At 49.5% G+C, this 106,742-nt stretch overlaps 2 protein-coding genes across 5 annotated transcripts; one reads left to right on the top strand and one right to left on the bottom strand.

Moving 5' to 3' along the window:
* The first annotated feature begins 9,452 nt into the window (after positions 1 to 9,452).
* LOC144173999 (uncharacterized) lies at positions 9,453 to 84,798 on the top strand. 4 transcript variants are annotated; one of them, XM_077702399.1, is made up of 10 exons: positions 9,453 to 10,037; positions 10,121 to 10,184; positions 20,159 to 20,203; positions 23,209 to 23,294; positions 25,681 to 25,740; positions 30,016 to 30,144; positions 39,083 to 39,142; positions 42,659 to 42,712; positions 52,023 to 52,075; positions 52,164 to 52,227. In XM_077702399.1, the coding sequence occupies exons 1-9, from the start codon at positions 9,987 to 9,989 to the stop codon at positions 52,026 to 52,028; spliced, it is 555 nt and encodes a 184-aa protein (XP_077558525.1). In that variant the 5' UTR covers positions 9,453 to 9,986; the 3' UTR covers positions 52,029 to 52,075; positions 52,164 to 52,227. The 4 variants fall into 4 exon arrangements, with proteins under 4 accessions (XP_077558525.1, XP_077558522.1, XP_077558523.1 ...); XM_077702396.1 differs by lacking the exons at positions 52,023 to 52,075; positions 52,164 to 52,227 and adding an exon at positions 43,943 to 44,246; XM_077702398.1 differs by lacking the exons at positions 39,083 to 39,142; positions 42,659 to 42,712; positions 52,023 to 52,075; positions 52,164 to 52,227 and adding exons at positions 69,569 to 69,628; positions 81,954 to 82,007; positions 84,366 to 84,798 and having other exon boundaries at positions 9,467 to 10,037.
* Positions 84,799 to 87,470: 2,672 nt separating this feature from the next.
* LOC144173998 (junctional adhesion molecule 3B-like) lies at positions 87,471 to 98,448 on the bottom strand. The gene is made up of 6 exons (XM_077702395.1): positions 98,161 to 98,448; positions 97,037 to 97,254; positions 94,534 to 94,669; positions 93,475 to 93,668; positions 88,387 to 88,522; positions 87,471 to 88,045 (listed from the first exon to the last, which is right to left on the bottom strand). Exons 1-6 carry the CDS (start codon positions 98,216 to 98,218, stop codon positions 87,582 to 87,584), a joined length of 1,206 nt encoding a protein of 401 aa, XP_077558521.1. The 5' UTR covers positions 98,219 to 98,448; the 3' UTR covers positions 87,471 to 87,581.
* Between the last annotated feature and the right edge of the window lie 8,294 nt (positions 98,449 to 106,742).

Here is a 106,742-nt window from a genome sequence, read left to right as displayed (position 1 = left end):
GGGGGGGGGGGGGGGGGAGGAGGGGGGCAGTATGCTGTGCCCGCACAAGGAGCTCGACGGCGCGATGCTTGGCGAAAATGTGAGGGGGGCACGCGCGTGACTATGATGTGCGTTCGCGGTCTCTTCCTGAGGTGCACTTCACGCCGCCGACGCAGAGAACCCACGAGTGAGTGCTGCCTCAGCGCACTGCTACTGCGCCCAAATATCACGTTAGGGAGCTCAATCACGAGCCAATTTTTTTACAGCCAAATTTTTAGTGCGAAGCAGTGCTATACCTTTACCAGCCAACGAAATTTTCGTGTCCGTGTCATCAGAAAATGCCAGACTAAATGAAAGAAATTACTGGCTTCTCCAGGGAGCCTGGACGCGAATAGAGAAACGGAGTGACAGTGCGTCTTCATTGTCTCCAGAATCATTTACATGGCTCCTTATGCGGTTCTGGGGGCATCAGAGCGCGAACAGCGAGACGTCCTTCTTAGAAAGGCATACAAACAAGCCCTGGCACTCCCTGCGAGAACCTCTACGGTTCACCTCACGGCTTTGGGACTGCACAACACCATCGAAGAGCTCATGGAGGCCCACCTAACGGCGCAGAAAGTAAGACTCGGAGCAAGCCCAACGGGTAGGGAAGCGCTAGCTAAGCTTGGGTACACGGCGCCGCACATCACAGAAAACGCAGTGGACATCCCGCCCTCACGATGTCGCCTCAACATCATGAAAGAAGATGCATAGCAAGAGCTACTGCGTTAGAAAAACAGTATGGAGGACAAGACCCCGTCATTTATACAGACACAGCGGTAACTGACCTCATTTCCAGTCTGACGCTTTGGTCGTCTAACACCCAGCAGGCTGAAGAAATGGCTATCGCCCTTGCTCTCTCCCCTACAAAGGCCAAAATAATTATTATGGACAGGCAAGCCGCCTGCCGGGCATACGAAGCAGGTAGGATTTCAAGACAAGCATTTCGGTTTCTCCTTTAACAACCCCTACTGAAGTAGGTCAGAATCATTTGGACTTCGGGCCACTGTTCTTCGTGGCAACCAGACGGCACACATCTTGGCCTGAGTCGCCCACCGGGCACCGCAAGAAGAGTCAGAATGAACCTGGCAACCGCTCCTCACATACGCCGACATCACCCAACATTACCTACTAGCGAGACAACTCTATCCACCATTCATCGATCAGGCCATGAAAGAACAGGAAGTCATCCTGAGACAACTGCAGACTAATACGTAGCCACACCCAACAAGACTATACACCATCCATCCTACTCTCTATGATCAATGTACTCATTGCCCAGCCCCAGGCACACTCTACCATATTGTCTGGGAATGCCAACTAACCCAGATCTTCCTCCCATCCCCAACCCCTCATGCCAGCAGTGGGAGAGAACGCTGGCCAGCCCCTGCCCTGAAACGCAGCTTTTCCTAGCGGAAAGGGCGAAGACAGCTGGCTGTACCAACGGAGTCTCGGACTGAAGACCCCGACCACAAATATGCCCACTTCAACTGTGATTAAAGTTTCTCTTGTGGGAATCGCGGAGAACCACGGCCCGCGATCCCGAGCCAGCGCGCCCTTCGGGAGAGACGCTTGTGCGCTGAAACCGGTCCAGTGCTCCGCTGTTCGTCGGCGCCCCCGAGAGATGACACCACTGGTCCGTGCGGAGATAGGCGCGCGGGCGGCGCGGTCGTGTGCGCGATCGCGAGGTCCTCCCTGTTCTGTGGGGGAGTCTCGCCGGAGGCCCGGTCGGGGCAGGATCGGCGGATCAGCGCGGTGGTGACGGATACATGTATCTCAGGTGGGAACTTTCTTTGTCCCGCACCGTGAGGGCCTGCCTCCCGTTCGCGGTCACGATCCGGACGGCGTGATTCGTGAACGCCGTCGATCCTTGTGCTCGCATGCTTTGGGATTGCCCAAATAAACGGCTGTGTTTCGGCACTAGCGTCTACTGTGTTCTCGTATCGGCGAACCTCGCTGGGCTGCCGTAGGCTCGGGAGCCTGCGTGGTTGACACGCCGGGAGCTAGCGTGGTGGCCTACCGCAGAGTGCTGGCAAGGTCCCCGAGGAACCCCTCATATCCCACACACACTCTCTTTCTCTCTTATGCCCACGCAAGGAGACGGGGAGACAGACGGTGTACTCAGTGAGCACAGTGACGGGTCTACCACCTGCTCTCATTCAAAGCCCTCGTGTGAAGTGCAAACCGCATAATGTATGATCACGGCGTACACATGGTTTGGATTAGCGGCGAACTGAACAGCACCCAAGGAGGGGGAGGGTGCTCCTTGGCGGCGATGCATGAAACAAGAGTGAGGAAGGCAGTGAGAGAGCCATAGCCACGCGTGCCGCCGCCCTCCTCTTGCTCACCCTTCACTAGACGCTCCTCTCCGTTTTCTTTCTTCCTTCGCTGCTGCATTCGGTCACTCGTTTAGGTGGACGCCGCCCCCGCGAAACCCAGGTAATGGCTGCCAGAGTCCATGGTTTCACTCTAGAACCACGCCTGTGAATTCAAGTGACATGGCGTAAGTAACCGTTGGTGGTGTTCACTGCTTCACAGTTCAACCACCTTCCAGGGCCCAAGACTCTTCTGCTCCTCTGCGGGCTTAAAGAATTAAGTCCTGAATCCCAAAGTCGGAGCTGGCCAGAGATGCCTCCCATAGCGTGGAAATACAAGGCTTTACGCTGTCCTGGCTGTGGGGGTACGCGGCAAGAATGCTACGCATTAAAAGTTAGAGTGCTTTGCTTACCGCGAACAGCGATGGTCCCTGCCGCGGTCTAAAAAGTTACAGTTGCTGAAAAATCAGTGTTGAGGGGTGTGGAAGGAATTCAGGGGGGTGGATTAGTGGCTTTGAAGGGAAGGGGAGGGGGGGGGGGGGCGGCTTCCTGGCTCCGCCACTGTATCTAGTAATAACGGCACACATCGAACTAAATCTGTAACATATATTAAAAGTAACGCGTAATGTAAGCTCAAATGAAGCACGTACGACATGCTAGCAACTGTTTGGCCCTTGGCTATATCGAAATTTTAAAACACTACTTCCAAAGGGCTGTCCCTTGGCTCTCTTCTTTTCTTTAGGTGCGTCCAGTGGCCAGGCGCTGGAGCATGGATTTTGGTCACTAAAACATTTGTTGCGCAACGGCCGCAGTCATTCCGAATGATTGAAGATTTCGCGGTTGATACGGCGCGCTGGCCCCTGCGATCTCCGCAACGTGATTTCTTTCAAATCGCCTTGCATTGCCTGCAGTATACAAAAGCATGCAAAATGGCGTAGGTTTGCCGACATTTTCGCATTGAGACGTTTTTTTTTTTTTGCAATGGCTGTTGAAGTCGAAAACAACGCAATTAATTCACCATTTCCTATCGCGCCCTGGGCCACAAAAGTGGCACTACAAGCACCGTGCAAACTTTATCCGTGCCGGTGGGGACGACGGCACAGATGGCAACACCTAATTACTGGGACTCGCGCGAAACAAAGTTCTGTGGTAAGGTTGGCAGTACAGCTCTGCGGTAGAACTGCTCTCAAATTTTTTTTTGCGCAAATATGATCCAAATAAGTAGTTTGTGCTTTTGCAATCAGTATGACGAAATCCTAAGCCCCGTAAGCACAGGTCGCACTATCCGCTCTTCCCAACCCCTACAGGTGGCGTTGCGGAAAACGGCAATGGCGGACGAGATGGTGATCGGGCCGCCGTAGCAACATGCGTGCCAGTATCAGTAGCGGCCTGAAAGCCCATTGCTCCGCTTGAAACAACTACTTTCTTGAAAAATAAATGCATGCATACGTTGCTGATCGCGAGACAACATTCGATTCGTTTCAGGGTGTCTGTTGCGGTGTAGAAAGCGCTGTGTGCGAAGCAATCCGCTGTGCATGGCCCAGGCCGCACGGAAGTGGTTTGAGAACAACCCCGTCTTATTGGGCAAGCAACGTGCTACAGAATATGCAACGCTAAGTTTTGGGATTGCAGTGCACGTCCATCAGTGTACGTTTTACTCTAGGCGTGTTCGTTTCCGTGCGTACACACTAAGCAGAAGCCCGTGCGCACCATGCGCGAGCGATATGTGCGTATTGCGGTGTTTTGCTTGGGTGTAGTAAAACCTAGTTACGACATTGAGTAGTCAAACGGCGAAAAAGAGGCTCCCATTACGTCGTATCAAGTGGTGTACAAACGAACGTGTTAGCATTATATGAAAAAATATATATATTGTAAGCCCACGTATTTACGCGTGCATGTAGCATACACTGGCGTGTGATATTGAAGCGTACATTGTTAAACTACAGGCAGTACTTTACAGGTGTGCTACTGTCTTGTGATAACTAATTTACGTTAAAAACTAATTTACGGCCGAAATTACGTTATGTTGATTTGACTGCCGGTAAGATTTTTAAGTGCGTCGATCCTTATTACCAAAACGAAAACGGGGGCTACCAAATGCATTCAGTAGCTCGCATTTGAACTACCAGACCCAGTTACAGTGTTGTCGTTTCTAAAACATCTTGCTTAGACACACTTATTTCGATATTCAATGATTAATCAATAAACACATCTCCACATTTGCTTCTCGCCTTCGCGTGCAAAAAGCAGTGTAATTGAGCCAATTTAATAACAGATAAGCGAAGATCGGTTGACATATCTTGCGGCAGTGAATGTAAATAGTACCCGAAAAAGACGATCACAAGGTTATACAAAAAAGCCTACAAAATCAGCGTCCTCACCGCAAATAACTATTAAATGTGGCAGGCGTAATTCAGTAACGTACGCACGCGTGGGTCCGAAGGACTTCCATTTTTCTCCGCAGCAGACACCGATGAGACTCAAAACTCTTTCGTTTACATGCAGCTTATATAGCTTTAACAAAGTTGGGAGAATATGAACGCTCGTTCAGTCTACATTTACCGATTATTTATACGGCATTGTCGAGTACTATATATGCAATTACAATTTTTCTGTCGCTTCTGCGAGCCCGCACGGATGCCGCCGGCCGCCTCCGCCGGAACGACTGGTCCGCCGATCACCATCTCCCGGCTTCGAACAAATTCCGCGCGGCGTCACTAGCGTCGCTGGAAAGAGCTCATACCACAAGCTACGTGCAGCACTGTGGAGGCTACATTGTTGCCAACAGTACGCCCACTGAGGGTGCCTAACGCACCATGAAGGGGGCCCTGAAAGGACATTTCCCTCTCCCCTCTCGGCAGCGGGAACGCCCCGGCGCCTTTTGTCGCTTCCTTCGCGGTGATGTTAGGCGCCGTGACAGGGTAGACTGAATTGACAACAATGTAGCCTCCACAATGATGCACGTAGCCTGTGGTATGAACTATGGACCTATGGGTACTGTTGTTAAAAGTAGCTCCTAGCAGACGACGTTTGCACCTGGCGGAGAGTCGCCGAAATAAGTTCCAAGTGGCCTGTGACGAAGAAGGGGAACCTGTGGATTGGAGCTCGCGCGTCTCCGGCAGAGCGTTGGGGGTTTCTATAGGCTTCACCGCCGTCGGTATTAAATATTTAAAACTAGCCGCATATTTAGCAATAGCCGCCATCTTTTTCAATGCAGGAGAGAGATTGGAAGCCTACAAACTATAAGCGCGCTAGCGATGGTTTTGTAGTTGGCAAAACTTCTTTAGCTTGAAATAACATTTTTCTCCAAAAACTAGCGCAAAACGCGCACTTGCGTGCACATTTATCATTCTGTCGTATCTTCAGGAGAAACAAAAGGGTACTTTATAAGTTTCTGACCACTTGCACTTCCGCGTCCAATATTTGGTGTTTTTGGGCTGGCCCAACATTACACCCACCCCTTAGACCTCTCCAAAAGTGTGACGACCTAACCAGAGTTGTTCTACGCGTGGGAATAAACATTTCTGCGACTTCCGTATCACATCGCTCAGTAAACCAAAATCAGCCTTGCTTGTGGTAATAACAAATACATGTCCGCACAAAGGTCGGCCGTCATCTTCGCGAAGTGCGAAAGCTAAGAAAACTGCTCCTCTCCTAAACGATAAAAATTCTTTTGTTTTTCAATCCCGAAATGAAGTATTCATTTATGCAGAGGGTCAAATTCAGTTTACTTGAAAGTAAAATGTTATCGACTGCACATGTCGCTGGTGAAAATAGACAACAGCGCTAGATACGTAGGTTCTTTTCGTGTTTTATTGCGTCATCTAGCTGTGGAAGATGCCATATGGTTTCAGACCAATTTTACAATTCGATCCTCGATGAGCAACAACGTGGAAAATACTGGGCCAATATTCACAAAGCTGCCGCATGTTGGTTCGTAATGACATATATTAAAAATAGTTCGACCTCCGTGCGCAATTTGTTCCCTTCAAAAATAGCGATATGATAGCCGAAGCGCCGCCTAACCAAATCTGCTTTTCGATATCATACGAGCAAGTAGCTTTGTAAATGTGGAGCTGACTTTTTAATCGCAGTGCCAGGAATTGCTGCTCCGGCAGTTATTCTGATGCAAAAATAACTGTCGGAGGGTCCACTTCATCTCGATTAATAGCACCGCGATGTCGGCATATTGCGGCCAACTCCCTTACCCTAAGTACAAACGTTAGTACAATTTCTGTGGAAATAACAACGCGAAACGCGACGCTAGCATGCGCATTTGGAGGCCGCAGTGAGCGGTCGCCGGTACTGGCGCGCCCGCTTCCGTTCCATTACCTACGTCACGACCGGCTACTGGTAATGGCCGCCTTTCGGTTGCGAAAACGCCAATCTCCACGAGCCGTTCGCGTCGCGCGCGTTCATGTTTGAAGCGCAGTATTTTTCATTTCGCACTCTTTTTGTATTAGATGAAATTATTTTTGCGTTGTGGAAAATGTAGGTATATGTGGGTGCAGTAGACCTTTAAGGTAGCCCAACGTTGAACCTAACCACGTACCAAGCGACGTTAAACTCGTATATCAATCCGCGGGTACAGGTTGACAACGTTAGACCTCGCAGCGTTACGTTAGGCCTAACATCAACGGGTATGTTATGCTATGTGGGTATGTGACACTGTAAGAATTTTGCTCGCACGTGAATGACACGAAAAAACCTGGCCAGCTAAAGGCGTTGCCGTAAAATACTCTATCATAAATGTTTTGCTGCCAGTGGCGAAAGGCTGGACGACAGATGACCAAAATGCATCGCATTGTTTAAAATAAAGCAAAGGAAACCTGCACAGCGCGAGACTGGCGTGAGAAGAAGAAGAGATCATTTCCCTGCACCTGGAGGTCGTGGGATCGCATCGAAAGAGCGTTTTTGCATCAGGCCGATTCCGCTATTCTTACAGGACGAAAGTTGCTTCGCATCTCGGCGAGCTCCCTGCACTAAGTTTTCACCAAACCGGCTTCAGCAAAGCCAAGAAAGTCAGACAAACAGGTGAGATTTGAGGGAATTCGATTCTTTTTAGGTTCGAAGTCTGTCTTTCAGTTGGAAGTCGAAGTGTGGGCCGTATCGACGGTAATGTTTACGGGAAAAGCAATTGACTGCTAATGTGTGGGGCATCACGATCTGCCAGTACCATCAATTCAGGCGAGCGCGAAATGAAGCGTTTGCCGTAAATGGAAGTTAAGCTGTCGAGGCCTGGCGGCAGCTGATTTTTTAAGGTGAACGCTCTGGATAACTACTCTCATGTACCGGGAGGACTCGCCATCGGGAGGAGGGGGCCACGAGTGACGCTGCGACATCGACCCGACGAGAGCAATACGAAAGTTCAACAGGAAGTTTAACGGGGGATCGCCAGAACGTCTAATGAAGCTTCCGTCTTCACGCTCTTGGAATGTTGCAGGCCTCACCTGCAATTTTAAACGTTAGCCGTTTAGGCCCAGTTTTGGAACGTACGCTTTTGCGCGCGCACGCCTGCATGTTCGTGCGAACTACCCGCCGTGGTGGCTCAGTGGCTAAGGCGTTGCGCTGCTGAGCACGAGGTCGCGGGTTAGATTCCCGGCCGCGGCGGCCGCTTTTCTGATGGAGGCGAAAAGCAAAAACGCCCGTGTGTGCGAGATTTCGGCGCACGTTAAAGATCCCCAGGTGGTCAAAATTAATCCGGAGCCCTCCACTACTGCGCGCCTCATCGCCTGCGTTGCGTCGGCGCGTTAAACCCCCACAATCAATCAATGTTCGTGCGAACTTGTAGTTTTGCTCACTTGTCTGCTCACTTCCCTTACGAATCACTGTATGGCGCCTTTTTTTTAAAGGAGTACTGACACGAAATTTTTATGTTACGTTTTTTTCGCTGCTATGCGTGCCTACCAGCCCACTAATCATAGAATGACAGATTAGACGGTCGAGCGCAGCGTAAACATTCATTTACGGCGTCGTTTATTCGTGCCAGTTTCGGTTTCGACTGAAAAACGCCGAGCGGCCGCCATGACAGCATGTATAACATGACGTCACCATTCTTGCCGTATCGCTGCCTCTCTGGAAGCGCGCGCGAGCGAGCGCACGCGCGCGCCCAGACCGGCCGAGGTTTTCGCCGTCCCCACAGGCCCGGGCAGCATGACGTCAGTCCCAAAACCATGACGTGTACACACGCCCGAGCAGCGCGCGCCAACCACAGCCAGCGCGTCAGCTTCGTCACGGGAGCCCCGACGTCGGCAGTTTGGGGCACGTAGCAGATGATGTCACGTCGGCCCGCTCTGGGCTTTCTCGTGCGGGCGAAGATTAAAATGGATTTTAAATATGTTTCGCTGAACGGTTGCTGTTGAAACTTGCTGGGAGATATCTCCTGATAAAAAGGAAACGTTTTACATAGTTATCTCAGCTTTGAAATTTCGTGTCAGTACTCCTTTAAAGAGAAGCTTTCTTGGTCGCACTGATGGCGGTGTCGTAACCAAAAACGTATTCAGGAAAGCCAACTTTACACAATGGGAACGCACATGGTGATGACGATGGCACGAGAAAAAAAAATACTCCCCGTGGGCGGAATCGAACCTGGGTCGCTCGCTTTATGAAGCGGACGTCTACCCGATCGCGCCATTCCGACGCGGTCGACGATGGAGGAGGGTGGGGGAGGCGCTCAGCTTACTCGCTCGCGATTCGCTTTCTGTAGTCTATAGTGCTGACTTTGACTCGCAGCCAGTTTGCACTCTGATCGTTGAGGGTTTGACTTTGTTTGCAGCAGCTTTGAGTTTAGTACTTGGCCGTTTTACTTTCGCGCGCAAGAAAGCTTTGCGTTTCAACCACCGTCGCTCTTAGACGAAAGGGGTTTGATTTTTTTAGATGCGACGCTGAGAGCATCTCTTGTCGGCGGCCCTGTCCTTCCTGCGTGCGTCCGTCGTCGGCGTCCGCACTCTCCTCCGCTCACCCCCTCTCCTCTCCGTTAGCGAACACTCTCTCGCGAGGGGCATTGGATTGGATTCGATTGGATTGGCTTGGCCGGCTTGAATTGGATTTGGATTGGATTAACGTGGATTGTGTTGGATTGTCTTGCGTCATAGCCGAGGCAGACGCACTGGCGCCGGCGCGTGCCAAGGTGAGAGCGAACACACTCTCTCAACATCTGCGGGTGTGCGGCCCAGCGCGCTCTCACTCCGCTGGTGGGCGGCGCTGCGCGTGGTGCTGCGCATGTGCAGTACTCTCTCTCTCCGCGGTCTCCTCTCCTTCGGGCGCGCTGCGCATATAACCGGTGTGCCGCTCTCCGGCGGCCTTTTGGTCGACGGTTGCTCTTCGCTTGCGCTTGAACCCCCCTCAGCGTCGCATCACACCAGGGTTCCCGCGAGGGGAGGTGCGCGTAATTTTTTATTCATGTTATCTCTCTTCTCAAAAATTATATCACCGACAGATTCACGACCATTGCACTTTTTTCAAACTCGGTCTTATTTGACGGTGGACCTTCCGCCAACAGGGACACCACTTCGCTGTTTCTTCTGTTCGTCTGCTTCTTAACGTCGTAAATTGTGCCGTTTGTCTTGCTAATGACAGCATCCACCCAAATTTCGCTGAATTCTTTTTCGCCTTGTTCGTAAACTGACACCACTTTACAACTTTATTTCAGCCATGACGCGAAGCAACGTGTGTTCGGCGGCTGTTATAATCTTCGTTCTCCTGGTAATTCTGTTTCTTCAATGCACAATTTTAAACAGCGATTTACCCAACGGGCCTATTTGTCACTTTACCACTTCTCGTTCCAGGTCATCCACTGCTTTTTCGTGTATTACACCAGCCGGAACGCCATGGTCTGCCGCGACAAGTACCGTAAGTGGAAGAGCCGCGAGAAAACAAATTCTGGATGGAAATTTATATCCTGATGCACTATTTGGCTTTTTGAACTGCTAGTAGTAATGAAGAAACTTGGCGTATTTTGATCAGGTGTTTAACAAAATACATTTAAGGCGCGGAAGGACACCTAAGCACAATTATTATAAGTTGCAACGGGAAAGCAATTATGCTACTTTCAGTGGGTATGTTGATGTCGCAGTCATTTGGAATTGTGGAATCGGCTGTGAGCATCAGACGATAGCCATCGGCCATGTCCAATACCACTGAGCGGGCATGTGAAAATTTCGGTTGAGCGGTGAAACGGCCGTGAGCTTGACTGCAGCTGTCACGGTTACTAGCCAACCACTCGAGTGAGAGCGTTACGCCTGCATCGGTCCTAAACGTGTGGTGACATTAACGTTGGCCCAACGACGTGCCAAGCAACATTAAACTGAGAGTAGTTCGAGCTGCGTGTACCGGGTACGTGACAGAAGCTTTCACCGTCAATGGCCAATCCACCTCAACGGGTATGCTGCCAGGCCTTTATTTAGCCTTAACGTGTGGTTACTTCAACATTGAGACCAACGACGTTCTATTGAACATCAAAAAAATTATCGTATGTCTAACTGCGCGTACCGACTGTTGACGATTTTTAAATAGAAAGCCTCAACGCAATCACTCTGTGCACCTTTAGAGGGGTCATGCAGATAAATTACAAGTTTGTTTTAATTGAAATATTCGGTGTTTTATAGAGCCCCTAGCGCTTGTCCGGCAGCAAGCTCGATTGATTGATTGTAGGGTTTAACACGCCGACGCAACGCAGGCGATGAGGCGCGCCGTAGTGGATGGCTCCGGATTAATTTTGACCACCTGGGGATCTTTAACGTGCGCCGAAATATCGTACACACGGGCGTTTTTTTGCTTTTCGCTTCCATCAGAAAAGCGGCCGCCGCGGCCGGGAATCGAACCCGCGACCTTGTGCTCAGCAGCGCAACGCCTTAGCCACTGAGTCACCGCGGCGGGTTCCGGCAGCAAGCAAACGACCCTTTATTTGCTAGTATGGTTGCGGATCGTTCACCCACTTTCTAGATGCCCCCCCCCCAAAACACCCTTTGTCGCTCCTGAACGGCTCCTATTGGATACCCCGATCATGGTCGTATTAGAGTGTCCTCGCCACAACTTCAACCGTGCATACCGCGCTAAGTGAACCCTCACAGTGCAGTGAAGACTTTATATGAACCATCTTCCCCTACCCTTTTAGGGGCGAAGCTCCTTAAGGCGTGGGTCTGTCCATCCTCGACGTATGTATGTAGCCACCTCTAGTTTAGTTCTTGGATTGTTTACTAGATGGCGGTACTTGTGATGAAAAGATGCGCTTGGATTGTTTACTAGATGCGCTTAGGACAGGTCTTCAGACGAACGTTAGTGCGCTGGTTAGCCTGCAGCGCATTGCGGAGCGCCTTCTTTACCGTCAGCTTTCGTGAATGGCGCCACCATACTGATCAGGACTGATGCGGCTTTGCTTTGTTTCTCACCGTATTCGAACCTGGCTTGTTTTTGTTACGGTAGGTAGTAATCGTTTCGTGAAACATGGGGTGCCCGAAAAACAGCGTCACGAAAGACAATGTCGCTTACGGCAATCGGCCAGTGTCAAGTTAGACAACCCCGAAGTGCCGACTATAACATGCATAGTGCGGACAGTACCAACAGCAGTACGCACAGGTAGTTCTCTGTTTACATGCACTTTTGTAACTTCTATTGTTTACCCCAACCATTCTTACTGCTATTGGCGGTGAGCCCGACCACGGGCGGCGCTGCGAAGCGTGCCTGCGTGACGTCGGCTTAGGGATTCTCCCATTTGTCGTCTGCTTCACTCGGGCTCGCTCTCCCTGCTGTTTCTTTGCGCTCGCTTACCGTCTGGTGCTAGTCCGCACCATATTTTGCTCGCGTGTAACTTTTTATCTTAATAATAAACTTAAAATAGCATACACTACTGCTCAAGGTGTGAGTTAAAGTATAGTTTTGCATCCGGCCCGCTACGGAATAAACGTTGCTGGCGTAGCCCCATTCCTCGCGAAGCCGGTCCTAGCTGTGTGGAGCGTGAAGAGTCGGAGCTAGGCGCCAGCTTCTGTGTTAAGCGATCTTTCGAACAAAGGAAACAGGCAGCTGCTAGTAACCGACAACAGCAAAAATACTAGACCAAAACAAACTCCAGGCCTTCGGGGCTGTCGGCTTTGGCAGAAGGCATTACGATTCTCGGTAATCATATGTAAGATAAGACATAAAGATACAAAACAGTTTTATATAAGGATATAAAATAGTTTTAGCAACCTTGATGAACGCTTGAAAGTATTGCATCACATCACTTTACTTTGTCATAGCATGAAAGTATGCCGACATGCACTATGCATGGGCGGCAAAAACTGTAGATTTAGTTTCAAATAACCCATTGTGTGTATTGGCGCGTGCTGATTTTATACCAGGCTTCTAACCAGTATGGAGGTTTATTGAGCAAAACGAGTCTCCTCTACGGTAAAGCTACAGTAACAATATGTTTGTTCAGACCTGGAGGGATATTTCGGTACTTTTCCCACAGCCATATCTTCACAATATTCCGATATGCGTTATAGGAAAACTGCACTCAAGAGGAGGAGTCGGAGGAGGTGAAAGCTAGTGAGTCGGGTCGGGTCCAAAGTAAATTAGTGGGTCGGGTCCAAAGTAAAGGAAAGTAATCTTCATTTTGCAGAACGCCATCCCGAGTAGACCAGGATTTTTTACGCACGGAAGGGTTGGAAAACAACAAAGAGCCGCTTGGAAATATTCATCGGTTTCGATTCGTGTAATATATATGCACGTATGCTATTTATTGCGTTCTTTATCGAGAATGTCTAGCCTTGAACACCGTAATCATGTCATAATTGTTCGGTTTGAGAGTGAGTTCGTTATGACAACAATGGTTACGATAGAAATTCGGGGCACAACAGCCGCCTTCGAGTATTCTGGACAGCGTTGTCTGCATTGGGCGCGATCGCGGTGGCATAGCACATAACTGCGCATTGTGTTTGCATGTGAGTAAACAACGGACGCTGCGGAAATGCACCTTGTCGCATGCAGCGATAACAAAAGCCAATTTGTGAAGGGAATGTATGCCATACCGCCTGAAGGAAATATCCACACGATATTTGTGAGACTCCCAATCATACCCAAACCGACTGATAAGATGTTTGTGACGGTGCAGAAAAATTAATGCGTCGGGCACAGAAAAAAAACAAAAAAATAATCATCTGATACAAATCAACAACAACGAAATAAATAAAAGACAGCTGCTTTATTTCCTTGTGTGCGATGCGCGTGTAGGGGCCCGCTGCTTGGTACGTAGCATTAGACTGTTGACTCTTCATAAGGGCATCTCAAGATTACTGTAGGGAAGCCTACGTACTTCGAATACTTATTGAGGATCTCCGACAGCTGAACCTCGCGAATGAGCTAGAAAGAACGAGTTACACTCTCTTCCGAGCGATGCTCTGAAGAAAGTTGCTCTCTCTCTCCTCGTGTGTTGCAAACTTGTGGGGGATACATACAGCTGGAAATTATTCAGATGTGTCAGAAGCTGGCAGATATAGCTGAATTACTAGGAATACGCTTTTTAATGCACCAAAGAATCAAAGCAGGCGATGTCTAGCACAGACAATGCTGCCCCTCACAAGCGGAGCCCCTAAGCCGACGTCAGAACAAGAGGGCGCCACTCAAACATCTCACCGTCAATAAAATTAATATGCGTTACATTTAAGCGAAAATAGCTTGGTCTGCAAACTCATAACCCTGCCTAACTTGCGCTGGCTTTTGCCGGCCTCAGCCTATCGCACAGCTCAGCATATGACGTCATAGATTCTATGAGCTAATGAGTCGCATACCCATTACCTTTCTCCCCCAATTATATAGCTTATATGAGCGAAGTTTGCGTTAAAAGTTTGGTCAGTGTGATTCTGACGAGGCAGATCTTTCCAAGGACCTAAACTTGTGCTTACTCTGCACGGCCCCTTTAAGGGCGAAACCCGTGAACGGGTAAGAACGCTTATCCGCTGCAATGGCTCAGTGGCTAAGACGTTGGGCTGCTGAGCTCGAGGACGCGGGTTCGATTCGCAGCCGTGGCGGCCGCTTTTCCAATGGAGGCGAAAAGCAAAAACGCTCGTGTGTTCGAGATGTCGGCGCACGTTAAAGATCACCAGGTGGTCAAAATTAATCCGGAGCCCTCCACTACGGCGCGCCTCATCGCCTGCGTCGCGTCGGCGCGTTAAACCCTACAATCAATCAATCAATCAATCAATCAATCAATCAATCAATCAATCAATCAATCAATCAATCAATCAATCAATCAATCAATCAATCAATCAAAAGAACGCGTCTGCGCACGCGTATCCCTGTCCGTGAACCGATGTAGCTAAAGGGAGATCTCCGGATCGGCCGCTCCTGCGCTCGCCCCATCTGCGAGATATTTTGTCGCGCCGCTTCGGCAACGGTATCACTCGGACGCACACTTGTCTCCCTTCTTGACACTTCCAAAGGAGATGTTCAATGGTCGGTGCGGCTCCTAAAGAGCACGTCACGCACCTGTGTGGTGACATGGCCGGCGGAGGTGAATTGCTTGCGGTAGTGCCTGGGAGAACGGGAGGCCGCCCTTTCTTTGGTATGTAAGAACGCCACTCGAAAAGGATGTCCTCTGTAAGCGCCGCCCTAGCACGAGCCTTGTGGATCAGAACCTGAAGGCCACGTGGGAGTCCTGTAAGTAACGGGTAGTCATTGGCAGGGATGTGGCAGCGGAGTCGAGCTCTAGCACATGGCTGGTAGGTGGCACGGGCTTCAAAGGGGTCCAAGTTGGGGTCGTGATGAGGCAAAACTGGGTTGGAGTGGGTGGAAAGAACATCGCTCGCCAGGGCGCACGCGGCCTCCTTGGAGGAGTTAACGCAGTGCCCTGGCACCCAGACTACCTGAATTAGTAGTCCTGTTGTACAATGTATCCTCCGGGCAAGCATCTTGATGGACGCACAGATAGAATTGTGATAAGGCACCCGGCACAAAGGCACCCGGCACAATGCGCGGAATGCCTCCTGGCTGGCTGTGAAGATAGTTGCATGAGGCTGCTTGGTAGGCCAGTGAGAAATTTGAAGTTGTCGGACAGCCAGTAATGTCGCTTCGAGTTGGAGGTGCGTAGACGATGGCGCTGTTGGGTATTCTTGTTGACAGGTGGCTTGAAATGTTGAGTGAATGGCCGCTAATCCGGCAGTATTCGTGGTTGGGGTCCAAGTGGCGTCGGTATAAACAGCGCTATGTGGAAACCGTTCGGTCATTTCAGCTGTGCGTCTGTGTTTGTTAGAATGGCGAAGCGTAGGACCGGTGACTGGGAGTGGCTTTGGGTTAACGACGATGAAGTCGTCCCATGGTGGAAGCGGCAAAGGGATGGGATGTTATGGTGCCGCGCATTGTGGCAGTAGCGCAAGTAGCGCAGGGCCGGCGAGAGTGGATGCTCGTCGGAAGTCGTGGCCTTCCTGACGGGTTAGAATGAATTCTGTGAGAGGTGGAAGTTGAGCATGCTTGTATAGCTCCTCGAGTTTGGCTTGTTTGGGAAGGCCAGTGTGAGCAGGTCCATGGCTGAGGGTTAGATAAAGCGTTTAATACTTGTTGAAGCAAGTTACACGTCTTCTCTCATCGGAGCCATTGTGAACCCCCGGCCACAGGAGCTGCTCAATTTAAAGGGTAGGGGGGGAGAAGGGGGAGGCCTTGGCATACGTGACTCGAGGCTCGTTCGCATGGCGCGAAGCAGTTCGAGTATCCGTGAACATGAGACCGCAATTGCATTACGCGCACCTAGAGTGGCAGGCACAAGTTCTCACATCACTACACAGACACATACACTTCACACCTGTCTGGCCTACGTGACTCGATGCACGTAGTGATGACCGCGAGTGTTCTGAGGCACAGAAATATGTGACTCCGTTGTATCACACACATGGAGTGGCAGTCACGAGTTCGCACATCACTGTACACGGAGATGCAGGCACGACTTCTCACACCAGTGATGACTCGAAGGCTCTCACGATGTGGCACCTCCAGCTGCTGCAACTGAGCCCTAGTGAAGTCGAAACATACTGCCGCATATGTCACTTTTTTCGTGAGGACAGCCTGGGTAAAAAGTTTCAGCGTCTTCGTTGTAGCCCCTCCTAACCGGTTGCTTATGTGTTTGATTATGTGAAGCTGTTGATGCCATGTTTTCTTGACTTGGCCAAGCCACACACTGCAGCCGCCATCCTCAGGGACAGGGATGCCAATAACTTTAACCCACTTATCGGGCGACGGCTTAAGGAGCGATCGTACAAACTGAAAAGTGTAGGCGTTCTTCTGTTGCTGTGTGGCGCCAAACACCACATATGTACAGCTTTTGTCAGGCGAAGGCTGCATCCCAGTGTGTTGGAGGGCGTCGGCGAGAGTATCGAGTGCAGATTGAACCTGCACTTGCTGTTGGGTTAGGTGTTTCTTACGGGGGTAAATCCAAATCGTAATATCGTCGGCATATGTAGTGCTTTGAATGTGCGGTATTTGTCGGAGTTACCTGGCAATTTTTGACATGACAAGATTGAATAGAGGCGGAGTTAAAACAGCGCCCTGCGGTACACCTCGGTGGATGTGGAAGATGTGAGGGTGCTCTTTACGCTTATGGATTTCAAACGTTCGGTTACATGGAAAGTTCATGACAAAATTGGTGAGTCTGTGACCGATGTTAAGTTCTCCCATAATCGAAATGATGAAGGCGTGGGAAACTGTGTCGAACGCTTTCTTGAAGACAATAGTAACAAGGACTCCTGGAGCTGTCTTAACATTCTTTCTCCACTTTTTCTCTATCATTGGTCGTAATAAGAGGAGGCTGTCATGAGTGGCGAGACCAGGCCGGAACCCGGTTTGTGCAGGGTCGTAAACGGCGTCGTTCGCTGTCTCGAAGGATCATGCGCTCCATCAACTTGCAAAGAGTGGATGTGAGGGAAATGGGACGAAGACTGGAAATGGAAGTAGGGATTTTTTTTAGGTTTTCGTATTTGGTGCACAACGGAGTGCTTCCATACAACAGGGAATATCTCAGATTCCCATATTGTGTTAATTTCCGCTAACAACTGTTCTTTAGATTTCTCATCAAGGTTACGGAGAATTCGCGAAGTAATTTTGTCCTTCCCGGGAGCGCGTTTGACATTAACAGCCTCAAGCGCTATGGGCAGTTCTTGAATGGTGAAGAATGTGTCCTCAGGCTTCAGGTGATCACCGTAGATTGGGGCGTAGATAGTCAAGTCGTATACGTTATCTTGGGGGAAGAATGTATAGGCTGCAACTCATTCCAGTTCGTCTTCGTCTATAGACTGAGCAAGCAGGATATTTTGCGTGGTGTTAAGGGATTCTGTCGTGCTAAAGAGAGCTTTGTAAGTGCGCCACAGCTTAAAGAAACCAGTTCGTTCATTTAAGGTTGCGCAGTGGTCAAGCCAGCGAGTTCTTCTGAGATGCTTGGCGTACCGTCTAGTTTGTGCTGTTTTGTTCCGAACATTGAGTAAGTCTTTGAATTGTTTTCCGTTGCTGAGATATTGAAGGTGGAGGGTCTCACGGGTCGACCAAAGGTTGATCAAGTGTTTGTCAGGTGTCGGAGTGTCGTCCCGGACGTCGAAATTTCTGGTGGCATGCTTGACAGCACGAGCTATTTATTGGCTAACGGTAAAGCGTGCTCGTATTCCGCAATGAGGGAGCGAAAGCGTTCCCAGTCTACCACTGTGCGACGCAATTTGCAACGAGAAGTTGAGTCTGCCAAATGAATGAATGAATGAATGTATGTATGTATGTATGTATGTATGTATGTATGTATGTATGTATGTATGTATGTATGTATGTATGTATGTATGTATGTATGTATGTATGTATGTATGTATGTATGTATGTATGTATGTATGTATGTATGTATGTATGTATGTATGTATGTATGTATGTATGTATGTATGTATGTATGTATGTATGTATGTATGTATGTATGTATGTATGTATGTATGTATGTATGTATGTATGTATGTATGTATGTATGTATGTATGTATGTATGTATGTATGTATGTATGTATGTATGTATGTATGTATGTATGTATGTATGTATGTATGTATGTATGTATGTATGTATGTATGTATGTATGTATGTATGTATGTATGTATGTATGTATGTATGTATGTATGTATGTATGTATGTATGTATGTATGTATGTATGTATGTATGTATGTATGTATGTATGTATGTATGTATGTATGTATGTATGTATGTATGTATGTATGTATGTATGTATGTATGTATGTATGTATGTATGTATGTATGTATGTATGTATGTATGTATGTATGTATGTATGTATGTATGTATGTATGTATGTATGTATGTATGTATGTATGTATGTATGTATGTATGTATGTATGTATGTATGTATGTATGTATGTATGTATGTATGTATGTATGTATGTATGTATGTATGTATGTATGTATGTATGTATGTATGTATGTATGTATGTATGTATGTATGTATGTATGTATGTATGTATGTATGTATGTATGTATGTATGTATGTATGTATGTATGTATGTATGTATGTATGTATGTATGTATGTATGTATGTATGTATGTATGTATGTATGTATGTATGTATGTATGTATGTATGTATGTATGTATGTATGTATGTATGTATGTATGTATGTATGTATGTATGTATGTATGTATGTATGTATGTATGTATGTATGTATGTATGTATGTATGTATGTATGTATGTATGTATGTATGTATGTATGTATGTATGTATGTATGTATGTATGTATGTATGTATGTATGTATGTATGTATGTATGTATGTATGTATGTATGTATGTATGTATGTATGTATGTATGTATGTATGTATGTATGTATGTATGTATGTATGTATGTATGTATGTATGTATGTATGTATGTATGTATGTATGTATGTATGTATGTATGTATGTATGTATGTATGTATGTATGTATGTATGTATGTATGTATGTATGTATGTATGTATGTATGTATGTATGTATGTATGTATGTATGTATGTATGTATGTATGTATGTATGTATGTATGTATGTATGTATGTATGTATGTATGTATGTATGTATGTATGTATGTATGTATGTATGTATGTATGTATGTATGTATGTATGTATGTATGTATGTATGTATGTATGTATGTATGTATGTATGTATGTATGTATGTATGTATGTATGTATGTATGTATGTATGTATGTATGTATGTATGTATGTATGTATGTATGTATGTATGTATGTATGTATGTATGTATGTATGTATGTATGTATGTATGTATGTATGTATGTATGTATGTATGTATGTATGTATGTATGTATGTATGTATGTATGTATGTATGTATGTATGTATGTATGTATGTATGTATGTATGTATGTATGTATGTATGTATGTATGTATGTATGTATGTATGTATGTATGTATGTATGTATGTATGTATGTATGTATGTATGTATGTATGTATGTATGTATGTATGTATGTGGGGTGAAGGGTGGGGGACCGGGGCTTCGTGTCAGGTGAAGGTGGCGAGGAAACGCAAACGCGGCGCGAACGATAGCGGGCATTCAAAATAAGCGTGCGCTAATTTTGAATCCCCGCTATCCTTCCTGCCGCAGTGACAGGGTCGAAAAATTTTCAGCCGAAGCTTTTTAGTTATCGTGAAAAAGCGATAACTGGTTAAAATGTCCTTTATCATGCAACCTCACGATTGCAAGTTGCTTGGGAGTGCTCAAAACAAGCTTCAGCAACACTTTAAATGTGTGTGGGGCTACTGCTTCTACCATGTACGGAAGCTGGACGTCCCACAAGACAACCCTCTGAAAAAAAAATATGTTAACGCTCTCTTGCAGTAATGAACGCCAACTTCAACTTTCAGGCAGCAAATATCTACCATAGTAAGTATTCAGTTTCCGATTAAATTAAGCTTTAAGAAGGCGCTATATACGATCGCCCATTGGAAGCTCAGAAATCATGGGTGATATCCCGCGGCGGTGACGACCTTATTCGCGATTCCAAGTTTACGTTCGCCGTCTGGCGGCGAGAACGAGAAAGCGAGCTTCGGGGGATGCATAGTCCGGTCCGTTTGCTTTTCTTTTCGTGATAAGTCATTCCCGTCTTTGATGTCAACCTGTCAACGACTGTGCTGTAATGCGGTCGTAAAATAACTCGGGGGCGGAAAACTAACGTCTATAGGAATTTATTGCGTGTGCTTTGCGCAGTAAATTTTATATAGCGGAAATACAGAAGTACGAGTGAATTCTTTCACCAGCACCCATACGTTTAAAAGACGACCAGTGTCGGAGGGCATTATGCGTGAGGGAAATAAGTGGCGGTGAGTCGGCAGTTAGCTGATGGCCTGGAGAGTCACTCAGTCAGCGGGCGTCTCTTTGAGGGACGCTCGTCCGCAGGGGTTCCGACTAAATGGGTTTCGGTGATATGCGGCCCGGCAGGTATACGAGGTGCAGCTTGTCAGTTCGTGGTGATAGTGACGTATTCGTTGTTTGTGATGCGTGGCCATTTTTCTGTAAGACACTGCAGCCTTAATAATTCACTGCACCTCTGTACGGCCGCTAACAACGGTGTGTCATGTATCCTGCGGCATCAAATGAAGGCGGCGCAGTCGAGTAAAATCGCACCCGTTTCTCGCCTTGTGGGTGTCGCCACTAGAGCACTGCACGGGCCTGATTTTAAGGCCCGAGTCCGGCCCGGGCCCTCGTTGTGAAGCCCGAGCCCGATCCGGGCCCGTAACACCGAGCCCGGGCCCGGCCCGGGCCCGGGAATTCATAAGTGAACCTTGCCCGGGCCCGGCCTGGGCCCGTCGTCTCAAGCCCAGGCCCGGCCCGGGCCCCGTGATTTATTTTTGAGCCTAGGGAGGGCCCGCGTGTGTGTGACCAGGCTCGGTCTTAGACGATGAAGAAAATTTGTTTATTATATTTGGTCCAGTGTCTTCGTAGCATGAAATCAGACGGAGCATCTAGTCTGTACAGGCACGTCCTGAATTGAAACGCAAAAAATAAGGGTTTAAAAATGCACGTAGTTTAGCTTACACCGTCTGCAGTTCACTCCACATCGGCGTAATGATAGCTCGTATTCTACCACCACCTTAGATTACCAGACTCTTAAAAACTTCACGTTGTCTCAGTCACAAGTTGGTATTGCTGAAATTTCTTGCTTCCCATTTGAATCCACGAGTATGTGCGTGCGTTGAAATATTTTTCCTGCAGTCGTTGTTAAGCAGCTCGCTTCTCTAGCACACGAGTTTCATTTCCAGCCACGGCAGCCGCATTTAAATTGGTTAGACATCTAACACACACGTACATAGACATAGGTGCACAGCTACAGGGTGTCTTAATTATTTCCTTCCCAGCTAAGGCATTCTTCGTAAGCGTATCTTTGATATGTTATACACCAAAAGATAAAATCTTGATGCAGTACATGAAATGTCGTTAAAATTACAGTATAGTGACTATCAGACCTAGCAAAACACGTTTTTGAAACAATGTGTACAACTAACATTAAGAAGCGCGTAAAGTAACCTCAGAATATTCATTTTTGTGCTCTTTTTACACTTCACGTCGGAACTATTCACGGTCGGGCCTATGAATTCAAGCCCGAGCCCGGCCCGGGCCCATGGCGTCGAGCCCGAGCCCGGCCCGGGCCCATGGAGTCGAGCCCGAGCCCGGCCCGGGCCCACGGTACTGAACCCGGGCCTGGCCTGGGCCCACCGATAATCGACTTCGGGCCCGGGCCGCCCGAAGTCGATTATCGGTGGGCCCTGGCCGGGCTTGGGCTCGACGCCGTGGGCCCGGGCCGGGCTCAGACTTGAATTCATAGGCATGGCCGTTAATAGGTCCGACGTGAAGTGCAGAAAAGAGCATTGAAATGAATATTCTTGGTTTTTCTTTTGCGAGCTTCTTGCTGTTAGTCGTACGCATTGTTTTAAAAACGTGTTTCGCTTGGTTTGATGGTCACTATACTGCAATTTTAGTGACATTTCTTGTACTGCATCAAGATTTTATATTTTGGTGCATAACATACCAGAGATACGATTACAAGGAATGCCCAAGAGGGGAAGGAATTAATTCAGACATCCTGGAGCTGTGCACCTATGTCTATGTATGTACACGTGTGTTTTAGATGTCGCACCAATCAAAATGTGGCTGCCGTGGCCGGGAATCAAACTCGAGTGCCAGAGAAACACCACCGCTTAACAACCACTGCAGGTGGAGTATTTCAACGCGCGTACATATACCCGTTGATTCAAATGCGGATCAAAAAATTTCAGCAATACCAACTTGTGGCCGAGACAACCACGTGAAGTTGCCAAGAGTCTGGTCATCAAAGGTGATGGTGTCTCTAGTGTAAGAATACGAGCTATTATTACGCCGATGTGGCGTGAACTGCAGACGGTGAAAGCTAAACTACGTGCCCTTTTAAACCCTTATTTTTTGCGTTTCAGTTCATGACGTCCTTGTACAGACTTGATGCTCCGTCCGATCGCCCCAAATATAATAAACAAACTTTTTCAGCGTCAAAGACCCGGCCTGGTCACACACGCGCGTGCCCTCCCTAGGCCAAAAAATAAATTACCGGGCCGGACCGGGCCTAGCCTGGGCTTGAGATGGCGGGCCCGGGCCGGGCTCGGGCCAGGCTCACTTATGAATGCCCGGGCCCGGACTGGGCTCTGGCTAGGTGTTACGGGCCCGGGTTGGGCTCGGGCTTCGCGAAGGGGGCTCGGGCCGGGCTCGGGCCTTAAAATCAGGCCCGTGCAGTGCTCTAGTCGCCACAACTGGCCCTATTGAAAGGGCCAAGCGGGCGGGGCAGATTCTTTGCTTGCGGGATTGTGCGTGCGTGCATTTCGTAACAGGCAGCATCATCTTTTGTTCGCTCTTTCCCGCAGCCGCAATGACCGCATACCTCCTTCGAACCGTCATCAACGCCCTCTACGTGTTTGCCGACGTCTCCACCCTTACTGCACTGCTCATGGTGAGCGCCGCTTTCACTGCCGGGGCCTCCCATCCTGTTAGACGCGACACTCGCAGAATCTGCGTGCAGTGTTGATGCAGCGACGTAGTACGCGTTCTTTGGTTGCCATGTGTGCTGTTGTACGAAGGAGCGGTTGTTGTCAGTGGCAGCCAAAGGGCGCGAAAAAATGACCTGCCGGGAAGGCCGCCCACCGCGAATCCGGCTAACCATGGAGCATGCTTGCTCGTGGAGCACACGGGATACACGCAAAGACCTCGCTGGTATTCCAACGCGCCTCCCGGAGTATGAATCTGCAGGGCTATCGTCTGCAGAAAAAGAGAAAATTTACAACAAATACTTTGGCCAGTTGTTTACCAGGCAATAAAGACGTGAAGCAGGTTGGGACGGCTACAAGATAGGCAAACACCGCATCCGTAAGTAGATCGGTCAGCCAACTCGGCAGCAGGAAATGATATCTATGGAAAGCAGAAAGAGGGGTAAATATAGTCCCATTTGTCCTGAAAGCATGTGAAGCAACAGCAGTCAACAGCGAAATTCGCAGGTGGTCACCACAAGGTGATAGCACAGAGGTCCATTCTAAGAAAGGGAAGGATGTCACTGCAACTAAAGACCATCATGCGACCTCTCGGTAGATAGATCTCCATTCTCACTTGGTCCGGATTGTGACATAATGTAGCTTTATTTTAGCTCTTGATTTAGATTTATTTCCCTTTCCTTTTCTCTCGTTTTTTTTACCTTCGCGTGTGGGAAGCGCACGCCGTTCCTAGTGCGCTGTTTCGGCTCGCAAGGATATTTTACTTCCCAGTGGGCGATATGCTGCTAGTACCCGCCTCGGTGTTTCACCGATTAAGGCTTTGCGCTTCTGAGCACAAGGTCGCGGGTTCGATTCCTTGCCGCGGCGGCCGCTTTTCTGATAGAGGCGAAAAGCATTGAGTGATTGTAGGGTTTAACGCGCCGACGCAACGCAGGCGATGAGGCGAAAAGCAAAGACGCCTGTGTATACGAGATTTTCGGTGCCCGTTAAAGATCCCCAGCTGGTCAAAATTCCTCAGGAGCCCTCCATTACGGCGCGCCTCATCGCCCTTGTTGCGTCGGTGCGTTAAACCCTACGATCAATCGATACGCTGCTATTCCAGTGTTCCTACTGAACCGCAGAAAACGTGTTAACACATGTGTAAAACGTGTTCAAAAGAAAAGGTCTGCACAACAGCGGGCATCACAATAGAGAGATTTAGCATAGGGGATAGCGAAGGCTCACGCTACGGCGTCTGGTTACCGAGACCCGACTCCGGATGCGCGCATGGGGAGGAGGGCGAGAAGTTCGCCTCTCAGCTGAACGGATGCGCGGGCATGGCGAGGGCCGGCCCGCGGAACTAATCCACCGTACCGGAACGAATCCGCAAGAGTCCAGTCGGGTAGCGTCCGCTAACGCTACGGCGGCGGATACAGGTATCGACTGGGCTCTTGCGGATTCGTTCCGGTACGCTGGGTTAGTTCCGCGGGCCGGCCCTCGCCATGCCCGCGCATTCGTTCAGCTGGGAGGACTTCTCGCCCTCCTCCCATGCGCGCATCCGGAGTCGGGTCTCAGTAAACAGACGCCGTAGCGTGATCCTCCGCTAGCCGCTATGCTAAATCTCTCTAATAACACTACAGTTGCGGCGGAAGCAGCCGCTTTGACGAGGCAAAAAGTTCCACGGAAGAAAAAGTAATGCGACAAAAACAAAGGGGCAATAATTTTTGTTCCTGTTTGTGTTGTACGCAACTCTACTAGATTCATGAAGGGCCAGTCTTTTATTAACTTTTATTAAATAAAACAACCTTTAACAACAATATACCGGCTCCTTTGCAGCCACAGTAACTTGGCATTTTATAGTTCGCGAACCATGTCGGTATCATGGCCGGGCAGATAGTAGGATATCGCAGGGCAAGCGATGGGCGCCGCGTCGTTGAGCCGTGTCTGAATGGGACAGTCTGTTGCGCCCCTCTACACATTGTGGTGCCTTTAAAATGATCACATCCTGAACGTGCATCTGAATGCTGTGCACCCAGTCCTTGACGGGCGACTGAAATGATGCATGGGTGAGCTTTGCGTTAAAGGGTAGCTCCCTAGAAGTCTGGTTAAAGTAAGCCATGTAAGTTAGAGGCAGGTTCACTTGAGCGAGTTTACACTTCGAGTGTGAGGTCAAGTTAGGTCGAAGTGTGAAGACGTAAGCTCACCTCTCCCCGTACAACAGTGCTTAAAACGCAGCCTTTGTACATTCATAAACAAGGAAAAATAGGTTTCGGTTGACTTAGTTTACTTGTTTTCAGCGATTGCCTTCTGAAATATTCTGGACGTCAAGTGTCGCCTTTCTACTGATCATGAACTATTTTTTTTTCTCCACAGACTTGCGTCTACGGTATCATAAAGTCTCGAAGTTCGTGCACATTAATCCGATGCATTTCAGTGAGTATTTACGCTTTGCACCCTTTGGAGGTGTTTTGGTTCTTAGCTGGCGGGCGATTGATTGGGCCTCGTTAAAGAACACAAAAAATGATTTGTAAGTCGTTTGTGTTACCCCGTCACCGAACTCGCTGCACAAGGGTGAAGAATGCTAGTGCATCGTTCCCTTAGAATCGATCCTATTTCTAGAGAGAAGATGCCTCGATAACATTTCTTGAGTGCATGAAGGTAGCTCAAAATATCTCCTGCTACGCAGCCTCCAATTTTACAGCGAGTGCTTTCTTAGTGTACAGATCCCTATAGAACTCCTCGGCCACTGTGACTATTTTATCCCTATTTGTGATGACATTGCCTTGCTTATCCTTAAGTGCATACATCTGATTTTTCCCCACGCCAAGACGTCTCTTCACTGCTTTCAGGCTACCTCTGTTCTTTACAGCGTATTCGATCCTCTCCATATTATACTTCCGTATGTCAGCTGTCTTACGCTTATTGATTAGCTTGGAGAGCTCCGCTAGTTCTATTCTGTCAGCTGCGGGGGAGATTCTCATGGTTTGCCGTTTCCTGATTAGATCTTTCGTCTCCTGTGAAAGTTTACCAGTATCCTGTCTAGCCATAGTTCCCCCGACTTCTACTGCACACTCCGTAATAATGCGTCTACGGTTGTCGCTGGCTTCCTGCGTCGTAAACTCGGCTTCCTCGTTAAGAGCGGAATATCGGTTCTGCAGCGCGATCCTGAATTCTTCTACTTTACGTCTTACTGTTAGCTCATTTATCGGCTTCTTTCGTACTAGCTTGTTGCGGTCCCTCCTCAAATCTAGCCTAATTCGGGATCTTACCATACGGTGGTCACTACACCTTACCCTACCGAGCACTTCCACATCCTGCACGACGCCAGGGTTATCGCATAATATGAAGTCTATTTCATTTTTGTGCTCCCCATTCGGGCTCCTCCAGGTCCACTTCCGACTCTCCCGTTTACAGAAGTTAGTTGGCGTATTCATGGGAGGTTGTGGCCATTACTACACCAGGGTGGCCAATCCTGCTCTGGTGAGGGAGTGCATTACCGGCAATGGTCGCCGGGGTCAGGCCGCACTCCAAGCCCCTTTGTGCAATTCCATCAATACGCGGATTTTTTTTTTAATCCGGTGGGAATTATCCGGCACCGGGATCCGAACCACGGTCCTTCTGCACGCGAGACGGGTGTTCTACCTCTACGCCATCGCTGCAAGGTAATCGCTAACCGAATTTCTGCAACCTTAGATTTCAGTCAACCTAAAGAACAAGCAGGGTTCCGTAAAGGTTATTCAACAATGGACCATATTCACACGATCAATCAGGTGATAGAGAAGTGCGCTGAGTATACTGAACCCCTATATATAGCCTTCATAGATTATGAGAAAGCATTTGACTCGGTCGAAACCCTAGCAGTCATTCAGGCATTACAGAACCAGGGGGTAGATGAGCATTATGTAAGAATACTAGAGGATATCTACAATGGGTCTACAGCTACGATCATCCTCCATAGGGAGAGCAGTAAAATACCTATAAGAAAGGGTGTCAGACAAGGAGACACAATCTCTCCAATGCTATTCACACCATGTTTACAAGAAGTATTCAGAACGTTGGATTGGGAACAGGTGGGAGTAAGGGTTAATGGAGAATACCTCAGTAACCTCAGATTTGCTGATGACGTTGCCTTGCTAAGTAACTCGGGGGACGAATTGCAAAGCATGCTTTCCGCACTGGGCGAACAGAGTAGAACCGTGGGACTGAAAATTAATATGCAGAAAACTAAAGTAATGATCAATAACCTCGGGACAGCACAGCGGTTTGACATAGGTGGCGAGGCAGTGGAAGTGGTAAGCGAATATATCTACTTAGGCCAAGTTGTGACCCCAGATCCAAACCATGAGGCAGAGATAATTAGAAGGATCAGAATGGGGTGGGGTGCATATGGCAGACATTCTCAGATAATGAATAGCAGCCTACCATTGTCGCTGAAGAAGAAAGTGTATGACAGCTGCATCTTACCGGTACTCACCTACGGGGCAGAAACTTGGAGGCTCACTAAGAGGGTTCAACTTAAATTGAGAACGACTCAGCGGGCAATGGAGCGGAAAATGATAGGTGTAACATTAAGGGACAGGAAGAGAGCGGAGTGGGTCAGGGAGCAAACTGGTGTTAAAGACATATTAGTAGAAATTAAGAAGAAGAAATGGACGTGGGCAGGACATGTAATGCGAAGGCAAGATAACCGCTGGTCATTAAGGGTAACAGAGTGGATCCCTAGAGAAGGCAAGCGTTGCAGGGGGCGGCAGAAAGTTAGATGGGCAGATGAGATAAAGAAGTTTGCGGGGATAAATTGGTCACAGTTGGCACAGGACCGAGGCAGTTGGAGAATAATGGGAGAGGCCTTTGCCCTGCAGTGGGCGTAGATAGGCTGGTGATGCTGATGCTGATGCTGATGCTGATGCTTTCTTAGTGAGATCGATTGCGCCCTGTCAGAAAACATGCTTTTTTCCACAGTCGGTTTTGCGAACTGGTGGGTACGGGAAGGCCGACCCGAGCCGAGCTCCGTCGCCTCCGACATACGTGTGGTAGCGTGGTTTGAAGCGAGCGGCCAGCTAATGTTGCAGCCGTGAAGAAGTCCAGAAGCCGTAGGCAAAACGTAACTTGTTTACTTCATAGCTAGAGATGAGCCGAAGCCAAAGAACAATGCCCTGACGGGCGAGGTTACAGTACAGAATTCGAGCAGAGTGACAGCATTGATTCACTGCTCAAACAGGAATGAACTACAGCGCTTGGAGGGTTCTTATTTATACCCAAAGTGCTAACGGTCGAAACAAGCGTTCCCTCTAGATTGTGCACCCGACACTAATGGCACAGACATACGCAACGCTCTTTCCAGAGTTCGTGAGCAGTCGGTAGTAGCGGCGCACGCTGAGTCCGAGAGAGGGGAGAGAGGAGGTCTCCGCAGCGGACGCGGGGCTTCTGCGTCCTTGCGGCAAGTTGAAGCGTGCCTCGTCTGCCAACGTCGGTTTGAATCGCGCCGATAGATAGGCGCCAGAGATCCAGGCACGTCGGAGCTTGCTGCAAGCGTGAGTCACCGACAAAGGGGGCCTGCTTGAAAGGCACACGCAGTGGAGGCTTCGCCAGGCAGCCGAGGAGTGTTGAAACAAAGCCCAGCGGCGGGCCGATTCGTAACAGGACCGAAAAGCTTTGATAGGATCTCTGGGTACACAACACGCATGTGTGAAACTGGGCTTCATTTGTGTCGAAGAGGTAGCTTGAAAATCGTGAAAAAAGAACGGTTTTAGATAAGACATATACGCATCGATCAGGATAAAGGAGTTCAATATTGTCATGGTGCGACAACTGATCAGGGCCAGTAGACCAGTGGAAAAGAGGATGTATTTCAAGGAACTTGGGCCTGATGCCTGGTAGCAGTCATACACCAAGAACACGCGCTCACGAAGGGGCACGTCCTCGTCTTTTTCGCGGCTTAGGCAGTGATCATTATGCTTGTGATCTCTACGACGATCCTGAGGGTGATGGAGTCTCACGCCAGAATGGTGCACACCCGCTCCAAACGATTGGCGTGACCGACAGAGAACGCTGCGTTGGCGCCGTCTGCTCTCTGTCGCGGATTACACACGTACCAGTATTATACTCATATGTCTCATAAACCGCGTATGGATATACGTTTAGATTGTTCGTAGATGCGTTTACTTAGTGCTCGAAAAATCGTCGCATGGATTCATTCAAGTCGTTTGCGATTTGGGTTTTTGTAGGTCTGACGATTGATTGGATGCACTTTCAGCGAAGGTTCTGACCCACTTTTGGTTCAGTTCTGATGTGAGAAAGCTTTCGCCCTTGCCTCAACTTCTTTTATGAAGAGATGTTAGTTTTTGTTTTGTTTTGCTTGTAAGCATTACGGGGGTGGGGGTGTCACCCACAGGTAAAGCCTTAATTGGTGTTTTTGTTTGATGCTATAGAGTTGCTCTTTTGTTTTAGGCTTCCTCTTCTTTTCCTTCGCACAGATTGCGCGCACTCTCACCGAGTGACGGGAGTAATCATCAGAATTGCGGAAGTAATTGGTAATAGAACCAGTGGGATGCCGACAGCCCGGAGAGGTATACTCGTTGGGGCACTGAATTGTCATCCTAGCGCTGTCTACGCAATGTCTCGCCGTTGTGTGTCTGGAGCCCTGTTGTGTGCGCCGTTTGCCCAGTGCAGCTCCTCGCTCTTACGGCGCCGGTTGGCTGCTTGCTGCAGGACGTCCGGGACGCCCTGGCCATGTACATGGGCTGCGCCTGCGTGCTGACCTTCTTGTCGTGCCTCTGCCGCACGGCTGAGGTGTACATGATGACCGTCACTCCATACGACATCAACCCAGGCTTCGGGGTAACCACTCTGCTGTTCTTCCTTATTTGCACACTGCAGCTGTTTGCGTGCTCTCACTGGCGAAACGCAAGCCTAGCTGCTTAGCTCACTCGCTACTGCTTTGGGTGGAAGCAGCGGAACGCACACACAAAAAAAGGAAGGGGGGAATGAGGGGAAACGTACGAAATACATCAATCTAATTTATTTCGTGTACTTCATGCAAAGACGGTAAAAGAGAAGAAACTGAAACTGCCGATACCCAGAAGTATACGTAAACTTGATGGTGCCTAATACGACGGGCGGTCAAACCGTACTACGGTTTGTGTGCCCATTGGCGGCCTGCGAAGTTTATAATCTCGCACAAAATTTGTTATTGAATGTTTTTACAAAGAAAAGAAAACGAAGCAAAAGACGTACAACCTGCTATACCGAGAAAGATCCAGATCGCACCGATTGCCAGAAACGTCCAGGTTGTGCGCTGCGACCAGGTCAGCGAAGTTCATCCGGGCAAGAATTTTTATTGCCAGGCATTAGGGAAAACTGCTTGCACAGTTTCCGAGCAAACAACAGACGACGACCGACCCAGAAAGGATTGTATCGGGGCTACTCGAAATTTTGCAACTCAATGGTAAACTGCAAGCTCACTAGTTGGGATAACAAAACTAGGCTTAATGATGCTCATATGAGTGTCTGAATTCAGTATTATCTTTTTTGTATTCACAAGAAAATTGGCTTTGTCGCAAGAAGTGTTATTTTGACGGGCATGATCTGGGGGTAGCAGTGTGCAACGTGGCTGTAAAACCCCTTCAGCATGTGAACAGGCAGGAGAAATCACTTGGCGAATGGCATTTCAGTAGCTGCAGTAAATCAGAGAGAGAGAGAGAGAGAGAGAGAGAGAGAGAGAGAGAGAGAGAGAGAGAGAGAGAGAGAGAGAGAGAGAGAGAGAGAGAGAGAGAGAGAGAGAGAGAGAGAGAGAGAGAGAGAGAGAGATATTTTTCCCTTCGGGATAAGGTATTGTGAGTGGAAGCGGCCCAGCCCAGGAGGTGGTCAGTACTTGGCCTGACTCCCCAGGCTCGGGGAGGACGACGACGAAGAAGAGCCTGCCTGTATGGTTACGGATCGGCTCCTTCTTCAACGGCTTTTAAACCGTGTTCGCTACCACCCACCTTCTTTTAGTGATACCCCGCTGCTTATTAAGCGCCCCGCTTCATTTTAATACCCGATTTCCCCAGTTTCATTGATCCGCGGGGCTGTTTAGCCCCATCACCGCCACTGCTGCCTTAGGCCTCGCAGCTATCATGTCGGCGCCGCCGGCGCTACTGCGGCCCCCTGTGCTGGACTTGCAGCCGGCGTCGCTACAGCCTTCTGCGTCTACAACACCAGTCATCACCACGCTGCCCCCATTGACCACGGCTTCGCCGCCACCGACCCAGAATGTGACCGTCCCTCGATCACCGGCGCCAGCCCCCTACGGCCACAGTGCTCGTGCCTCCTCGCGAACTGATTTTTCGCAAGGAGACCACGACGACGAGGAAATCTACGACGCCGAAATGTCGGCCCCCAACGAAAGTTTGCCACCGCGCCACACCGAGGAGGGCGTTGACGACGACGGAGACGAGGGCTGGATCGTCGCGGGAAGGAGACTACGCCGACGCACCGCACCGAAAGTGGGTGAGCCGGCTTCTGCCTCTCCCGCAGCCTCAAAGCAGCATCAGAGTAGTTCTAGCTTCGCTAGGAAAGTTACCACGCGACTGAGCAAGGCAGCGCGCCTACCCGTGCAGCTACCGCGCGGCGAAACCAAAATTATCCTCCGCCCGAGAGGCGGACTCAACGTAGCTCGCACGGAGGCCAAGCGCCTAATGTTGGCCATCTTTAAGGCCGCGGGGACCACCATGCAAGAGTCGAGTCAGGACACCATTTGCACAAACGCCACACAGAACGTCATTATAGTCAGTACACCCAGCGACGACAGAGCTAAGAGGTACGTACAGATAAAGCAACTCCAGATAGGCAACGCCGAGTACGAAACGTTCGCGTACGTATCGGCCCCCGACGGCACTGTAAAGGGCATTATCAGAGGGATAGATACGTCCGAATCGTATCAGGACTTACAAGCCAACATTGTCAATGCGGCCAACCCACTAGCGCTCGAGGCGCACAGGATAGGTAACACCTCCACAGTGATAGTGGCCTTCGATGGCAGCAAGGTGCCCAACTCCGTCAAGTACGGCGCTATGATAGTCAAATGTAGCCTATATCGCCAACACCACGAGTTCTGCCGTTGCTGCGGCAAGCTAGGACACCGCGCGGACGTATGCCCCAACCCGAAGACCAGGGTATGCCTGGCGTGTGGGAAGCGCGAGCCAGAGCCGAACCACGAGGCCACGTGCAGACCCCATTGCAAACTCTGCGACGGGGCTCACGCAACGGGCGCCACGGGCTGCACGAACCGTTTCAAGCTTCCCCACGTGGTGGCGCAGCGTCGCGGGGAGCGCGCGCAACGACAGAAAGAAGCAGTAAAGCAACAAAAGCAAGCCCCCCCGCGCAAAACGGCGGAGAACTTTCCAGAGCTGCAAAGCGGGAACGCCCCCTTCGTGACAACGCGGGGCCAGAGGGGCGGCAACTTTAAGGCAACGACGTCAGCAGCTACGCCAATGTCCGCGTCAACGCGAGCGAGCGGAACAATGGAAAATAGGAGAGTGCAACTGCACCCGCCAACCGAAGTGACGTGGGCGGCGATGACATCGGGAGCGGGAACAATGGGCAAGCCGACCCGCGATGGCAACAACGGCCTCGGACGCGATTCCGCGCTCGAAAGAGAGATACAAAGTGTAAGGCGTGAAAACGCATTACTAAGGGCCCAAATGGAACGCCAAGAGGATACCATCGCGGAGCTGTGCCGCAAGCTCGAGAAAGTGTTCGAGAAATGGCAACCGTCATCGTCGCCGGAGACGAGCACCCCGACATCCTCTCCGGGGAGGACGACGCCACCGACGGCCGCCCGCTCGCGCGTGAGGATACCACTCGAACCGGTCGAGGACGCACAAGACGACGACCCTTCCGCAAACGAAGGCGCAAACGTCGAGGAAATGCACGACGACATGGAAGCCGAGAACGAGCCCGTCAAGAGGAGGCGCGCGCTCAAGTCGAAGGCGCGAGACGACGCGCGGCAACAGTATGTAACGAGGGAAGAGCTCCAAAGCTACCAAGACGCCACCAATAGACAGTTTGATACGCTCAACACCCGGCTATCGGCAGTGGAAGCGGCCCAGGCGGAGATGCTGTCGAGCTTCAAAGCCCGGTCCGACAAGATAGAGAACATGTTAGCGGCCCTGTGCAAGAAGCTCACGTCGCGATCGCGCTCAACAACACCGTCACCCAGACCGTCCCCGTAATGACGACGACCACGACGCAACCGAAACAACACGACCTCCTCGTATGGCAGTGGAACATCAACGGCCTGCGAGGGAGGAAGGCGACGCTCGCGCAATACGTAACGCAAGCGGAACGCCGACCGGACGTGATCTTGCTGCAAGAGACTCACAGCGAACACGCCCCGACACTGCCGGGGTACCGCACCTACGCCCTAGCACACCCCAAGGGCCCGGAACGCGGAGCCCGAGTGAGCGGCGGGGTCTGCACGTTCGTCAAGAAAGGCATAACAAGCCTGGAGCATACGCTCGCGCACACCGCGAACGTCGAGCACCTAACCGTGGAGCTGGTGGTAGGCCGCGGCAGCAAGAAGGAGCACGTCTACGTCACCAACGCATACGCGAAACCCCGGTACGCGCAACAACGATATGGAACAATCGTGGGGAAGCTCAAGCGGCTTGCCGAAGACCACACGACGCTGCTCTGCGGCGACTTTAACGCGCCGCACACGGAATGGGGCTACGGCCACGACACGGCAAAAGGAAAGAGTCTGCTGACGGAAACGCAAGCGGCCGGCTACCACCTCGTCAACGACGTTTCCATCCCGACCAGACACGCCCCGACGTCGGTGCACCGGGACACCAACCCGGACCTCGCCTTCAGTAACAACGCGAAGGTGAAGTGGAGAACCACCGAGACGCTCGGCAGCGACCACTGTCTCCTCGAGCTAACCGTTCCGTTAAAAGGCAGGGCGAGCCCCAAACGCACACACAAGCACACAGACTGGAACGCATTCCGGACCAACCTCGCGAACGTACCCAGCGTCATAGACGACATAGAGAGGTGGACGGAGGCGATCCGCCGGGAAGCAAAGAGGGCCACCACCGAGCTCGAAGCCGAGGACGAAGTCAACGAGGTAGACAGCCGGCTCGCGCACCTCATCGAGGCGCGCGACTCGTTGAAACACCGATGGCGAACTCAGAAGCGCAACCGAACGCTTCGCAAGCGCGTGGCGCTCCTTAACAAGGAAATCGAAAAGCACTGCGCAGCGCTCAACCGCCAACGTTGGCACGCCGTATGCCAAGAGGCCGACGGACAGTTACACAAGAGTAGGACTTGGAAGCTGCTGCGCCACCTCCTCGACGAGAGTAAGACCAAAGGGGAGCAGCAGCACGTCCTGGCCCGCACCCTCCTCAAGGCTCGCAGGGAGCTAGGGGACGACGAGGTGCGGCGCAGACTGGACGCTAAGTACCTGCCGGCCACGCCGCCGACTCCGCTACCGGACTACGAGGGCGAGCCCAACGAGGCGCTCGACGCCGACATCGAAGAGTGGGAGGTGCGTGCGGTCCTGCAAAAGCTCAACGGCAAGTCGGCGGCCGGCCCGGACGGCGTGTCCAACAAGGAACTACGAAACCTGAGCGACGAGGCCATCACCGCGCTCACGACGTTCTACAACGCGTGCTGGCGGAGCGGCAGCCTACCCCCCAAGTGGAAGGAGGCTCGCACGGTCCTAATACCCAAGCCGGGCAAGCCGCCAGACATCGAGAACCTGCGTCCCATCTCGCTCACGTCGTGTGTGGGCAAGGTGCTGGAGCATGTACTACTTAACCGATGGCAAAGGTATCTCGAGGACGGCGAGCACTATCCCAACACGATGCTCGGCTTCCGTGCGGGCCTCAGCACGCAAGACGCCATGCTGCTTCTCAAGCACGATATTATTGATAATAAGAGATCCGTCGACAACGCCGCCGTCCTGGGCCTGGACCTAAAAGGCGCCTTCGACAACGTTCGCCACGACGCCATACTACGGCAGGTGTCCCGCCTCAACATGGGAAGGAGGACGTTTGCCTACATTAGAGACTTTCTCACGGCACGCACAACGACCATCGTGGCCGGAGACTTAGAACTACCAACGAAAACGTTGGGCAGCGTGGGCACGCCGCAAGGAGCGGTGATCTCTCCGACGCTGTTCAACCTGGTGATGATCGGGGTTGCGGAACGCCTCGGCAGCGCCCCCAACGTCAACCACACAATCTACGCCGACGACATCACCATCTGGGTGCCGGGCGGCAGCGACGGAGAGATCGAAGACTCGCTCCAGTGCGCGGTGAAAGCGGTCGAAGACCAGCTCGAGGGAACGGGGCTGCAATGCTCCCCCGCCAAGTCGGAACTACTAATCCTGAAGGCCCCGCGAAGCCCCAAGAACGGGAAGGCGGCAAACATCCAAGTGCGCACGGGCGACGGGTCGGCCATACCCGAGGTAGAGACCATCAGAGTCCTCGGACTACACATCCACGAACACCGACGCAACGCTCACACCGTCAAGCTACTGCAAATCAAAGCAAGCCGAGCACTCGGCCTCGTCAAGAAGATTGCCAACAGGCACGCCGGCATGAAGGAACGCAGCACGCTGAGGCTGGTCCAGTCGTTCGTCATAAGCCACCTGGCGTACGTGGCCGCCTTTCACAACTGGACCACGGCCGAACGCAATAAGCTCGACGCTCTCATACGCAGGGCATACAAAGCTGCGCTGGGCTTATACACCCACACAAATACACAGAACATGCTCGACTTAGGCTTGCACAACACGCTGAGCGAGATCATAGAGGCGCAAGCAACGGCGCAGATAGCCAGACTGGAAACGACGCGCACGGGCAGGGCCATCCTTGTCGCGGTAGGACACGAAACGAGGCTGCGGGAGAGCAAGAGGCGGCTGCCGCTGGCGCGCGAGGCCCGCGACAGCATCCGCGTCGCACCGATCCCACGGCACATGGATCCAACAGAGAACCATGAGCGTCGCCTGGCCAGGGCTCGCACCCTGGCAGAGACGTACGATGACGACGCCGGCGCCATGTACGTCGACGTGGCCCGATACCCCGACAACCGCCGACATGCCTACACGGCGGCGGTCGTGCAAGCAACCACCGGCAGAGTCGTCGCGGCGTGCAGCGTGCGTGTCGAGACGGCCACGGAGGCGGAGGAAACGGCCATAGCGCTGGCGGCAACCGCCAGAGGATGCACGACGGTGCTAAGTGACTCGAGGGAGGCAATCGCCAATTTCGCAAGGAACCAAGTGTGTGTGAACGCAGTGAGGGTGTGCGGAGCCCTGGACTCGCGGATGCCGATAACCTTGCGATGGTTCCCGGCCCACATGGGCAGCGTGGGACCCGTTCGCAACCGCAACGAGGACGCGGACAGGGCGGCGAGGGCGCTAACCGGACGCCCCGTCGGCCGGCGCGCCGCGTCACCTCGTGCGGCCAAAGAAAACAACGACGCCAGAGACGACAACGACAACGCAGAAGACGAGGGGGTGGAAGAACAGGAGCCCGCCCCGATTACAACGTATGGAGGGGTCCTGGAATGGCACAGGGAGCAACGTAAACGCTACCCTGCGCCGCACCCGGACCTCACCCGGCAGGAGGCGGCGCTCCTCCGACAACTCCAAGTGGGAGCGACGTGGACCCCGGTGTGGGCCGTGCATGTCACGCCCGAACGATACATCACGGACCAGTGTGCGGTGTGCGGGGCCGCGAGGGCGACCATGACCCACATGATGTGGGATTGCAACGACGCGGAAGCGGGAACGAATATACTACCGCCCCATCTCGCGCGTGCGGTGCGAGAGACGGACAAGGACACACAGAAAGCCGCCGCGCAGTTTGCGCTGGCGGCGATCACACGCCAGCAGTCGCGGCCGGCACCCCCCTCCTAGCGAGGGAGTGAGAGCCACCGTGACCTTTTAGCCGGCGAGTAAAGATGTTGTTTCCCCCCCCCCCCCAGGCTCGGGAGTCGAGAGACATCCGCTCCCAGGTGTGAGGGGAGTGAAGTGTGGGTATCGGTCTGCGGGGCATTCTTAGAGGGAATTGTACTGAATGTCGAATGACCCGCAGGCGGGAAAGGTACGTGGTATTAAAAGGGTGTGGAGGAGTCTATTAATCGTGTTCGTTCTGAGAAAGTGTGTGTTCATAGGATGCGCAGCATGTGGCCTGTTTCTGTGGAGAAGTGTGGGTGTGGGGGTAGGTTTAGAAGCGGAGGACGCGGTATACACACATCCTTAATGGCTATCACCAAATGCTTCCCACTGATCAGAGCAATAATGATTAAGTGGTAACTGAAAGGTCACTTTTAAAAATTATTTTCCAACACCGTCGTGTAGGTGAACATTAGCAAATTATCCTACGTGGCGAAACCGTCGAATTCATAGGTAGCATTTACGTGGCTGCTGTAGGATTATTTTTCTTAGGCTACAACTGATGAAAAAAGTACACCGCTGGATTTAAACACGTACTCGGCTAATATACGCAGAGGACCAGATGGTACCCAGGCCTAACTGGTCTAATTTCTCACTGTTGCTCTTAAATTAAAACTGTGCAACCTTTATTATGAAAAAGGAGTATTTTGAATACACCAGAATTATATTTGGGTTTCGTGGTCACTGCAAAACATTTCTTTCGCACTTCGCTATTTATTTAACTCACTGAACCGGTATTTTGTTCGGTAAGACAAGCGCCATAGGAATGCTACGCATTAGTAGATAATTCTCTGAATTTCTGCAGAATTTTTACAGCCTTTTGCTTGAGTTGATTATGACGTGCGTGGTGAGCATATCCTTCATAGTTCTTAGACATAGACAAATAAAAAAAGACGACCTCATCAGCATACCGAACAGACAGTGGGGGTTGGTGTCAGTCCCAAAAAGAAACCACGTTTGCCGCCGGAGGCACGTCTTTCAAGCAATTGAAGGACATTTTAGTACCAAAACCTGTAAATTTCGACCTACTCATCGAAATTTGACACAAGGAGCGGGTACACTTTGTCGATAAACGGTTCAACCACGACCGGCTTTATAGCAATATAGCCGGTTGTGGGTTGAACCCACGAGATAATTCTGTCATATATTATTTGTCTCTTCGAACTGTTAGAGTAGAATATATTTCACATTATGTGCATGCTGTAGGGGACCTGCGGAGAAAACTGCAAAAAGTCAGCTTGACATGGCCGCACGTCCCCTGCATTGGCATGATATATAACAGTGTAAGAGTGTAAGAAAAAGCATTTTTTTGCAATGAAGAATTACCTTACAGAGGAATTATCTTACTGATGAAGTACTACTTATACAAAAGTCAACATTTGCACTAGAAACGTACTTGTAACGAGCCTTACTGTGTTTGCTTCCTGCTTTGTTATTAAGTTTTATACGCCATGTATTTAATTTTATGTTGCACCTTTGTTTTGCCTTGTTTTTATGAATTGTGTCTACTATAAACTCACCCCGCAACGGTCTCGTGAGATACAGCAGTATCTAAAATAATAAAATAAAATAATATCGAACATAAAATCCACGCAGAGTTTTCACATAGCTTGTGCTTCTTGCAATCTAAGCTTGTATCTCGCCACTTCTGCGTTCTCCATGCAAGCAAGACAAAAAATGGAACGGTTGTTAGTTGGGCAGCCTTGAGCTTCGCCTAGGTTGAATCTTGGGCCCCCGCCCCGCCTAGCTAAAAAGCAGTGCCGGTTGCAAGGGCCAGATATGCCCGTTTGCTGTATTAAAAGAAAAAAAAAAAACGTGGCATACTTCGTATTTCAGGTGAAGGATTTCATCCACGTAAGAGGGCGCCTCGATAACCCCGAGTACAACGCCAACGCTGTGAGTATTACCAGTTCTTTTGTTACTGGTGTTGAATGCATGCTATTAGTTAGAGAGTGGTATCGTTAAGGCGCCATGCTCCCTTCAAGAGGTATAGCACATAAGAAAAGGTTGGTTTTTCCGATGTATCACATGTTACAATTAAACTGGGATGCCGATCTTAATACTCCTGGGGCGTGAAACGAATACAAAATGCGTTACGGGGAAATGGATTTGGCACTTAATGATTGATACCCCTTTGTAGAATAAACTGACCCCACTCATAAAAGGTTAACTTGAACCGCAAGCAGGGAGCTATTTATGCTGCCAAGCTGGTTGAGGTTCCAGTGACAACAGTGAGATACTGCCGCATTGAATGCGGTAAAAGAAATAAACAATTATGAATATTCTTTCGCGAATCAACGAAAGTGCCCGTTGCATGATTCATTGGTGGGCAGGCGAGCGCTACTTCTTGAGCACTGATTCACGGTCTCAGACAAATAGAGCTTGAACACGAAAATCGGGCGATCAAATAGGTGCTTGTTTTGACTGGAAGCATGCCTAAACCAGTGGCCCGATTATTCGTGCACGTGGCGGTAGCGAAGCCTCACCCTTTCACCCTAAGCCAAACCACGCGTGCTGCTTCAACCGAGGAGGGAGGAATGGGGTATTCGACTTAAAATGAGGTCGAATGTCAAACCTGTTACGCTCATTGGCCAGCCAAAACACGTCCTGCCGTCGTTGTTTGCCGTATACCAAAGTCGCTGTTAACTGACTTCTTCAAGTTCCCCTTCGGGTATGGAATGTACCTTGCCTACGCCAAGCGTTAGCAGCGGCGATTGTGCACAACTGCCGGCTTTTTGGACCACCGTTGCCGGTGATGCTGCCGTTATAAATTACCAATGGCGAGGAGCACCAATGGTGGTAGTATCAGAGGATTGCTTGGCGTGCACATCTCGCATCGCTCCATGCGCGAAGGCTGTTCTTTGGTTGCGCTGTTTACGAATTTTAACACGCTTCCCCATGCCGACGATTGGTCGACCAATGATTTAGCGCTTTTGCAGCGGCCACCGAATGTCAGCCAGAATCTGTTTAATGTTGAGTCCGTAGTGTCCATCGCATTCGCCATCAGCGGCGATTCATTCAAGAGCGGGTCACCAACGGTAATTTAAGCGCATACGCGAATAAGGGTTGTGGAAAAGATCCATGGTTGCACTTTGACATTTCAACGTTTCACTTTGGGAAATCACGATTGCCTAGCAGTTTGCCTCAGATTTTTACAGAACAGCTGTATACCTCCACCCCCCAACGGTTTCGTCGCCGTGGGCAAACAACGACCTGCGTGTGCAAAAACGGCAAGGCTCCAAGGCCTAAGACGCCGAGCACATGCGTCAGGCTAATCAGGCATACAGCATAGCGCTCGGAATTCATATAAAGAAACCAGAAAACAAGCATCGAAACCGTATTATGGGTACTAAGGCACCTGTGAACAATAGGGCCGCCCTTCATCCACCATGTGTTCCTGGTAAAGCTTATGTTTGCATATTATCTTTGGAGGCTAGGTAGGACTAGTGTCAATAAACAGAGCAGTTCTTGCACAAGACGCCGAGCGCATGCGTGAGGCTTGGCAGGACCCCGCATTTTCCGCCAGAGAAGCCGAGCCACTTTTGCTCCTGAAATGATGTTATGCTGAAATGCTGTTATCTTTGATTCACATTCGGACACGACGTGAGTCGCTCGCAGCCGCGAATCAGGGAAAACAAGCTAAGCCTACCGGAACTGACCCACTAAAATACGTAAACAACAAAATGGCCCCGCCAATGAATCGTCGCAGTGTAACAAATGTCCCTTAATGCGAACTGACCAGTGATCATGAAGGCGGCACGGAACAGCAGGAGAGAAGAGTGCCGATGCTCTGTACCCATTCCTACTCACTATCTAGTGACATTAGCCGAGCGCAAACAACAAGCTCGCCGAGACGACGAGAAACATTTCATACCCTCCTCCATCACCATTTGTAGTGGTTTACTGCAGCTTTGCAACCTTCGCAGGGCGGGATGGCGATTTTTTTTTTTTTTTTTTGTTACGGTCCGCTCCGGTCCCGACGGCCAGATCAGCGCAGCTGAAGTGACAGCAGGAGAAAGGCTTCTAGCTGACCGATAACCGCATCTCCCTTGACGGCAAATCATTCGCGTCACCGGTCGCACCCTGTGCGTGTGTAAACCAAAACTTCACCCGAAAGGAAATATAAGAGTTGTTATTTTGGTGCCTCAAATAGAGCGAAATACTGTGCTCATTGCCTTATTTCACTATTTTATATAAATTATCGACGACACCATCTAATGGCCTTAATTAATTCAAAAATCGTGGAAAAGATACATTGCTGCACTAGCCGGAACGTTTCGCGTTGGCAACCCGCAATTGCCTAGCAGTTTGGCTGAGGTTTTTTTGGTACATTCAGAGGGTTTGGTAGTTGCAAATTGTTATTAATGCGAAAGCCGTCAATGGCCCACTGAAAGAACACAAAAAAGGCGTCAGCATCGCAAGCCGGGAAACAGCTCCTAACCCACGCGTCTGGGAAGCGTTCCATAAAGCGAGCTGTTCCACAACACGAGATGAAACTCGGCAGTAACGAAAGGTGGCCGAACACGCCAGTAGACCGCAGATGAACAGAGCGGTAGTACACAGCGAGACAACCGAGCAGACAAGCAGCGGAATCCACCATCGTCGTCAACTCTCCCATCACCCGGCGACAGGAGCGAGCAGCGGCGAGTGCCTCGGCCACAGATCTAACCCTTTCGAAAGCGCAAGGATCGTGGAGCGAAGCGTTTGAAACGGAAAGAGGGCGAATCCCTTGGACAACGCGAGGCGGATTCAAAGCGTCGCTCAACTGGACATCGCCGCTTTTGCATTCACAACCCGTAATAAGTTTTTTTGTCACTTAGCCATGCGATAATTCGAGTTACACGAATATTAGTGCTACAATATACGTGTTCTCGTTCGGGGCTTTTTATTCGAGTTTCATTCGTTCATGGCTGGAGGTTTCAGCGGTTTACAAAAACTTCGGATTGGATTCAACACCGAAAGTTAAAGGTTAGGCCAGATTTTGGCATGGGTATCATGCAAGAGATTGTGAAGCCCGTCACCGAATATCGCTCGTTCCAGCGGGAAACTACCGTCACGCTGGTGCGGTATACTGGTGCACGAGCCGGACATCTGACCTATTACGCGAAACTAGCGGTGAACGCATTCGGCTTTGGTAGCGGTTCCGTGTGGTTTACTGTTGCGGGTGTCGTCGTGGGTCTCCACACGCGATGCTTCGCATATCGTAGTCAACCAACGCGCTTCTTTCCGCTATATTTTTGTTATTAGTGTTTGTCATAAAACATTTGCTTCGAGTATTCGTCGTGAATATTTGCGCTAAGTGTAACGAGCACGATTAAAAAGCGAAATGGGCTGGGCGGGGCGCAACTTATCATGCTGTGATACCTCGTACCTCATGTTGTCTTCCTTTGACACGTTCTTTTATTCTTGCAGGTCTCACGCTACGTTGCCTTCGCCACTATAAATTTCCTGATAACCGGATTCAAGGTAATTGCGGCTCTTTAATTTACTTCTTAGTGTAGATACATGTTGTGACCACAAGCGGTCTTGATCGATTGTCGCACCACGAAACTTCGGGTGAGGTGCTGGGGTGAATGCCGTTACGAACCAGCGCGCAGTGCTTCGCCGTTCCCCTGTGAGCGCGAGGCGCGCCGACTGCGGCGAAGCTCTGAGCACTGCAGAGAAGCTCTGCGTGTTACGGTGAAGCCAGCTCAATAGCACTGTTCATGCTTGCGGCCCATCAGTCACAGTTACAGCCACTGGAGAACAGCTGGATAAATGCAAACGGCGACCTGTTATCGCTTCAGACGCGCTGCTGGTCGCTTATGAGTCAGCACAGTGACTCAGTGAGAGGGCTTTTGCTAGTGTGTGTTTGATTCTGCTCTGAAACTCATCGAGGCATGCTTGGCCGTTGCAGAGAAGGCTATAAAGAGACACTTCTTGACGAGCCAGCAGTGCGGGGTCAATGAGGGTGAGATTTATTTCGGCAGATTTGAAAGGACAATGATTGTATTAAAAGGCACCAGATACCCGTCGCGGTGGCTCAGTGGCTAAGGCGTTGTGCTGCTGAGCCCAAGGACGCAGGTTCGATTTCCGGCCGCGGCGGCCGCTATTCTGATGGAAGCAAAAAGCGAAAACGCCCGCGTGTCGAGATTTCGACGCACGTTAAATATCCCCAGGTGGTCTAAATCAGTCAATAGCCGTCCACGACGGCGCAACTCGTATCCCATGTGTGGCTTTAGCACGTTGAACACGCACGAAATATGACTTTTTAACTTGCCAAATAAATAAAGACCCAATAAGGATATTCGAAGAAAACATCTCACAGGGTGACAGAACGGATACCTAGAGAAGCCAAGCGTGGCAATAAGGGGCAGAAAGTTACCTAGATGGGAAGATCAGAACAAGAAGTTTGTGGGGCTAATCTGGTCGCAGTGAGCACAGGACCGGGATAATTGGAGATATATGGGATAGACCTTTGCCCTGCAATAGGCGCAGACAGGCGGATGATGATGATGATGATGATGATGATGATGACGAAGTATATACGGATGCACACTTAAGGCCGCAATTTTGGTTTCAACAGGTTTGAGCGTAACTTTATTTCGTGATTTTGTGATCAGGGAGCAGTCCTCGATGCTCCGCAGATAAAGTTACTGAAAGAACGCGCAATTCTCGACCCCGCACGCTAATTACGAGTACCTATTTTTGTTGCAGGTCGTAGTGATAATGCGGCTTTTCGACGATTACGAGAAACTCTGCGCGTTCGTGGAGCTGACGTCGAGACTCGCCAAACAGCGAAAACAACAGAGAAAGGACGCCGCACCTGTCGTCTACTATATCGCCAGTTCATAAAATGCTGCTCCAGGGAGGCCGCTAGCGATGCGGGACGCATCACTGTTCTCGCAACAATTAAAGACTCGTCTGCTTATTATGTCCCGCGGACGATCAACTTCAAACAATTTTTTTAGCTCTTAACCTTTAGTTTTCAGAATCTCTTGCTCATGAGCGAATAAAATCGTGTCACTACTACAAATGACGTACCTTCCACAGATCGATAATGACTTCGATGAATGTAACCTTGTTATGCTTTCAAAAGTCTCGTTAGGTCTTTGATGGTGATTAATTGTGTTGCTGGATGCAGTTTTTTTTTTTTTTCAATGATAGCTTTATTTCAGGAATTCGTGGTTCATGTTTAGAACATGCTAAACAAGCTAGCCAAATAGCGAGGTTGCATGCCTGAGGATTCAATCTGGAATCCCCGCAATCTTTCGCCGCACTAACGCGCCACTATGCAGAGATTCCCCCTATTGGTCAGCTTTTCACGCGTGACGCGCAAACGTCGTCCTTGCCTTGCCTGCCCTTCGTTGACACCGACGCCTCCAAGGCGGAAGCCTTAGATCTCTCTCTTTCATCGAACGTGTGAGGCATAAAAAAACGCGAGGTACACAGGATCGTAAAAAAAAAAAAAATTGGTGCAGCTTGCACTAGTAGTGCAAGGCTGGAGAAACAGGAGAGCTGGGGGTCGACCTAGCTTCTCCCCGTTCTGACAGCGGGCCCCAGAGGAGAGGGAGCAGCTGGACCTCAGAAGTGCAAAGCCGTTTTGGACGGAACTGAGCAAATACGGTGGCCTAGGCTTGTGCGAATATTACAGTATTCGAATTCGCTTCGACTCGAATTTAAAATTTCCGATATTTCGAACTATTCGGGGTGAACAATATCAAAACTGCGTTCAAGTTTCGGTTTCGTTAGGCAAGCCGCACTGCCATTGACATCAGGCCTACATCTCGACTACATGTAGAGCCAAGACAAGCTATGCTGGCTATGCCACATTCAGAACGTTGTCGTAGCTGTCGTGACCCGCATGGCGCGTTTTTGCACGCGATTCGAACGCATCGGCGTTGCGCGTGCGATTTTTTGACGCCCGCGTCGAGGATGCCGCGCGCGCGGCAGCTTCTGCCTCGCTCAAAATGACGCGCGTCGCGTGCGGCAGTCGGAGGAGCTTGACGACTTGCGCCAATAGAAGGCGCGCGCCTCATGGAGGCAGTTTCGAAGCGCTCGAGACACGGAGGCTCGATACAGCCGGATGGCCCCGCCAGAGGTGATTAGGCTTACCACCCCGGTAGATATTGCATGGGCGCTTTTACTAGCGGCGCGGATGATGTTTTATAGTACCGTTTTCGCCCACATTATAAGCTTCTTTACCGCACAAGCAACTTCGTGCGTGCCTTGAGCGGCATTTTAGAAAGCGCTTAGAATGCTTAGAAGCGGTCGCTCGAGCTCCCGACAACACTTTGCGGCCGAGGCTGCCGCCATGTTGCCTCCGCCGGCCGCGCCGCGTGCAGCGTGCGGGTGGTTCCGCGGCAGCGTCAGCGCGCCTGTGACGTGCGTGGCGCATTTTCGCGAGCAGAAAACAACAGCCCGGCCGTTCCTGGAGAAGGAGCGACAAAGAGGGGACAGAGACCCGTACGTCGCCGTCGCTTGCTCGCTCGTCAGTCAGGTGCCTCGCCGGCTCGGTCGTATCATCCGCGGGGCCGCGCAGGTCCGTTCGTAACAGCCGAAATTTTTTCCATTGCAAACAATCCAATTTCGCCGGGACCTACCAGAAATTCGTATTATCACGAAATTCGTATCACCCAGAAACGCATCGTCAAGGTTCCAGTGTAAAGAACTTTTTTTATGAAGGTCCCGCCCGGCCCGGAAGCTCAGTGTCTCAGTGACAGGAAGCTCACTGACACCTGACAGCTATTCGAATTCGCTACGAAAGTATTCGACCCCAAGGACTATTCGCTTCGAATTCGCTTCTAAAATATTACTATTCGCACAAGCCTACAAATACCATTAAAGTATGTACATTGTTTTATTCAACAGCAATCGTCATCTCTTTCGTCGTCGTCTTCCGACGGCAAAGCCGCGTTTGGCAAATCCTCTTGTAGCGCGTCCTAGCCTCTGTGGACGTCCACTTCGTAACCTTGTCCGGTGGCCGTCTACACGTATGGTTGTGGTGGCCCAGAAAATGGCGCATACCCACTTAGGGGGATTGGCCAAGAAGAGTTTTTTTTCTCGTGAAAATGTAACAGATAAGGCAAAATTGTAAAGCAGAAGAAAGGGATTTAGTATGAAGATTCAAGAGACTTAGAGAAAAAAGAAACAGAGGAATAAGGAAGCAAAATCAGTCAGGCTGATAGGAATAGTTGTAGCACGACAGACGAGCCGTCTCCGAAATGAATGAACGGATGTATTGTGAAGGGATGGCTTGACAGATTCGTCGTCATCGTCTTCAGCGCGGCGGACCCGTGGCGCGGCGACCGCTACACGACGACGACGACGAAGGCGGGGGTTCCTCATGTGGCGTAAGCCCACGAGGAATCCCGGATGACGCCGGGCGGTCCCCGTAAGGCACGCGGTCACGCGGTTAAAAAGGCACGTGGTTGAAAAGTTGAAGCGACCCGGAAAGGTTGTGGTGTTGGAAACATTTATTCAGGCCCCCGGATAGAGTGGGCCCTCAGTCCAGTGATCCATGCGGGAACTGGGTGGTCCTCGCTCAGGGCATCAAAAGAAGCCAGGCCTCCAGTTGACCGCTGGTCGCCAGGTTCTCCCACAGCTCGGAAAGAGGGAGGGAAGGGAGGAGAGGGGAAGGTTTAGGTTTTCGGTGCACCCTAGAATGATGCGACTTTGGAAACGTGAGGGGGGATCACGTGTCAGGAAAGGCCGGTCAAAAGGACGTAATGCTGGAAAGCCAGCTTACAAAAACCACGCGTACTCCGATGAGGTCCCAGGGTCTTCATATTTAGATATAAAATGGCTTATATTGCAGGTGGAAAATGTCTTCCCAGGAATGCATTTGTCTATAGAAGGGAAGCCGACTTCATGGTGATTAGTAGAAACTTGCTCAGCGCACAAAGACCAAGCTTGCACCATTATATAAGGTTGTAGGGGCGTCAAATTTTGATATAAGATGGCTTATATTGCCTTCAAAAAATCTTCCCAGCAAAGCATTTTTGCTTAGAAGTGAAGCCGACTTATATATGAGTGTAATCTCGGTTTTTGTTAGCTGGCTTTCCCAAATTTGGTTTTTCACAGTGATGCATACTCCTGAAGGACAGTGCGGTGCGAACGGGGCCCAATAATAGCCAAGCAAGTGTGACCGTCGACGGTGCGCCGATTCTAATTGGGCGTCGGAAGAACGTGCCCGGTAAACGTAAGCGCCGAACGAGAACCGACGATGCATATCGGGAGTCAGAGAAGGCCGCAAAGCGCCTCCGGCGTCAAGGTGCTGACTTGGAAGTTATCTAGGGTATACATACGCCAGGTTGCAAAGATACGTTCTCGGTCCTCATTTTGGTTCGAGCTGCAACGCGTGCGACAGTCTGTGTGATTCGGTCTGACCGCAGACACGAATGTCCGACACACACTCGTCGGAGAAGCACCGCTTCAACCCGCCACACTTACGCGTATTTGCTGGATAACCACTTTTACAGGGTGAAGTGGCCAGTGAATTTTTGTTAGAATTCGGGTTTAGGAAACAGCTTTCGATTGATTGTAGTGTTTAATGCGCCGACGCAACGCAGGCGATGAGGCGCGCCGTAGTGGAGGGCTCCTGATTAATTTTAACCACCTGGGGATCTTTAACGTGTGCCGAAATCTCGTACACACGGGTATTTTTTGCTTTTCGGCCTCCATAGGAAAAGCGCCCCCCGCTACCGGGAATCGAACCCGCGTCTTCGTGCTCAGCAGCACAACTCCTTAACCACTGACCAACCCCGGCGGGTGTGAAACAGCTTTCAGACTATGGCAAAATAAGAGAAAAATCTGTGCCACTTTCTTTAAAGAAAGTTTGTTAAAACGCGAAGCTTTCTCCCATGCAACCTGAGTGAAATTCAAAGTCCAGAATTCCAGCTGCTTTGACCGTGTCGTAATAGCGGCAAGTTTCGGGGAAAATAAAGTTTTATCGTCGTCCTTATCATGGCGCAGTCGGATAGACGTCGCCTTCATAACTCGAGGGATCCCAGATTCGATTCCGCCCACGGGAAACGTTTTTTTTTTCTGGAGGCGCCTGATGTGCGCCAGTGTGTTTCTACGAATTCGTAGAAACACACTGTACAAATCTGATTTTCTGCAGCGCGTTTTGGGCGTAAAGATTTGTATTCTGGACTTTGACTTTGGACTTTGAAGGCATTGGCTCTCGAACAGAGAAAGCTTCGCGCTTGAACCATCTTTCACTCCACTCACGATCATCTACATCGTCAGAGAAAGTGGGCTTTCCTTGCAGTGCGCTTTGGGGCAAAGTCGCCGTCAGTGCGGCATAGGAAGCTTCGCTTTAAAAACGTGCACGCAGTAGAATTACTCTGCTGCGTGACCGTTCAGGAAACACAACGCAGAGTTTCGCTATACGAAAATCTACAAAAATGACTCGCCGTCGCGAGATGTCCAGCTCGGGGCTTAACAAAGCCGCTACACGTGCTGATGGTGGTCCGCAACACTTTATTGCTTTAGAGTATTGGAAGTGATCATTGCTTTGTAGCGAAGGCTAAATCCAGACACGATTTGTACCGTGTGGTTGGATCCAAGTCCAAATTTGTCGAAGGCGAAAGCCACAGGGCAGCCGTCCTGGACATGTTTTGCGATGTCAACATTAAAGTCGCTGACGCTAACAACTTGCATCCCCTTCTTGTTTCAACCATGCTAAATGTTTACATATGAAGGTGCTTAGCCCTATTTCGAATTTTATAAGGGTGGTTAGGGCTCTCTATAAATCAGCATTGAGCCGCTGGTTTTGCACCACAGGCATTTGCACAGTCGGTGGAATTGGTCCCTGGCTCGAGCATAAGCTAGTATATATGCGCAAATTGCTATGTTGGTCGCATTGTGTGAATACAGGGTTGCACAAAGAGAAAATTGTGGAGAAAACGTTGGCCGAATACACCTGTGCCGGTGTGCCTTGCTCTGTGGGTGTGTAGCACTTTACAAGTTTCGGGATTTGTGTGACGCTGAAGATATGGGGGCTATGCGTTGGACAATACCCCTATTTGGGTATGCGAATGGCCCTTGTTAAGCGTAACAACGGTCCATGCAACGTCAAACTTAAGCTGCGGTCACCTGCTGACGCTGTTAGACCTGGAGAACTAACTTTAGTCTTAACATTAAGCCTAACGTTAGGGAATTTCCTGCTGGAAGCTTTTGCCAATATACCTCAGCGGGTATGTACGTGCTGCTCTTGGGGTATGCAACACGCTATGGGAGAATTTGCACGCACACGGACACAAGAAAACCCGTCCAACTAGAGGCTATCTCGCTGTACAAGTCAACATTCTAATGTTGATTGGTTTCGAATGCAAGCCCCGCTCCGTATCTATATAAACACTTCCAGCTTCATAAAGAGAAAAAAGGAGGGTGCTATAGCGGACAGCTGTGCTCAAAGTATTTAGCCTTGAGCTCAAAGCGGTGTTTTGCGCACACCAGCGGGTATGTTATGCTATGTGGGTATGTGACACTGCATGAGTTTTTCTCGCACGTGGATGAAACGAAATTACCTGACCAGCTAAAGGCGTTGCCGTAAAATACTCCACCATAAACCTTTTGCTGTCAGTGGCAAAAGGCTGGAAGACAGATGACCAGAATGCAACGAATTGTTAAAAAAATAAAGAAAATGAAACATGAGCACAGCGCGAGGTCTGCGTGAGAAGAAGTAGAGATCATTTCCGTGCACCTGGAGGTCGTAGGATCGCATCGAAACAGCGTTTTCCCACCAGACCGGTTCCGCTGTTCTTACAGGACAAAAGTTGCTTCGTATGTCGGCGAGCTCCTTGCGCAAAGTTTTCACCAAATCGACTTCAACAAAGCCAAGAAAGTGAGAAGAACAGGTGAGATTTGAGGGAATTCGATTCTTTTTAAGTTAGACGTCTTTCTTTGAGTTGGAAGTCGAAGTGTGAGCCGTACCGACGGTCATGTTCACGGGGAAAACAAGGCTGTTAATGTGTGGGGCATCACTATCTGCCAGTACCGTCAATTCAGGCGATCGCGAAATGAAACGTTGGCCGTAAATGGAAATCAAGCTGTCGAGGCCTGGCGGCGGCAGATTTTTACGGTGAACGCTCTGGATATCTACTCTCACGCACCGGGAGGACTCGCCATCGGGAGGAAGTGGCCACGGGTGACGCTGCGGCAGCGACCCGACGAGAGCAATACAAAAGTTGAACAGGAAGTTTAACGGGAGATCGCCAGAATGTCCAACCAAGCTTTCGTCTTCACGCTCATAGGATGTTCCAGGCCTCCTCTGCAATTTTAAACGTTAGCCGTTTCGGCCCAGTTTTGGAACGTACGCTTTTGCGCGCGCACGCCTGCATGTTCTTGCATACTTGTAGTTTTGATTGATTGATTGATTGATTGATTGTAGGGTTTAACGCGCCGACGCAGCGCAGGCGATGAGGCGCGCCGTAGTGGAGGGCTCCGGATTAATGGGCCTCCTCGATTTACCAGTCCTGGATGGTCCGCGGCAGTCCGAGGACTGCCTTCGGACCGCAAGTCTCATAAGAATACATGGGAAAATCGAGCGCTTGATCGCGTCCCAGGCAGTCCGCGGACGATCCGGGACTGATAATCGAGGAAGCCGAATTTTGACCACCTGGGGATCTTTAACGTGCGCCGAAATCTCGTACACACGGGTGTTTTTGCTTTTCGCCTCCATCAGAAAAGCGGCCACCGCAGCCGGGAATCGAACCCGCGACCTTGTGCTCAGCAGCGCAACGCCTTAGCCACTGAACCACCGCGGCGGGTTACTTGTAGTTTTGCTCACTTATCTGCTCACTTCCCTTAGGCATCACTGTATGGCGCCTTTTTTAAATGCAGAGCATTTCTTTAACTCACGATGTCACCCGGCGTTGGCGTGCCTCGGCGTCCGCAACAGCAGTTCCAGGTGCGCCCTCTCCCCCACTCCTCCCCTCCCGCATCACGCTACCCTCCTCGCTCTCAACAACAGGTCCGCACCCCTCCCCCTACACTATATAAAAAAAAATATTACTTACCGGCGCCTGGTTTCGATCCCACGACCCTGCGGGCGGAACGCAAGGTACATGGTGCTCTACCCACTGCGCCACAAAGCCGACACAGAATGGGAGGCTACGAACGCGCCTTATATCCTTGACTCATTCAAACTACGTCAAGAAGCTGCTGATACAACGCATTCACTACCACCAACTCCCCAAACACTAAACGTTAACGCAATACACCCACCCCCTATGCGACGCATTCACTCGAGTCCCCCTCGCGGGGAGATGGGCCCAATTTTGTATTTATTGGATTGCGCCATTCCGACACGGTCGACGATGGAGGGAGGGGGAGAGGCGCTCAGCTTTCTCGCTCGCGATTCGCTTTCTGTAGTCTGAGTGTGGACTTTGACTCGCAGGCAGTTTGCACTTTGCTCTGTGGCTTTGATTTCAGCAGCTTTGGCTTTGGTACTTCGCCGTTTTACTTTCGCGCGCAAGGAAGCTTCGCGTTTCAACCACCGTCGCGAGATTAGACGAAAGAGATTTGATTTTTTATTCATGTTATTTTCTTCCTTCTCAAAAAATTAAATCGCCGACAGATTCACGACCATTCCACTTTTTTCAAACTCTCTCTTATTTGACCTCGGACCTTCCGCCAGCAGGGGCACCACTTCGCTGTTTCTTCTGTTCGTCTGCTTCTTAACGTCATAAATTGTGCTGCCTGTCTTGCTAATGACAGCGTCCGCCCAAATTCCGCTGAATTCTTTTTCGCCTTGTTCGTAAACTGACACCACTTTACAACTTTATTACAGCCATGACGCGAAGCAACGTGTGCTCGGCGGCTGTTATAATCTTCGTTTCCCTGGTAATTCTAACTGTTTCTTCAATGCCGAATTTTGAACAGCGATTTACCAAACAGTCCTATTTTGTCACTTTACGACTTCTCTTTCCAGGTCATTCACTACTTTTTCGTGTATTACACCAGCCGGAACGCCATGGTCTGCCGTGACAAGTACCGTAAGTGGAAGAGCCGCGAGAGAAGAAATTCGGGATGGAAATTTATACACTGATGCACTATTTCGCTTTTTGAGCTGCTAGTCGTAATGAAGAAACTGGTCGTATTTCGATCAGGTGCATAACAAAATACATTTAAGACGCGGAAGGACACCTAAGCACAATTATTATGAGTTGCAATGGGAAAGCAATTATGCTACTTTCAGTGGGTATGTTGATGTCGCAGCCATTGGGAATTGTGGAATCGGCTGTGAGCATCAGACGATAGCCATCGGCCATGTCCAATACCACTGAGCGGGCATGTGAGAATTTCGGTTGAGCGGTGAAACGGCCGTGAGCTTTTGATTGCAGCTGTCACGGTTACTGGCCAACCACTCGAGTGGGAGCGTTACGCCTGTATTGGTCCTAACCGTGTGGTTACATTAACGTTGGGCCTAACGACGTTCCAAGCAACGTTAAACTGACAGTAGCTCGAGCTGCGTGTACCAGTTATATGTATGTATGACGGCAGCTGTCATCGTCAGTGGCCTTGGCGCCAAGTAGGTCCCCCTGAGCTTGGGTCCCCGAGACCCGATGAGCTTTCGATCTGCGCCTGGACGCCGCTCTCCTCGAACCTCCCTTTCGGAACTGCAATGGCCGCCCTTTCTCGTTCCCGTCTGGCCTCGTCACCCCTCCGTTGTGGCCGGCTCTCATAGGCCACTCGCGTTCACCGTCATCTGCTCGTGTGGCCTGCCACTTCTTCTTTTTCGGCCCTGCCGAAGCGAGGACAATCCCTTCACGGGCATGCGTCCGCGTCGTCGTCGTCGTCGTCCCCGCCGACTGAGCGCTTCACCTTACAGGGTGAAACCCGTGAACGGGAAAGAACGCTTATCCACTGCAATGGCTCAGTAGCTAAGGCGTTGGGCTGCTGAGCACGAGGACGCGGGTTCGATTCGCAGCCGCGGCGGCCGCTTTTCCAATGGAGGCGAAAAGCAAAAACGCCCGTGTGTTCGAGAATTTAGAGCACTGCACGGGCCCGGGCCGGGCCCGGGCTCAATGCCGCGGGCCTGGGCCGGGCTCGGGCTCAATGCCGCGGGCCCGGGCCGGGCTCGGGCTCGACGCCGTGGGCCCCGGCCGGGCTCGGGCTTGAATTCGTAGGCACGGCCGTTAATAGGTCCGACGTGAAGTGTAGAAAAGAGCATCAAAATGAATATTCTTAGTTTATTTTTGCGCGCTTCTTGCTGTTAGTTGTACGCATTATTTTAAAAACGTGTTTTGCTAGGCCTGATGGTCACCATACTGCAATTGTAATGACATATCTTGTACAGCATCAATATTTTCTATTTTGTTGTATAACATACCAAAGATACGATTACAAGGAATGCCCAAGAGGGGAAGGACTTCATTCAGACATTCTGGGGCTGTGCACTTATGTCTATGTATGTACACGTGTGTTTTAGATATCGCACCAATCGAAATGCGGCTGCCGTGGCCGGGAGTCAAACACGCATGCCAGAGAAATACCACCGCTTAGCGACCACTGCATGTGAAGTACTTAAACGCGCGTACATACTCGTTGGTCCAAATGCGGTTCGAAAAATGTCAGCAATACCAACTTGTGGCCGAGACAACCACGTTAAGTTGCCAAGAGTCTGGTCATCAAAGGTGATGATGTCTCTCGTGTAAGAATACGACCTATTATTACGCCGATGTGGCGTGAACTGCAGACGGTGCAAGCTAAACTATGTGCACTTTTAAACCCTTCTTTTTTGCGTTTCAGTTTATGACGTGCTTGTACAGACTAGATGCTCCGTCTGATCGCCCGGAATATAATAAACAAACTTTCTTTAGCGTCAAAGACCGAGCCTGGTCACACACGCGCGTGCCCTCCCTAGGCCAAAAAATAAATTACCGGGCTGGGCCGGGCCCGGTCTTGAGATGGCGGGCCCGGGCCGGGCTCGGGCCCGGCTCGGGCCCGGCTCACTTATGGATGCCCGGGCCCGGACCGGGCTCGGGCTAGGTGTTACGGGCCCGGGTCGGGCTCGGGCTTCGAGAAGCGGGCTCGGGCCGGGCTCGGGCCTTAAAATCAGGCCCGTGCAGTGCTCTATTCGAGATGTCGTCGCACGTTAAAGATCACCAGGTGGTCAAAATTAATCCGGAACCCTCCACTACGGCGCGCCTCATCGCCTGCGTTGCGTCGGCGCGTTAAACCCTACAATCAATCAATCAATCAATCAATCAATCAATCAATCAATCAATCAATCAATCAATCAATCAATCAATCAATCAATCAATCAATCAATCAAAAGAACGCGTCTGCGTACGCGTGTCCCTGTCCGTGAACCGTGTAGCTGCAGGAAGATCTTCGGATCGGCCACTCCTGCACTCGCCCCATCTGCGAGATATTTTGTCACGCCGCTTCGGCAATGGGATCACTCGGACGGACACTTGTCTCCAGCTTTTGTCAGCTGGAGCCATTCAGTCGAAGAGCCATTCAGTCGATGCGCGGATCGCTTTCTGGAGGCTCTGAGTTCGATTCGGATCCAGTCTCAAGCTTCCCTTTACGTCGCCTTACTATTGTTGGTACCTTCGGCCATTCCAGGAGCTGTTTCGCCGATACAAGCGCCATCCGGTGGCTTTTCAGCACAACAAGCTATTTAATATTTTTGCATTAAAAAAAGTTAAGAACCTAAAAGTACACGATAGGGCGTGAGCTTGCCGCAGGCAACAATAATATTATGGCGAAGGGTGTAGGCATGTACGGATAGTAGCTGATGCACGAAGAACGCTAGGCATTGTTGGAAAATCTGCGCAATAAATAACTATACACACAGATAAATAAATAAACAAATAAATAGAGGTGGGGTGAGGGGTCGGGGTCCGGGGCTTCGTGATAGGTGACGGTGGCGAAGAAACGCAAACGTGGCGCGAAGGATAGAGGGGATTCAAAATAAGCACATGCTTATTTTGAATCCCCGCTATCCTTCGCGCCGCAGCGACAAGGTCGAAAACTCTTCAGCGGGAGCTTTGTAGTTTTCGCCAAAAAATTAATGATAAGTGGTTGAAATGTCCTTTACCACGCAACCTCACGTTTGCAAGTTGCTTGACAGTGTTCAGAACAAGCTTCAGCAACATTTTAAATGTGTGTGGGGCTACTGCTTCTACCATGCACGGAAGCTGGACGTCCCACAAGACAACCCTCTGAAAAAAAAAAAAAATGTTAACGCTCTCTTGCAGTAATGAACGCGAACTTCAACTTGCAGGCAGCAAATATCTACCAGAGTAAGTATTCAGTTTCCGATTAAATTAGGCTTAAAAAGGCGCTATCTGTGGTCGCCCATTGGACGCTCACAAATCATGGGTGATATCCCGCGGCGGTGACGACCTTATTCGCGATTCCAAGTTTGCGTTCGCCATCTGGCGGCGAGCACGAGAAAGCGAGCTTCGTGGGATGTATAATCCGATCCGTTTGCTTTTCTTTTCGCGATGAGTCGTTACCGTCTTTCATGTTAACCTGTCAACTACGTTGCTATAATGCTGTCATAAAATTTACAACTCGGGAGCGGAAAACTAGCGTCGATAGAAATTGATTGCGTCTGCTTTGCGCAGTAATATATATAGCGGAAATACAGAAAGACGAGTACATGTTTTCACCAGTACCCGTATGATAGCAGCTGACGACAGGTTTCGGAGGGAATTATGCGTGAGGGAAATAAGTGGCGGTGAGTCGGTTGTTAGCTGATGGCCTGGGGGGTCACTCAGTCAGCGGGCGCCTCATTTACATCGAGGGACGCTCGTCCACAGGGGTTCCGACTAGATGGATTTCGGTGATATGCGGCCCAGCACGTATGCGAGGTGCGGCTTGTCCGTCCGTGATGATAGTGACGTATTCGTTGTTTGTCATTTTGGACAACAGCGCGACAAAAGACGTGGACAAAGTGAACGGACAGGACGAGCGCTGACTCACAACTTGTTTATACACGGGATGCGTGCGGAAAATAAGCGTTTACAGCAGAAGAGATTTAGAGAGAACGTAAAGCATTCAAATCAAACACACTCCCTCGTACTCCCTTCCCCACATAGTCGGCACTCAAAACGTGAAACTGATGAAGAATGAACAAAGGGCCACACCCGGGCCTGATAATTGGGATACGAAACATCGGAACATCAAGATTGACGGCACGAGCTAGCTAAGTAAGCCTAATCTTTGTCACACAGCGCTATCGACGTTTGTCTTACGAAATCAGCTCCAAATTTCCTTATGTGAAATGCTTCGAAAATTTCCCGGCTTTTCTGTCTGGCGTGTCTGGAAAGAACGGTTGTTTCTTTTAGCACAGGATAGCAGCCGCATGCCCGGCAGTGGTCTGCTTGCCGGGAGTAGGTGGTCGCTTTTAGCGACCTTCTTTGCTCACCTAGGCGAGTGTTGACGCATCGACCACTCTGACCCATGTAGCTCTTGCGAGAAGACAGAGGAAGCCGATAAACTATACCCGTCTTGCACGGGACATACCTTGGTTTGTGTTGCACACTACAGCTACCCTCTGTGTGTTTGCCCTCTGCGCGGCTGCGCAATTGAGCACACATCTTGGCGAGCCAAACGTCGATGACAAAGAATACTTAGCTGGCACGTGCCGTCAATCTTGATGTTCCGATGTTTTGTATCCCAGTTATCAGTCCGGGGGTGGCCCTTGGTTCGTTCTTTATGAGTTTCACGCTACGGTTTTGAGTGCTGACTATGTGGGGGAGGGGGTACGAGGGAGTGTGTTTGATTTGAATGCTTTGTTTTCTCACTATCTTTTCTGCTAAGACGCTTATTTTCCGCACGCATTCCGTGAATAAACTAGTTGTGAGCCAGCGCTCGTCCTGTCCGTTCCCTTCGTCCACGTCGTTTTTCGCGCTGTTGTCCAGAATGACGCCATAGCAACTTGCCCAGCTCACCACTCTGTTATCGTTGTTTGTGATGCATGGCGATTTTTCGGTAATACACTGGTCTTGATAATACACTACCCCGACTGGACGGCCGCTAACAGCGGTGTGCCATGCATCGTGCGGCATCAAATGAAGGCGGCGCAGTCGAGTGAAATTGCTCCCGTTGCTCGCTTAGTAGGTGTCGCCACAACTAGGGAACGCTTTGCGACGCTTCGAACAAGTGGGCGGGGAATATTCTTTGCTTGCGGGAATGTGCGCGCGTGCATTTCGTAACAAGCATCATCATCTCTTGTTCGCTCCTTCCCACAGCCGCAATGACCTTATATCTCCTTCGAACCATCTTCAACGCCCTCTACGTGTTTGTCGACGTCTCCACCCTTACTGCACTGCTCATGGTGAGCGCCGCTTTCACTGCTGGGGCCTCCCATCCTGTTAGACGCGACACTCGCAGAATTTGCGTGCAGTGTTGATGCAGCGACGTAGTAAGCGTGCTTTGGTTGTCATGTGTGCTGTTGTACGAAGGAGCGGTTGTTGTCAGTGGCAGCCAAAGGGCGCGAAAAAATGACCTGCCGGGAAGGCCGCCCACCGCGAATCGGGCTTACCATGGAGCATGCTTGCTCGTGGAGCACACGGGATACACGCAAAGACCTCGCTGGTATTCCAACGCGCCTCCCGGAGGATGAATCTGCAGGGCTATCGTCTGCAGAAAAAGAGAAAATGTACAACAAATACTTTGGCCAGTTGTTTCCCAGGCAATAAAGACGTGAAGCAGGTTGGGACGGCTACAAGATGGGCAAACACCGCGTCCGTAAGTAGATCGGTCGGCCAAATCGGCAGCAGGAAATGATATCTTTGGAAAGCAGAAAGAGGGGTAAATATAGTCCCATTTGTCCTGAAAGCATGTGAAGCAACAGTAGTCAACAGCAAAATTCGCAGGTGGTCACCACAAGGTGATAGCACAGAGGTCCATTCTAAGAAAGGGAAGGATGTCACTGCAACTAAAGACCATCATGAGACCTCTGGACAGATCTTCATTCTCACTTGGCCCGGTTTGCGACATAATTTAGCTTTTTTTAGCTCTTGATTTAACTTTATTTCCTTTTCCTTTTCTCTCGTATTTCCTTACCTTTGTTTCTTCTACGCGTGTGCGGAGCACACGCTGTTCCTAGTGCGCTGTTTCGGCTCGTAAGGATATTTTACTTACCAGTGGGCGATATGCTCCTAGTACCCGCCGCGGTGGATCGAGTACTAAGGCGTTGCGCGGCTGACCACAAGAATGCGGCTTCGATTCCCGGCCGTGGCGGCGGCGAAAAGCAGAGACGTCCGTGTGTACGAGATTTCGGTGCCCGTAAAGCCCTCCACTACGGCGTGCCTCATACCAGGACGCGACAGGGCTCTTGCGGATTCTTTCGGGTAGGGTGGTACGCAGGGCCGTTCCGCGAGCCGGCCCGCGATGTAACCGCACATTCGTTCTGCCGCGGGGCGACCTCCTCGCTCTCTCCAGGCGCGCATGAGCCGTCTGGTCCATGTAATCCGCTGCCGTAGCGTAAGCCTCTGCTAGCCACTATGCCGAAACTGTCTAATCGAGGCGTAGCGCGTACTGTCGGCTAACGCTACGGCGGCGGGTAGCGGGGCACGACTGGGCAGGTGCACATTCGTTCCGGTAGGGTGGATTAGTTCCGCGGGCCAGCCTTCGCCATGCCCGCGCATTCACACCATAGACAAAGAAACACCACTGAGGGAAACCTCCTCGCCCTCCCCGCGCGCGCCTGCGCAGTCAGGTCCCGGTAACCCGCCTCCGTAGCGTGAGCCTCCGCTAGCCGCTATACTTAAACTTTCTAATAACCCTGCAGTCGAGGCAGAAGCCGCCGCTTTGACGAGAATAAAAATTCCACACAAGAAAAAGTAATGTGACAAAAACAAAGGGGCAATAATTTTTGTTCTTGTTTGTGTTGTACGGAACTATGCTAGATTCATGACGGGCCAGTCTTTTATTGATTGATTGATTGTATACGGTTTAACGCGCCGACGCAACGCAGGCGATGAGGCGCGCCGTAGTGGAGGGCTCCGGATTAATTTTGACCACCTGGGGATCTTTGACGTGCGCCGAAATCTCGTACACACGGGCGTTTTTGCTTTTGGCCTCCATCAGAAAAGCGGCCGTCACGGTCTGGAATCAAACCCGCGACCGCCAGCCTTTTATTAACTGCACTGTTGTATAAATAAAACAACATTTAACAACAGCATACTGTGTCCTTTGCAGCCGTAGTAACTTTGCATTATATAGTTCGTGAACCATGCCGGTAACATGATCATTCACGGTATGTTGTGGGCAGGTAGTAGGTTATCGCAGGGTAAGCGATGGGCGCCGCGTCGTTGAGCCGTGTCTGGATGGGACAGTCTGTTGCGCCCCTCTACGCATTCTGGTGCCTTTAAAATGATTACATTCTGAACGTGCATCTGAATGCTGTGCAACCAGTTCTTGACGTGCGACTGAAATGATGCATGGGTGAGCTTTGCGTTAAAGGGGAGCTCACTAGAAGTCTGATTAAAGTAAGGCACATAGTGGCCACGTAAGTTAGAAGCAAGTTCACTCGAGCGAGTTTATATTTGGAGGGTGAGTTGAAGTTAGGTCGAAGTGTGAAGACGTAAGCTCACCTCTCCTCGTACAACAGTGCATAAAACGCAGCCCTTGTGCATTAATAAACAAAGAAAAATAGGTTTCGGTTGACTTAATTTACTTGTTTTCAGCGATTGCCTTCTGAAATATTCTGGACGTCAAGTGTCGCCTTTCTACTGATCATGAACTATTTTTTTTTTCTCCACAGACTTACGTCAACGGTATCATAAAGTCTCGAAGTTCGTGCAGATTCATCCGATTCTTTTCAGTGAGTATTTACGCTTTGCTCCCTTGCAGATGTTTTGGTTATTAGCTGGCTGCAGATTGACTGTGCCTCGTTAAAGCGCAAAAAAAAAATGAATTGTCGGTCTTCTGTGTCAACCGTCGCCGGACTCGCAGCGCAAGGGTGAAGAATGTTTTAAGTGCATCGTTCCCTTCGAATCGATCCCATTTCAAGAGAGAAAATGCCTCGATAACATTTCTTGAGTGCATGAAGGTAGCTCAAACTATCTCCTGCTGCCCAGCATCCAATTTTACAGCGAGTGCTTTCTTAGTGAGACCGATGGCGTACTGTCGAAAAAACTGATGCATTTTTCCACAGACCGGTTTTGCCGACCGAAAAACTTTGATAGGATCTGTGGGTACACAACGCGCATGTATGAAACTGGGCTTCATTTGTGTAGAAGAGGTAGCTTGAAAATCGTGAAAAAAGAACGGTTTTAGATAAGACATAGACGCGTCGATCATGATGAAGGAGTTCAGTATTGTCCTGGTGCAACAACTGATCAGGGACAATAGAACAGAGGAAAAGAGGTGTATTTCAAGAAACTTGGGCCTGATGCCTGGTAGCAGTCACAAACCAAGAACAGGCGCTCACGAAGGGGCACGTCCTCGTCTTTTTCACGGCTTAGGCGGTGATCATTATGCTTGTGATCTCCATGACGATGATGAGGATGATGGAGACTCACGCCAGAATGGCGCATACCCGCTCCAAACGATTGGCGTGACCGACAGAGAACGCTGCTTCGGCGCCGCCCGCGCTCTGTCGCAGATTACACACGTACACTGTCTCCCTCCCGGAATAGCATCGTCTCGATGCTGAAGCTGATCACTGTGAACATGGTCCAAAGACAGAACGGTAATGAAGTCGGCTTAGCGCGAAACGGACGGTTTCAAACGCATTACACGAACCGTCTTGGGTCGAGATCGATGACGACCGGCAACACCAGAATTCTTGGGTACCACCTCGTAAGTTACTTCGCTAAGTTGGCGAAGTACCTTGTACGGCCCGAAATAATTGCGCAGAAGCTTTGGCGGTAATCGGCGACGTCGAACCGGTATCCAAACCCAAACAAGGTGACCCGGTGTAAATGCCGCGTCCCGGCGGCGAAGGTCGTAGCGGGAGGCGTCCACGGTAACGGGAGGCGTCCACGTGCTGTTCGGTGTTGCGGAGGCGGGCAAGCTGCCGGGCTTCTTCAGCGCGCTGTACGAATTGCTGGGAGGTGATGTCATATGAGTCGTTGATGTCGTGAAGCAGCATGGTGTCGAGCATTTTTGTAGCCTCTCTGCCGTAGAGGAGGATGAACGGTGTCATTCGAGTCGTTTCCTTCTGGGCCGTATTACACGCAAACGTGGTGTAGGGGAGGACTGCATCCCAGGTCCGGTGTTCAACATCAGCGTACTGAGCATGTCGGCGATGGTTTTGTTTAGCCGCTCCGTCAAGCCGTTCGTCTGAGGGTGGTACGCTTTGGCTTTTCGTTGAGATGTGCTGCTGAGTGTGAGTACATTCCGCAGCAGTTTCGCGGTAAATGTGGTTCCACGGTCCGTAATAATAACTGTGGGATCCCCATGTCGGATAACTATCCTCGTGAGAAAAAACTGTGCCACTTCAAGCGCGGTGGCCTTTGGAAGAGCTTTTGTTTCTGCGTGCTTGGTCAAGTAATCAGTGGCGCTTGCTATCCACCTGTTTCCTGTTGTAGAGGTGGCGAAGGGGCCCAGTAGGTCCATCCCGACTTGCTGGAACGGCACTTGGGGAATTGGAACCGATGGGAGAAATCCGGCTGGTCAGCCGGGCTGCGCCTTGCGTCTCTGGCAGTCCCGAAAAAAAGTTCGGACGTACTGCCTCACGTTCGCAGAGAGCTTGGGCCAGTGATACGCCTTCTTGATTTTTGCAAGCGTGCGTGCGTAAGCAAAGTGGCCAGCGGCCGGCTCACCATGACAAGCCTGCAAGGCGTCGTTTCGTAAGGGTGAAAGGACGACAAGAAGGTAACGCCGGCCATTCGGGGCGAAGTTTCGGTTGTATAACACGCCGTTGCGAAGGCAGAATGTTGGGAGACCTATAATAAAATACTTGGGCGGGCTGGTGGCGTTGCCTTGCAAGAAGTCGATCAGCGGTAGTAGTTCTTGGTTTTCCTGCTGCTGTTCCGAAATGATGGCCGCACTGAGGGCTCCAATAAATGGCCCATCGTCGATGTCGTCGTCATCAGCGGGCGAGTTACCAACCGACGCTTTCGAAAGGCAGCCTGCATCAGAATGTCGCTTACCAGATTTGTAGACGATGGTCATATCGAACTCTTAGAGTCTGAGTCTCCAGCGTGCCAAGCGGCCGGACGGGTTTCTCAGGTTCGTAAGCAAACACAGGGAGTGATGGCCGCTTACGACTTTGAACGCACGGCCATAAAGGTACGGTCGAAATTTTAGGACGGCCCACACAACCTCTAAGTATTCCTTTTCGGTGGCCGAGTAATTGCTTTCGGCCGGTGACAGCGTTCGTCTGCGTATTGTTGAGATTGGTATTCCTAGTGCTGTCACCACTGTTTGGGAATCAGCCATCCTGACGCTGTAAGCACTGTTGTGACTGGCCACCCGATCGCAGTCACCGGTGTAGCGACGTTGCGTTGCTCTGTCCACTATCGACGCGGCGCAGAGCAGAGCGATGAAGTTCTCGAGCCGAGGAAAAGTTGAAGCAACATTTATACACAGTATGTACAAGGTTAACAAAGGCGTTACATGGCTCGCACAAAGGTGACAGCACCTCTCCACTCGCTGCCTCCGAAAAGTGCCACCGAAAAGTGCCGTGCTCGCTGCGCTTCCGGGCGAGTTTTATACCCCTGGGAGTCCGTTGCAGCCCCGAGAAGTTTGAATCACTCCAATTAGGACTCTCGCTGGCCGAAGTTTGAAATCTGACGAATGGAGGCGAAATGGTTGCGTCAGCCAAGCCGCCCCGACGGGGAAAGGGAAGGCGACGCCGTAGCCATCTCAGCGGAGCTGTCTACAGGCATGTAGTGGCATGTCGGTTGCCGGCCGTTCGCCCGATGAAGGATTCGGCCGAGCCGCCACGACGGGAAAAGGAGAGGCGACTCTGCGGCGATGCAAGTTTGGGCCTGTGGGCCACGGGTGGTTTGGCCTGGTTTGGTCGAGGCGCAAATCGGCCCCGCTGTCAGCTCGTCACCCCGTGCAACGAATTTGGCCAGGCGCTCTGACGCAACAGTAGGCAATGGCTTGTTCGGCACCATTTTGCCATTGGACGAGAACAGCGCGTAGCCCCACACTGCTGGCATCAGTGTGCACCATAGTGGCTACCTCCTCGTCGAAGTGGCATAAAACAGATGGGGTCTGCAGGCAACGCCATATCTGCTCGAAAGCTTCTTGCTGTTCAGCGGACCAGACAAAAGTGACGTCATGACGAGTAAGGCGTGCGAGAGGGGCTGCAATGTGGGCGAAATTAGCAATGAATCGCCGATAGTATGAGCAGAGGCCCAGGAAACGCCGAACGGACTTCTTGTCAGTAGCTGTTTCGAAACGAGAAACAGCTGAAAGTTTTTCGGGGTCGGCGCGACTGCCAGCGCTGCTAACGACATGGCCGAGAGAATAAGAGAGAATAAACTACTTTATTATCAAAAAAATTGTGGAGTGGTGTCCTCATTTCAGGACCCCATTCGTGGTGCCAGCTGCGACAGCCCTTTCAACCAACCGAAACTGGTCTTCCTGGACTGGCACTGGACAACACGCTCTCCCACTGCTCATAAGACGGACGAGGAATTTTGTGCCAGAGAAGCTCCTCATAGCCGAAGGGACACTTTTCTGGCTTGAGTGTGAGGGAAGCGGTTCGTATGGCCTGGAGGACGGATGACAGCCACTCTAGGTGTTACTCGAATGTATTTCAGAACACAACGACGTCATCTAGCTACACAAGGCATGTTTGCAACTTAAGGCCAGATAGAACAATGTCCATCATACGTTGAAAAGTTGCGGCAGCGGAGTACAAGCCAAAAGGAAGTACCTTAACTCGTACAGTCCATCGGGAGTTACGAAAGCGGTCTTCTCACGATCACGCTCATCGACCTCTATTTGCCAATAGCCGCTCTTCAAATCCATAAACGAAAGTAATGAGCGTGCCGCAGTCGGTCAAGGGAGTCATCTATCCGAGACAACGGACATACGTCCTTTTCCGTCACCTGAATTTTGCGAGAGTCGAGGCAGAATTGGAAGGTGCCATCTTTTTGTTTCATAAGAACCACTGGCGACGCCCAGGGGCTTTCCGAAGGATGAATGACGTCATCAGCGAGCATCACTTGCACCTGCCGCCGTATCGCGCCGCGCTCCTTTAATGACACGCGGTAGGGATGTTGGTAAACAGGTCGCCCAGATCCGTCGGTGATGATGCGGTATTTGGAGAGCGGAGTTTGTCGGACGTGTGACGTTGACGAGAAGCAGTCGCTGAAGCTGCGCAACAGTTCCAAGAGCTTTTCTCGCTTTGTTTGCAATAAGCGCGGCTTAACGTCAAGTGAAAGCTTGCTCGTCGCCTTGGGAGTCGGGTCGCTCTGAATTAGAAAGCAATCCGTCGTGTCGGGGACGTCCTCAAAGACTGCCACGGTAGTTCCTCCGGCGATTTCCCGACGCTGGTTCGAGAAATTTGTGAGCAGAACCTATGTAACACCGCGCGTAATGGTGACCAATCCCCGACCCGCGCGATAGCGATTCCATGCTGAAGTAGAAGCGGGCCGACAGCTTCCGCGATTCCGTCCCCACTGGAGAGGTCGTCACGCTTAACACGATCGAGCACGCATGACCGTGGGGGCATGCTAGTGTCGCCGATGGTGCGCAGAGGTACGCGTTGCTCATGACTTTCCGGGGTGGTCTCCTTTCTCGAAAAAACGAACTGTTCACGGATAGGAAGTCGATGCCCAGGATCACGTCCTTACAGCACTGCGGAAGGATTACGAAGGTCGCGACGTAATCACCATCCCCGATTCAAACTCTGGCGGTGCTTTTACCCACGGGTGTCATCAGGTGGCCACCGGCTGTTCGAATTTTGGGCTCGTCCCATGGTGTCTTGACTTTTCTTAGCCGGTCCACGAGCTGCTGGCTCACTATTGAATAACTTGCGCCAGTGTTCACAAGTGCCGTTACCTCGTGTCCGTCGATGGTGACTGAAAGATCGGCACTCGTGACAGCGCCGACGTCCTAGTTTGCCGCCGTGACATCGTCAGCCGTCGATGGTAGTGGGAGGTTTTCAGTGCTTCCGTCGCTAGCAACATTGCCTCCCAAGGTTGCCCACTCTAGTTCCCCCGCCGCGGACTTGAAGGCCGCCTCGTCGGGGAGCCTCTGTAATCGCGACGGGTGGGTGAAGCGTAGCGGGTTCAAGACGGCGAGCGTGACTGACGACTCCCCTTGAAAAACTGGCACGTGGCGAGGCACTCAGCAATGGCGACGGGCCGTTCACCAAAACGAGGACGCCGGGCGGTCGGTGCGAATCCTGGTAGCCCAATCTCGCGGTAGGGGCAACGTCGATAAACATGCCCTGGCTCACCACAGTGACAACACAAGGACTGATGGTCCCCTTTGTGGCCAAGAGCCAGGAGGTTGCGGTTGGGAGTACGTCGGAGGTGGCACAGTTGCTGCGGTCGGCGCGGCGGGCATTTGGCAGCGGAGAGCAGTCGCGTAGCCCATTTGGGGTGTAAGCTGGTGTCGAGGCTCAGGAGCGGAGATTGCCTGACGAATTTCTTGCTGCACAACAACCGCAACCGAGATGACAGCTGGTTGCGACGGCGCTATTCCGCACTTCGCCAACTCCTCACGGACAACCTAGCGAAGAAGTTCGCGCAGGTTGTTATCGCCAATGGAAGTGAACAGTGATGCCGCGGATGGGCTCGGATGGGATCGCCGTTCGGGCATGCTGGCGGCACCGCTCCTGCACAGCTCGCTCGACGGCAGTCGCCTCCTTAATAAATTCTTTCACAGTACCCGGTGGGTTGCGCACGAGGCCTCCGAAGGGGTGTTCTTCGATATCGTGCATCAGATACCGAAGCTTTTTGGGCCCCGACATATCGGGATCCGCGCGCCGGAACAGACGGGCCATGTCCTCAAGAAACATCGCGATGCTTTCATTTGGCTTTTGGATGCGTATTTCCAGAACCTTTTCTGCACAGTCTCGGCGGTCGCTGCTGCCGAAGGTTTCGCGCACTTCCCGACGGAAGTGTTCTCCAAGTCTCTAACTTTCCTTCGTCGTTTTCAAACCATGTCCGCGCCCCGTCCTCTAGCGAGAAGTAGAAATTCTCAAACTTAGGCAGTGATCATTATGCTTGTGATCTCTACGACTATGATGAGGATGATGGAGACCCACGACAGAACGGTGCACACCCGCTCCGGGCGATTGGCGTGACCAACAGAGAAGGCCGCGTCGGCGCCGTCTGCGCTCTGTCGCGGATTACACACGCAACGGTATTATGCTTATATATCTCATAAACCACGTATCGGTATACATTTAGATTGTTCGTAGATGCGTTTACTTAGTGCTCGAAAAATCGTCGCATGGATTCATTCAAGTCGTTTGCGATTTGGGTTTTTGTAGGTCTGACGATCGATTGGATGCACTTTCAGCGAAGGTTCTGACCCACTTTTGGTTCAGTTCTGATGTGAGAAAGCTTTCGCCCTTGCCTCAACTTCTTTTATGAAGAGATGTTAGTTTTTGTTTTGTTTTGCTTGTAAGCATTACAGGGGTGGGGGTGTCACCCACAGGTAAAGCCTTGATTGGTGTTTTTGTTTGATGCTCTAGAGTTGCTCTTTTGTTTTGGGCTTTCTCTTCTTTTCCTTCGAACAGATTGCGCGCACGCTCACTGAGCGACGGGAGTAATCACCAGAATTGCGGAAGTAATTGGTAATAGAACCAGTGGGATGCCGACAGCCCGGAGAGGTATACTGGTTGGGGAACTGAATTTTCATCATGGCGCTGTCTACGCAATATATCGACGTTGTGTCTCTAGAGTCGCGTTGGGTGTGCCGTTTCTCGTCGCTCTAACGGTGCCGACTGTCTGCTTGCCGCAGGACGTCCGGGACGCACTGGCCATGTACATGGGCTGCGCCTGCGCGCTGACCTTCTTGTCGTGCCTCTGCCGCACGGCTGAGGTGTACATGATCACCGTTACTCCATACGACATCAACCCAGGCTTCGGGGTAACCACTCTGCTGTTCTTCCTTATTTGCACACTGCAGCTGTTTGCGTGCTCTCACTGGCGAAACGCAAGCCTAGCTGCTTAGCTCACTCGCTACTGCTTTGGGTGGAAGCAGCGGAACGCACACACAAAAAAAAAGGAAGGGGGGAATGAGGGGAAACGTACGAAATACATCAATCTAATTTATTTCGTGTACTTCATGCAAAGACGGTAAAAGAGAAGAAACTGAAACTGCCGATACCCAGAAGTAGGTAAACTTGATGACGCCTAATACGAAGGGCTGTCAAACCGTACTACGGGTTGTGTGCCCATTGGCGGCCTGCGAAGTTTATAATTTGGCACAAAATGTGTTATTGAATGTTTGTACAAAGAAGAGAAAACGAAGCAAAAGACATACAACCTCCCACACCGAGAAAGGTCCAGATCGCACCGGTTGCCAGAAACATCCAGGCTTTGCGCTGCGACCAGGTTAGTGAAGTTCACCCGGGCGAGAATTTTTAATGCCCGGCGTTAGGGAAAACTGCTTGCACAGTTTCCGAGCAAACAACCGACGGACGACCGATATTGTGCCCAGAAATTATTGTATCGGGGCTACTCGAATTGTTTACAACCCAATAATAAACTACAAGCTCACTAGTTGTGATAAGTAAACGAAACTAGGCCTAATGATACTCATCTGAATGTCTGATTTCAGCATTATTTTTTTATGATATCTACAATAGACATAGAGCAAATGTATTCACGAGAAAGGCGTGTTACTTTGGCGGGCATGTCCTGGGGGTAGCAGTGTGCAACGTGGCTGCAAAACCCCTTCAGCACGTGAACAGGAAGGGGAAATATACATATATATATACATACATATTTCACCACCCTCAAGCGTCAGATACACTTCTAGTAAATATAAATAGCCCAGAAAGTGAAGGAGAACACAGTCGCCCAGATAGCCGAATTGGTAAGGCATTCGAGATCTAATCGAAAGGCGTGGGTTCGGTCCCCACTCTGGGCGCGTGTTTTTCTTTCTTTCTTCCGTATATTTAAAAAAAATGTTAACTTCACTAACCGTAGTAAAAAAAAAGAGCCTAACCACGCCCCTATGACTCCTTTGGCGTTGTAGACTGCCGACCTGTCTTTCTGTATATATATATATATATATATATATATATATATATATATATATATATATATATATATATATATATATATATATATTGAGAGTGAGATAGACAGGGACAGACAGAGAAAGAGAGCAGCTGACTCCACCTCGCAACGGGCCAAGAGCTTGTGAAACGCTTAAGCTCACACATACGCTAGTTACGTTTTGCAGCCGGCCGGCACGGGAGCGTAAAATTATTACAGCCTCTTGCTTGCGCTGATCATTACGTGTGTAATGAGCATATCCTTCATAGTTCTTAGACAAATAAGAAAATGACGGCCTCGTCAGCATACCCACGAACAGACAGTGGGGGTCATTGTCAGTACCCAAAAGAAACCGCATTTGCCGCCCGAGGCACGTCTTTCAAGCAATTAAAGGACATGTTAGTATCGAAACCTGTAATTTTCGACCTACTCATCGAGATTTGACACAAGGAGCGGGTACACTTTATCGATAACCCGGTTCAACCACGACCGGCTTTATAGCTATATAGCCGGTCGTGGGTTGAACCCACTAGATAATTCTGTCATATATTATTTGTCTCTTCGAACTGTTAGAGTAGAATATATTTCACATTATGTGCATACTGTAGGAGACCTGCGGAGAAAACTGCAAAAAGTCAGCTTGACATGGCCGCACGCCCCCTGCATTGGCATGATATATAAACTTAACAGTGTAAGAAAAAAGCATTTTTTTGTAATGAAGAATTATCTTACAGATGAATTATCTTACTGATGAAGTACTACTTATACAAAAGTCAACATTTGCACTAGAAACATACTTGTAACGAGCCTTACTGTGTTTGCTTCCTGCTTTGTTATTAAGTTTTATACGCCATGTATTTAATTTTATGTTGCACCTTTGTTTTGCCTTGTTTTTATGAATTGTGTCTACAATGTACTCACCACGCAACGGTCTTGTGAGATACCGCACTATCTAAAAATAAAAATTTCATACAATTGCATAAAAATCTACAGTTTCCACAAAGCTTGTGCCTCTTGCAATCTGGACTTGTATCTCGCCACTTCTGCATTCTGCATGCAAGCAAGACAAGAAATGGAACGGTTGTTAGCTGGGCAGCCTTGGGGTTTGCCTATGTTGAATCTTATGCCATTCCCACCTCACTAAAACGCAGTGCCAGCTGCAAGGGCCAGATATGCCTGTTTGTGGTATTAAAAGAAGAAAAACGCGGCGTACTTTATATTTCAGGTGAAGAATTCCGTCTACTTAAGAGGGCGCTTCGATGACCCCGAGTACAGCGCCAACGCTGTAAGTATTACCAGTTTTTTTGCTGGTATTGAATGCATGCTACAAGTTAGAGTAGCATTATAAAGCGCCATGCTCCCTTCAAGAGGTATAGGACATCAGAACAGATTGTCTTTTCTGCTGTATCATAAGATATAGATAGTGTGGAATGCCGATCTTCATATCCCTGGGGCGTGAAACGTATACAAAATGTGTTATGTGGAAGTGGATTTGGCACCTAATGATTGCTACTCCTTTGTGGAATAACTGACCGCAATCATAAAAGGTTAACTTGAACCGCAAGGGGGGGGGGGGGGAGTATTTACGCTGCCAAGCTGACGGCGGACGCTGTAGAGAAAATAGAAGTAACGTTTAGTTAGTGTTAGTAGTGAGTTTAAGCACCTTTTTGACAGCGCACCAACAAAGGAAGATACTGGAGGCAAGCATCGCGTGGTGTTTGTCTTTTCTTTTTCGAGCGTAGCACGTGCGGGAGAAAGCGGCAGCATAACTTCGTGGACGGCAGTCAGGTAGCTCCGAAACATGCCGCTGAAGAAGAAGCCCGGCGTTGCGTGCATGAGGTGCAAGCGGGAGTATCCACTCGAGGATACAAGGTTCGAGACAGCTGAGGATGCGGAAGGGCAGGACTTCATATGTAGAATGTGTGTAATGGAGTCGCACCTCGACCGGCTAGAGCAGGATAAGGAGCAACTGAAGGTACAAGTTGACGGGTTAGTGGAGGAGCTGAAAACCGAAAGGCAACAGCGGGAGGTGTTGGAAGGGAAGCTAGCACACGTAGAAAGCGTGTGTGTGCCGAGGGATGCCATTCCGGAAAGCAATGGCGTACGCCACCTGGCAAGCGCACCGAGTGTACCTGGCTCCGAGGCGGGAAGACAAGGGGAGGCCAGGGCCGCCGAGCATGAGGCAGCGGGCGGACATGACAGTGCTGGTCACGGAGAGGGGCCTAACGCTGTCGTGGAAAAAGGGAAGGGGTCGCCGCAGGGCAACAGCTACGCAGAGGCAATCAGCGCGAATGCCCCGGCGGGAAAAAACACCTGCGCTGCTAAAAGAACCAAGGGAGCGGTGAGTCACCATTGTGGGCGACTCGGACATGCGCAGGGCAGAGCAGTTGATTACAAAGATGGTAGGGGAGGACCAGAGAGTTAAGCCTAGCACGCTCCCTGGAAAGATGGTTAACGTAGTGATGGCGAAGGCGAAAGAGCAGGTGTGGGACAGAATGGCAGACAAGCACCTAGTGGTGATAATGGGGGGAGTGAAGGACGTGCTTCAGGGAAGAGGACGAGGCATAGCGGAGCAGGTGGCGAAGGGGGTAGGTGAACTCCGGGCGATTTCGGACGACATCCAGATCGCGGTCTGCACGGTGCCGGAAGTTGAGGGCAGAGGAGGCCATGTAGCAAGGGCAGCGGTAGAAGCGATCCGGGAAATTCGGACGCTGGCTAAAACAATGAATTTTGAAGTGGTTGACCTCAACCGGGAAGTGCACCGTGCGAGCCGGGGCCAGGCGTTTGTTAGGGACGGAGTACATTTCACTGAGGGCGTAGCGGAGCAGGTGGGGAGGCGACTAGCTGCGCGGGCGGTAGCTTTTTTAGGGGGGAAAGAGCATCCCGGAAGCTGGACTAAATAACAAGCACAGTGAAAATGCGGCAGGGGCAAGCGATTACGATCGAGGTCAAATGTACAGCGCAAAGGAAAGTGCCAAAGTTAGCACACAGGGCGCACAAAAGCCTAGAAAGGGGCATGAGGTAGAAATGCAGGCGAGCGAAGAGACGACGTCCCCTCGGTGACCGACTCTTATCCCAAATATCGAAAAAGAATTAACCGAAAAAAAAGCGTGGAGTGACTAAGATTAACTACATAAACATGCACGGGGGCAGATCACGGGAAAAATGGTTAGAGGTTCGCAGACAACTAGAAAAAAAAACTGAAGTATATGCCTTTACAGAAACTCTTCTTCGAGATTTAGAAGAGCCTCCAGCAATGCATGAATATATATGGCAAGGCTGTAACAGAACCGCACGTACTAGAAAAGGGGGAGGGGTCGGCAAGCTTATTCAACAGGGAGCCGATTGGCACAGAGTAAACGAAAACTGCGAAGAACATATGTGGGTTAAGGGCATGATAGCTGGAAGAGAAACGCTGTTTGGAGTCGCCTATCTGTGGTCAGGGGATGACAGTGAGGTTAGAGAAAAGAATGAAAAACTGGTAGGCTGCATTAAGCGGGACCTCGATCGGTTAAGACAATCGGGAGAGGTGATTCTAGTGGGAGACCTGAATGCCCACATTAGGGACCTGGACGGATACACAAACCGCAACGGCAAACTCGTACTAGATATCTGTAAAGAACATAATCTCACTGTAGTAAACAGAGAGAATAAATGTGAGGGACAAATTACTTGGGAACGAGGGGAAAAGCAGTCCAGTATAGACTACAGCCTTCTTTCAGAAGGAGTGTATGAAAGGTTGACTCTAATGGAAATAGATGAAATAGGTGCCCACAGCTTAGGAAGTGACCATAAACGGATAACTTTGACTTTTTAAAAAATGGGAGGTCAAAACCAGAAAACTGTGGTACACGACTTGAAATTAAACGATCAGCAAATGGCTAATATTGCAAAAAGCCTGGAGACGGAAATCTAGAGAAAACCTACGAAAGATTGGGAATAAAGCGAACTGATTGGTTTCACTCAAGGAAAGATAAGGAACGCGAAAGGACGCAACTACTGGAAGGGAAAAAGAAAACCTAGAAACTGGTGGAACAGGGAAATCAAGGAAGCTATAACACAAAGGCAGCAAGCATCGAGAGAGCACAGGGAGGCCAAGCGGGTGGGAATGCAAGCAGAGGAAATAACTTTAAAGTGGAATTGGTACCGCCTAAAGAAGCTGGAAGTACAAAAACTTGTACAGCAAAAACGTAAACGAGAAAGTGAGCGATGGGTCTTGAATATACGGGCAAATGATAAAGACGCACCGAGAAAGTTTTGGAACCATGTAAAGGAACTAAGGAAAAAGACCGAATAAGTACAACGTCATGTCATAAACGGTGAAGGCCAGGTACTAAAAGGGGAAGAGGCGGTATTTCACATACACTCAATGATACAAGAGAAGTTCAGAAGAACGGAGAGAGGGCTACAGCATTTAGAGAGTGGGGCAACTGAGGTGCGTAGAGATAGAGAGCTAAAGATGGAGAATCTAAACGGGGAAAAAAAAAAGCCGAAGAAAATGTTCCAGCTAATACGGCAAAAGGGACGGATGAAGTTCCTATACGGCTGGTCAACCTACTGGGCCCAAAAAGCAAGGTACAACTCATTCGAGCAATCGAAAAAGTGATAAAAACTAAGCAAGTACGGACAATTGGCGTAAGAGCAGGATGAAGATGATATATAAAGGTAAAGAAGACAGGGCTAATGCCGATTCGTACAGGCCTATTACAGTTACCTCAGTGGCATACAGGCTGGCAATGCAAGCCATAAAAGCGGAACTGCAGGCGCGGATAGAGGGGAACGGCATACTGGGAGAACTACAAAATGAATTCAGACGAGACAGACGCTTAGAGGACAATTTATTGTCCTAACCCAATGCATAGAGGTGTCAATGGCTCAGGAGCGACCACTATGGATAGCATTTCTCGATATAAAAGGAGCCTACCAGAACGTAGATAGAGAACATCTATGGAGCATACTTGAGCGGGAGGGATTAGGCCAGGACTTTATACAGTTGTTGCAGGGAATTTACGATGAAAGCGATGTGCAAATTACCTGGGAGGACCAAAAGTGCACGGAACCGGTAGTCACAAATAGAGGTTTAAATCAGGGTTGTCCTCTTGCTGTTCATGCTGTTCATGCTGTACATGGCTAGACTAGAAAGAAAGCTTGAAGGCAGTAAAATAGGTTTTAATCTGTGTTATAGCCGCAAAGGACAGGAAGTGGAACAACATATCCCGGGACTGATATATGCAGATGACATAGTACTACTAGCAGATAGCAAACAGTGTCTGCAACAGCTCACAGATATCTGCGGGAATGAAGCCACTGAACTGGGGTTAGAGTTTAGCAGAGAAAATTCCGGAGTTCTGGTTTTTAATGACGACGCCCGTAACGAATCGGTACTCGTTCAACAAGCAGCAATACCGTGGGTAACGGAATAAAAATATCTGGGCATATGGATAAACGAAGGTCAGGCGTATCTAAAAACTCATGAGGAGCATTTAAGAATGAAAGGCATAAGGAACGCCTCTATCATGAAGCACAGAGCAGTGTGGGGATATAACAGATATGAAGTAGTGAGAGGAATCTGGAAGGGAGTAATGGTACAAGCACTCACCTTTTCAAAAGCAGAAGTGTGTGTCAAATCAGAGATTCATTCAGGGCTAGAAGTAAATCAGAGGGCGGTAGGTCGATTGGCATTAGGAGCACACAGTAAAACAACAAATGAGGCAGTACAGGGAGGCATGGGATGGGCATACTTCGAAGTGAGAGAAGCACAGAGAAAAATATGTTTTGAAGAACGACTTAGAAATATTGATGACCAGAGAGGGGCGGCCAAAGTGTTACGGTATCTTTACATGAAAAGCGTGGACCCAGTGGAGGAAAAGAACCAGAAGGCTCAGGACAAAGGATATGAAACCTGGAAGTGCAGGGGAAACCACCAAGGCAATAAAAAATGAAGTGAAAGAATCAGAGACAACGACCTGGAAAAAGAGGATGGATGCGAAGAAGTCCTTAGATATCTACAGGATCGGGAAGCAGGAGATCACAAGGGAAAAATTATTCGATAATACCAAAGGGAGTGCATTGCTTTTTGAAGCCCGGGCGGGTTGCTTGCGGACAAAAACGCTTATCCGCGAGCCGTTACAGGAAGAACTATGCGCAGGCTGCGGAAAGGAGCCAGAAACCATGCGAAATATTGTAACGGAGCGCAAAAGTACCCATCCAGTCCTCAGTGAGGGAGCCATCCAGCTTCCGGAGGCCCTTGGCTTTAAGGTTAGCGGAAACGTGAACGGGACAGCAGTAGAGGTTAGTAAAATGAGGTTAAATGTTGGTGGGAAAAGAGCAGAGAACAATCTGAAAAGACATGCGAACAAAGAAGTCAGACTAGCACAAAAAATTCGTAAAAGTATTTTTTTTTATATTGATATTATTATTTATTTATTTTGTTTGTATTTTTTGGTGAGGTGATTGCACAGTGGCGTTGCGACTAAGGCCGCTGTGCAACGCAACCCCGTTACAAAGGGGAAGCCACTAAGCATCATCAGCATCATCATCATCAGCTGGGTGAGGTTCCAGTGATAACCGTGAGGTACTGCCGCATTGAATGCGGTAAAAACAATCACTTATATTCTTTCGCGAAACAACGAAAGTGCCAGTCACATTATTTATTCGTGGGCAGGCGAGCGCTGCTTCGTCAACACTGATTCCCTGTCTCAGACAAATAGAGCTTGAACCCGGAAATCGAACCTGGACACGAAAAGACAAATAATATTGTTCGGGGTGACCAAATAGGTGCTTGTTTTGACGGGAAGCATCTCTAAACGAGTGGCCCGATTATTCGTGCACGTGGCGGTAGCGAAGCCTCACCATTTCACCCCAAGCCAAACCACGCGTGCCGCCTCAACCGAGGTGGCAGGAATGGGGGATTCGACTTAAAATGAGGTCGAATGTCAAACCTGTTACGCTCATTGGCCAGCCAAAACACGTCCTACCGTTGTACATTTCAAAGTCGTTGTGTGCCGTATGCCAAAGTCGCTGTTAATTGACTTCTTCAAGTTCGCCTTCGGATATGGAATATACCTTGCCTACACCAAGCGTTAGCAGCGGCGATTATGCCCAACTGCTGGCTTTTTCGACCAGCGTTGCCGGTGACGCTGCCGTTATAAATTACCAATGGCGGGGAGCACCAATGGTGGTAGTATCAGAGGATTGCTTGGCGTGCACATCTAGCATCGCGCCATGCGTGAAGGTCGCTTTTTGGTTGCGCCGTTGACGAATTTTAATATGCTTCCCAATGCCGAAGATTGGTCGACCGATGATTTAGCGCTTTTGCAGCGGCCACCGAATGTCAGCCAGAATCTGTTTAATGTTGAGTCCGTAGTGTCGATCGCATTCGCCATCAGCAGCGAATCTTTCAAGAGCATGCCACCATCAGTAATTTAAAGGGACCCTGCAGCACTTTCGATAAGGGCTTTCACTCTTTCCTTCGTGTCTGGAACCACTGCGAGAACGATAGTTATCGCCAGCACGGAGCGACAGTGCTTGATTTGCTCGACGCACAGGATACGCTTTCAGTTTCTGCTTTATTTTCATCTTTTTAAAAGTTGCTATCCAAAAGCGTTCATTGCGGCAACTGAAGGAAAACTGGCCAACAGCCGCTACATGGCTTTAGTGACCTAATTCGAGCCGTCGAAGAACGCCAAGACCGGGAAAGAGAGGTAAATCTTTTGAGCTAGTTTACAAGTTATCTGATGGGCATAGAGCAGTAACTTTTGGCTGAGATAGTTTGCGACCCCCTAATCTAAGTACTGGGTGTTTTGGGTGACTACGTTCTGCAAGCATTTAAGATTTCAAACAAAGTTGAAAAAAGTGTTTCAGGGTTCCTTTAAGCGCATACGCGGATAAAGGTAGTGGGAAAGATCCACTATTGCACTTTGACATTTCAACGTTTCACTTTGGGAAATCACGATTGCCTAGCAGTGTGCCTCAGATTTTTACAGCAAAGCAGTATACCTCCACCCACCAACGGTTTCGTCGCCGCAGGCAAAAACGATCTGCATGGGCAAAAACGGCATGGCTCCAAGGCCTAAGACGCCGAGCACATGTGTCAGACTAATCAGGCATACAGCATAGCGCTCAGAATTCATATAAAGAAACCAGAAAACAAGTATCGAAACCGTATTATGGGTACTAAGGCACCTGTGAACAATAGGGCCCCCCTTCATCCACCATGTGTTCCTGGTAAAGCTTATGTTTGCATATTATCTTTGAAGGGTAGGTAGGACTTGTGTCAATAAACAGAGCAGTTCTTGCCCAAGACGCCGAGCACATGCGTGAGGCTGTGCAGGACCCAGCATTTGCCGCCAGAGAAGCCGAGCCACTTTTGCTCCTAAAATGATGTTATGCTGAAATGCTGTTATCTTTGATTCACATTCGGACACGACGTGAGTCGCTCGCAGCCGCGAATCAGGGAAAAGAAGCTAAGCCTACCGGAACTGACCCAATAAAAAGCATAAACAACAAAATGGCGGCGTCCATGAATCGTCGAAGTGTAAACAAATGTCCCCTAATGCGAACTGACCAATGATCATGGCGGCGGCACGGAACAACGGGAGAAAAGAGTGCCGATACTTTGTACCCTTTCCTCCTCACTGTCTAGTGACATTAGCCGAGCGCAACTGACAAGCCCGCGGAGACTACGAGAAACATTTCATACCCTCCTCCATCACCATTTGTAGTGGTTTACTGCAGCTTTTTTGGACATCAACCTTCGCAGGGCGGGACGGCGACCAATTTTTGTTACGGTCCGCTCCGCCCCCGATGGCCTGATCAGCAGAGCTGTAGCGTCAGCAGCAGAAAGGCTTCTAGCTGACCGATAACCGCATCTCCCTTAACGGGAAATCATTCACGTCACCGGTCGTACCCTGTGCGTGTGTAAACCAAAACTTCACCCGAAAGGAAATATAAGAATTGTGTTTCTGGGGACTCAAATAAAACAAAATACTGTGTTCAAAGAGGGGCACAGTGCAACACAGATGAAACACACGAAGAAAGTAACAACCACGAGTCCGCAAAACACAAAGATAAAATAACCAGAGAAATAATTGAGGCTGCAGAAATAGAGGCCCCGAAAAGGAAACTGTGTGAGGGTGCCCTCGTCGTCCCTCTCCCCGAAAGGAATTAATTTTCTGTTCCACACATAGTTCAGCAAGTGTTTATGGCGCATTGCGTTGGTGTAGGGTGACGATTGCCTGGTTTATCACCTGCAATCATGTTATTTACGCTTTCTTGTATTTTTTGACTGTCAGCTTATATATGTGACATGCCGAAAAATAAATTTCAGTTGTAAGTGCAGCGCACGTAGTTGTCACTTTCTTCATGTGTTTCGTCCGTGTTGCGCTGTTCCCCTCTTTGTAATTATGCATAAACTCGCCCAAGCCTTCACCATTGCAATACCGTGTTCATCGCCTAATTTAACCTTTGTTATATAAATTATCGACGACACAATCTAATAGCCTTAAGTAATTTACAAATCGTGGAAAAGATGCATTAGCCGGAACGTTGGGGAACACACTAGCCGGAACGTTTCGGGTTGGCAACCCACAATTGCCTAGCAGTTTGGCTCAGATTTTTTGGTACATTTAGAGGGCCTCAGAATTGCATTGTTATTAATGCGAAAGCCGTCAATGGCCCACTGAGAGAAAAAATTGGCCGCGTATCTGCTCCTTTCGTTGCAAATGTCGTCAAAAGACGATATTCTTTATCGGCTATTGCGAAGTAAATGCCTTCCTTCGCTTTGCCGCTCACCTCTCATGTTGTTCCTCTTGCGTCGCGCTCCTCCCAAGGCAAAGACGCCAAAGGTTTGCTTAAATCATTTTAAATTTCCCGCGTTCCACTGCTCCAAACCGGGTGTCTCGATGCGAACGCTGCTGTACGGCGGAGACGCGCGTTAATCGAGGCGCCCTACTTCAACGTTTATAGAACCGCGTTTCCCTACTCCACGTGCGTTGCAAGCAGAACGTGGAACCTATCTAGTGGAACCTTGCGTAACTGTTGCCGGTTGATTTCTTAAAATGGCGCAAGAAGCTATAGTGGCGCGGGCGACAGTAGGCGACGGCGAAATGAATTCTTTTTCTGCAGTTGATGAAGTATTTAATTTCGCAAAAGCAAGCATGTTTGATTTTTTTATAAAGGAACACTGCAAATATCACTTCTGTATTGATTTGCTGTCTCATATTTGCGTAATGTCTTGTTCTTCTTCAACAATGTCGACAAGTATGAACCTTACACCGGACATAGACGGGTAGATTTAGCTGTGACTATATAAGACTAATGGGCAGGCATTGTTTTGCTTTGGCCGGGTGGCTGAATCGAGTCACAGACAGACAGACGGACAGGCATACAGACATACAGACATACAGACAGACCAAAATTTCTGGGTTTAAGGAGCCCAAGAAAGACTATCGTCTTTAAAAAAGGCATCAGCATCGCAAGGCATGAAACGGCTCCTAACCCACGCTTCTGGCAAGTGTTCCATAGAACGAGCCGTTCCACAGCACGAGCTGAAACTCGGCCATAGCGAAGAGTGGCCGAAAAGAGCTGACGAAAAGAGCGGAAGTACACAGCGAGACAGCCGAGCAGACAAGCAGCGCAATCCACCATCGTCGTCCACTCTCCCATCACCCGGCGACAGGAGCGAGCAGCAGCGCAATGCGTCGGCCACAGATCGAACCCTTTCGAAAGCGCGAGGATCGTGGAGCGAAGCGTTTGAAACGGAAAGAGGACGAATCCCTTCGATAAAGCGATGCGTATGCAAAGCGTCTTCGACGCCCAACTGGACATCACTGCTTTTGCATTCGCAACCCGTAATAAGTGCTTACGTCGCCTCGGAGCTTTTCTTTTGTCGCTTAGCCATGCGATAATTTGAGTTGCACGGAAATTAGTTGCACAATCTACATGTTTTCGTTCGTGGCTTTTTATTCGAGTTTAATTCCTTCACGAACGGAGATTTCAGCGGTTTTACAAAAACTTCGGATTTCATTCTACACCGAAAGTTAAAGGTTAGGTAAGATTTTGCCTTGCGTATCGTGCAAGAGGTTGTGAAGCACGTCATCGAGTATCACGCATTCCAGCGGGAAACTACCATCACGCTGGTGCGGTATGCTGGTGCGGTGAGCGAGAGATGTGACCTGCTACGCGAAATTAGCAGCGAACGCATTCTGCTTTCTTAGCTGTTCTGCATGGTTTTTAACAGCGAAGCTGCTTAGAAAATCGTAATTTTTCGTGTTCGCAGTTAAACATACCAAGAAATGGATGAGTGCGCGCACTGGAAAGACGACCGCCCAGCGTCTCCTGCGCACGCTTGTCAAGCCAAACATGCCGACTTCGGGAGATTGGGCGAGATCGTCAAAAAAAAAAAAAACCCTCAGAGTTTGTCGTAATCTTGCCAACACACTTGTGTGGAACGAGAATGACTCCAGCGTTGAATGAATGGCGACACCTGCTCGCAACGAGAAAGACACGTCATTGCGTACGCCCCTCCAAAGTGATATGCAATGATTATCTCTTCCAAAAGAGCTCGCACTTAAAGCCACAATGATGGAGTGAAGGTTGTTGCGGCAGCGAAGCAGCACCAAATCGGCTGCAGTCGTGGACTTAAAGGGACACTGAAGTGATTTGTAAACATTGCGGGATTATTAGCGCAAATTGTAGTCCGGAGACCCTAGGCCATGTTTCTACCACTCTGAGCGCGTTTACGCGAATTCATTTAGTAGAAAAAGCAATTCGAAAATGCTGTCCTCCTCTCTGCACCCTCGCCCATTTTCTATGGCGTTTTCGTGTGACGTCACGAGGAGACGAGCTGGCAATTGGCTGCGCTACTGCACGGCTCGCCGACCTTCCGGCAGAGTCAGTCGGCCAAGCGTTTAGTCCGCCGGCCGCCAACGGGTCGTCGCAATTCGCTCGCTCAGTTGAAACTAAACCACAACACGTTTCTGAATGGAAGAATGTGCCTTTCTTTACTTTGTTAGTTTGTACACTGTATCAAGCTCCGATTCCGGGTCGCTCCACATGACCGCTGCACAAGTGCACATGCGACGCTTCACTGCCTGGCGAGTAGGAAAATCTAAGCCCACTTGAAGGCAGGAGAACAGTGAGCGAAGTCAATATAGGTACTAGGGAGATAAAATCAACTGAAACTTTTACCGTACAGCGCAAAACTAGGAAGCAGGAAGCACTTTTTTGCGCTGGGTGAACAAGCACAGAGGTCAGCAGAACGACCACGCATCTGCGAACGCTTTTCCGTCCAAGAAATGCAATTGCTAGACGTGAGATATTGTGGAAGTTTGGGGGACGCTTACTGCACGAGCGCTATACAACAAATAGTTATTTAAGGCTCTTGAAATGCTAAAACTAATAAAAGTGTAAACTGGTATACCATTTATATCCAACCTCCAGAGCGCTGGCTCGTGACCGAGTGGTCTGAAGCGCGAGGATCATTCTTTTGCAAGTTGCAAGTTCGATTCCCCTAGGGTACATGCTTTTTTTTTGTAAGTTGATTTTTAAGTTTGCGGCCGATGTTTTCTAAACTGAGTTCAGCATTTTCGGGCCGTAACTTTCACAGCTCCACGAGCGAGTTCGCAGAACGCGCGCAGACTGACACTGACGCGCTAGCCAATTCTCGTTGGCGTGCTGTGGCCGCAAGCACTGACTACTTGCGGGCAGTGGGCACAGGCCAGAATCAGTAGACCCTTGGCCTGGTGCGAACACGCTTTTTACGATGCAGGCATGAGTGAGGCAAGCTCCGAATGTGGGAGAAAAGCGCATGGCATTTCAGCGTCTGCGGTGACGCGGAGGGCGTTCATCCACTGCGTAGGCCTCGGCTAGTGATTGCTACGATTCCCAGCAGTCCTGGAAGACTTATCTTAGGCATTCTCAGCCGACAACATGGCAGAAGCGCGGCACGACGATGACTGAGATATTGAGAATGCCCATCCAATGATACCGTCGGATGTCAAGCATGTTGTTTTACAGAACCGAAACCGAAACTTGTTTGAATGCTGCTAACCTTGGACATCGTCCAATCAAGGTGCACCTCCTCCTGTCGTCACAACCTTTAGTTGGTGCGGCCGCCACAGACTGCGCATGGTAGTTTTTCTTCTTTCCCGCTTTATGAAATAATTACCGACTTATCAACCGGATAAACGATGAAAAGTGTGGTAATTTGAGCCAATCTTCGCAGTGCAAGCAAAACCGGGAGCTTGACAAATTCACTTCTGTGTCCCTTTAAAGCATCGTGATGGTAGTGAAGGTTGCATACAGCTTCGCTACCTTCAAGTCTCACGCGCTAGTGTGAGCTTCCTTTATCTTTTGTTGTGGGTGGCGTCGTGGATCTCCATAGGCGATGCTTCGCATATCGCAGTGAACCAGCGTTCTTGTTTCTGCTATATCTTTGTTATAAGTTGTTGCGATAAAACCTTTGCTGCGAGTATTCATCGTGATAAGCGGCGCCAAGTGTAACGAGGACGATTAAAAGGTGAAGTGGGCTGGACGGTGCGCAACTTGTCACGATGCGATACTTCAAAGCTCCCTTTGTCGTCCTTTGACACGTTCTTTTATTCTTGCAGGTCTCACGCTACGTTACCTTGGCCACTGTGAATTTTGTGACAACCGGTTTCAAGGTACGGCGGCTCTTTAAGTTACTTCTTAATGTAGATGCATGTTTTGAGCAGAAGCGGTCTTGATCTATAGTCGCACCACGAAATTTCGGGTGAGTGACTTGCGGAAAAAATTTACACCATCTTCCCGCGAGGGGAACCATGGGGTAGATGCGACGCATCGGAGGTTTCCGTTGCGTTTCCGTTATGTTAGCGTGTCCATTGTTGTTGTGTGTCCATATTTTATGCAGCATGTTCACCCCCGATGCGTCGCATCTACCCCATGGTTCCCCTCGCGGGAAGATGGTGTAAATTTTTATCGGGGTGGCCGGTGCTTGTTACGGTTGCGCCGACCATCACGATAGCGGGCCTGTTAGTCTCCATTCAAATCATCGGTGGTCAGCGGAGGATGTCATCGACGGAGCGGCGGCGGAACGACTGAGCGGGGCGGCGCAGTTACCGCGTTTATATGCAGCGGAATGAGAGAGAGCAGCGCATAGCAGCGCATGCGCATGTGTTAACCGAGCGCAAGCTGCGCGCAAGCTGTGCGCTAACCCGCACCCACGCACAGCTGGCACGGCGGCGGAGCGAGCGCCGGCGAGCGCTAACACGCAGATGGCGCTGCGGTGAGAGCGGCGCTAGCGCGCAGCTGGCGCGTCGAGGAGAATGGGGGAGGGATGCGGACTACGCCGGACGACGCCGGAGGGACAAGGCGAGTGAAAGAGATGCGTCGCATCTAAAGTGGCGCCTTCAATTTTTACTGGGAACCACCATATCATAGGTGCTGGGGTTAATGCCGTTACGAATCAGCGAGTAGTGTTTCGCCGTTCCTCTGTGCGCACGAGGTGCGCCTATTGCTGCGAAGCTCTGAGCACTGCAGAGAAGCTCTGCCTGTTACGGTGAAGTCAGCTCAATAGGGCTGTTCCTGCTTGCAGACCTGCTTGCGAGTCACAGTTGATTGATTGATTGATTGATTGATTGATTGATTGATTGATTGATTGATTGATTGTAGGGTTTAATGCGACGACGCAACGCAGGTGATTAGGCGCGCCGTAGTGGAGGGCTTCAGATTAATTTTGACCACCTGGGGATGTTTAACGTGCGCCGAAATATCGTCTTTTTAACTGGCCAAATAAATAAAAAAGAACCGATAAGGACATTCGAAGTAACATCTGATGGTGGCCGGCCTATATTTGTGGCAATACACTCATTACCATAGGTAGATCCGTGGCCCTGCGTACCGTTGCTTGCTAGACTATGTATGGGATGCTAAACCAGCTTCCTGCTGATATAGCTCGAACACGCTTCGTATCCACTAAGCGCAGAGGTTATGAAATAAATGCAAACACAACGACAGCAACAATTATTACGGGATTAAAATGGCCAAATCACAAATGTGGTCTGCACGCCTTTCTGCCCGCCGGGGCATAGTGGCTGTGCTAGGATAAAGATAATGCCAAAAGTTGTAGCTGATTATTTTTTGGCAACTTTTTCACGCTTTTAACACCTTCTACGACGCATATTACCATAGCATACGTCGAGAGAGTTTAGTGGTTTGAGATAGATGGCGAGGCAGTGGAAGTTGTAAGCGAGTATATCTACTTAGACCTACTTAGGCCAAGTTGTGACCCCGGATCCCAACCATAAGGCAGAGATAATGAGGATAAGAGTGGGGTGGAGTGCTTTCCGCAGGCATTCTAATGAATGGCAGCCTACCATTGTCCTTGAAGAAGAAAGTGTATGACAATTGCATCTTACCTGTGCTCACCTACGGTGCAGAAACTTGGAGGCTCACGAGAGGGTTCAACCTGAATTGAAGACGACACAAATAGCAATGGAACGAAGATGATAAGTGCAACATTCAGGGACAAGAATAGAGCGGAGTGGGTCAGAGAACAAACGCGTGTTAGAGACATATTAGTAGTAATTAAGAAGAAGTGGGTGTTGGCAGGGCATGTGAATCGGAAGGCAAGATAACCGGTGGTCATTCTGGGTACAAGAGTGGATCCCTAGAGAAGGCAAGTGTGTCAGGGGGTGGCAGAAAGTTAGATGGGCAGATGATATCAAGAAGTTTGCGCTGATAAATTGGTCGCAGTTAGCACAGGACCGGGGTAATTGGAGAATAATGGGAGAGGCCTTTGTTATGCAGTGGGCGTAGATAGGCTGGTGATGATGATGATGGTGATGATAAGGAGGAGGAGGAGGAGAAGGAGGACGAATGTACGGATGCACATGTTATTGCGGCAGTTTTCGTTTCAACAGGTTTGGGCGTAACATTTATTTTGGGATCATTGCGCAGTCCTCGATGCTCCACAGATAAAGTTACTGGAAGCACGTACAATTCGCGACCCCGCACGCTGATTACGAGTATTCTTGTTGCAGGCCCTGGTGATAATGCGGCTGTTCAACGATTACGAAAAACTCTGCGCGTTCGTGGAGCTGACGTCGAAGCTGACCAAACAGCGAAAATAACAGAGAAGGGACGCCGCACCTGCCGTCTACAAAATCGGCAGTTCATAAAGTGCTGCCCTAGAGAGGCCACTAGCAATGCGGGGCGCATCACTGTTCTCGCAACGATTAAAGACTCGTCTGCTTATAATGTCCCGCGGACGATCAACTTCAAACATTTTTTAACTTTTAACCTTTACTTTTCGAAATTTCTTGCTCATGAGCCAATAAAATGGTGTCAGTACTGTATATGACACACCTTCCACAGATCGATAATGGCTTCAATGAATTTGACCTTGTTATGCTTTCGAAAGTCACGTGAGGTCTTAGATGGTGATTAGTGATGTTGCTGAATGTAGTTCTTTTCAATGATAGCTTTATTTCCGGAATTCGCGGATCACGTTTAGAACATGCTAAAAAGTTTGTTTGCAGGCCTGACGATCCAATTTTTTCCCACACTAACGCGCAGAGATTCCCTGTGTTGGTCAGCTCTTCACGTGTGACGCACAAACGTCGTCCTTGCCTCGCCTGCTCTCCGCCACACCGACGCCTCCAAGGCGGAAGCCTTAAAACTCTCTCTTTCATGGAACATGTCAGGCAGACAAAATCGCAAGGTACACAGGATCACGAAAAAAAAAATTAGCACAGCTTGCACTAGCGGTGCAAGGCTGGAGAAACAGGAGAGCTGGGGGTCGACCTAGCTTCTCCCCACACTGACAGCGGACCCCAGAGGAGAGGGTGCAGCCCGACACCAGCAGTGCGAAGCCGTTTTGGACGGCACTGTAAAGCAAATACTATTAAAGTTTGTACAGTGCTTTGATCAACAGCAATCGTCGTCATCCCTTTCGTCGTCGTCTTCCGACGGCACAGCCGCGTAGGGCAAATCCTCTTGTAGCGCGTCCTCGCCTCTGCAGACCCCAACTTGTTCGTGACCTGTTCCGGGGGCGTCTACACGTGTATTTGTGGTGGCCCTGAAAATTGGCGCATACCCACTTAGGTGGATTGGCCAAGAAGAGTTTTTTTTTTCTCATGAAAATGAATCAGATAAGGCAAAATTGTCGAGCAGAAGAAAGGGATTTTGTATGTAGATTCAACAGAGATAGGGAAAAGAGGAAGAAACAGGAACGAGAAAGCAATATCAAAGTCCATAGAGTTTCTTACAATATACACTAGAGAGGAATCTGGCGCTAGCGTCTATGCGGCTCACATCAAGGCCGTCTGTGGCGTCAAGGATCGCCATTATACATTGCGCTCGCCTTAGTTTCATCATTGGCTTGGATTGAAGCGTTTTAGGGACCGCAAATTTCAACAAAGGGCCCCTAAAACGTGAAGAATAGTGTGCAATTATGTAAGTGGAAAATAAGAACAGGCTGTTTTAAAACTAAGGAAAAAGGAAGTAAAGCGTTTCTTTGCCGGAACGGTTTCTGCTATTCCGCAGGCCAAGGTTGTAGTTACGACCAAGGTTAATATTTGGGGGGGGGGGGGGGGGGGGGGGACTCATGAAAGACTCTGATTTTATTAATTTTACCATTATTGCAAATAACAAGTTGATTGAAGAGTTTCGAAAGTTTTTTGAGCGTGCCTCTTAAAACGTTGCTTTCGTGGTGAACCGGTGCACCGACCGCCAACTAGTTGAACAAGAAAAAAGAAAACGTGGCGTTAAACAGTCGTGCACGATGGCAAGATAGGATGCATACAAGTGCCCGTATCTGCCGTATCTCCGTGGTCGTATCTTGTCTTCGTCGAAGTACGTTTTGTTTCTTTTTTTCGTCGGCTACAAATTTCGCGGCAGCATATTACCCGCTCAGTCATGCGTCCTTCGACTGAGGCATGAGCAACGTCAGGTGCGATCATGCACTGCCTGCTGTTTCACCGAACACGGCTACCTCAGAACAGGGAGGATTTCAACTTACTTGTAGCTCGTAAACGTGTTAATGCATAGTGAAGGAAGCAAATCCCCCCAAACCGCTTAAAAATCCTATTGTCATGTCCCCCCCTCCCTCCCCACCCCCCCTTTTTGACTTGGGCTTAAGCCCAAGCCAAAAAGGGGGGTCTTCCCATGAACCCCCACGACGACATGGCTTACAAGGCGCAGTTTACTCTCTAGTATACTTACTAAGAAGCTCTATGATCAAAGTCAGCCTGATCGGAATAGTTGTAGCACGGCAGACGAGCCGTCTCTGAAATAAATGATGATGATTATTATACCCTCAAAATTTTCGCACGTACCCACAAGGGGGATTGGACGGGGCTAACTCATTTGCTAAAATTCGGGAGGACCTCAAAATACTAATTTATTACCGGAAAGAACGAGGCCGTAAAATGAAACTTCGTGATGTATTAAACCCGAATTCCGCGTGAATTCTTGCCCTTCAGCAATTGAAGCGACCTGAAGCAGAAAAAAAAAATTGAATACAATTATATATATATCCCTTTTTGCATACCGAAAATTTATTGCGCCAATAGATAATACAAGGGGAACCGATAAAGTCAACCCAAAACGCTTAAATTGGGTCCTTCAAAAGCAGAGCGTCCGAGAAGCGGCGACAGGCGAGAAAAAAATGTTCGATTGTTTCAGGGACCTTGCACCATACACATAGTTCCGTAGGTGAAAGCCGTGTTCTAAACAGATAGAAATTTAGTCTTGGAATCGTGCAGCGCCGCTCGGTGAAGGTCACTTCGCACTGCCGAGAACCACAAAAATGAACATTCCACCTGAATTTAAATGCTGATAATCTTGAAAGGATAGGAATGCGTAGGAACGAGTAGCGTCTAAATGCCAATAACGTCGTAATCTCGAAGATGCAAAAAGAGCCAGATTAGGTATGCTGAATTTAATGGGAGCTATAAGAGCGAGATTACCTAAATGATCCGCCAGCTCGTTCTCCATGATGTTCCTAGCTCGATGTTCCTAGCTAGCTCGTTCCCATGCATGAAAACAGCGATTCATTCTACAAGAACGAAACGTGCAATTGCGAGAGCGCACTACATCTGCAGTATGTGTAAGACGTGGTTAAAAATCACGTTACATGAGTCATCTTGCCAGTAAATTCTCAACAAGTCTTTATTCGCGCGCTTCGTGCATTCATGCTCTTCTAGCGCGCTTCCTACTCGAGCTGGAAGGAGGCGAAGTGCAACGTCGCGGCAGCCTCACTGCAAAGTGGCCCACGCCCTGGAGAGGATGGCCATGGCCTTGGCGAGACACTCGTCTTTGGGCTGGGAAGCCGAGAAGGCGTGTTGCAATCGAGGCTGCTGCGGCCGTTGCTGGGGGCGCGCAATCAGCGGCCCTGTCCGCTGCCCGACCGCAATGGACGTCTCGCCCGTCGCGGTGTAGATGTCGTCGATGCTGGCTTGGCACTTCACGCGCACGGCGCCTCCGCGCAAGTTCTGGTGGGTGACGGGAAAGCTGAACTGGAGGTTCGCCGACTGGAAGGCGTCCGCGTGGTTGTCGACGGTCGCCGTGGTCGTCGAGTCGTCCACGGGCCGGTCGTTGATGAGCAGCGTCAGCTTCGGGGTGGGCCTGGACCGGCTGGTGGTGCAGTTAAGGTGCACGGTGTCACCCACCTTGTAGCTCTCCCGGTCCGGGAAAATGTGCGGTCTGATTTCCGGCAGCTCTGCGTACCAAGAAGCAATCTTCAAAACATGGTTCAAACATGGTCATTCGGCATTTCCGGTCCTTTCACGACGAGAAGTGCCACATCACTGCACCGCCAGCAGGAGAGAAGTGCATTCTGAATACACGCGGTACCTGACAGCAGTTCAACACTGCGTTCATTCCGTTCTACAAGTAAAATGAACGTCCCACCTGCTCACTTTCACTTTTCCCTGCTTGTTGGTGTCCCGCTTTTGCGGTTTAGTTTTATTACCACGACTCCTGCATTTCTCATGCAGCTAATTCTGTTTCTACGTGAATGAACTCGGTTTAGGGTACGGACGCTAAGGATAGACCGCTCACCGGAGACTACGAGTTCCTTCTCGTCCTGCACCTTCAGGAAAGGAGGGGCGTCGGAGCTCACTTCGCAGCGGTACTTGCCCGCGCTCGAAGGCCGCAGGTTCTCCAGGTACATGGACGAGTAGTTGGACAGCAACACCTGCGAGGACGGCTCGCATGATGAGAACACTGGCTGGTGAAGTACACGTGAACGGAGAAGCCAGGGACCAACTGACGACATGGTTTCAACGCTCAAAGGGGGACTCACCGGATCACTATCCTATGGTACTTACTAAGTCATGACCCACGTGCTTAAAAATCATCGTGTACCAGTACTATAATGTCTTCAAATCTATAAAAAATGTTCCTATAATGACCTAGTTTGCTTGTTTTAGAAATGTATCACTTATTTAAAGAAATAAAAAATTATCAATTAACACATTTTGGTTAGTCTACAAAACACCAGCCTTGTGTTACCAAAGGAATGAAGAGGACAGAGGCATCCTTACTGTTCCGCATCCGGACCAACTCAGCGCGGACACCGGCGTGGCTTCATAAGCTGAACCTTGTCTCCTCAACTCTGTGCGCAACGTGTTGTGTTACAGGTATTATCGGACATTTTCTAATGGACTGCCGAGTGCATGCGACGGAGAGGTTAGCTTTGTTTAAAGAACTTCGAAGGAGAGCCGCTCCGCATGACTTATTGGATGATATATTTTCTCGTATAGGCCAATGGATCACCGGGAGAGACATTTTGCGCCTGATCCACGGGTTTTTAAGTGACACATGCCTGAGTGACTCCTGGTGATTTCCCGCGCATAACGGGAGGAAGGTGTTGATCGGGGGAGCAATTGCCGGCATATCACGCAAGGCGAGACCCACCCGCTAATAAACATCACCACCACCACCACCACAACCACCACCACCACCACCACTCACAAGACAGCGCTAGCTCTCTAGAAAGTGGGAGTTTTGCGTATTTATTTCAATACAAAATTTACACAGTTATAAAATAAGTGAACTAGGCCGGTGGGTACATTAAAATATATTTGTAAAGCTTTTTGTATTGGTTTACGATGGTTTTTAAGCCCGTGGGTCATGAATTAGTAGTAGGAATGTGATTATGCGAGTCCCCCTTAAATAGACGCATACACGAAAGGCGACAGGACAAGCGCTTGCTCTGTCGCCTTTCACGTGTTCATCTATTTCAGAGCTAAAATCATGCCTTCAAGTTTTCCACAACTCGCCCAGCAACAAGTCCTTATAGAGTCGGCGGGGGACATTATTTATCGGTGTTCAAAGTTATGTTTTATCACGGCCTCCGCGATCGGCTGCCGGCGGCGCGCCGTTGCTCCGGCCGTCCCATTCGGCGCGTCCCCCAGCAAAAACATGTAATTTGGCTAACTCCGCAACGCGCCGCGAGGTGGCGGTGTTAGCCGACGGTTCGGCAGCTTGCACCGACTCCCCTGGCCGGCTTTGTGGGGCCTGAGTTGCTGCGTGTTTTCACGGCCGGAATTCGCGTAACTGTGTTGCAGCTTTATTTTTGTTGAGCTGACAAACCGAACTACCGGGTCATGAAGTCCACTTGTCTCAGAAGCTTCGAGGAACAGCACTGAAAAGTTAATCGCGCTGTGATTGCTGTGCTTGATCGGTGCAGGACATTTTGCGTGCGGACATTCAGGTGCGCGGATATTTCGGTGCGAAAACTTCTCGGCTGCAGAATTATCGGGTGCGTGCTTGTTCGAACAGCAGTTATATTTTTATTTCCGCATAGGGTGGGTTATATAGAACAATAGAGCGCAGTGGTTGCATCTTTATATTGGCGCCGTGTTTGATTTTTCCAGTTATTTTTAGAAGTTTAACATTCGTATATTTTTGCTTGATACCTCGTCCAAGGAACACCTGCTATGCAGCCTATTGATTATATTCTTACACACATGCCTTTTTTTAATTTACAAGATTTCAATTTATATTCGCTTTTTGCGGCGTGCAACTCAGCTAACAATTAGCCGCCGTTTACGATTGTGTTATTTCTTATTTATGCAGTTTTCTCTAAACGAAAGACACAGTGTCACTATCTAAATAAAGCCGCATTACAAGCATTCGGTTGCCCCCCAAAACACAGAAAATCTTACGAGGAGTTTTATGCAGCTTGTGCGCTGTCACACTAAAATGATTTTGCAAACACTGTTGTCGCCACCCCCTTTTTTTTCATACGGACAAGTCTCGCATATTTTCGCGTGGAAGAACGGGCCTCTGAAAACAGCTGGAGTGTGTACATGTCCAAAGCAAACATGAAACCTGTCATCATTGCTTTACACATGGAAGGGCTTCGACATCAGTAATTGAAAATGTAAATGTCTTTAGTCTTGGGTCCAAAATAGGGAAAATTGGGCTTGCCAGTGGTCACCGAAATACGTTTAAGAATACAATGAAATCGGGGTGCACCTGACTTCAAGTTGTTTTATTTGTTGCAATTGAAATTGAAACCGTAAATTGCTTAACGCACATGTGTAGAACAGATTGCCATATCTTTGAGGCTATCGCTCAACGTAATACTATTTAAACGTGTTAATCCTAAAAATATTACGGGTGCTTTCACCCAACAGGCATTAATTCGAAGGCCAGATAAGAGCGCAGCCATCCGTCGTGCGTATGACGCGATCGCGCCCCGCGCTCTACTGAACTGCATTGATCATGCAGATTATATAAAGTGCGCAAGCCTGGATAAGAAATACCTGAAAAATAATCACCTTTTAGCGAACCGAACGTTATTTAAGCACCAGAAATTTTCCATTGGTAGTAGGGAATATTGTCGGTGTGTCGAAGGCGTCATGCGGCACATGTTTTAACATGTGCCGAATTGCTGCACATAGTCGCATAGCTTCAACAAGTCGCATAGCTGCAATCGTAGGTAAAATAAATTCATTATTATCAGGTTCTATGAGTCGCTTTGCATCCATAACATCAGCTATGCTTTCTTTTTATTGCGATACGAAGCACGAAAGTTGACGAAACGCCATTTCGAGAAGCGTTGCAGCATACACGGCTTTCGTTTCAACCATCGGCTCCGCGCGCCGCGGTGCGGCGGAAAATTGCGAAACGGCCTCTTCGGAATTACGCTCTCTCCGGGCGATTGGGACGGCCGGAGCAACGGCGCGCCGCCGGCAGCCGATCGCGGAGGCCGTGGTTTTATAGTTGCTTTGAAGAAAGCGACTAAGTATTCAAAATTTGTTTTCAACGCGAGGCCTCATGCTATGGATTGGCTGAGAGAACCCGTGTCCACTCTTTCGAGTCCGGCTGCGACCAGTGACGGTATTTTCCGTTTGCAACGAGTGAAGCAAAATGTCCACCGATCCCGCTACAAAGTGTACAGTGATTTCACGCGGATATCATGGTGAAGTTTATTAGGGAAAGTTTGCCGCCATTCTTACGTTCACTTATAGTCGCGACATCATCGCAGTTAAGCATTCTGTGGAGAGGAATACCGTAAATGCCCCGTCACAGAAAATGTTGAGAGGACGCAGACACTGGATATCGATAAAGACGGAGACAAAAAGGCTGTCTGATTTAAATGGGCTGCGGCGGCGACATTCCGATCTGACATTGATACAACACCTTAATTAAACGTGTTGATATGTCACCCCTCAACTGGCCTAAAAGATGTCAAACCATCCTTATTTACAAAAAGAATATCCACAATTGAACCAAGAGAACATTTTGCAGTTTAAAAAAAATCCCGGGCCATCTCCACTAACGTGAAACCTGGGGAGGAGCGAATAATGCAACGTGTAAGTGTTTTCTTGGCACCTTGGCGTTTTCGCCAACGGAAATGAAACAGCTTTGCTGAAAAAGTCTCGATTCCTTGAAGAACTAAGCGTTCTAACGCGAGGCGTAAGCGAGTGTCCTGGTGTTTTTTTAGTTCGCCTTACGTTCTAGCGCGATGCGTAAACGAGTTTCTCTGTGTTTAGTACCGTGACTTCAAGAGACGATGGTTACGACGACATTAGACGCCGACACCTAAGGGGCTCGGGCTGTCTCCACTAACGTGAGAGAGATAAACATTTATTGAGCGAAAATAGGTTAAAGGAGCGGGGTGGCCGCCGGCACAAGTCTGGCGGCGACAGTAGCAGCTCTGTCCATGAGTGAGGCTTGTACTCGCGGGTCAGAGCTATACCCTGCGCTCCATCCCACTGCTCGTGAGAGGTTATTGAAGGGAAGGGGTCAAGAGGGCAGCCCCACATAGAGTGGAGAACTTTAGCACGGATGCCACACGCGGGGCAGTTAGGTGACGGGTGAATGTGGTAAAGTATCGCCTTGCAAGGGAGAGTGTGGGTTTGCAGGAGTCGCCAGGTACATTCTTGTGAATGGGTGAGTTCTGGATGTGCCGTAAATATCCCCCCGCACATACATTAACGTGAGACCTGGGGAGGAGCGAATCATGCAATATATAAGTGTTTTCTTGGCACCTTGGCGTTTTCGCCAACGGAAATGAAACCGTTGGGGAGTAGAGGCGTACAGATTTGCTGAAAAAGTCTCGCGTCTTTGATACACCAAGCGTTGTAGCACGACGCGCAAACGAGTGTCCTGGTGTTTTTTTAGTTCGCTTTACGCTCTAGCACGAGGCGTAAACGAGTTTCTCAGTGTTTTAGTACCGTGACTACAAGAAACGACGGTTACGGCGGCGACATTAGACGCCGACAGCCGGAGCCCCTAAGGGGCTTTGCCCCTAAAACACAGCTGAAGATCGAACCCATAGCGTTCGCGCTAAAGCACGCGCTTGTACCCGTTAGGCTACACAGAGGCATAACAGCAGGGTTCTTTTACCGGTTGCTCAAGTGCAATAGCAGGAGTGTTGGAAGTGAACCAGATGGTTTCGCTGGGTGCGCAGAGCTAGTGGCGGGCTTGCACCCACAGGGGAACGGAGTCTCGCGCTGCACGCTCATATACGTGGGCCCTGCTGGGAAGCATCTCCGGGAAGTCAATGCGGCCGAACCCACACGTAAAGTGGGCGCCTAGACGAGCGCATGGAATTGTGCGGAATGTGCGCGAAACACCTGGCTGATATTTAGGGTAACAAGCCAATCTCGGAGAAGAAAAGACAACACTTACGTTGAGCGTCACACCTTCTACGGTAAACGTCTGCGCCGGCGGTCTCATGCGTGGCGTGAACCGGTAGAACTCGGTGTCGTCCTTGAACCACTGGAAGCTGTACATCGGGATGTCTCCCAAGTCGTGCGGGCAGTCGAGGCGCACTGATCCTCCCAGCACTCCGATTGGCGGCTGGTCCATCTTCAACGGTGGCTCTGTACGGAGTTCACGTTCGTCGAGAGAAGCATTCAGACTTGAGTCGAAAGGTGCCCTAGTCGTACTCCAGGAACACGGGTTACTATTTCCGCCACTCCCCAACTACTTCTTGTCAACCCGACAACGAAGCTGTTATTACCACCACCGCCTGATTGGCCGTGGAGCGTTCAAATTTATAATGTGAAGCTGGAGCGCTACGCAGAAGGCATTTGACCATTGGTCTCGATGTTGCTACTAGACTGAGGACATTTTGCTGCTGTCTATATCATTTACACGAAAGTCATAAGAACCTTACGGTGCACTAAAACAGATGAAAGGGTGCTCTGAGATTAGCTTGGCTAAGCAGTGCTATAATTAAAAGTTTCAGCCTTGTGTAGCTTTAACCAACAGTATTGCATAGCGAAGTTACATTACTTTTAGCACTACTCTGTACAGAAGCCATAATTCGTAACTTATAGGCGCTGTTCTCCTGTTCTAGGGTGGGATACATTCCGTTTACAGTGCGAGACAAGGTTAGGCTTTTTGTTCCTGACCCCCCCCCCCCCCCCCCCTTACCCCCTCCCTGCTACTGCACCATTGCAGTGTTCCTCACCCTCGGCGCGTGCCGGGCCTTTAGAAACTACCAGCGTGTGCTTATTTTCTCTTTCTCTCTGGCTGAATCCCTTTCTTCCATCGTGACCAGCGGTCCATATTTTCCAGTGAGGATCTTTACTACTACTACTACTTCACGACGTTGTGAGGAGGGAGGGCGCTAGATGAGAACCAGCGAACACCATTCTGCCGAACTGAACCAGGACGAAGGGGATGGCGCTAATCTTTCTCGAACCTAACACTGTCACGTCTTCATTTGGACGTTACACTCACCAATGACGTTCATAACTTTTTCCTTGGACACGTAGTCGAAAGATGGCGCATCAGCCGAAACCTCGCACCTGTAGGTTCCTGACGCAGAGCGCTGTACGTTCTCCAGGATCACAGAAGAGCCGCTGCTCCCTGCGAGCTGTGGTGGAACGTACCGTGTCAAAAGAGATCGGACCGCTTCCCGGAAGGCGTCTTGTTCCAGACGTGCGTCAACAAAAATGTTGAACGTAGTTATTGTAGTTAATAAGTGCCTTCTACCTCCAATGAAAGTGTATGCTAGTTTCAGGCCATAACTTGGCCAGGAAGAGTGTTAACATTTCCCAGCGAATGTAGCGAGACACTTCCAAAGAATCAGATGACCTTTCTTGCGTTCTGAATAAAGCGACATTTCGTCAGTTCTTTCTAATTTTTCTTTCAAAATAAACTAAATCCATAGTAGCTTATTGGCCTGCTCAGAGCAGCTTTGAGCAGATCCTGGGCTGCCCAGAACTACTCCCGCCATAGCAATTGTATGGGCAAATAAAACACAGAGCTGCTTGGAGCTGCTCAGAGCAAGCAAACAAAAGAGACCACCAGTGTTTTCTTCGGATCGACGTCACTATTTTAACACCGTTCTAGAACGTCACTGGTTCACTGTCCTTCAATTTTAAAGACGACAGCCTTTCACGGGGTACTCAAACGCGAAAAGTTTGGTTTGTCTATGTGTATATATGTCTGTCTGTCTGTCCCTCGATTTTGGCGCCCGGCCAAAAGTTAAAATGAATTATTTAGTGAGACTTTTATACAGTCCAAACATTTTCAGTGTAATAAATCAAGAAAGGTGTTCCATATTTGTCAACATTCTTCAGCCAAAAGATAATGTTAGACTAATTTGAAGAACTTCAATAGATAACTGGTGTTTGCAGTGTTCTTTTGGTTAGAGTCAATGTGAGCTCGATTTTTGCGAAAGCAAATAAAGGAAACGTGTTGAAAGATATGCCTAAACCACGAATTACAAACGGGGCTGGCGCCCTATCCTCGTGCTTGGAGCGTTAAGTTACAACAGTCCCAATAGATGGCGCAGCAGTGCGAATGCGGTTAAATTGAACTCCGCAAACCTACAATGGGTGGACCGAGACAGGAGGGTGACAGCGTGATAGGTGGGTGGATCAGACAGGAGAGGCAATTATGGGGCAGGCGTAGCAGAAAACTATCGTCCTTCGGCGAGATTTGCAGTGACGCGAATAGGTGCGCCTCCATTTTTTCGTATCTATCTTCATTCTGAGGAGTCGCACACTGAAAGCTAGCACTGTTCTGGAGCAGTGCATTTCCGTTTGCCTTTTTTTACGGCAGAAGCCATGAGCGTTGCGGAGCAAGAGAGAGAAAACTCAATTTCGGTAAATCCAGCAAGAAAACAAAAACAACAAACAGCAAGAACAAACGGGGGGGGGGGGGGGGGGGCGGCGTTAGTCGTGTTGTCAGTGATAATCGAATGCTGGCAACGATAGGCACATATCGACAGGCTATGGAGTGGCGTGTGGGCCTAAATATAAGAAAGCTTGTGCCACGGTGGGGGGAGGGTCTGAGCGAGGGTAGTATAACTATCCGAAGGGCCGAGCGAGACCACGCCCGGATCTCCGTTCCCGTGCCCAAAGGTTGGCTCGGCGAGTGTGATGGATGTGGCTGCCGGTTTCCGCATAACCCTCTTCATTTTATTGCGAAAACCATAAACGGCTCGTTGAGCGAAAAAGCCGGCGTCCGTCCGCTCAAACTCGGCAGTAGAGAAGGGTGGCCATCCGCGAGAGTGCATCGCCGATGGAGTAAGGGAGCAAGATAACACAGCCAGTCGGACGGACAGACAGGCAGCAAAATGCACCGTCGTCGTCCACTCGTCCAATACCCAATACACGGCGGCAGGGACAAGCAGCGGGCCGACGCGTCAGATGCAGATCGAAGCCATTCGATAGCGCAAGGCGGAAGGAACGCGGTGTGCTTCAAAGACGTACGATGGACGACAAGAATGACAACTGACGAGGTGAAGGGCGATTTACCCTACGCGTAGGAAGCGGATCGCAAAGAAAATTGTCTCCAGAGGACGGGCGAAGCGTTTGGAGGACGCGGGGCGGAAGCGAAGCTTCCCAGGCATTCGACTGGATAATAAAGCTTCCGCGTTCATTAAGTGCGTAAGTGTCGTCGGACTTTTAGCCTCATTTAATTTCGTTGTGTGTGTGTGTCCGTGCATGCATGCGTGTGCGTGTGCGTGCGTGCATGCGTGCACTGTGGGGAACTGCAAAAGGGTGATTTTTAAAAAGCAATAGACGGTTACTGCCTACAATTTAATGCTGCGAGTCGTCCTTGCATCGCGCCAATGCATAAATGCGCTGCATAGGGCTACACCACGGTTTCCACAAACGATTTATTTGCAGGATACGGCTCTGAACATATAAATTTTTTCTCTTTTCTCTTGCCGCAGACTGCTCGCGCCATTTAATTTCTAGATATGCGGAAAGTAAAAACATGTGCTTACATCCACGGAGAGCCCCTTGACACGGTAGGCCCTGGCGGCAGGACGGTCTTTGGGCATGTAACGGTAGAACTCGTTCCCATCCTTGTACCACTTGACGCTGTACAGGGTGTCCCGCTGGAGGTCATAGCGGCACTCGAGCCTCACCGACGACCCGCGGGTCGGCCTTTCCGGAACGCTGACTTCGATGATCCTGAGGGACTGTGCTGGGACGACCACGTCTGAAAGGTGGTGTTGTTTGACACTTCTTGCGCGTTTCTTTATCTCGTTGACCCGCTATTAACACAAGGCGCGACACTGCGCTATACTGTCCAATAGTCAGTGAGAAAGTACTGCGGTATCGTTGCGCTACACACGTTGAGTAGACGAGTGCGAATTCGGCCGTATACAGGAGAACCTCGTTATCAAGGACACTCATAGAGCGAAATATTGGCTATAGCGAACTAAATACGAACTTTGGTTGGCCACGGTTCATTTCAATGACACTTATTCTTTTATAATGAAAGGGAAACTGTGAGAGCCGCAGACACTATCAGATATAACGAAGTATTTGACCAGTAGGCTGATGAGCTACTTGGAAAAGCTTCCAGCATCCAAACCTGCAGAAGCAGAAAAGGCCTTTTTTGTTGGTGGGCACTGCGGAAAACTTCAACCTGCTCAGTGCTGTGAATAGCGACCAGACAAAGGTCACACCCTTCCTCGAAAAAACAGGAACACTGGCATGTTTTGTCAAATGAACTTTGTTCTGTTGTAATTTCTCGTTTCATGTTCTGGTTCGTTAAACTTGAAATGCCACATGGAGAAAGATAAGGGTTGCCTTGTTTATAGTATGTTATAGGATTAAATTAATGCGTTTTTTTATCAAGAATTTTTGCGTGAGCCAGATTACCGATTGGTATGAACCGATTTTTTAGCTCTACTGGTACAACGAATATCGGATATAACGAACTAAATTACTGTTCCGATACTACTTCATTTGAACGAAGTTCGACTTTGCAGGTGAATTTCAAGAAAAGCACACATATATTTAGGCATGCGCGACCCCTTTCTGAGGTCTCTTGCGGCAGTTTGCTTCAGCACAATGGGGGCGAGCCCCGCGCAGGCGAGTGCCAGTGGTCACTACTTACATGCGGTGAGTGAGGACAGGGCGATTACGAAGGCAGGGAGAAGAGGGACGCTTGGCATCTCGACGGGTCGCTCGAGTGCTGTCCGGGCTGAACGCAGTGGACTCAGAACAGAGCGCCCGCTCGCGCTTTAACTACTGCCCGAAATAGCGTCCGATGGAGGCGCACTGGCGCTTTGGATGACGTGTGGGTCGTGGCTGAAACTAGGCGTCATACCAGAGGGGAAAACAGGTTTCGAAACTTCCAAGTCACCCATCTTTGAGTGGGACGGTCACCGGGTTTTCAGGCCACTCGCTGAGACGTTTGAAAGCAGAGCCCCTGGATGCCTTGCGATGATGCCGCTGGTTAGATGCGCGACTCTGGTCCTCTTGGGGTGAGTTACGCCGTAGGAGGCCAACAGCCATTGCAAGGACACGCATCATTCAACGCTACGTCGTGTTTGTCACGCAGCGCGACGGAATAGCCCTGGGAACGAGAAGTCGCCACCATGTAGAGCGGCTGGCTGGGTACACTAAGATCTTGTAACGGCACATTTTTTGTTTCATTTTATCTCTGATTCTGGGGTGTGCCCGCAGATGGCCTACTGCGAAAGAGCAACACCATGCTTGCAGGATCGAAACGCACGTCTGTCGCGTGAAATCGCGTTGCACATCTCGTTGCCATTCCGAATCTGAACAAGGTCGGCACTTCGACAAAAACAGAAGTCAATTGTGAGTAATACACGACGCAAAAAGACGCCAGGTATATTTGTTTACTTTCGAAAGCTTTGTTTACATTCGAAAGCTTCTCACAAGGTTTCTCATTTACCTCTTTTTTTGCCAAAGCTCTCGGCACGTGACATCAGAAAGCTTTTGAATTCATTAGAAGGCACTTGTACATGTGCCCAACGATAATTATCAATTTGTTGAAAGCCCAGTAAAATACGGGGTTCCCGCCAGTAGGGTTGCAGTGTCCTTGCTCTATATGCACGAATGATTTAGCAGAAAAGGTCAATAAAGTGTGCTATCTTAACCATACACCCCCCCCCCCCCTTCCTAAACGGTAGAAGCACATTTCTAGGCTTCCAGGTATAAATGTTTATAGTTCAATCAGCAGACCAGTTTCTTCATGCATAATCTATATGAATGGGCTGAGAAAAAATGTGCTGGATGTTTCATCAACACAAACAAAAAGCTTATATAGTAACGCAAAAAATGTCAATTTTATTACTGACGGTGATCTCACTGTTGGCAACAGCAAAAGGAATCGCTAATGTTCCACAGTGTTCGCTTGAATAGTAAATTCACTCTTTTGTTACAGCCACTCTGAAAAAAATACAAGCCATGCCTAGGGGTGTTGTTGATCTATTCGCACATTCCTCGGCCCCTAAAATTACCTGAAAGAAAACCCCACCCCTCCCAAGCCTCCTCCCGTGTCCTTTTTACTCAACCTTGTGATTACACATATACCTAGTCCCACGCATCCTACCCGCACGTTCGTCGACGTTATCCTTGATGGCGCTTAATGTCCCGAAAACATCGTCCCTCTTAACTAGATGGCAGGCAGGTGAGACGAAGAAGTGGTGCAAAGTCCTTTACTTAAATTCATTCTCAATTCATTCTCAAATCCACTATCAAATCCATTCTCAAATCCATTCTAAGTGATCGTGGAGGGCGTGGAGCACTTTTTATCAAAAGTCGCAATGAATTTTCTTTGCTTCCTGAGCTGCCACACACCGAATCTATCTGGTGCAAGCTAAAAATTTGTGGCGTGGCTATTGCTGTAGGAGCTATTTTTCGCCCTCCAAACGAAACTTGTGACGTTTTTTTTCTGATATTACCACCTACATTGTAAATCGGAAGCTTCACCTATAGGTAAATTAATTTTGTCTGGTGATTTGAATGCCCCGTACATTGACTGGATTAATTTTGCATCGTATGGTCGTGACAAAAAGCTTGACTCGCTTGTTAATAAGGCTCTATCATTTGACCTCACTCAAATTATCACTTCTGCCACACGTGAAAATTCAATACTTGACCCTGTCATTTTGCAAAAAGGGATATCATAGTGAGGTTCTTACAGGTTTGCCTGATCACAATGCTGTAATCGCGTGGCTAAATTTAGCCTGCCCGCCTAATCGACCTGAATTGAAGCATGTGCTTGATTTTAGTCGTGCCGATGACGACTCTATTACCGATACTCTGGAGTCTTGTTTCGATGACTTATTTTCAAAGCAGGGAACGTAGTGAAGTCAATGTACTCCTTGGTCATTTTTATGTTATAATGCATGAGTGCAGTGTGTGCCTGAAACGTGCATTAAACGCAATACAAAACTTTCCTGGCTCAAAGGGGAAATCATTCAACTAACTCGCCGTATAAAGCGACATCGCAAAGGTCGTCCTCTTTTGTCAGCTGTGCGCTCATCACTGCTTATTTCTGTGAAGTGTACTTTGAAGGCGAAAATACGGGAAGCGAGAAATTTCTATTTCAACAGTACAGCCAAATCTTGATACAACGAATTTCAAGGGACTGCTAAAAATAGTTCGTTATTTTGACTATTCGTTATAGTAAAAAAATTAAAAAAATGCGCGGTAAAAATTGTGAACGTAAGAAAAGTATCCACCTACCTTTACTGGGAACACGTGCACAATCGCGTTAGCCTCTAACGCGGGTCTGGATGCACGTTTATTTGAAGAAATCGGTGATCTTTGCCTGACGCGTGCCACTCAACTGCTGCAAGACGAACGATTCGAAGCTGTCCACGTTCTTGTGCACTGCCTAGGTGGCATTGGTGCACCTGCGTGAGAAAAGTGCGCATTTTTGCTACGCACCGCAAAACATCGGCGTCAGACACGGCTTCTTCGCCTTGGCTTGCGGGCCCTGCCTCAGCGTCGCTGTCGTCGCTCTCTGCGTCGTCGTCGCTGGTTCCGTCATCGCGACGAACGATGTTCACTATGTCTTCTGTCGTAAGTTCAGCACACGTGTATGCTTCATGGTCGCACTGCGCGTAATCTTCAAAGGTGACTGCAGCGCCCACGGCGAGCTTTTTTGCGACTTCATCCCATGCATCGCATCCTTCACCGTCTTTTCGCCGCCACTGGCTATAAGGTGGCGAGACCGTAGAGTTTCATACTAATATATGGGCGAGTCGGCGAGACCCCCCAAGCGCAGACCATGGGCGATAGAGCTAACGCGCATTGAGTATGCTGATGACGAGTCTACCTTCCCACCATTAGTCACCGTCCACACCAACACGAGTAATTTCGTACACTCGGAATTCGGTATTTTGAAGTGTTGTTTTATATGAGGATGATAAAATTCGATAGGTTATTCTGAAATAATCGGTCTTCTGAAATTCGTAGTGGGGAAATACTTATAGATAGATATTAATGGGGATTTGGTAGGGGATTTTCAAAATGTTCGTTAATCTGAAAAAATTGTTAGTCTGAGGTTCGCAATAACGGGGTTTGACTGTATATTGGCACGGTTTATGGTTGAAAACGTGAACCAAAAGTCATCTGTTCAGTCTTGTTTCCTTATAATTGACCAATCGTGCTCCGATTCTAAATCTATTGCAAAAAGCTTCGACATTTATTTCAGGTCCGTTTTGTCTCGTGATAATGGCCCTAGCCCACATTATGCTTGTAACTTTGCTCAGTCTACAATTGCAGACATCACGATCTCTTGTTCAGGTGTTCAGAATTTTATACTAAAATTAAACGTAACCGAAGTTCTGGTCCTAATGAAATTCCTAATACGTTCTTGAGGTGCTATTCCGAGTGGTGCGCTAATTAATTGACCGTCATCTTTTAATAAACCTCTTGCGTCGGCCACTGTTTCCATACTCTGGAAGACAGCTAAGGTTGTACCGTGTAAATCTGCCAAAAAGCAGCTCATTCCAAATTATACGCCAATTTTCTTATTTTCAACAAGCTGGAAACTCCTGGAACATATCATTCATAAACATATTGTGAGTATTAGCACGCAAACAACTTTATGTCCCGGTTCCAGCGTGGCTTCTGAGCTGGATTTTCCCAACGGCGGCGCCCGTGAATCGTCGCAGTGTAAACAAATGTCCCGTAATGCGAACTGACCAATGATCATGGCGGCGGCATGAAACAATAGAAGAAAAGAGTGCCGATACTTTGTACCCTTTCCTCCTCACTGTCTGGTGACATTAGCAGAGCGCAACCGACAAGCCCACCTAGACGACGAGAAACAGTTCATACCCTCATCCATCACCATTTGTAGTGGTTTACTGCAGGTTTTTTGGACATCAACCTTCGCATGGCGGGACGGCGACCATTTTTTGTTACGGTCCGCTCCGCTCCCGACGGCCAGATCAGCGAAGCTGAAGTGACAGCAGGAGAAAGGCTTCTAGCTGACCGATAACCGCATCTCCCTTAACGGGAAATCATTCGCGTCACCGGTCATGCCCTGTGCGTGTGTGAACCAAAACTGTACGGATTGGAAATATAAGAATTGTTTTGTTCGGAACCCAAATAAAGCAAAATAGCGTGTTCATTGCCTTATTTCACTATTTATATAAATGATCGAGTACACCATCTAATGGCCTTAATTTAAAAATCGTGGGGAAGATCCATTGTGCACTAGCCGGAGCGTTTTACGTTGGCAACCCGCCATTGCCTAGCACTTTGGCTCAGATTTTTTTGGTACATTTAGAGGGTCTCGTAATTGCACATTGTTATGAATGCGAAAGCCTTCAATGGCCCACTGAGAGAAAAAAGAGGTGTCAGCATCGAAAGTCATGAAACGGCTCATAACCCGCGCGTCTGGGAAGCGTTCCGTAGTGCGAGCCGTTCCACTTCACGAGCTTAAACTCGGCAGTAACGAAAGGTGTCCGAACGCGCCACACTAACAGCAGATGAACAGGGCGGAAGTACACGGCCAGACAAGCGAACAGAGAAGCAGCGCAATCCGTCCTCGTCGTCAACTCTCCCATTACCCGGCGACAGGAGCGACGAGCGGCGCAATGCGTCGGGCACAGATCGAACCCTTTCGAAAGTGCGAGGATCGTGGAGCGAAGTGTTTGAAACGGAAAGAGGGCGAATGGGTTTGCCTTATCGTCGTTGCTCGCTAACGGTCGATGTCAAGCGTCTGCGGGAATCGGGCGGTGCAGCGAGATAACGAAGCCAAGTAGAGCCTGGTGTACCTTCGTCAGGGAGCCATGCTGAGGATTCGAAAACGACTCGGTTTAAATAGTCACACCCGTGCGAACCTCGTGAACCGCTGGCGCCTGTCATACATCTCCCCGTTTAGCGCAAAGAAAACTGCAGGTACATTTCAGTCAAAATCTGTTTATATAATAGGCAGTCCCCGCGTTCATTTAGTTAGGAATGCTCGGTGGGTTGGTTTTTACGATAATAAGCGAAAAAAGCGGTCGCGCACAAAGAAATTGTGCGTTCGAGATGGCGCAGAAAGGCTCCAGGCGCGCACGAAAAAAATGGCGCGTTCGAAATCACGCAGAAAGGCTCCAGCAGCGCAAGAAAAAATTACGCGTTTGAAATGACGCAAAACAGCTCCAGCATACGAAATAAAGCAAGCACAAAAAGAACAGAACTCTGGCTGGCACAGTTTCAGGCAGGGCGCGAGCGAGCACTGCGAAGGCGGAAAATTGGAATTGCGTATTCATCAAGAAAGGAGTGAGACAGAGCGGCGGAGAGCGTGATGGGTGGTAGCAGTGAGCGGATAACGGCGCCAGCACCCATTATGGCGAATCACTGCTCTGCACTTCCGAAAGCTTTCACATTTAGTGGAACGGCTTTATTTCTTTATTATTGTTTTTTCACTTAGCCACGCGATTTTTTGAGTTACAGGAAAATTAGTTGCACAATCTACATGTTCGCGTTTGTGGCTTTCTACTGCATTTTCATTCTTTCATGACTGGAGGTTTCAGCATTTCTAAGGCCGGATTTTGCCTTGTGTATCGAGCAAAAGATTGTGAAGCACGTCCAAGAATATTGCGCATTCCAGCCGGAAACTACCTTCACGTTCGTGCAGTGAGCCTGAGTTGTGACGTGATACGTGAAACTAGCGGTGAACGCATTCGGCTTTGGTCGCTGTTCCACATGATTTTTGTTGTGGGTGGCGTCGTGGGTCTCTATACGCAATGCTTCGCATACTGTAGTCGACCGGCGCTCTTGTTTCTGCTATATTTTTGTTATTAGCTGTTGTGATGGAACGAGGACGATTGGAAAGTGAACTGGGCTGGGCGGGTGCAACTTGTCATGATGCGATACTTCGGAGCACCCTTTGTCGCCTTTTGACACGATCTTTTTTTCTTTCAGGTCTCACGCTATGTTGGCTTCGCCACTATAAATTTCCTGACAATCGGAATCAAGGTACGGCTGTTCATTTCTTTACTTCTTAGTGTAGATGCGTGTTTGACCAGAAGTGGTCTTGATCGATAATCGCCCCAAGAAACTTTGGGTTAGCGACTGGAGGAAAAAGGGCCCCTTCAATTTTCACTGGGAACCACCATATCATAAGCGCTCGGGTGAATGCCGTTACGAATCAGCGCGCAGCGCTTCGCCGTTCCCCTGTGCGCGCGAGGTTGCGGCGAAGGTGCGAGCACTGCAGAGAAGCTCTTAGTGTTACGGTGAAGTCAGCTCAATAGGACTCTCCATGCTTGAGGACCATTAATCACAGTTACAGCCGCTGAAGAACAGCTGCTAACGTGGGTCCATCAAAACTCAAACGGTGACCTGTTATCGCTGTGAAATCTCCCGACCGGTATGCGCCAGTGAATCACCCTCATCGTGTAGAGCGTACATTAATGTGATCATCCCCGTTTCAGGTAGCCATGGCCACAGTCTCGCTTCGGTCGTTCTTCCGTTACATTTTGGTGCCGTTAAAGCCTGGGGGAATGAACACGTGCTACGAAGACGACCACCGACGTCCCCTCCGGCTTGAGGTTCGCAGAACCCACTAATTTTGACCGCTGCTGTCCGCCGTTGACTGTGTAGCCCCGCCCTCAGCCGGAGGGCACCATGGCTGGTCCTGACCGCGCGAGAAAGGACGCCGCACCTGTCATCTACAAAATGGCCGGTACATAAAATGCTGCCCCAGAGAGGCCACAAGCAATGCGGGACGCATCACTATTCTGGCAACGATTTAATACTCATCTGCTTATTATGTCCGGTGGACGACCAACTTCAAACATTTCGTAACTCTTAACCTTGAATTTTCGGAATCTCTTGGTCGTGAGCGAATTAAATGGTGTCACTACTATAAATGACGCACTGCCACAGATCAATAATGGCTTCAATGAATTTAACCTTGTTACGTTTTCGAAACTCTCGTTTGGTCTTTGGTGGTGATCAGTAGTGTTGCTAAATGTAGCTCTTTTCAATGACAGCTTTATTTCAGGAGATCGCGGTTCACGTTTATAACATGCTAAACAAGCTCCTGAAATAGCGAGATTGCATGCTTGACGATTCATGCTGGAATCCCCGCCATGTTTTGCCGCACTAACGCGCCACGTACTTCGCAGAGATTCCCTGTGTTGGTCAGCTCTTCACGTGTGACGCACAAACGTCGTCCTTGCCTCGCCTGCTGTCCGCCACACCGACGCCTCCAAGGCGGAAGACTTAGAACTCTCTCTTTCATGGAACATGTCAGGCAGAAAAAATCGCAAGGTACACAGGATGGTGAAAAAAAATTAGCACAGATTGTACTAGCGGTGCAAAGCTGGAGAAACAGGTGAGCTGGGGGTAGACCTAGCTTCTCCCCACACTGACAGCGGACCCCAGGGGAGAGGGTGCAGCCCGACACCAGCAGTGCGAAGCCGTTTTGGACGGCACTGTAAAGCAAATACCATTACATTTTGTACAGTGTTTGATCAACAGCAATCGTCGTCATTCCTTGCGTTGTCGTCTTCCGACGGCACAGCCGCGTAGGGCAAATCCTCTTGTAGGGCGTCCTCGCCTCTGCAGACCCCAACTTGTTCGTGACCTGTTCCGGGGGCGTCTACACGTGTATTTGTGGTGGCCCTGAAAATTGGCGCATACCCACTTAGGTGGATTGGCCAAGAAGAGTTTTTTTTTTCTCATGAAAATGTAACAGATAAGGCAAAATTGTAGAGAAGAAGAAAGGGATTTGCATGTAGATTCAAGAGAGATAGGGAAAAGAGAAAGAAAGTGAAATAAGGAAGCAAAATCGGTCAGGCTGATAGGAATAGTGGCACGAAAGACGAGCCGTCCCCGAAATGAATGAACGGATAGATGGTGAAGGGATGGCTTGACAGATTCGTCGTCATCGTCTTCGGCGCAGCGGACTTGTGGGGCGCCGGTCGCTACACGACGACGACAACGAAGGCGGGAGCTCCTCATGTGGCGTAAGCCCCCGCGCAAGCCTGGAGGACGCCGGGCGGTTGCCGTAAGGCACGCGGTCACGCGGTTAAAAAGTTGAAGCAACCCGGAAAGGTGGCGGTGTTGGAAACATTTATTGAGGTGTTCGGACAGAGTGGACCCTCATTCCAGTGATCCATGCGGGAACTGGGTGGTCTTCGCTCTGATCATCAAAAGAAGCCGGGCCTCCAGTTGACCGCTGGTCGCCAGGTTCTCCTGCAGCACGGAAAGAGGGAG

This window comes from Haemaphysalis longicornis, unplaced genomic scaffold (assembly GCF_048455015.1).
Source record: "Haemaphysalis longicornis isolate Haplotype H1 unplaced genomic scaffold, Haemaphysalis longicornis Haplotype H1 scaffold_3, whole genome shotgun sequence".
Classification (NCBI taxonomy): Eukaryota; Metazoa; Arthropoda; class Arachnida; order Ixodida; family Ixodidae; genus Haemaphysalis; species Haemaphysalis longicornis.
The sequence above is the reverse complement of the archived record's forward strand: the minus strand, read 5'-3'. Positions and strand labels throughout refer to the sequence as shown.

Coding starts and splice junctions, on each gene's coding strand:
- LOC144173998 (XM_077702395.1), bottom strand. CDS start 98,218: ATGCCAAGCGTCCCTCTTCTCCCTGCCTTCGTAATCGCCCTGTCCTCA. Junction 88,523..93,474: donor TAGAAGGTGTGACGCTCAAC/GTAAGTGTTGTC, acceptor CCGTCCTCGCAG/GTGTTGCTGTCCAACTACTC. Junction 88,046..88,386: donor GAAGGAACTCGTAGTCTCCG/GTGAGCGGTCTA, acceptor CTTGGTACGCAG/AGCTGCCGGAAATCAGACCG.
- LOC144173999 (XM_077702396.1), top strand. CDS start 9,987: ATGACGCGAAGCAACGTGTGTTCGGCGGCTGTTATAATCTTCGTTCTC. Junction 10,038..10,120: donor TTATAATCTTCGTTCTCCTG/GTAATTCTGTTT, acceptor TTCTCGTTCCAG/GTCATCCACTGCTTTTTCGT. Junction 25,741..30,015: donor CATTAATCCGATGCATTTCA/GTGAGTATTTAC, acceptor TGCTTGCTGCAG/GACGTCCGGGACGCCCTGGC.